The 142500-nt window shown below is 50.2% G+C and overlaps 2 protein-coding genes across 2 annotated transcripts in view; one reads left to right on the top strand and one right to left on the bottom strand.

Annotated features, from left to right (window-relative positions):
• LOC120935803 (phosphofurin acidic cluster sorting protein 2-like) overlaps positions 1-19677 on the top strand; it is a 133183-nt gene extending 113506 nt beyond the window's left edge. The window contains 6 exon segments of the mRNA XM_040347865.1: positions 3217-3259; positions 10499-10541; positions 13960-14101; positions 14394-14617; positions 18920-19033; positions 19106-19677. Coding sequence (XP_040203799.1) covers positions 3217-3259; positions 10499-10541; positions 13960-14101; positions 14394-14617; positions 18920-19033; positions 19106-19218 — 679 coding nt within the window. The 3' untranslated portion in view covers positions 19219-19677.
• An 18257-nt stretch (positions 19678-37934) lies between these two features.
• LOC120935802 (cullin-9-like) lies at positions 37935-120421 on the bottom strand. The gene is made up of 27 exons (XM_040347864.1): positions 120233-120421; positions 118869-119600; positions 109249-109381; positions 108468-108628; positions 108065-108377; positions 107127-107289; positions 105953-106163; positions 105683-105876; positions 105077-105273; positions 103905-104142; positions 102996-103101; positions 102200-102455; positions 88357-88531; positions 87865-87970; positions 87190-87285; positions 86043-86218; positions 85830-85963; positions 85590-85757; positions 85270-85376; positions 85015-85197; positions 73755-73912; positions 73098-73302; positions 68945-69197; positions 56562-56689; positions 54189-54303; positions 39753-39943; positions 37935-38877 (listed from the first exon to the last, which is right to left on the bottom strand). The coding sequence occupies exons 1-27, from the start codon at positions 120407-120409 to the stop codon at positions 38566-38568; spliced, it is 5388 nt and encodes a 1795-aa protein (XP_040203798.1). The 5' UTR covers positions 120410-120421; the 3' UTR covers positions 37935-38565.
• Positions 120422-142500: the final 22079 nt, after the last annotated feature.

The raw sequence follows: 142500 nt of genomic DNA, 5'->3' as shown, positions 1-142500 counted from the left end.
TCCATCTTCTCTGTTTCCACCTCTCCTTCTCTTTCCTCATTGGTCCTCCTTCTTTGTTCTCACCTCTCCTTCTCTTTCCTCATTGGTCCTCCTCCATCTCCTCCTTTCCCACCTTTCCTTCTCTTTCCTCATTGGTCCTCCTCCATCTCCTCCTTTCCCACCTTTCCTTCTCTTTCCTCATTGGTCCTCCTCCTCCTTTGTTCTCACCTCTCCTTCTCTTTCCTCATTGGTCCTCCTCCTTCTCCTTTGTTCTCACCTCTCCTTCTCTTTCCTCATTGGTCCTCCTCCTCCTCCTTTGTTCTCACCTCTCCTTCTCTTTCCTCATTGGTCCTCCTCCTCCTTTGTTCTCACCTCTTCTCCTCTTTCCTCATTGGTTCTCCTCTGTTCTCACCTCTCCTCCTTCTCTTTCCTCATTGGTCCTCCTCCTTCTCCTCTGTTCTCACCTCTCCTTCTCTTTGCTCATTGGTCCTCCTCCATCTCCTCTGTTTCCACCTCTCCTTCTCTTTCCTCATTGGTCCTCCTCCTTCTCTTTCCTCATTGGTCCTCCTCCTTCTCACTTCTCCTTCTCTTTCCTCATTGTTCCTCCTCCATCTCCTCTGTTTCCACCTCTCCTTCTCTTTCCTCATTGGTCCTCCTCACCTCTCCTTCTCTTTCCTCATTGGTCCTCCTCCTTCTCACCTCTCCTTCTCTTTCCTCATTGGTCCTCCTTCTCACTTCTCCTTCTCTTTCCTCATTGGTCCTCCTCCATCTCCTCTGTCCTCACTTCTCCTTCTCTTTCCTCATTTGCCCTTGTAACGGGAGTGACTTTAGGGGCACAGGGTGAATGAGAACCCCACTATGGTCTGTGCTAGTCACATTTAATGCGGTCAGATATTGTATATATATATATTGTGTGTTGGCTGATGTATACTAGTAAGCTTGCTGTGATGAAAGGGGTGGGGTGTGATTGCATCCCACTGCTGCCACCAGTTGTAACGGAACCCCAAATGGGACAGGGGTTAAATCCGTTCACGATATTCCAATCCACATAGCAGACTTAATTACCACAATAGACAATGGAATGCAATCACACCCCACCCCTTTCATCACAGCAAGCTGACTAGTATACATCAACCAACACACAATATATACAATATATACAATATCTGACCGCATTAAATGTGACTAGCACAGACCATAGTGGGGTTCTCATTCACCCTGTGCCCCTAACGTGACTCCCGTTACAGCCCTCCTCACCTCTCCTTCTCTTTCCTCATTGGTCCTCCTCCTTCTCACCTCTCCTTCTCTTTCCTCATTGGTCCTCCTCCTTCTCACCTCTCCTTCTCTTTCCTCATTGGTCCTCCTCCTTCTCACCTCTCCTTCTCTTTCCTCATTGGTCCTTCTCCTCCTCACCTCTCCTTCTCTTTCCTCATTGGTCCTCCTCCTTCTCACCTCTCCTTCTCTTTCCTCATTGGTCCTTCTCCTTCTCACCTCTCCTTCTCTTTCCTCATTGGCCTCCTCCTTCTCACCTCTCCTTCTCTTTCCTCATTGGTCCTTCTCCTTCTCACCTCTCCTTCTCTTTCCTCATTGGTCCTCCTCCTTCTCACCTCTCCTTCTCTTTCCTCATTGGTCCTCCTCCCTCTTCTTCTGTTCTCACCTCTCCTTCTCTTTCCTCATTGGCCTCCTCCTTCTCACCTCTCCTTCTCTTTCCTCATTGGTCCTTCTCCTTCTCACCTCTCCTTCTCTTTCCTCATTGGCCTCCTCCTTCTCACCTCTCCTTCTCTTTCCTCATTGGTCCTTCTCCTTCTCACCTCTCCTTCTCTTTCCTCATTGGTCCTCCTCCTTCTCACCTCTCCTTCTCTTTCCTCATTGGTCCTCCTCCCTCTTCTTCTGTTCTCACCTCTCCTTCTCTTTCTTCATTGGCCTCCTCCTTCTCACCTCTCCTTCTCTTTTCTCATTGGTCCTTCTCCTTCTCACCTCTCCTTCTCTTTCCTCATTGGTCCTCCTCCTTCTCACCTCTCCTTCTCTTTCCTCATTGGTCCTCCTCCCTCTTCTTCTGTTCTCACCTCTTCTTCTCTTTCCTCATTGGCCTCCTCCTTCTCACCTCTCCTTCTCTTTCCCCATTGGTCCTCCTCCTTCTCACCTCTCCTTCTCTTTCCTCATTGGTCCTCCTCCCTCTTCTTCTGTTCTCACCTCTCCTTCTCTTTCCTCATTGGTCCTTCTCCTCCTCACCTCTCCTTCTTTTTCCTCATTGGTCCTTCTCCTCCTCACCTCTCCTTCTCTTTCCTCATTGGTCCTCCTCCTTCTCCTCTGTTCTCACCTCTCCTTCTCTTTCCTCATTGGTCCTTCTCCCTCTTCTTCTGTTCTCACCTCTCCTTCTCTTTCCTCATTGGTCCTCCTCCTTCTCACCTCTCCTTCTCTTTCCTCATTGGTCCTTCTCCTTCTCACCTCTCCTTCTCTTTCCTCATTGGTCCTTCTCACCTCTCCTTCTCTTTCCTCATTGGTCCTCCTCCTTCTCACCTCTCCTTCTCTTTCCTCATTGGTCCTCCTCCTTCTCACCTCTCCTTCTCTTTCCTCATTGGTCCTTCTCACCTCTCCTTCTCTTTCCTCATTGGTCCTCCTCCTCCTCACCTCTCCTTCTCTTTCCTCATTGGTCCTCCTCCTTCTCACCTCTCCTTCTCTTTCCTCATTGGTCCTTCTCCTCCTCACCTCTCCTTCTCTTTCCTCATTGGTCCTTCTCCTTCTCCTCTGTTCTCACCTCTCCTTCTCTTTCCTCATTGGTCCTTCTCCCTCTTCTTCTGTTCTCACCTCTCCTTCTCTTTCCTCATTGGTCCTTCTCCTTCTCACCTCTCCTTCTCTTTCCTCATTGGTCCTTCTCCTTCTCACCTCTCCTTCTCTTTCCTCATTGGTCCTTCTCACCTCTCCTTCTCTTTCCTCATTGGTCCTCCTCCCTCTTCTTCTGTTCTCACCTCTCCTTCTCTTTCCTCATTGGTCCTCCTCCTTCTCACCTCTCCTTCTCTTTCCTCCTTGGTCCTCCTCCTTCTCACCTCTCCTTCTCTTTCCTCATTGGTCCTCCTCCTTCTCCTCTCTTATTTTTTTGTGTTCTTCTCAATGCCGTTCTATTCCTCAGCTGATCTTTCTTTTTTGTGTTATTCTATTATTTATTTTCACTTCTCTACTTTACTTCCTAAATTTTCTATTTCGGTGTCTTTTCTTCTCCTCCTCCCCTTTTCTCAGCGCTGAAGAAGATTCTTGCCAGAAGTTTGTTCCTTTTATTGGGGTGAGTCCTCTTTACACAGAAACAAATCTGAATTCTGATTACAATGTATTATTTTATATTATTTATGGTGACAATCTTCTTATCCATTTGAGTTGCAGAATTCCCATCACATATACGATGTGTTCTTCTCTATAGAGGTGCGGAGATTATTTAGGGTGTTCTAGACATTCAGGGGGTTCAAGCGATCAGCTGACATACAGAACATCCGGAAAGTATTCACAGCACTTCACTTTTTCCACATTTTATGTTACAGCCTTATTCCAAAATGGATTCAATTAATTATTTTCCTCAAAATTCTACAAACATTCCCAATAATGACAACGTGAGAGAAGCTCAATACTTTGGTGAAGCTCCCTTGGCACCAATTACACCCTCCAGTATTTCTGAGTATGATGCTACAAGCTCGACACTCCTATTTCTGGGCAGTTTCTCCCATTCTTCTTTGTAGGACCTCTCCAGCTTCATCAGGTTGGATGGGGGGCGTCGGTGCACGGACATTTTCAGATCCAGTCTGAGATCCGGAGCGCTCTGGAGAAGGTTTTCATCAAGGATGTCTCTGTACATTGCTGCATTCATCTTTCCCTCGATCCTGACTAGTCTCCCAGTTCCTACCGCTTAAATACTTCCACAAAGCATGATGCTGCCACCACCATGCTTCACAGTAGGGATGGTATTGGTCAGGTGATGGGCGGGGCCTTTTTTCCTCCCGACATGACGCTCGCTGTAACAGGAGTGACTTTTGGGCACAGATTGAGCCAGGAGATGGGGTGGCAAGTGAATCATAATCCATGTTTGCAGGATGTCTGGAGATATCACAAGTTGTTGGCTATTCAATGTGGGGACACATTCTGTTAATTGCATCTACTCCTAGACATTTCATTGTCCCTTGTGTAAAGGTGTTATGTATGATAAATACTGTTTATGTGTGGAATGTACTTATCGGAGACAGAACGTCTGTCTGGGGATGTGGATTGGAAGGAGATCATTGTGTGATGGTGTTTTGTTTGAGTTCTGTTACTGAAGGAATGTGCAGTGATTAGATCATGATAATTATAGGCCGGCGCCGACATGTCTAGAATGTTTAGTAATTAGCTCAAAGAATGTGATTGAAGCCCCCCACGGTGTGATGTGTGGGTGGGGAGTTTGATTGTTCATGTGCCTTGAAAACTGTATAAAATCTCAGAGTGAACCATTAAAGTGAGCTACTTGACGCTTCAAAACATAGCCCCGTCTCGTTCTTGAAAGGGCATTCTATGGGACTATTATTCTGCTCTTTTTACAGCTGCACCTGACTCTCTCTCTCTCTGGATCTCGTGGATGGGATTATACCGGCTTCACTCGCATACAACAACTTGCCACTGATAAGGACGTCTCTCATCCCCAGACAGACGCTCTGTCTCCGACAAGTACATTCCACACATAAACAGTATTTAGCATACACAATTAGAGGTCTGGGAGCAGACCTGGATTAACACCTTTACACAAGGGACAATGAAATGTCTAGGAGTCGATGCAATCACAAGAATGTGTCCCCACATTGAATAGCCCAACAACTTGTGACATCTCCAGACATCTGCAAACATGGATTATGATTCACTTGCCACCCCATCTCCTGGCTCAATCTGTGCCCAAAAGTCACTCCTGTTACGCTCGCCATCCAGGCCAAAGAGTTCAATCTGTTTCATCAGACCCAAGAATTTTGTTTCTCATGATCTGAGAGTCCTTCTGATGTCTTTTGGTAAACTCTAGGCAGGCTGTCATGTGACTTTTACCGAGGAGTGGCTTCCGTCTGGCCACTCCTCCATACAGGTCTGATTGGTGGAGAGCTGCAGAGATGGTTGTTCTTCTGGAAGGTTCTCCTCTCTCCACAGAGAAACACTGGAGCTCAGAGTGACCATCGGGTTCTTGGTCACCTCCCCTCCCCCGATCGCTCAGTTTGGCCGGGTGGTTCCAAACTTCTTCCATTTTACGAATGATGGAGGCCACTGTGCTCATTGGTACCCTTCCTCCGATCTGTGCCTCCATACAATCCTGTCTCCGAGGTCTACAGACAATTCCTTGGTCTTCATGGCTTGGTTTGTGCTCTGACATGCACTGTTACCTGTGGGACCTTCTATAGACAGGGGTGTGCCTTCCCAATTATGTCCAATCATCTGAATTCACCACAGGTGGACTCCAATCAAGTTGTATAAACATCTCAAGGATGATCAGTGGAAACAGGAGGCACCTGAGCACAAATCTGAGTGTCATAGGAGGAGCCTTTGATACTTATGTACATGGGAGGAGCCTGTGATACTTATGTACATGGGAGGAGCCTGTGATACTTGTGTACATGGGAGGAGCCTGTGATACTTGTGTACATGGGAGGAGCCTGTGATACTTGTGTACATGGGAGGAGCCTGTGATACTTGTGTACATGGGAGGAGCCTGTGATACTTGTGTACATGGGAGGAGCCTGTGATTCTTGTGTACATGGGAGGAGCCTGTGATTCTTGTGTACATGGGAGGAGCCTGTGATACTTGTGTACATGGGAGGAGGCTGTGATGGGAGGAGCCTGTGATTCTTATGTACATAGGAGGAGCCTGTGATACTTGTGTACATGGGAGGAGCCTGTGATACTTGTGTACATGGGAGGAGCCTGTGATACTTGTGTACATGGGAGGAACCTGTGATTCTTGTGTACATGGGAGGAGCCTGTGATACTTGTGTACATGGGAGGAGGCTGTGATGGGAGGAGCCTGTGATTCTTATGTACATGGGAGGAGCCTGTGATACTTGTGTACATGGGAGGAGCCTGTGATACTTGTGTACATGGGAGGAGCCTGTGATACTTGTGTTCATGGGAGGAGCCTGTGATGGGAGGAGTCTGTGATACTTATGTACATGGGAGGAGTCTGTGATACTTGTGTACATGGGCGGAGTCTGTGATACTTGTGTACATGGGAGGAGCCTGTGATACTTGTGTACATGGGAGGAGCCTGTGATACTTGTGTACATGGGAGGAGCCTGTGATACTTGTGTACATGGGAGGAGCCTGTGATACTTGTGTACATGGGAGGAGCCTGTGATTCTTGTGTACATGGGAGGAGCCTGTGATACTTGTGTACATGGGAGGAGGCTGTGATGGGAGGAGCCTGTGATTCTTATGTACATGGGAGGAGCCTGTGATACTTGTGTACATGGGAGGAGCCTGTGATACTTGTGTTCATGGGAGGAGCCTGTGATGGGAGGAGTCTGTGATACTTATGTACATGGGAGGAGTCTGTGATACTTGTGTACATGGGCGGAGTCTGTGATACTTGTGTACATGGGAGGAGCCTGTGATACTTGTATACATGGGAGGAGTCTGTGATACTTGTGTACATGGGAGGAGCCTGTGATACTTGTGTACATGAGAGGAGCCCATGATACTTGTTTACATGGGAGGAGCCTGTGATACTTGTGTACATGGGAGGAGCCTGTGATATTTATGTACATGGGAGGAGTCTGTGATACTTGTTTACATGGGAGGAGCCTGTGATACTTATGTACATGGGCGGAGCCTGTGATTCTTATGTACATGGGAGGAGGCTGTGATTCTTGTGTACATGGGAGGAGCCTGTGATACTTGTGTACATGGGAGGAGCCTGTGATACTTGTGTACATGGGAGGAGCCTGTGATACTTGTGTACATGGGAGGAGCCTGTGATACTTGTGTACATGGGAGGAGCCTGTGATACTTGTGTACATGGGAGGAGCCTGTGATACTTGTGTACATGGGAGGAGCCTGTGATACTTGTGTACATGGGAGGAGCCTGTGATTCTTGTGTACATGGGAGGAGGCTGTGATGGGAGGAGCCTGTGATTCTTATGTACATGGGAGGAGCCTGTGATACTTGTGTACATGGGAGGAGCCTGTGATACTTGTGTACATGGGAGGAGCCTGTGATACTTGTGTACATGGGAGGAGGCTGTGATGGGAGGAGCCTGTGATTCTTATGTACATGGGAGGAGCCTGTGATACTTGTGTACATGGGAGGAGCCTGTGATACTTGTGTACATGGGAGGAGCCTGTGATACTTGTGTTCATGGGAGGAGCCTGTGATGGGAGGAGTCTGTGATACTTATGTACATGGGAGTAGTCTGTGATACTTGTGTACATGGGAGGAGCCTGTGATACTTGTGTACATGGGAGGAGCCTGTGATACTTGTGTACATGGGAGGAGCCTGTGATACTTGTGTACATGGGCGGAGTCTGTGATACTTGTGTACATGGGAGGAGCCTGTGATACTTGTGTACATGGGAGGAGCCTGTGATACTTGTGTACATGGGAGGAGCCTGTGATACTTGTGTACATGGGAGGAGCCTGTGATACTTGTGTACATGAGAGGAGCCTGTGATACTTATGTACATGGGAGGAGCCTGTGATACTTATGTACATGGGAGGAGCCTGTGATACTTGTGTACATGGGAGGAGCCTGTGATACTTGTGTACCATGGGAGGAGCCGGTGATGGGAGGTGTCTGTGATACTTATGTACATGGGCGGAGCCTGTGATTCTTATGTACATGGGCGGAACCTGTGATTCTTATGTACATATGAGGAGCCTGTGATACTTATGTACATGGGAGGAGTCTGTGATACTTATGTACATGGGAGGAGGCTGTGATGGGAGGAGCCTGTGATTCTTATGTACATGGGAGGAGTCTGTGATACTTATGTACATAGGCGGAGTCTGTGATACTTGTGTACATGGGAGGAGCCTGTGATGGGAGGAGTCGGTGATACTTATGTACATGGGAGGAGTCTGTGATGGGAGGAGTCTGTGATACTTATGTACATGGGCGGAGTTTGTGATACTTGTGTACATGGGAGGATCTTGTGATGGGAGGAGTCTGTGATACTTATGTACATGGGAGGAGTCTGTGATGGGAGGAGTCCGTGATACTTATGTACATGGGAGGAGTCTGTGATGGGAGGAGTCTGTGATACTTGTGTACATGGGAGGAGTCTGTGATGGGAGGAGTCTGGGATACTTGTGTACATGGGAGGAGTCTGTGATGGGAGGAGTCTGTGATGGGAGGAGTCTGGGATACTTGTGTACATGGGAGGAGTCTGTGATGGGAGGAGTCTGGGATACTTGTGTACATGGGAGGAGTCTGTGATGGGAGGAGTCTGTGATGGGAGGAGTCTGGGATACTTGTGTACATAGGATTTTTTCCTTTTTTATTTTTAATAAATTTGCAAAGATTTCAATCTTCTCTCTCGTTGTAATTTTGGGGGATGTTTGTAGAATTTTGAGGGAAATAATGAATTTTCTCCATTTTGGAATGAAGGCCGTAACATAACAAAATGTGGAGAAAGTGAAGCTCTGTGAATCTCTCCGGATGTTCTGTACCGAGTTTACCAAAAAGGGAGAAGTGGGGTGTAAATAATTGTACATGGATACATTCTGAGTGAATATTATTCGCAGAACGGTGGAGTGTGGCCTCTGATAATTTAGAACTGGCCTCAGGTGATACATAGAGATAAAACCTACAGAAGTTGTACCTGTTCATCTGCAGCCATCTTTCCCTTTCAGTCATTGAAATTGCAGAATTTACACGGGATCTCTCAGCTCTGACAAGCAGGGGGCGGGGTGCTGAAGTTATACTCTGTGAGGAGAGATCTGAAAGCTGATTGGGAGGGAGAGCACACCCCCCCCTTCATACAGCACACATGAACAGATCTGAGGCTGTCAATCCCTCCCCCATCACCTTTTTATCTTTTGGTGTCAGGAAAACTTGTCAGGAGTGACTTGTACAGATCGCAGAGGAAGAAGGCAGCAGACAGAAATGACACTCAGTGCTCTGGACTGAGACAAGTACACACAATAGAGGGATGTGCTTTGTTCATATTTTATGTCTGAGGATTACAATCACTTTGAGAGCGCACAATCTTTAGTGTTTCCTAATTGCTGCTTAGAAAATCAAAGTAGGAAATGATCCCATTTGTCCCTGCCTGACCTCAATGGGAAACCCTCAGATTCTGGCCCAGATCCACACCCCGTGGTGCCGCCTCTTCTGGAAATCCACACCCCGTGGTGCCGCCTCTTCTGGAAATCCACACCCCGTGGTGCCGCCTCTTCTGGAAATCCACACCCCGTGGTGCCGCCTCTTCTGGAAATCCACACCCCGTGGTGCCGCCTCTTCTGGAAATCCACACCCCGTGGTGCCACCTCTTCTGGAAATCCACACCCATGAAAAGTTCTTGTCTGAAGGTCGGTCACGTCGTCGTTGGCCTTCATTACCAGGAACAAGCCATTGGGGCTGAGTACATATAACCCTCGGGTGCAGATAATGTGCCCATGGAACCCCCAGTCCCGGCACAGGGTGTTGCCTCCCCAAGCTGTCCATCCTCTGCCCAGCATGCAGCCATTATAGAACGTAACGGGAGGGGATTCCACACTCCAGAATAAAAGCCAAACTTTACATTTTTCTTCATACATCGGGAATAAAAGGCAAGATCACCCAAGCCTCGGCCTGACTCTAGCAAGCTCGTTGCCGAGCGAAATGCGTCAGTAGCAGAGGTTCGGGTGACCGTGTCTTCTACACCAAATAGATCCATAAATATACACACCCACTTCGGAGCGGATCACCCCACAAGAAATTCTCCTCCGCTACCCTCTAGACTTGAGCCGGACTTTGTAACCGTTATTGACGCTCTCTACCCAACTTACCGCCGCTCCATGTTTAGCCAAATAATCTCCGACCAATTCAAATCAATTCACTCAATAAACATATTGTAATATAATGACTTCTGTCCATCAGAATCCTTGTTCCTTCTGTTCATCTCTCACCTCATTGTGCCTGACCCCATCTGTCCTCCTCCCCCTCCTCCATGATGTCTTGGGCTGAGGGCGCCCACATGGACGATGATTTGGGGTCCTCACATTATAGTCACCGAGTTTCATATATAGACTCTTGAGGAATATTGTCCCTGGAAGGGCTTTTCATTTGAGTCCTCGATGTTCTACATGGAAGAGACCAGAAATATCCACCAAACTTGAGGGCCACCTGGTTTGTTCTAATAAAATGATCGATTGTGAGAAGTGATGGGAGGCGGTGCCGATCTTCATTACACTCCAGGCTCCACTATAGATGAGTTCTCACTGTCCGCTCCACTTCATCCATCCCAAGTCACTGTGCCGCGTCCTCTCCGTATTCTTCTAGGGTCTGTGTCCTGAAATATAATATATGTTTGTCTTGTATTGTCACAGGTTGTGAAGGTTGGGATTGTGGAGCAACCACTGCTGGCTTCTGGTGAGTTTACTGACCACACCGGGTAAGGAATAGATATAGCCCTGCCATCCAACGTATGCATACCTGAGGGTTCCATGACCATATGGAGGGATGGGGGCCACAGGTGAGGGTTCTGTAATGACTCCCAATGTCCAGAAGGCCTACACTATCTCACTATTCATATTTAGGTGGATTCAGGTAGAGTGGATTAAACTTGCGGCGGCGTAGCTTAGCGTGTTTAGGCTATGCCGCCGTAAGTTAGCTAGGCAAGTACATGATTCTCAAAGTACTTGCCTGCTAAGTTACGGCGGCGTAGCCTACTGTAAAGCGGGCGTAAGGGCGCCTAATTCAATTGTGTGTAAGGGGGCGTGTTTTATGTTAATGGGGCTTGACCTTACGTTTTTTTTCCAACTGTGCATGTGCCGGGCGCCTACATTTCCCAGTGTGCATTGCGGCTAAGTACGCCGCACGGGCCTATTGATTTCGACTTACGCAAACGACGTAAAAATTTAGAATTTTGACGCGGGAACGGCGGCCATACTTAACATTTGCAACGCACCTGGGGCCAGCTCTAACTGTCTGCGGCCTATCTCTAAGTAAACGACGTAAATGTACTGCGTCGGCGGGCGTACGTTCGTGAATCGGCATATCTACTAATTTACATATTCTACGCCGACCGCAATGGAAGCGCCACCTAGCGGCCAGCTCAAAATTGCAACCTAAGATAGGACGGCGCAAGCCTAAAGCAGGCGCCTAATTCAAATGTGTGTAAGGGGGCGTGTTTTATGCTAATGGGGCTTGACCTTACGTTTTTTTTATCTTAGATATGTTTAAGCGTATCTCTGTTTGAGAATACACTTAATCATAAGTCGGTGTAGATTCGGAGTTAGGTCGGCTTATCTACTGATATCTACTGATAAGCCGGCCTAACTCTTTCTGAATCCACCTATTCGGCTCAAACCTTCACTGGTTCTTTTTTTAAAGACTCCACCCGGTGCCAAAAACACACATAAAGAGTGACACAAAACGTGCAACGGGTCCTCCACTAAGGACCTGACCCTGATCCCCCGGGTGTTACACTGTCCTCCACTAAGAAGGACCTGACCCTGATCCCCCGGGTGTTACACTGTCCTCCACTAAGAAGGACCTGACCCTGATCCCCCGGGTGTTACACTGTCCTCTACTAAGAAGGACCTGACCCTGATCCCCCGGGTGTTACACTGTCCTCCACTAAGAAGGACCTGACCCTGATCCCCCGGGTGTTACACTGTCCTCCACTAAGAAGGACCTGACCCTGATCCCCCGGGTGTTACACTGTCCTCTACTAAGAAGGACCTGACCCTGATCCCCCGGGTGTTACACTGTCCTCCACTAAGAAGGACCTGACCCTGATCCCCCGGGTGTTACACTGTCCTCCACTAAGAAGGACCTTTCCCTGATCCCCCGGGTGTTACACTGTCCTCTACTAAGAAGGACCCGACCCTGATCCCCCGGGTGTTACACTGTCCTCCACTAAGAAGGACCTGACCCTGATCCCCCGGGTGTTACACTGTCCTCCACTAAGAAGGACCTGACCCTGATCCCCCGGGTGTTACACTGTCCTCCACTAAGAAGGACCTGACCCTGATCCCCCGGGTGTTACACTGTCCTCTACTAAGAAGGACCTGACCCTGATCCCCCGGGTGTTACACTGTCCTCTACTAAGAAGGACCTTCCCCTGATCCCCCGGGTGTTACACTGTCCTCCACTAAGAAGGACCTGACCCTGATCCCCCGGGTGTTACACTGTCCTCCACTAAGAAGGACCTGACCCTGATCCCCCGGGTGTTACACTGTCCTCCACTAAGAAGGACCTGACCCTGATCCCCCGGGTGTTACACTGTCCTCCACTAAGAAGGACCTGACCCTGATCCCCCGGGTGTTACACTGTCCTCCACTAAGAAGGACCTGACCCTGATCCCCCGGGTGTTACACTGTCCTCCACTAAGAAGGACCTGACCCTGATCCCCCGGGTGTTACACTGTCCTCTACTAAGAAGGACCTGACCCTGATCCCCCGGGTGTTACACTGTCCTCTACTAAGAAGGACCTGACCCTGATCCCCCGGGTGTTACACTGTCCTCCACTAAGAAGGACCTGACCCTGATCCCCCGGGTGTTACACTGTCCTCCACTAAGAAGGACCTGACCCTGATCCCCCGGGTGTTACACTGTCCTCTACTAAGAAGGACCTTCCCCTGATCCCCGGGTGTTACACTGTCCTCCACTAAGAAGGACCTGACCCTGATCCCCCGGGTGTTACACTGTCCTCTACTAAGAAGGACCTTCCCCTGATCCCCCGGGTGTTACACTGTCCTCCACTAAGAAGGACCTGACCCTGATCCCCCGGGTGTTACACTGTCCTCCACTAAGAAGGACCCGACCCTGATCCCCCGGGTGTTACACTGTCCTCTACTAAGAAGGACCTTACCCTGATCCCCGGGTGTTACACTGTCCTCTACTAAGAAGGACCTGACCCTGATCCCCCGGGTGTTACACTGTCCTCCACTAAGAAGGACCTGACCCTGATCCCCCGGGTGTTACACTGTCCTCCACTAAGAAGGACCTGACCCTGATCCCCCGGGTGTTACACTGTCCTCCACTAAGAAGGACCTGACCCTGATCCCCCGGGTGTTACACTGTCCTCTACTAAGAAGGACCCGACCCTGATCCCCCGGGTGTTACACTGTCCTCTACTAAGAAGGACCTTACCCTGATCCCCCGGGTGTTACACTGTCCTCCACTAAGAAGGACCTGACCCTGATCCCCGGGTGTTACACTGTCCTCTACTAAGAAGGACCTGACCCTGATCCCCCGGGGCGTTAGGCTTCGACGGGGACTGAGGTACTTCACATGGTCCATGTGACTGAAGCCAGATGGACCCCTTTCACTGGAGGGTCTGCCGAAACAGACCCACCCAAGTACTCAGTGGGGCTCCCCCGAAGGGACGAACCAAGCCAGAAGGCCATGTCTACCCCCTCCCAAGACGTTCAGGGCAGGTCCGAGGATCCGCACCCTACTAATTACACTGACAGACGTGGAACACATTCAGCAAAAAAGAGACAAACACGGGATAAATAAAGAGGAAGTGGGGAGAAGGAAGGTGGGAGAAGGGAGGTGGGAGAAGGAAGGTGGGGGAAGTGAAAGTGGCCATTGTGCAATACAATGGCCGGCCCTTCGGCCCGGAACCTTCACTGGTTCTTCTGCTTTCCATAATGGAACGCTTGACTCAACTGACCTCACTACCTACCCTCACAACATGGTGCCCATTACGTGTTTCTTGTAGGACATGACACTGAACTATGGTGGGAAGGATTATTCTGTCCCCATAGAGAAGAAGTTCCTTTGGTCTCCAGACTTTTCATGTGAATGAGTTTCTGTTCTCGGTTTCTTCTCTCTGCAGTGGATTCGGATGAGGCTTCTGTCTGCAGCCCGTCACTCCTGAATTCCTCTTCTTCTCCTGGAGCCAACACTTCTGTCACTAAAGAAGCGACCGGCACCCCTCCTCCATCACCCTCAGTCAGCAGTGGCCTGTCTAATGCCGGGTGAGACGCTCTAAATTCTGACCGGGTTCTCTCTTCCCCAACGCTGTCCTGAATGGGACATATAGTGAACGGAATGTATATTGCCACTAAAAAGAGACACACGGGTCCCCAAAAAATCATTTATTTATGATGGAAAATACAATTTTACCACCTGACATCCTCCTCCGCAACGTGATTGGTGAGATAATGTACATGACCATGGAGTCCTCCATATACTAACCTGCTTTTCTCTGTCTCTCCCCCTTCCCAATATTTCCCTGCCCCCCCCCCCCTCCATCGTTGGTGGTCTCAGGGCTTTGTCTTCAGGCCTGGAGGTGATGGGGCTCCAGGTGGATTACTGGCAGTGGCAGGGGACGGATCGCAGGAAAGATGGAGACAGGAGAGACACGGCCACTAAAAACACAATAAAGGGGAATTTCCGTTCACTGCAAGTCAGCCGTCTCCCCCCACCCGGAGAAAACAACTTGCCCCTCGGCATGGCCATGACCATTGTCACCCAGGAGAAGAACAAGAAAGGTGAGTGCTGGAAGATGTCCCTGTACCTTGTGTGCAGTCATTTCCTGTGATCCCGCCATGTGAAGCTCATCATGTCCTCCCACCATCATCAATCAGATCTACGCTGGGGATAAAGACGTCCACACAGACGGAGGGGTCTATGGAATGCTATGGGAAGGAGGTGGGAGGGGTCTATGGAATGGAGGTGGGAGGGGTCTATGGAATACTATGGGGAGGAGGTGGGAGGGGTCTATGGAATGCTATGGGAAGGAGGTGGGAGGGGTCTATGGAATACTATGGGAAGGAGGTGGGAGGGGTCTATGGAATACTATGGGAAGGAGATGGGAGGGGTCTATGGAATACTATGGGAAGGAGGTGGGAGGGGTCTATGGAATACTATGGGAAGGAGGTGGGAGGGGTCTATGGAATACTATGGGGAGGAGGTGGGAGGGGTCTATGGAATGGAGGTGGGAGGGGGTCTATGGAATACTATGGGAAGGAGGTGGGAGGGGTCTATGGAATACTATGGGAAGGAGGTGGGAGGGGTCTATGGAATGGAGGTGGGAGGGGTCTATGGAATACTATGGGGAGGAGGTGGGAGGGGTCTATGGAATGCTATGGGAAGGAGGTGGGAGGGGTCTATGGAATGGAGGTGGGAGGGGTCTATGGAATACTATGGGAAGGAGGTGGGAGGGGTCTATGGAATGGAGGTGGGAGGGGTCTATGGAATGGAGGTGGGAGGGGTCTATGGAATGCTATGGGAAAGAGGTGGGAGGGGTATAGGGAATACTATTGGAAGGAGGTGGGAGGGGTCTATTGAATACTATGGGAAGGAGGTGGGAGGGGGTCTATGAATGCTATGGGAAGGAGGTGGGAGGGGTATAGGGAATACTATGGGAGGAGGTGGGAGGGGTCTATGGAATACTATGGGAAGGAGGTGGGAGGGGTCTATGGAATACTATGGGAAGGAGGTGGGAGGGGTCTATGGAATGCTATGGGAAGGAGGTGGGAGGGGTCTATGGAATACTATGGGAAGGAGGTGGGAGGGGTCTATGGAATGCTATGGGAAGGAGGTGGGAGGGGTCTATGGAATACTATGGGAAGGAGTCTATGGAATGCTATGGGAAGGAGTTGGGTGGGGTTTATGTTATGCTATGGGAAGGAGGTGGGAGGGGTCTATGGAATACTATGGGAAGGAGGTGGGAGGGGTATAGGGAATACTATGGGAAGGAGGTGGGAGGGGTCTATGGAATACTATGGGAAGGAGTCTATGGAATGCTATGGGAAGGAGTTGGGTGGGATTTATGTTATGCTATGGGAAGGAGGTGGGAGGGGTCTATGGAATACTATGGGAAGGAGGTGGGAGGGGTCTTTGGAATACTATGGGAAGGGTCTATGGAATACTATAGGAAGGAGGTGGGAGGGGTCTATGGAATACTAAGGGAAGGAGGTGGGAGGGGTCTATGGAATACTATGGGAAGGAGGTGGGAGGGGTCTATGGAATGCTATGGGAAGGAGGTGGGAGGGGTCTATGGGAAGGAGGTGGGAGGGGTCTATGGAATGCTATGGGAAGGAGGTGGGAGGGGGTCTATGGAATACTATGGGAAGGAGGTGGGAGGGGTATAGGGAATACTATGGGAAGGAGGTGGGAGGGGTCTATGGAATGCTATGGGAAGGAGGTGGGAGGGGTCTATGGAATGCTATGGGAAGGAGGTGGGAGGGGTATAGGGAATACTATGGGAAGGAGGTGGGAGGGGTCTTTGGAATACTATGGGAAGGGTCTATGGAATACTATGGGAAGGAGGTGGGGGGGGTCTATGGAATACTATGGGGAGGAGGTGGGAGGGGTCTATGGAATACTATGGAAGGAGGTGGGAGGGGGTCTATGGAATGCTATGGGAAGGGGGGGGAGGGGGTCTATGGAATGCTATGGGAAGGAGGTGGGAGGGGTCTATGGAATGCTATGGGAAGGAGGTGGGAGGGGTCTATGGAATACTATGGGAAGGAGTCTATGGAATACTATGGGAAGGAGGTGGGAGGGGTCTATGGAATACTATGGGAAGGAGGTGGGAGGGGTCTATGGAATGCTATGGGAAGGAGGTGGGAGGGGTCTATGGAATGCTATTGGAAGGAGGTGGGAGGGGTCTATTGAATACTATGGGAAGGAGGTGGGAGGGGTCTATGGAATGCTATGGGAAGGAGTTGGGTGGGGTTTATGTTATGCTATGGGAAGGAGGTGGGAGGGGTCTATGGAATGCTATGGGAAGGAGGTGGGAGGGGTATAGGGAATACTATGGGAAGGAGGTGGGAGGGGTCTATGGAATGCTATGGGAAGGAGGTGGGAGGGGTCTATGGAATGCTATGGGAAGGAGGTGGGAGGGGTCTATGGAATACTATGGGAAGGAGTCTATGGAATGCTATGGGAAGGAGTTGGGTGGGGTTTATGTTATGCTATGGGAAGGAGGTGGGAGGGGTCTATGGAATACTATGGAAGGAGGTGGGAGGGGTCTATGGAATGCTATGGGAAGGAGGTGGGAGGGGTCTATGGAATACTATGGGAGGGGTCTATGGAATGCTATGGGAAGGAGGTGGGAGGGGTCTATGGAATTCTATGGGAAGGAGGTGGGAGGGGTCTATGGAATACGACGCAAAGGAGGTGGGAGGAGGTCTTTGGAATACTATGGTGGGAGGTGTCTTTGGAATACTACGAAAAGGAGTTGGGGAGGGGTCTATGAATAAAATGGAAGGAGGTAGGAGGGGGGTCTATGGTGTACGACGCAAAGGAGGTGGGAGGAGGTCTTTGGAATACTATGGTGGGAGAAGTCTATGGAATATGACAAAAAGGAGGTGGAGAAGTCTATGGAATATGACAAAAAGGAGGTGGGAGGGTCTTTGGAATACTAAGGTGGGAGGAGTCTATGGAATACTACAAAAAAGGAGTTGGGAGGGTTCTATGGAATAAAACGGGAATGAGGTGGGAGGAGTCTATGGAATAAAATGGGAGGGGTCTGTATATATTCCATAGACCCCCCTTCATTTCACCTTTCACTGCTGCTTCCTCATCTGTGGTGGGGGAGGGGGGTAGGAAACCCTGAAAGATGAAGAGCTACCTGAACAACACGGTAGAGATGAAAGATCGCCAGGGTGCGGCACACTTTTATTTTCCCCAGTAATGAAGGCCTGAAGAGTGCAGGGCCAGGAGTAAGACTGACCATAGATTCTTCTTCTTTTATCAAGCAGTAGGCCGATGGAAAAATGAGTGAATTCCCCATCCAGACAAGGAATCCTCCCCGCTGGCGCATTATTCTGGCAGTACGACCCGTAGAGAAGAATTTCCCAACATTCCGTTCCACAATCTTTAGGTTAGGGTTAGCGGGAACAGTCATAGATGGATTGAAATCCGTCCAGTCCGGCTGAACCAATCAAATGTCAGTCCATCTATGACCAGCTTTAGTAATTCAGAGTTCAGCAGCTTGTAGAGTTCAGTAATAAGTCACCCAGAATTCCGGGGCTAATAAATAACGCAGAGTTCAGAGAACACAAGTAATGCAGGGGTCAGGAGTACCATAAGGTCCCAGGCAGCTCAGAGCTGTCACTGTGGCCCTTGGAAAGCACAGGGGCCCCACACACTTCTCATTACTCCCCCCTCCCAAGTCACTTTCATCATGGAGAAAAACCACCACCCAGCGAGAGGAGAATCCTGGGGGGAGGGGGGCAGATAAAGGGGAGAACCTGTACTGGGTACCATTCAAAGCCGTCCCTTTTAATAAAGATCTTATGAAAGGATCCTACAAAAGGGATTAGAAGAGAACTCAGGCCGACCCAAAGGACCCCCTCCCCCGGCCAAGTGCCACCCAAAATCCTTTCCCCAAAGAAGCCCCCCATTCTTTTATCACACATACCTAGAATGTCCTCTTCTTTTTCCCAGAATCCTCCTTTACCAACAATCCCTTCCCTCTGCTACCTTACCCATAATTCTCTGCCCTATTACCTTCATTTGAATCATCCCTTACCCACAATTCTCTTTGTTCTCCTTACCCATAATCCTCTGTCCCAATCTTCTCCCCTTGTTACCCACAGTCCTGGCTCCCAGAATCCCCCCTCCCCCATTCAGTCTATGTGTTGTGTTTGACCCCCATGTTCCATGTTCTCTCCCCTCCCTTACCCACAATTCTTTTCTCTTTGTTCTCCTTACCCATAATCCTCTGTCCCAATCTTCTCCCCTTGTTACCCACAGTCCTGGCTCCCAGAATCCCCCCTCCCCCATTCAGTCTATGTGTTCTGTTTGACCCCCATGTTCCATGTTCTCTCCCCTCTCCTTAGTCATGTTCCTCAGTAAGAAGCCCAAAGAGAAGGAAGCTGAATCTCGCAGTCAGGTCATTGAGGGGATCAGCCGCCTCATTTGTACAGCCAAGAACCAGAACACTATGCTGCGAGGTGAGTGGCCGATATTGATGTGGCGTCATGTCGGTGTCATTGGTGATCTGATCTCATTATTGTTCTTTGCAGTCACCATAGACGGGGTGGAGTGGAACGATGTCAAGTTTTTCCAGCTGGCTGCTCAGTGGCCAACTCATGTCAAGCAGTTCCCTGTGGGCGTATTTGGTCATGTGAAGATGTGATGTCATCATCGGAGAGGAAGATCAATCACTGTGTTTTCCCTTCCTGAGTCAGTGACTTCAAGTAGGGAGTTGTGTAGTTTTTATGGTCACTTTTCCTACAAAATGAAGATATTTTGAAATATGTGTGTAAAAAAGACTGTGCCGTCTCCGTGAATGTATTACTACTAGAACCCCACATAGCACTTTGTTTTCACAATATCCTGAAAAGCAGCGAATTCGCCTCAGTGATCTTCCCTTTTCCAAAAACGAGAAAAGAGCGTCGTCCGTTTCCCCGTCTGGTTCCAGAAGGGAGTGTCGTCCATTTCCCCGTCTGGTTCTAGAAGGGAGCGTCGTCCTTTTCCCCGTCTGGTTCCAGAAGGGAGTGTCGTCCATTTCCCTGTCCGGTTCTAGAAGGAAGCGTTGTCCGTTTCCCCGTCCGGTTCCAGAAGGGAGCGTTGTCCATTTCCCTGTCTGGTTCTAGAAGGGAGCGTCGTCCATTTCCCCGTCTGGTTCCAGAAGGGAGTGTCGTCCATTTCCCCGTCTGGTTCCAGAAGGGAGCGTCGTCCATTTCCCCGACTGGTTCCAGAAGGGAGCGTTGTCCGTTTCCCCGTCTGGTTCCAGAAGGGAGTGTCGTCCATTTCCCTGTCCGGTTCTAGAAGGGAGCGTTGTCCGTTTCCCCGTCCGGTTCCAGAAGGGAGCGTTGTCCATTTCCCTGTCTGGTTCTAGAAGGGAGCGTTGTCCGTTTCCCTGTCTGGTTCTAGAAGGGAGCGTCGTCCATTTCCCCGTCTGGTTCCAGAAGGGAGCGTCGTCCATTTCCCCGTCTGGTTCCAGAAGGGAGCGTCGTCCATTTCCCCGTCTGGTTCCAGAAGGGAGCGTCGTCCATTTCCCTGTCTGGTTCCAGAAGGGAGCGTCGTCCGTTTCCCCGTCCGGTTCCAGAAGGGAGCGTTGTCCGTTTCCCCGTCCGGTTCCAGAAGGGAGCGTCGTCCGTTTGCCCCAGCTGGTTCTAGAAGGGAGCGTCGTCCATTTCCCCGTCTGGTTCCAGAAGGGAGCGTTGTCCATTCCCCCGTCTGGTTCCAGAAGAGAGCGTCGTCCGTTTCCCCGTCTGGTTCCAGAAGGGAGCGTTGTCCGTTTCCCCGTCTGGTTCCAGAAGGGAGCGTCGTCCATTCCCCCGTCTGGTTCCAGAAGGGAGCGTCGTCCATTCCCCCGTCTGGTTCCAGAAGGGAGCGTTGTCCGTTTCCCGGTCCGGTTCTAGAAGTGAGCGTTGTCCGTTTCCCCGTCTGGTTCCAGAAGGGAGCGTTGTCCGTTTCCCGGTCCGGTTCTAGAAGTGAGCGTCGTCCATTTATCTTCTACATATCTCTGGAAAAGCATCGTTCATTGCACTGCTGGCGGGAGATTCTCTCATTTCTCACCATTACCATTCAGGAAAAATGTATAAATGAGGAAGAGGCGGGGATTTCCCTCTTCCACTTCAGCAATTGTTCCAATAAATATGTCTGTTCCTGATTTGTTAACTTAATGTAAATGACACTAATAGGGGGCTTTGGGGTTCCATCACTTCTTAGAGTCTGAATATTGCACCATGTGACAAAAAGAGAAGACGGGAGACCTCAGAATAGAGCCGTATGGAAGAGAAGGTGGGAGACCCCAGAATAGAGAAGGCGGGAGACCCCAGAATAGAGAAGGCGGGAGACCTCAGAATGGAGAAGGCGGGAGACCTCAGAATAGAGCCGTATGGAGTAGAGAAGGTGGGAGACCTCAGAATAGAGCCGTATGGAGTAGAGAAGGTGGGAGACCTCAGAATAGAGCCGTATGGAGTAGAGAAGGTGGGAGACCTCAGAATAGAGCCGTATGGAGTAGAGAAGGTGGGAGACCCCCAGAATGGAGCCGTATGGAGTAGAGAAGGTGGGAGACCTCAGAATAAAGCCGTATGGAGTAGAGGTGGGAGACCCCAGAATAGAGAAGGCGGGAGATCTCAGAATAGAGCCGTATGGAATAGAGAAGGCGGGAGATCTCAGAATAGAGCCGTATGGAATAGAGAAGGCGGGAGACCCCAGAATGGAGCCGTATGGAGTAGACAAGGCGGGAGACCCCAGAATAGAGCCATATGGTATAGAGAAGGTGGGAGACTCCAGAATGGAGCCATATGGGGGGGGGGGGGGCCTCATCTTCTCTGTAGACTTTCTGTGAAATGTGATGTCATTTATTGTTGATGGGAATCTGATACTTTGACGAATAAACTGAGGTGTAGTCAGGAGAGTCTCGTTATTTTGTGATCTTCGCCACACTTCCCCCAGTTGGGAATCTCGTTATTTTATTGTAAAATAATATTTTTAGACCTGATGACCAGTTAACAACCGCCCTATAGACGATATACGTCTACAAGGCGGTTGCTTGGGGCGCGCACACGGGAATGTCCGTGACCGCCGGGTCCGGAGGACCCGCCGCATCACGGTAAACCGCCGCTAATATCGACGGTTTACCACGTGATCGCTCCATCCAATGACGGAGCGATCACTAGTAAACAAACCCTCCCCTCTCTGTACCGAACGGTACAGTGTGAGAGGAGAGGGGGAGGGATCGGATGGCAGCACGAGTGCTGTGGGCTGGATCTGTGACACATGCAGTCACAGATCCAGCCAGCCATCCATCCCTGCCCCATACTCCGCAATACCCCACAATACTCTGCAATACCCCACAATACTCTGCAACGTCGCCTATGGGGATTTTTAAGTAGCAAAGTTTGGCGCCATTCCACGAGTGTGTGCAATTTTGAAGGGTGACATGTTGGGTATCTATTTACTAAGCGTAACTTCATCTTTCACATTTATGCACAAGAATGAAGAAAAAATACAAAATTTGCTAAATGTTATAATTTATAAACAAAAAAATTTTTTTTTTTTTACAGAATTTTCAGTCTTTTTTCTCTTATAGCGCAAAAAATAAAAAACCCAACATGATTAAATACCACCAAAAGAAAGCTCTATTTGTGTGAAAAAAAGGACGAAAATTTCATTTGGGTACAGTGTTGTATGACTGAGTAATTGTCATTCAAATTGTAAGAGCACCGAAAGCTGAAAATTGGTCTGGTTATTAAGGGGGTTTACGTGCCCAGTGGTTAAAGGAGTTGTAAAGGCAAAAGGTGCATTCTATGCGTCATTAAGATAAAAAGCCCCTCCCCCCTCACACTCACCTGAGCCCCCTCTCTATCCAGTGATTTTGACGAGTGTCTCAGCCGTCCAAAGCTCTCCCTCCCGATTGGCTGAGACACAGCAGCGGTGTCATTGGCTCCCACTGCTGCCAATCAAAGGCAATTAGCCAATCAGGTGAGATTAAAGATCTCCGCCCATCGTCTGTGGAATGGAAATCTGTTCCTGAAGGAATTCATGTAATCCAGCCGTTCTCACCTGGGGCCCCTCTGGGGGTAGACGAGGATTTCCAGGGATTCCCCCAGAGGCTGCTGGGGGTCCCTCTAGAGCCGGGGGAGTGAATTACATTTCAAGGAGGTCCGGTAACTAAAAAAAAATTCCACCCGAGGTCTGTGCCATGAAGCAAGCCGCGTTCCAGACCCCAGAATAGAGAAGGCGGGAGACCCCAGAATAGAGAAGGCGGGAGACCCCAGAATAGAGGAGGCGGGAGACCTCAGAATAGAGGAGGCGGGAGACCCCAGAATAGAGAAGACGGGAGACCCCAGAATAGAGAAGGCGGGAGACCCCAGAATAGAGAAGGCGGGAGACCCCAGAATAGAGAAAGCGGGAGACCCCAGAATAGAGAAAGCGGGAGACCCCAGAATAGAGAAGGCGGGAGACCCCAGAATAGAGAAGGCGGGGGACCCCAGAATAGAGAAGGCGGGGGACCCCAGAATAGAGAAGGCGGGAGACCCCAGAATAGAGAAGGCGGGAGACCCCAGAATAGAGAAGGCGGGGGACCCCAGAATAGAGAAGGCGGGAGACCCCAGAATAGAGAAGGCGGGAGACCCCAGAATAGAGAAGGCGGGAGACCCCAGAATAGAGAAAGCGGGAGACCCCAGAATAGAGAAAGCGGGAGACCCCAGAATAGAGAAGGCGGGAGACCCCAGAATAGAGAAGGCGGGGGACCCCAGAATAGAGAAGGCGGGAGACCCCAGAATAGAGAAGGCGGGAGACCCCAGAATAGAGAAGGCGGGGGACCCCCAGAGGCGTCTATAGGGGGGGGCCAGAGGGGGCCCTGACCCCCCCAACATTATGCTGTGCCCCACCATGTGCCCCCCCAAAAAAAAAAAAAAATTTTTTTATTTTTTGCTTTTTTTTTTTTTTTTGGGCCGCCGCTGGAGTTACAGTCTCTCCTGAGAGGGAGAGCGTCCCCAGTCAGCTCTGCGGGGCATTCCTCCCCCCTCCCTCTGCTCGCTGACACTGCATAATGCGAGCGTTCACACAACCACAGCCGCCCGATCTGCTCCTTCCCCTGCATCCTCATTGGCACGGAGAAGAGCGAGTTGCAGAAAGGACTCCATGAGCACTGTGGGGGAGGGGGGCCCAAGCTTTCATCTCAGTTACTGAAAAAACAGACTGATTTCTCCCGTCCTTAGGACAGCCTGTAAATTCCGAGAGTGGTGACTGCAAGCTGAGCCAAGTGTCAGTCTATGACACTCTTTTACAGCCCAGTGAGTCTAGCCACCCCCTCTCACATACGAGCAGGGAGGAATAAAGCTCCTCCTCCTTCTCCTTTCAGTCCCGCCCACACTAGCTCGGTGTGCTGTATCTGAAGAGAGGGGATGTGTGTTCAGGAAATATGAAAATCAGCAGCATGTGTGTGAATGATGCCTGAGATTCTAGCCTGGACCGTGGGTATGTGTGTGCACTGCAGACTAAAGTACACTGTAATCACTGAACTGCATTATCTCTATCCCTTCTCTCCACCATCTGTCTCCCTCCCCCTCTCCTGTTCTTTCAAGACATTCACAATTTACTTTCTGTAACGGTCACCACCGTTTACGATATTCCAATCCATCGCCCCACGACAGGTTATCCGACAGTCCGACAGACATCAGACACGACCCATTTCATTTCCCAGAATAAACGAGACAAAACAAGCTCTGGTACTGGCTCCAAAATGAATGAATGAATCCTTTAATGGTAACTTAGCTTTGTTATATACAGTACAAGCATGTTACAGTTAATCACAGGGACAAAGACACACTCCACCCACACATCACACAATGGGGGGGCTTCATACACATTCTTTTAGATAATAACATTCCGATGAGTTAATTACTACTTATTACCCAGACGGTCTGGCTCCACATTTAGAGGGGTTAATTACTACAGCTTGACAAGTCACATTCCACATCTTAACAGTGTCATTAGCATACACAATGAACAGGTCTTAGGAGCAGACCTAATTAGCACAATGGACACAAAACAGTATTAGCATCACACAAAGGAATGTCTAGGAGCAGACTCAATTAACACCTCAAAAGCATGTGTCCCCCCCCCATTGAATGAAAACACTCTATTGACCTGTCGGAGTCAGACTTTAACAACTTGTAATATTTCAAGATATCCTGCAATACATGAATTATCAGTAATGTCCCATCTCATGTAATTTATAATTATCATTTCTTAGTCACCCTATGCCCAAAAGGGCATAGTGACGCTGGCACAGGAGTAAACCCCATCCTTCAAAAGTCTCTGGGTGTCACGGGCCATTCTGTTACACTTTCACTTTCAGTTAGGCAGGTAATATACAATGCAAATTTTTTTCCTACATCCACAGATTGCAGGAAAGAAACTTGCATGATTCCCCCATCAACACAAACAGTGCTGACGGGAATATCCCTCCTGCCCAGCAATTGTATTCTATACAGCAACCACTGGTGATAATCATAAGAGAATCTGCTCATTAATGGTTCAAATCTCAGCCAGTTCCTGCTGAACCAGCTGAGATTTAAACTGTCTATGGCTGGTCTTAGCTCTTAGGCAGCCCATACATTAATCACTTGTTTTCATTCAACTATTAGGTTGAATAAAAAAAAAAAAAGAAATGATCCAATTCCCCCATCTACACATTATAGGTGGATGGGGTAATCGTCCCAGTGTGGACCAGTGCTGGAACAACCAGAGTTACTGTCCTGTCCCGGCTATTCACAGCGCTGGTCTCTGTCTCCATAGCAGCGGCGGCAGGACATTGGAACCCAGAGCTGGTTACTTTATGGGGCTGATGTACAGGAGGGCCAGCACTATTTGTTGTTAGAGATGGGCTGGGCATGTTCAAAATTCCACATGCCAGAGCCTGCCAGGAAGCCCACACTGCACAGCGCTAATCACAGGCAGTGAGACATTTCCCGGTCCGCAGCTGCACAGATCAGGAAATGTCTCACTGCCTGTGATTAGCGCTGTGGAGTGTCGGCTTCCTGGCGGGATCGGGCATGTGGGATTTCAAACACACCCAAGCCCATCTCTATTGGTTGTAGACAGTTGAGCTCCCTGCAGGTTGCTTAGCAGCAGTGGCGCTTCTCTGACATGCTGATCGTGATGCAATCCAGGTGATGCTCTTAGTCAAATCCTAGTGTTAAATATCAGAGATTTTATTGATCAAAGCCCACACTTTACAGGCATAGAGCCCACATGGCTGCGGAACATACGTTTGATTATATATATATATATATATATATATATATATATGTGGTTGTACTCTTGATGCTAATAAATATTGTGTTTATTAGATCTGACTGGGAGCATCACCTGGATCACATCCCGATCAGCATGTCAACAGAGAAGGTTATACAGCATTACTGCTGCTAGGTGACCAGCTGGGGGCTCAGCTCTCTATAACCAATAGTGCCAGCCTTCCCCTGCATGCACCCATAATGTCACGAGCACTAGGTCCTAATAGACTGCCGCCCCTGCCAAGGAGACAGACGCCAGACCAGCGCTGTCAATAGCAGGGACAGGACAGCTGGGGAACCCCACAGTGGCAGAACACCAGGCCCCGGTGGCAAGACAACCTTTGCAACCCTGAAAGTTCTCCCACTGCTTTGGACCCTTATATTTTCTTGGTGTGCTGGTGACATATATCTCTTGTTTTCTGCCACCCTGGGGGGCCCCAGAAATAGTAGGAAGGGAGCTCACGACGGAACATGTAAAAGGGCCCGTTGTGGGATCATAGTAAAGGGCCCCAGGAGATTTTATATATATATATATATATATATATATATATATATATATATATATATATACTGTATATATATATAATTGCATTTTATAGTTGGCCCCCCTACTTTTTTCCCTGTCCCCCCATGTGCCCCCCCTAAATATGAAAGCTGGAGACGCCACTGGGGACCCCAGAATAGAGAAGGCGGGAGACCCCAGAATAGAGAAGGGCGGGAGACCCCAGAATAGAGAAGGCGGGAGACCCCAGAATAGAGAAGGCGGGAGACCCCAGAATAGAGAAGGCGGGAGACCCCAAAATAGAGAAGGTGGGAGACCCCAGAATAGAGAAGGCGGGAGACCCCAGAATAGAGAAGGCGGGAGACCTCAGAATAGAGAAGGCGGGAGACCCCAGAATAGAGAAGGCGGGAGACCCCAGAATAGAGAAGGGCGGGAGACCCCAGAATAGAGAAGGCGGGAGACCCCAGAATAGAGAAGGCGGGAGACCCCAGAATAGAGAAGGCGGGAGACCCCAGAATAGAGAAGGTGGGAGACCCCAGAATAGAGAAGGCGGGAGACCCCAGAATAGAGAAGGCGGGAGACCTCAGAATAGAGAAGGCGGGAGACCCCAGAATAGAGAGGGCGGGAGACCCCAGAATAGAGAAGGCGGGAGACCCCAGAATAGAGAAGGCGGGAGACCCCAGAATAGAGAAGGCGGGAGACCCCAGAATAGAGAAGGTGGGAGACCCCAGAATAGAGAAGGCGGGAGACCCCAGAATAGAGAAGGCGGGTGACCCCAGAATAGAGAGGGCGGGAGACCCCAGAATAGAGAAGGCGGGAGACCCCAGAATAGAGTCGTATGGAATAGAGAAGGTGGGAGATCCCAGAATAGAGAAGGCGGGAGACCTCAGAATAGAGAAGGGGGGAGACCCCAGAATAGAGAAGGCAGGAGACCTCAGAATAGAGAAGGCGGGAGACCTCAGAATAGAGAAGGCGGGAGACCCCAGAATAGAGAAGGCGGGAGACCCCAGAATAGAGAAGGCGGGAGACCCCAGAATAGAGCCGTATGGAATAGAGAAGGTGGGAGACCCCAGAATAGAGAAGGCGGGAGACCCCAGAATAGAGAAGTTGGGAGACCCCAGAATAGAGAAGGTGGGAGACCCCAGAATAGAGAAGGCGGGAGACGCCAGAATAGAGACGGCGGCAGACCCCAGAATAGAGAAGGCGGGAGACCTCAGAATAGAGAAGGCGGGAGACCCCAGAATAGAGAAGGCGGGAGACCCCAGAATAGAGAAGGCGGGAGACCCCAGAATAGAGAAGGCGGGAGACCCCAGAATAGAGAAGGCGGGAGACCCCAGAATAGAGAAGGCGGAGACCCCAGAATAGAGAGGGCGGGAGACCCCAGAATAGAGAAGGCGGGAGACCCCAGAATAGAGTCGTATGGAATAGAGAAGGCGGGAGACCCCAGAATAGAGAAGGCGGGAGACCCCAGAATAGAGAAGGTGGGAGACCCCAGAATAGAGAAGGCGGGAGACCTCAGAATAGAGAAGGCGGGAAACCCCAGAATAGAGAAGGCGGGAGACCCCAGAATAGAGAAGGCGGGAGACCCCCAGAATAGAGAAGGCGGGAGACCCCAGAATAGAGAAGGCGGGAGACCCCAGAATAGAGAAGGCGGGAGACCCCAGAATAGAGAAGGCGGGAGACCCCAGAATAGAGAAGGCGGGAGACCTCAGAATAGAGAAGGCGGGAGACCCCAGAATAGAGAAGGCGGGAGACCCCAGAATAGAGAAGGCGGGAGACCCCAGAATAGAGAAGGCGGGAGACCCCAGAATAGAGAAGGCGGGAGACCCCAGAATAGAGCCGTATGGAATAGAGAAGGCGGGAGACCCCAGAATAGAGAAGTTGGGAGACCCCAGAATAGAGAAGGTGGGAGACCCCAGAATAGAGAAGGCGGGAGACGCCAGAATAGAGAAGGCGGGAGACCCCAGAATAGAGAAGGCGGGAGACCTCAGAATAGAGAAGGCGGGAGACCCCAGAATAGAGAAGGCGGGAGACCCCAGAATAGAGAAGGCGGGAGACCCCAGAATAGAGCTGTATAGAATATGGCCCTTTTCTTATCGTTTCCACCACACTCTGTAAATGTCCCAAATAATGTCCCCCCCCTTACATCAGGTGCCCCACCAGAGCAATTCATTACATTGGGTGCCGCCATCATACTACCCCCATAAATCAGTTGCCACCGTCAGAGTGCCCCCCTTACATAATATGTGCCCATCAAAGATAACCAGTGAGATGGTAAGCAGAAGGGTCCCAGCCAGGGCCGCCTTAACAGCATCAGGGGCCCCTGGGCAAAGTAATGCTCTGGGGTCCCTACAACAGAGACAGTGCAGGGAGGAGCTTCTTATTACTACAATCATTCTGTACAGCAAAGAAACAAACAGGAGAAAATACGACATAAAGTAACAAAGCGTCCCGTGTCCCCCCAGCACTCCGACCCTTCTACACCCCAGATATCCCCCCAGCACTCCGACCCCTCTACACCCCAGATATCCCCCCAGCACTCTGACCCCTCTACACCCCAGATATCCCCCAGCACTCTGACCCCTCTACACCCCAGCACTCTGACCCCCCCTACACCCCAGATATCCCCCCAGCACTCTGACCCCTCTACACCCCAGATATCCCCCCTGCACTCCGACCTCTCTATACCCCAGATATCCCCCCAGCACTCTGACCCCTCTACACCCCAGATATCCTCCCAGCACTCTGACCCCTCTACACCCCAGATATCCCCCCAGCACTCTGACCCCTCTACACCCCAGATATCCCCCCAGCACTCTGACCCCTCTACACCCCAGATATCCTCCCAGCACTCTGACCCCTCTACACCCCAGATATCCCCCCAGCACTCTGACCCTCTACACCCCAGATATCTCCCCAGCACTCTGACCCCTCTACACCCCAGATATCCCCCCAGCACTCTGATCCCTCTACATCCCAGATATCCCCCCAGCACTCTGACCCCTCTACACCCCAGATATCCCCCCAGCACTCTGACCCCTCTACACCCCAGATATCCCCCCAGCACTCTGACCCCTCTACACCCCAGATATCCCCCCAGCACTCTGACCCCTCTACACCCCAGATATCCCCCCAGCACTCTGACCCTCTACACCCCAGATATCCCAACACTCTGACCCCTCTACACCCCAGATATCCCCCCAGCACCCTGACCCCTCTACACCCCAGATATCTCCCCAGCACTCCGACCCTTCCTCACCCAGATATCCCCCCAGCACTCCGACCCTTCTACACCCCAGATATCCCCCCAGCACTCTGACCCCTCTACACCCCAGATATCCCCCCAGCACTCTGACCCCTCTACACCCCAGATATCCCCCAGCACTCTGACCCGTCTACACCCCAGATATCCCCCCAGCACTCTGATCCCTCTACATCCCAGATACCCCCCAGCACTCTGACCCCTCTACACCCCAGATATCCCCCCAGCACTCCGACCCCTCTACACCCCAGATATCCCCCAGCACTCTGACCCCTCTACACCCCAGATATCCCCCCCAGCACTCTGATCCCTCTACACCCCAGATATCCCCCCCAGCACTCTGACCCCTCTACACCCCAGATATCCCCTCAGTACTCTGACCCCTCTACACCCTAGATACCCCGCAGCCTTTGAGTCCCGAGCATTCAAGCTGCATGGGGCGGAGCCTCAATGATGCTCTGGCCCCGCCCCTCCCTGCTGGCTGTGAAATAATAGGTATCGTTCTGCACGGCGCACCTCCACCAGCCCGCCTCCCCTGTGTATCCATCACTCTCAGTGCCATCAGGGGGCCCCCAATTTCGGTGCAGCGTGGGCTCAAGGACCAACTGCTTTGGGGAAAGTGCAGGGGCCCCACATGAAGCTGGGGCCCCTGGGCAGTGCCCAGGTGTGCCCTCTCATTAGGACAGCCCTGGTCCCAGCAACCAATGACTGCTGAGCAGAGGAGTGGGGATGTGGCACTGTACACCGACAGTGCGGACAGGAACGTCGCTCGGTATGTGTTTAGACCGCAGGCCGCCATTTAATAATAGAATATAAATAGAGGGCGCTAAGCCCATACAAAATAAGTATAGTGCCGTGAAAAAGTATCTGTTTAGCAATAAAATTGCAACATAGATAAAAAAATATATATATAAATAAGTCCCAACAAATTGCAGTCGGCGCTGCACTTGAAACCACACACAGTGAATTCAAAATATGATCAAAAAATAAAATAAAACAATACACAAAGTCCAATTGTATTAATACAGTAGTTCTGTGAAAGAAGAAATGCCACCACAGCTTCTGTGTAATTTTCAATTCCACCCAAGGTGCTTTAGATAAAGTTTGCTCTTACCAGAGCTCGTTGACCCCTTTATTGAAAAAGATGGTCAACTGAGCTTATGCAGGATTGTGCCTGCAACACATGGAGATACGGACAGACCACTTTGCAGATTCAGGAACCTCACACGGGATTGTATGTAAAAGAAGAGAGGCCAGGAAGCCAAATAGCGTGATACCGTTTAATTTAAAATTTTAAAATATACATAAAAAACAGCCAAATGGCTCCTTACATTGGGGGGTGCCCACCCGGCACTGAGGCTGCGGACCTATCACCGCTCAAAGCGGTTAATATAGTGGGATTCGCTGGGGAATGGAAGCCGCCGCTCACATGTATAACCAAACGATCTCTCCGACAGTCCAAAGCACGGGGGGTACGTCACGTGACCAAGCTGCCTCCGACGTACGTTTCGTTATGTTAACGTCATCAGGGGGCGTGCCTGGTCACAAAGCATGATGGTAAATGTAGTCGAGAAAACGCAATGATTGGTGGACTAAAACCAATTGCAAATACAGCCTCGGTGCCGTGTGTCATCCATAGAATACAACACCGTAGGTATATTACATTACATTAAATTAATCATATCAAACAAGAGATTAGAGAGATGTACAGAAGTTTAGGATTGCCAAACAACATTAATTCAAGAGTATTACACTGTTGAAATCCATATTAGATATAGTGCAGATCTCGCATCCCTCCGGACGTGCAAATTCAATAATCTGAACCAAAAATCAATATAAATTAACTCCACAAAAGTTAAATTGTGGTCACTAGAAGTGACTAATAATGAAAAATCAACTTAATCAAACCAAAAATAAATATAAAAAATATATATAAAAAAATATATATATAAAAAAAATATATATAAAAAAACCGACTCAAACAGGGTAGGAAGAATTATCTCACAATCATTAGTGATGTATCACGAATGTCACTGGATCCCTCCGGACGTATAATGTGAGTGAATAGAGATTATAAAAGTATTCAAGATGATTGGGTCTTATCTACAATTAGGGTATGGAATACCTAGATATAATAATGATCTCTAATAAGAGAATCTCACTATTGGGTAACCCCAACCGAATTCCAGAGTGCAAGAATAAATTGTATAAATAAAACCATTAATAAATATCTAACAATCCTAAATTGTCACTGACGACTATAGATTATTAAATAAAGAATAAATATGAATAAGAAAATTGTGCATAAATAACCCAAATAAGGAAAGAGAGATGGATCAGAGGGATAAAAATCTGGAGACTGAAAAGAGGAGAGAACACTCAATCATCAGTTAAAAAACAATTGAGGTCCAACTCCACATTCAGTCCCAAAGGTTGCATGGTGCGTAATCTGTGTACCCATTTCATTTCGTTTTGGGAAACACTCCGTAACATATGAGTACCTCGCCAGTTCCTTTCAATTTTGTCTATGCCATAAAACTTGCATAAACTAGGGTCACTTCCATGGTGATTGGCGAAGTGTCTTGAGACACTATGATTAGGGAAACTTTTTCTAATATTTGTTAAGTGTTCGTTAATGCGGGTCTTAAGTTGGCGAGTGGTCCGGCCAACGTACTGTAAATGACACGGGCATTCGAGCACATAAGTAACATGATCAGATCCACATGTGATTAGGGGTTTGATCTTAAAAGATTCACCTGTTACATTAGAACTGAACTCGTTTTTTTTCTTTTTGTCGCCAGGATTCCGTGTAGTTCTACACGCTTTGCACCTGGTGCAATGGTGAAAACCTGATCCATCCAAAAAGGTCACCAATTTCTTTGGTGGATCAGGAACATTGGGAGCAATTTTGTTCCTGAGGCCTGGAGCCCTCTTATAGATGAACTTGGGCACCTTTGGGATGGATGTGATCAGGTCTTTTTCTTTTCTCAAAATATGCCAATGTCGTTTGAACACAGCTTCTACCTGTCGATATTGCCTGTGAAATCCACTAATAAAAGGTACTTCATTTTTATACTCTTTTCTCGGTTTGGGGACCAATAAAGATTGTCTATCGAGAACTGCCACTTGATTGTAAGCTTGGTTTAGTGTAGTTTCAGAGTAACCTTTTTCTAAAAATCTAGTGGTTAGTATGTTAGCCTGAGTCTCAAAATCATCATTATTATCACAGTTCCGTTTTAACCTCATATATTGCCCTTTCGGGACTGCTCCTATCCAGGAGGGATGGTGGCAACTATGAGTGGGTACAAACCCATTCCGGTCCGTAGATTTAAAGTAGGTAAGTGTTTCAAATTTCAAGTATTTCTTTTTGATAGTAAGATCCAAATAGTTTACCAGAGTTTTACTGGTTTCAGCTACAAAGGTAAGTCCATAATTATTTAAATTCATTTGGGCTATAAATATCTCGAGAGATTCCTCAGAACCTTCCCAAAACAGAATGATATCGTCGATGTAGCGTTTGTAAAAATGCAAAGATTCTGGTCTATTTGCAAAAATTGTCTCATGTTCCCACTTATTCAGAACAATATTTGCGACACTTGGAGCATATCTAGCTCCCATTGCTACACCGCCCACCTGATTAAAAAATTGATTGTTGGCCCAAAAATAATTATTTTTCATTGCTAGTTCAAGTCCCCTTATCAGGTAATTTATTTGTACCTTCTTTAGCTTAGAAAATTTGCCTAGAGCCCATCGAAGGGCTGTTAGGGCATCAGAATGTCTAATATTTGTATATAGGGATTCGATATCCACAGTAGCCATAATGGTGACTTGGGTGGCTGGTAAAGTTTGAAGTGCCACAATCAGATCCCTACTATCTTTTAAATAAGATGGACTTGCTGAAACCAGTGGTTTGAAAAAACCATCAAGATACTCTCCTAGACGGGAAAAAAGGGAACCTATTCCACTAATAATCGGTCGACCAGGAGGGTTAACCTTGTTTTTATGGATCTTAGGTAGAGTATATAAGACTGGAATTTTAGGTGCATGTAAGACAATGTAATCCGCCTCTTTAGGGTTTAAGATACCTCTTTCTAGTCCCTCATTAACCCAAACGGTAAGCAAATTGTTCAGCTTAAGCGTGGGGTCACCCCCAAGAAGCTGGTAAGTATTGCTATCATCGAGTTGATTTTTCATTTCTTGGTAATAGTACTCTTTGGTGAGAATTACAAGGCCTCCGCCCTTATCGGCTGGTCTAACCACTATGTTTCTATTAGTTTCTAAATTATTGATTGCTTCCCGAAAAATGTTTGGTGGATTTGGATGGAAGGACTGCCATTGCACGAATATCATCCTGAACTAAGGTACGAAAAACCTCAATGTAGTGATTGGAACCATGTCGAGGATTGAATACCGATTGGTTCTTCAATCCACTATGAATAAATTTATCAGGTTTTGGTGATCCAGGTATCTGCGTATTTCCTGCAAAATATTTTTTTATGTTGAGTTTCCTAATATGTTTTTCTATATCAATAAAGACTTCAAATTTATTAATGTCCTTATTAGGTGCAAACTTAAGGCCTTGTTGTAGAACCTCCAGTTCAGAATTGGAGAATTCTACTCCTGCCAAATTAAAAATGCCCTCAGTTATTCCAACCTTTTTCTTTTTCTCTCTCCCTCTTCCTCCTCTCTTTCTAAATAATCCAGATGGTGGATAGGTGATTTTGGGGGGATACGATACGTATCTTTCCACCCCCCTCCCATCTCCCCCCCCCTGTTGTTGATTGTAATGGGGTGCCGGCCTCCCCCGAAAGTTCCCTCTATGGCCACCCCGAGGTGGTCTGGGAGGGTAAGGTGGGCGATAAGGCTCATAATAGTGATAGTCCTGGCCTCTATCATCTGGTGCCCCAAACCTATTATAGGTTTCTATTGGTTGGCAATACCCATAAGTATTGGGTGGAGGATAAGTAGATGGTTTATAGTAAGGGGTGGTATGTTTGGAATTTTTGATGGCTGATTTTTTAGGGGTACTAGATATTTGTACTGTTTTTTTCTTTTCAGCACTTTTATTAGGCTGAGGAATATGATCTCCATCTCTACTCAATTCCAAAGGAACACCCTGTCTGAGAGTCTCTTGCCATTTGTAGACCTTATTTTCTTCCAAATCCTGTACATCTCTCTGGTATTTCTTTAATTTTTTGTTTTTGATTTCACTATCATATTTGGATAAGTGTATCTGCAAAATTTTGGATTTATCCTTATATTCACTACTGGAGCTAAATGGCTCCATCCGTTTCTTAAGGTCTGCAATTTTGGATTCCAGAAGTGTATTTTTTGTTTTCCGTCTCTGGACCATCAATTGCATAAGTTTCTGCTCGCAGGCATTAAAAAAATGGTACCATTCTTCAATAGATTGTAGATTATCATTCCCATCATTGGGACTGATATCCCACCTGAGGTGTCTGGGGGTGAGGTTTTTGCTTATATAAAGTTCAAATGAAGCAATATCCCACCACACTCTGATCTGTTTCTCCATATCAAATTGTAACTCTTTAAACCCCTTATCTAGATCAATGTTGGAACTTGGGGTTTCTTGAAAAATTTCATCTAAATTAATATGACGTTCTCGCATGAAATTGAAAACATCCATGGCTGCGTGAAAATATGGTTCAAAAAAGCAAAGATTAATAAACCTCAAAATGTATATGGTAAATTTCCGCGCCTAACTAAAAAACATAAAAAATTATATATATATAAAGATATATAAATAATAATAAGTGTATATAGATAAATTATAAGCTGCTCCTCAATAACACAAGTGATATGTGGACATGATAGAATATAAATAGAGGGCGCTAAGCCCATACAAAATAAGTATAGTGCCGTGAGGGATCCAGTGACATCACTAATGATTGTGAGATAATTCTTCCTACCCTGTTTGAGTCGGTTTTTTTATATATATTTTTTTTATATATATATTTTTTTATATATATTTTTTATATTTATTTTTGGTTTGATTAAGTTGATTTTTCATTATTAGTCACTTCTAGTGACCACAATTTAACTTTTGTGGAGTTAATTTATATTGATTTTTGGTTCAGATTATTGAATTTGCACGTCCGGAGGGATGCGAGATCTGCACTATATCTAATATGGATTTCAACAGTGTAATACTCTTGAATTAATGTTGTTTGGCAATCCTAAACTTCTGTACATCTCTCTAATCTCTTGTTTGATATGATTAATTTAATGTAATGTAATATACCTACGGTGTTGTATTCTATGGATGACACACGGCACCGAGGCTGTATTTGCAATTGGTTTTAGTCCACCAATCATTGCGTTTTCTCGACTACATTTACCATCATGCTTTGTGACCAGGCACGCCCCCTGATGACGTTAACATAACGAAACGTACGTCGGAGGCAGCTTGGTCACGTGACGTACCCCCCGTGCTTTGGACTGTCGGAGAGATCGTTTGGTTATACATGTGAGCGGCGGCTTCCATTCCCCAGCGAATCCCACTATATTAACCGCTTTGAGCGGTGATAGGTCCGCAGCCTCAGTGCCGGGTGGGCACCCCCCAATGTAAGGAGCCATTTGGCTGTTTTTTATGTATATTTTAAAATTTTAAATTAAACGGTATCACGCTATTTGGCTTCCTGGCCTCTCTTCTTTTACATACAATCCCGTGTGAGGTTCCTGAATCTGCAAAGTGGTCTGTCCGTATCTCCATGTGTTGCAGGCACAATCCTGCATAAGCTCAGTTGACCATCTTTTTCAATAAAGGGGTCAACGAGCTCTGGTAAGAGCAAACTTTATCTAAAGCACCTTGGGTGGAATTGAAAATTACACAGAAGCGGTGGTGGCATTTCTTCTTTCACAGAACTACTGTATTAATACAATTGGACTTTGTGTATTGTTTTATTTTATTTTTTGATCATATTTTGAATTCACTGTGTGTGGTTTCAAGTGCAGCGCCGACTGCAATTTGTTGGGACTTATTTATATATATATTTTTTTATCTATGTTGCAATTTTATTGCTAAACAGATACTTTTTCACGGCACTATACTTATTTTGTATGGGCTTAGCGCCCTCTATTTATATTCTATCATGTCCACATATCACTTGTGTTATTGAGGAGCAGCTTATAATTTATCTATATACACTTATAATTATTTATATATCTTTATATATATAATTTTTTATGTTTTTTAGTTAGGCGCGGAATTTCACCATATACGCCATTTAATAATGGCTGCTCTACTGTAGAGGTTCCTCAGAACCCCCCCTCCCCCCGGGTTGTTGGGAGATACCTGAGCTATGGCTGATCGATCTCCTGCATAGTTCCAGAGCTCCACCCCACATTCTAGAGCCAGAAGTGCGGAGATATCTGTGAGGGCGACGTTCTTCCAAGCGATCATCAATGTACCGCTCACCACCAATAACTTAACAAAAATGATTTCATGGTGCCCCCTGGGGGGGTAAAAAGGTTATTGAACTTTAATGTGGAGCCAGAATAACAACCCAATTCCATTGTATTTATTTCCCATCCCCCATCATCACCCCACTAAGGGATCCATTTATATGGCACTGAAGAGAACTCCGCCCACATCCAACAAATCTTCCTGGAAACCTGCTCATCGCACACGTCGCAGTTAGATAGCGACAGTCACATTGCTGCACACACAATTCCAATGCTAAATTATAAAAACTAAATTGTGGAAAAAAAAACACATAAATAAATAAATAAATAAATTGCGTCACTAAAAGCAAAAAATTCCCCAAATCTGTAGAACTGAACGGTGACCGCGCCCCCCGCCTATTATATAGAATAATACACACAACATCCAATCATTATCCACCCATGTCTCCACCCACCTATGTCGCCACCCACCTATGTCTCCACCCACCCACCCATGTCTCCACCCACCCATGTCGCCACCCACCTATGTCGCCACCCATCCATGTCGCCACCCACCCACGTCTCCACCCATCTATGTCGCCACCCACCCACCCATGTCTCCACCCACCTATGTCGCCACCCACCCACCCATGTCTCCACCCACCCATGTCGCCACCCACCTATGTCGCCACCCATCCATGTCTCCACCCACCCATGTCTCCACCCACCTATGTCGCCACCCACCCACCCATGTCTCTATCCCACCCTCCATGCATCCATGTCTCTCTCCCACCCTCCACCCACCTATGTCGCCACCCACCCACCCATGTCTCCACCCACCTAACCATGTCTCCACTCATCCATCCACGTCTCTATCCCACCCTCCACCCACCTATGTCGCCACCCACCCAACCCTCCCTCCATCCACGTCTCTATCTATCCACGATGATGATGATGGGAGGACGAGGAATACAAATGGCCGATGTTGACTGAGGAAGTGAAGTTCCACTTTTACTCCAGACATCAATTTTTCTCCATATGACCAATGCAAATCTTCTCCAGCCCACTCTCCCCTCCTCCATCACCATCATCCTCGCATTCAGGGCGGTGGGAAGGTGAGGCGCAGGATCCAGGAATGGGGGAGGAGATCTCTCAGAACACTTTATCTGAATTTCTCTCCTCCTCAGTTTTGCACATTAGGATTTAGTGTGTAGTCATTTATATAAGAGGCAGAGTGCAGTCACCATTCTATTTCAGAACCCTAACGCGTTTCGCCTGCAGAATGGGCACATAACTCTTTGAGAGAAACGCGTTGGTTGGAGTTACGTTTAGTGGGGGAGGACACATCTCAGTGATCCGGTTTGATAGGAAAAGAAGAGCGCAGTAGGCGTGGTCATGTCCTGGATGGGAAGGAGGCGGAGCTTCTGTGACCTGTGTAGTCACCTGGAGTCGTGTGATTGGATTGGTGGATAGATCACAATATGTTTATTTGCTATAACCGGGAAGTCACGCCGGGATCTCCAATCGATACGTTGTGACGTTCCCGGGAGCTGCAGGCTACTCCGGATATCGGAATGTTCGGAACATTGGCCTCTCCTCCGACGCGGCTCCGATGTTGTTGGTGATTTTGCGGACGCTGCAGAACTCGGACACCTGTGGGGGGATGGGCATCACAGGCTCATCATGTGACAGCAGCGGGCTCAGTGGGGGAGGGGAAGGAGGAGACTCCTCTTTACAGCCAAGGATTAGCGGATTGTCCGTCTTCCTGTAGATGGCGCCGTCCCTGAGCCGGCACATTATACAGCACAGCACATCGGTGGCACAAGTAAAAGGAGGCGTGTCTGTCCGTTTCCGGGAAGCACCAATCACCTGAATGGGAGGAGACAAAATAAGACAAGTCATGACCCAGCGATGACCCCACAGAGGGGCGGAGCGGTGACTTAACTGTCCTATAAATGAGATCTCCGCCCCCCAGTGTATGAGATCTCCACCCCCCTCAGGTACACATCCCATAATACTGTCCTATAAATGAGATCTCCGCCCCCCAGTGTATGAGATCTCCGCCCCCCTCAGGTACACATCCCATAATACTGTCCTATAAATGAGATCTCCGCCCCCCAGTGTATGAGATCTCCGCCCCCCTCAGGTACACATCCCATAATACTGTCCTATAAATGAGATCTCCGCCCCCCAGTGTATGAGATCTCCGCCCCCCTCAGGTACACATCCCATAATACTGTCCTATAAATGAGATCTCCGCCCCCCAGTGTATGAGATCTCCGCCCCCCAGTGTATGAGATCTCCGCCCCCAGTGTATGAGATCTCCGCCCCCCAGTGTATGAGATCTCCGCCCCCCTCAGGTACACATCCCATAATACTGTCCTATAAATGAGATCTCCGCCCCCCAGTGTATGAGATCTCCGCCCCCCTCAGGTACACATCCCATAATACTGTCCTATAAATGAGATCTCCGCCCCCCAGTGTATGAGATCTCCGCCCCCCAGTGTATGAGATCTCCGCCCCCCTCAGGTACACATCCCGTAAACAATGTTACTTATGTGCTCAGCAGGAAAAGCAAACAAGAGGGAGTTAGCTGACAATTGTCCCCCCAGACCAGTAACCCCCCCTCCCCCCAGGCAAGTTCCATGTTTTTCAGAGATTTGTAGACTGGCCACTAGAGGGCGCTCCCAGTGGCTCAGTGCGATTACTCTGTCTGCCACTATAATTGAAAAGTCATGCGGTACCTTCACCACCAAGGCGTCTATATGGACATAGCGCTCTTCCCTCATGACTTGATCCACCAGCTCCAGTATGAAACGCCTCTTTTCCTCCAGACTGGAGATATCGGGGGCCCCCTTCCCCCGTGTAGGGATCAGAGTGAGAACTGGCCCCGCCCCCTCGTCACACAACACCGATGTGTCCAGATACAAAGACCCTGCAACACACAACATGCAGAGGGATGTCTGGGGGCGGTGTCAGTGTACAGGGTGTGTCAGGGTGGGAGGAGGGCGGTGACAGTGTAGAGGGTGTGTCAGGGTGGTGTCAGTGTAGAGGGTGTGTCAGTGTAGAGGGTGTGTCAGTGTACAGGGTGTGTCAGGGTGGGGGGAGGGCGGTGTCAGTGTAGAGGGTGGGTCAGGGTGGTGTCAGTATAGAGGGTGTGTCAGGGTGGGAGGTGGGCGGCGTCAGTGTAGAGGGTGTGTCAGGGTGGGAGGGGTGTGTCAGTGTACAGGGTGTGTCAGGGTGGGGGGCGGTGTCAGTGTACAGGGTGTGTCAGGGTGGGGGGGCGGTGTCAGTGTAGAGGGTGTGTCAGGGTGAGAGGGGGCGGTGTCAGTGTAGAGGGTGTGTCAGGGTGGGAGGGGGGCGGTGTCAGTGTAGAGGGTGTGTCAGGGTGGGGGCGGCGTCAGTGTAGAGGGTGTGTCAGGGTGGGGCGGTGTCAGTGTAGAGGGTGTGTCATGGTGGGGGGCGGTGTCAGTGTAAAGGGTGTGTCAGGGTGGGAGGGGGGCGGTGTCAGGGTGGGGGGGGGCGGTGTCCGTGTAGAGGGTGTGTCAGGGTGGGGGGGGGCGGTTTTCAGTGTAGAGGGTGTGTCAGGGTGGGAGGGGGCGGTGTCAGTGTAGAGGGTGTGTCAGGGTGGGAGGGGGCGGTGTCAGTGTAGAGGGTGTGTCAGGGTGGGGGGCGGCGTCAGTGTAGAGGGTGTGCGTCAGGGTGGGGGGGGTGTCAGTGTAGAGGGTGTGTCAGGGTGGGGGGCGGTGTCAGTGTACAGGGTGTGTCAGGATGGGGGGCGGTGTCAGTGTACAGGGTGTGAGGAGGGCGGTGTCAGTGTAGAGGGTGTGTCAGGGTGGTGTCAGCGTAGAGGGTGTGTCAGGGTGGGGGGCGGTGTCAGTGTACAGGGTGTGTCGGTGTCAGTGTACAGGGTGTGTCAGGGCGGGGGGTGTCAGTGTACAGGGTGTGTCAGGGGGGGGGCGGGTTTTCAGTGTAGAGGGTGTGTCAGGGTGGGAGGGGGCGGTGTCAGTGTAGAGGGTGTGTCAGGGTGGGAGGGGGGCGGTGTCAGTGTAGAGGGTGTGTCAGGGTGGGGGGCGGCGTCAGTGTAGAGGGTGTGCGTCAGGGTGGGGCGGTGTCAGTGTAGAGGGTGTGTCAGGGTGGGGGGGCGGTGTCAGTGTACAGGGTGTGTCAGGGTGGGGGGCGGTGTCAGTGTACAGGGTGTGTCAGGGTGTGAGGAGGGCGGTGTCAGTGTAGAGGGTGTGTCAGGGTGGTGTCAGTGTAGAGGGTGTGTCAGGGTGGGGGGCGGTGTCAGTGTACAGGGTGTGTCGGTGTCAGTGTACAGGGTGTGTCAGGGCGGGGGGGGTGTCAGTGTACAGGGTGTGTCAGCGTACAGGGTGGGGGGAGGTGTCAGTTTACAGGGTGTGTCAGGGTGGGAGGGGGCGGTGTCAGTGTAGAGGGTGTGGGAGGGGGCGGTGTCAGTGTAGAGGGTGTGTCAGGGTGGGAGGGGGGGGGTGTCAGTGTACAGGGTGGGAGGTGTCAGTGTAGAGGGTGTGTCAGGGTGGAAGGGGGGTTGGTGTCAGTGTACAGGGAGTGTCAGGGTGGGAGGGGCGGTGTCAGTGTACAGGGTGTGGGAGGGGCGGTGTCAGTGTAGAGCAGGGGCGGACTGACCATTCGGTCAGTCGGGCACTTCCCGAGGGCCCGTGGTGGGGGGGGGCCCGGGTCGGCTCAGTCTGCCCCTGGAGGTGCCCGCAGCAGCATATTATTATCCACAGAATTAAAAACAGTGCCATTGAACTATTAAATGCCACCCGGTTGATGTGGCTGTATAAGCGGTTTGGAGGTGTGAGCTGGCCGGGGTGGATGGCTCATCAGAGCTGTGAGCCGTGCAGGGATGTTCAGACAGTGACAGGCGCTCCGGCCACCTCTCCCCCTTCTCTCCCCTGGGGAATTCAGCTGAGGGGGCGGGGCCATAAGTCACTGCCGTGGGGTCCAGTCTGTGAAGGAGCTGGAGGGAGAGTGCACAGCACAGCACAAAGAGCGGATGGGACTGAGACAGCTTCAAATTCCAAAACGGCATCCACACTGATCTGCCTTGTGTGCAGCAGGTCAGTGTGATAATGAAATCAGTGCAGTTACTGTGTCTGTGTGTTGTTAGAAGAGCCATGCTGAGTGTTACTTCCTGGTTCCTTTTTTCTTGCCCTGTACTGTGTGCCTATTTACCAGGTGGCAGGTCAGGTGCTATTCACTGGTACACACTGATATCTGGTACACTGAATGCCACTCAATGCACTCAGTGTATAGATATCAGTGTTATATAGGGAATAGCACTTAGCCCTGGTTCACATCGGAGCAATTTGCCAATGCGATTTGACATGTCAAATCGCATGGCAATGGCACTACCCGAATCGGTGCGATGCCCCATTTGTGGCACCGCACTGATTCCCAAACGTAGTTTCTGTACAACTTTTAGTGACTTCTGGGTGCAATTTCCATAGACATCTGTGCAGCAACCCGCACAGATGTCTCTTGAAATCGCCCGCCAAACTCGCACTGACATGTGGGTATGAAATCGTGCGAGTTTAGCTGAACTTGCAGGATTTCATTCCCGCTGTCAGTGTGAACCTGGGCTAAGTGAGTGTTATTCTCTATATATATATATATATAATTATTGAAATGTATACACTGAGTGCTTTTCCCTAAGGCCCCTTTCACACGTGCGGACCGTATGTCCGCTTTTTCATCCATCGGTTTGCGGATGAAAAAGGGACATACACCCATTGCGGGTGTCAGCGGATAAACATCCGCTGACACCCGATCTTGTCCACCTCCACAAAGATCCAATTTTGCAGACGGAAGAAAACACTATTTTTTCTTCTGTCTGCGGATCAGATGAACGCGGACAGATGGTCCGTGTGCATCAGATCCCCCCATAGGGGAGAGCGGAGAAAAGACAGGGCGGTCCCTGCACAGTGTGTGAGGACCGCCCTGTCATCCGCCGGCTCAGCGGGGATCAACAGAGCAAGCGGAGCATACAGAGGTGGATCATCACTGATCCGCCCCGTGTGAAAGGGGCCTTAGTCCGCTTTCACACTGGGAAGTTTTTAATGCGCTTTTGGGCTAAAATAGCGCCTGTAAAACGTCTCCTCTGCAGTGTAAATGTGAAAGCCTAAGTACTTTCACACTGGGGTGATGCGCTGGCAGGACGTTAAAAAATTTCCTGCAAGCAGCATCTTTGGAGTGGTGAAGGAGCGGTGTGTACACCGCTCCTGCCCATTGAAATGCAGCAGTGCTTTGCGGGTTGTTTTATCCCTTTTTCGGACAATAACGGGGGTTAAAAGCGCTAGCACTAGCGGCCTAATACCTCCACAAAAATTACAGTAAAGCGCCGCTTTTTAGCGGCACTTTACCACCGCCCCAGTGTAAAAGCGGCCTAATACTGTCATCTGTACACTAAGAATGCTCCTTACATTGGTGATCAGTGAGAAGAATGTCCCTTACATTGGTGATCAGTGGGAAGAAAGTTCCTTACATTGGTGATCAGTGAGAAGAATGTCCCTTACATTGGTGATCAGTGAGAAGAATGTCCCTTACATTGGTGATCAGTGAGAAGAATGTTCCTTACATTGGTGATCAGTGAGAAGAATGTTCCTTACATTGGTGATCAGTGAGAAGAATGTCCCTTACATTGGTGATCAGTGAGAAGAATGTCCCTTACATTGGTGATCAGTGAGAAGAATGTCCCTTACATTGGTGATCAGTGGGAAGAATGTCCCTTACATTGGTGATCAGTGAGAAGAATGTCCCTTACATTGGTGATCAGTGAGAAGAATGTTTCTTACATTGGTGATCAGTGGGAAGAATGTCCCTTACATTGGTGATCAGTGAGAAGAATGTCCCTTACATTGGTGATCAGTGGGAAGAATGTCCCTTACATTGGTGATCAGTGAGAAGAATGTTCCTTACATTGGTGATCAGTGGGAAGAATGTTCCTTACATTGGTGATCAGTGGGAAGAATGTCCCTTACATTGGTGATCAGTGAGAAGAATGTTCCTTACATTGGTGATCAGTGGGAAGAATGTTCCTTACATTGGTTATCAGTGGGAAGAATGTCCCTTACATTGGTGATCAGTGGGAAGAATGTCCCTTACATTGGTGATCAGTGGGAAGAATGTCCCTTACATTGGTGATCAGTGGGAAGAATGTCCCTTACATTGGTGATCAGTGGGAAGAATGTCCCTTACATTGGTGATCCGTGAGAAGAATGTCCCTTACATTGGTGATCAGTGAGAAGAATGTCCCTTACATTGGTGATCAGTGGGAAGAAAGTTCCTTACATTGGTAATCAGTGGGAAGAATGTCCCTTACATTGGTGATCAGTGGGAAGAATGTCCCTTACATTGGTGATCAGTGAGAAGAATGTCCCTTACATTGGTGATCAGTGAGAAGAATGTTCCTTACATTGGTGATCAGTGGGAAGAATGTCCTTACATTGGTGATCAGTGGGAAGAATGTCCCTTACATTGGTGATCAGTGGGAAGAATGTCCCTTACATTGGTGATCAGTGAGAAGAATGTCCCTTACATTGGTGATCAGTGGGAAGAATGTCCCTTACATTGGTGATCAGTGAGGAGAATGTCCCTTACATTGGTGATCAGTGAGAAGAATGTCCCTTACATTGGTGATCAGTGAGAAGAATGTTTCTTACATTGGTGATCAGTGGGAAGAATGTCCCTTACATTGGTGATCAGTGGGAAGAATGTCCCTTACATTGGTGATCAGTGGGAAGAATGTCCCTTACATTGGTGATCCGTGAGAAGAATGTCCCTTACATTGGTGATCAGTGAGAAGAATGTCCCTTACATTGGTGATCAGTGGGAAGAATGTTCTTTACATTGGTGATCAGTGAGAAGAATGTTCTTTACATTGGTGATCAGTGGGAAGAATGCTCCTAACATTGGTGATCAGTGGGAAGAATGTCCCTTACATTGGTGATCAGTGGGAAGAATGTCCCTTACATTGGTGATCAGTGGGAAGAATGTCCCTTACATTGGTGATCAGTGGGAAGAATGTCCCTTACATTGGTGATCAGTGGGAAGAAAGTTCCTTACATTGGTAATCAGTGGGAAGAATGTCCCTTACATTGGTGATCAGTGAGAAGAATGCTCCTTACATTGGTGATCAGTGGGAAGAATGTCCCTTACATTGGTGATCAGTGAGAAGAATGTCCCTTACATTGGTGATCAGTGGGAAGAATGTTCTTTACATTGGTGATCAGTGAGAAGAATGTTCTTTACATTGGTGATCAGTGGGAAGAATGTTCCTTACATTGGTGATCAGTGGGAAGAATGTCCCTTACATTGGTGATCAGTGGGAAGAATGTCCCTTACATTGGTGATCAGTGGGAAGAATGTCCCTTACATTGGTGATCAGTGGGAAGAATGTCCCTTACATTGGTGATCAGTGGGAAGAATGTCCCTTACATTGGTGATCAGTGGGAAGAATGTTCCTTACATTGGTAATCAGTGGGAAGAATGTCCCTTACATTGGTGATCAGTGGGAAGAATGTCCCTTACATTGGTGATCAGTGGGAAGAATGTCCCTTACATTGGTGATCAGTGGGAAGAATGTCCCTTACATTGGTGATCAGTGGGAAGAATGTCCCTTACATTGGTGATCAGTGGGAAGAATGTCCCTTACATTGGTGATCAGTGGGAAGAATGTTCCTTACATTGGTAATCAGTGGGAAGAATGTCCCTTACATTGGTGATCAGTGGGAAGAATGTCCCTTACATTGGTGATCAGTGAGAAGAATGTCCCTTACATTGGTGATCAGTGGGAAGAATGTTCCTTACATTGGTGATCAGTGGGAAGAATGTCCCTTACATTGGTGATCAGTGGGAAGAATGTCCCTTACATTGGTGATCAGTGGGAAGAATGTCCCTTACATTGGTGATCAGTGGGAAGAATGTCCCTTACATTGGTGATCAGTGAGAAGAATGTCCCTTACATTGGTGATCAGTGGGAAGAATGTTCTTTACATTGGTGATCAGTGAGAAGAATGTTCTTTACATTGGTGATCAGTGGGAAGAATGCTCCTAACATTGGTGATCAGTGGGAAGAATGTCCCTTACATTGGTGATCAGTGGGAAGAATGTCCCTTACATTGGTGATCAGTGGGAAGAATGTCCCTTACATTGGTGATCAGTGAGAAGAATGTCCCTTACATTGGTGATCAGTGAGAAGAATGTCCCTTACATTGGTGATCAGTGAGAAGAATGTCCCTTACATTAGTGATCAGTGAGAAGAATGTCCCTTACATTGGTGATCAGTGGGAAGAATGTCCCTTACATTGGTGATCAGTGGGAAGAATGTCCCTTACATTGGTGATCAGTGGGAAGAATGTCCCTTACATTGGTGATCAGTGGGAAGAATGTCCCTTACATTGGTGATCAGTGGGAAGAATGTTCTTTACATTGGTGATCAGTGAGAAGAATGTTCTTTACATTGGTGATCAGTGGGAAGAATGCTCCTAACATTGGTGATCAGTGGGAAGAATGTCCCTTACATTGGTGATCAGTGGGAAGAATGTCCCTTACATTGGTGATCAGTGGGAAGAATGTCCCTTACATTGGTGATCAGTGAGAAGAATGTCCCTTACATTGGTGGTCAGTGGCAAGAATTTTTTAATTCCTATAATAAACATGTATTTTGAACATTGTGTAGAGAAATTCTTTGAACGCATGCAATGTGGGCAGTGCAGTATGTAGGTGGGACTTTGTGTGGATATAGCTTGAACGTGGGCGGGGACACATGGGCGGAGACACAGGGGGCCCCATGATCTCCTTTTGCCCGGGGGCCCCATGAGCTGTCAGTCCGCCCCTGGTGTAGAGGGTGTGGGAGGGGGCGGTGTCAGTGTAGAGGGTGTGTCAGGGTGGGAGGGGGGGGGGGTGTCAGTGTACAGGGTGGGAGGTGTCAGTGTAGAGGGTGTGTCAGGGTGGGAGGGGGCGGTGTCCGTGTACAGGAAGTGTCGGGGTGGAAGGTGGGGTGGTGTCAGTGTACAGGGTGTGTCAGGGTGGGAGGGGGCGGTGTCAGGGTGGGAGGGGCGGTGTCAGTGTACAGGGTGTGTCAGTGTGCAGGGTGTGTCAGGGTGGGAGGGGGCGGTGTACAGGGTGTGCCAGGGAGGGAGGGGGTGGTGTCAGTGTACAGGGTGTGTCAGGGTGGGAGGGGGCGGTGTCAGGGTGGAAGGGGCGGTGTCAGTGTACAGGAAGTGTCGGGGTTGAAGGTGGGGTGGTGTCAGTGTAGAGGGTGTGTCAGGGTGGGAGGGGGCGGTGTCAGGGTGGGAGGGGCGGTGTCAGTGTACAGGAAGTGTCGGGCTGGAAGGTGGGATGGTGTCAGTGTACAGGGTGTGTCAGGGTGGGAGGGGGCGGTGTCCGTGTACAGGAAGTGTCGGGGTTGAAGGTGGGGCGGTGTCAGGGTGGGGGGCGGTGTCAGTGTACAGGGTGTGTCAGGGTGGGTGGGGTGGTGTCAGTGTACAGGGTGTGTCAGGGTGGGAGGGGGCAGTGTACAGGGTGTGTCAGGGTGGGAGGGGGCGGTGTCAGTGTACAGGGTGTGTCAGGGTGGGAGGGGGCGGTGTCAGTTTAGAGGGTGTGTCAGGGTGGGAGGGGTGGTGTACAGGAAGTGTCGGGTTGAAGGTGGGGCGGTGTCAGTGTACAGGGTGTGTCAGGGTAGGAGGGGGCGGTGTCAGTGTACAGGGTGTGTCAGGGTGGGAGGGGGCAGTGTACAGGGTGTGTCAGGGTGGGGGTGGGCGGCGTCAGTGCAGAGGGTGTGTCAGGGTGGGAGGGGGAGGTGTCAGTGTAGAGGGTGTGTCAGGGTGGGAGGGGGCGGTGTCAGTGTACAGGGTGTGTCAGGGTAGGAGGGGCGGTGTCAGTGTACAGGGTGTGTCAGGGTGGGAGGGGGCGGTGTCAGTGTAGAGGGTGGGAGGGGGCGGTGTCAGTGTAGAGGGTGGGAGGGGGCGGTGTCAGTGTAGAGGGTGTGTCAGGGTGGGGGGGCGGTGTCAGTGTAGAGGGTGGGAGGGGGCGGTGTCAGTGTACAGGGTGTGTCAGGGTGGGAGGGGGCAGTGTACAGGGTGTGTCAGGGTGGGAGGGGGCGGTGTCAGTGTACAGGGTGGGAGGGGGCGGTGTCAGTGTAGAGGGTGTGTCAGGGTGGGAGGGGGCGTTGTACAGGGTGTGTCAGGGTGGGAGGGGGCGGTGTCAGTGTACAGGGTGGGAGGACGGTGTCAGTGTAGAGGGTGTGTCAGGGTGGGAGGGGGCGTTGTACAGGGTGTGTCAGGGAGGGAGGGGCGGTGTCAGTGTACAGGGTGGGAGGGGGCGGTGTCAGTGTACAGGGTGGGAGGACGGTGTCAGTGTAGAGGGTGTGTCAGGGTGGGAGGGGGCGTTGTACAGGGTGTGTCAGGGAGGGAGGGGCGGTGTCAGTGTACAGGGTGTGTCAGTGTAGAGGGTGGGAGGGGGCGGTGTCAGTGTAGAGGGTGGGAGGGGGCGGTGTCAGTGTAGAGGGTGTGTCAGGGTGGGGGGGCGGTGTCAGTGTACAGGGTGTGTCAGTGTACAGGGTGTGTCAGTGTACAGGGTGTGTCAGGGTGGGAGGGGGCAGTGCACAGGGTGTGTCAGGGTGGGAGGGGGCGGTGTCAGTGTACAGGGTGGGAGGACGGTGTCAGTGTACAGGGTGTGTCAGGGTGGGAGGGGCGTTGTACAGGGTGTGTCAGGGAGGGAGGGGCGGGGTCAGTGTACAGGGTGTGTCAGGGTGGGAGGGGGGCGGTGTCAGTGTAGAGGGTGGGAGGGGGCGGTGTCAGTGTAGAGGGTGGGAGGGGGCGGTGTCAGTGTAGAGGGTGTGTCAGGGTGGGAGGGGGCAGTGTACAGGGTGTGTCAGGGTGGGAGGGGGCGGTGTCAGTGTACAGGGTGTGTCAGGGTGGGAGGGGGCGGTGTCAGTTTAGAGGGTGTGTCAGGGTGGGAGGGGTGGTGTACAGGAAGTGTCGGGTTGAAGGTGGGGCGGTGTCAGTGTACAGGGTGTGTCAGGGTAGGAGGGGGCGGTGTCAGTGTACAGGGTGTGTCAGGGTGGGAGGGGGCAGTGTACAGGGTGTGTCAGGGTGGGAGGGGCGGTGTCAGTGTAGAGGGTGTGTCAGGGTGGTGTTAGTGTAGAGGGTGTGTCAGGGTGGGGGGTGGGCGGCGTCAGTGCAGAGGGTGTGTCAGGGTGGGAGGGGGAGGTGTCAGTGTAGAGGGTGTGTCAGGGTGGGAGGGGGCGGTGTCAGTGTACAGGGTGTGTCAGGGTGGGAGGGGGCAGTGTACAGGGTGTGTCAGGGTGGGAGGGGGCGGTGTCAGTGTACAGGGTGTGTCAGGGTGGGAGGGGGCGGTGTCAGTTTAGAGGGTGTGTCAGGGTGGGAGGGGTGGTGTACAGGAAGTGTCGGGTTGAAGGTGGGGCGGTGTCAGTGTACAGGGTGTGTCAGGGTAGGAGGGGGCGGTGTCAGTGTACAGGGTGTGTCAGGGTGGGAGGGGGCAGTGTACAGGGTGTGTCAGGGTGGGAGGGGCGGTGTCAGTGTAGAGGGTGTGTCAGGGTGGTGTTAGTGTAGAGGGTGTGTCAGGGTGGGGGGTGGGCGGCGTCAGTGCAGAGGGTGTGTCAGGGTGGGAGGGGGAGGTGTCAGTGTAGAGGGTGTGTCAGGGTGGGAGGGGGCGGTGTCAGTGTAGAGGGTGTGTCAGGGTGGGAGGGGGCAGTGTACAGGGTGTGTCAGGGTGGGAGGGGGCGGTGTCAGTGTACAGGGTGGGAGGACGGTGTCAGTGTAGAGGGTGTGTCAGGGTGGGAGGGGCGTTGTACAGGGTGTGTCAGGGAGGGAGGGGCGGTGTCAGTGTACAGGGTGTGTCAGGGTGGGAGGGGGCGGTGTCAGTGTAGAGGGTGGGAGGGGGCGGTGTCAGTGTAGAGGGTGGGAGGGGGCGGTGTCAGTGTAGAGGGTGTGTCAGGGTGGGGGGGCGGTGTCAGTGTACAGGGTGTGTCAGGGTGGGAGGGGGCAGTGTACAGGGTGTGTCAGGGTGGGAGGGGGCGGTGTCAGTGTACAGGGTGGGAGGGGGCGGTGTCAGTGTAGAGGGTGTGTCAGGGTGGGAGGGGGCGTTGTACAGGGTGTGTCAGGGAGGGAGGGGCGGTGTCAGTGTACAGGGTGTGTCAGGGTGGGAGGGGGCGGTGTCAGTGTAGAGGGTGGGAGGGGGCGGTGTCAGTTTAGAGGGTGTGTCAGGGTGGGGGGCGCTGTCAGTGTACAGGGTGGGAGGGGGCGGTGTCAGTGTAGAGGGTGGGTCAGTGTACAGGGTGTGTCAGGGTGGGAGGGGGCAGTGTACAGGGTGTGTCAGGGTGGGAGGGGGCGGTGTCAGTGTACAGGGTGGGAGGACGGTGTCAGTGTAGAGGGTGTGTCAGGGTGGGAGGGGGCGTTGTACAGGGTGTGTCAGGGAGGGAGGGGCGGTGTCAGTGTACAGGGTGGGAGGACGGTGTCAGTGTAGAGGGTGTGTCAGGGTGGGAGGGGCGGTGTCAGTGTACAGGGTGTGTCAGTGTAGAGGGTGGGAGGGGGCGGTGTCAGTGTAGAGGGTGGGAGGGGGCGGTGTCAGTGTAGAGGGTGTGTCAGGGTGGGGGGCGGTGTCAGTGTACAGGGTGTGTCAGTGTACAGGGTGTGTCAGGGTGGGAGGGGGCAGTGTACAGGGTGTGTCAGGGTGGGAGGGGGCGGTGTCAGTGTACAGGGTGGGAGGGGGCGGTGTCAGTGTAGAGGGTGTGTCAGGGTGGGAGGGGGCGTTGTACAGGGTGTGTCAGGGAGGGAGGGGCGGTGTCAGTGTACAGGGTGTGTCAGGGTGGGAGGGGGCGGTGTCAGTGTAGAGGGTGGGAGGGGGCGGTGTCAGTGTAGAGGGTGGGAGGGGGCGGTGTCAGTGTAGAGGGTGTGTCAGGGTGGGGGGGCGGTGTCAGTGTACAGGGTGTGTCAGTGTACAGGGTGTGTCAGTGTACAGGGTGTGTCAGGGTGGGAGGGGGCAGTGTACAGGGTGTGTCAGGGTGGGAGGGGGCGGTGTCAGTGTACAGGGTGGGAGGACGGTGTCAGTGTACAGGGTGTGTCAGGGTGGGAGGGGCGTTGTACAGGGTGTGTCAGGGAGGGAGGGGCGGTGTCAGTGTACAGGGTGTGTCAGGGTGGGAGGGGGCGGTGTCAGTGTAGAGGGTGGGAGGGGGCGGTGTCAGTTTAGAGGGTGTGTCAGGGTGGGGGGCGCTGTCAGTGTACAGGGTGGGAGGGGGCGGTGTCAGTGTAGAGGGTGGGTCAGTGTACAGGGTGTGTCAGTGTACAGGGTGTGTCAGGGTGGGAGGGGGCAGTGTACAGGGTGTGTCAGGGTGGGAGGGGGCGGTGTCAGTGTACAGGGTGGGAGGACGGTGTCAGTGTAGAGGGTGTGTCAGGGTGGGAGGGGGCGTTGTACAGGGTGTGTCAGGGAGGGAGGGGCGGTGTCAGTGTACAGGGTGGGAGGGGGCGGTGTCAGTGTACAGGGTGGGAGGACGGTGTCAGTGTAGAGGGTGTGTCAGGGTGGGAGGGGGCGTTGTACAGGGTGTGTCAGGGAGGGAGGGGCGGTGTCAGTGTACAGGGTGTGTCAGTGTAGAGGGTGGGAGGGGGCGGTGTCAGTGTAGAGGGTGGGAGGGGGCGGTGTCAGTGTAGAGGGTGTGTCAGGGTGGGGGGGCGGTGTCAGTGTACAGGGTGTGTCAGTGTACAGGGTGTGTCAGGGTGGGAGGGGGCAGTGTACAGGGTGTGTCAGGGTGGGAGGGGGCGGTGTCAGTGTACAGGGTGGGAGGACGGTGTCAGTGTACAGGGTGTGTCAGGGTGGGAGGGGCGTTGTACAGGGTGTGTCAGGGAGGGAGGGGCGGTGTCAGTGTACAGGGTGTGTCAGGGTGGGAGGGGGCGGTGTCAGTGTAGAGGGTGGGAGGGGGCGGTGTCAGTGTAGAGGGTGGGAGGGGGCGGTGTCAGTGTAGAGGGTGTGTCAGGGTGGGAGGGGGCAGTGTACAGGGTGTGTCAGGGTGGGAGGGGGCGGTGTCAGTGTACAGGGTGTGTCAGGGTGGGAGGGGGCGGTGTCAGTTTAGAGGGTGTGTCAGGGTGGGAGGGGTGGTGTACAGGAAGTGTCGGGTTGAAGGTGGGGCGGTGTCAGTGTACAGGGTGTGTCAGGGTAGGAGGGGGCGGTGTCAGTGTACAGGGTGTGTCAGTGTACAGGGTGTGTCAGGGTGGGAGGGGGCAGTGTCAGTGTACAGGGTGTGTCAGGGTGGGAGGGGCGTTGTACAGGGTGTGTCAGGGAGGGAGGGGCGGTGTCAGTGTACAGGGTGTGTCAGGGTGGGAGGGGGCGGTGTCAGTGTAGAGGGTGGGAGGGGGCGGTGTCAGTGTAGAGGGTGGGAGGGGGCGGTGTCAGTTTAGAGGGTGTGTCAGGGTGGGGGGCGCTGTCAGTGTACAGGGTGGGAGGGGGCGGTGTCAGTGTAGAGGGTGGGTCAGTGTACAGGGTGTGTCAGTGTACAGGGTGTGTCAGGGTGGGAGGGGGCAGTGTACAGGGTGTGTCAGGGTGGGAGGGGGCGGTGTCAGTGTACAGGGTGGGAGGACGGTGTCAGTGTAGAGGGTGTGTCAGGGTGGGAGGGGGCGTTGTACAGGGTGTGTCAGGGAGGGAGGGGCGGTGTCAGTGTACAGGGTGGGAGGGGGCGGTGTCAGTGTACAGGGTGGGAGGACGGTGTCAGTGTAGAGGGTGTGTCAGGGTGGGAGGGGGGCGTTGTACAGGGTGTGTCAGGGAGGGAGGGGCGGTGTCAGTGTACAGGGTGTGTCAGTGTAGAGGGTGGGAGGGGGCGGTGTCAGTGTGGAGGGTGGGGGGGGGCGGTGTCAGTGTAGAGGGTGTGTCAGGGTGGGGGGGCGGTGTCAGTGTACAGGGTGTGTCAGTGTACAGGGTGTGTCAGGGTGGGAGGGGGCAGTGTACAGGGTGTGTCAGGGTGGGAGGGGGCGGTGTCAGTGTACAGGGTGGGAGGACGGTGTCAGTGTACAGGGTGTGTCAGGGTGGGAGGGGCGTTGTACAGGGTGTGTCAGGGAGGGAGGGGCGGTGTCAGTGTACAGGGTGTGTCAGGGTGGGAGGGGGCGGTGTCAGTGTAGAGGGTGGGAGGGGGCGGTGTCAGTGTAGAGGGTGGGAGGGGGCGGTGTCAGTGTAGAGGGTGTGTCAGGGTGGGAGGGGGCAGTGTACAGGGTGTGTCAGGGTGGGAGGGGGCGGTGTCAGTGTACAGGGTGTGTCAGGGTGGGAGGGGGCGGTGTCAGTTTAGAGGGTGTGTCAGGGTGGGAGGGGTGGTGTACAGGAAGTGTCGGGTTGAAGGTGGGGCGGTGTCAGTGTACAGGGTGTGTCAGGGTAGGAGGGGGCGGTGTCAGTGTACAGGGTGTGTCAGGGTGGGGGGGGGCAGTGTACAGGGTGTGTCAGGGTGGGAGGGGCGGTGTCAGTGTAGAGGGTGTGTCAGGGTGGTGTTAGTGTAGAGGGTGTGTCAGGGTGGGGGGTGGGCGGCGTCAGTGCAGAGGGTGTGTCAGGGTGGGAGGGGGAGGTGTCAGTGTAGAGGGTGTGTCAGGGTGGGAGGGGGCGGTGTCAGTGTACAGGGTGTGTCAGGGTGGGAGGGGGCAGTGTACAGGGTGTGTCAGGGTGGGGGGGGGCGGTGTCAGGGTGGGAGGGGGCAGTGTACAGGGTGTGTCAGGGTGGGGGGGGGGGGGGTGTCAGTGTAGTTTGGGTGAGCGCTGTGTTCAGATGTAATACGCAGCTATTAGTCATCTAAAGACCCGGCTGGAATGGCGTATTGGTTAAGCAGTGTGGGGGAGGGGTGTATTGGTTAAGCAGTGTGTGGGAGGGGCATATTGGTTAAGCAGTGTGGGGGAGGGGTGTATTGGTTAAGCAGTGTGGGGGAGGGGTGTATTGGTTAAGCAGTGTGGGGGAGGGGCGTATTGATTTAGCAGTGTGGGGGAGGGGTGTATTGGTTAAGCAGTGTGGGGGAGGGGTGTATTGGTTAAGCAGTGTGGGGGAGGGGTTTATTGGTTAAGCAGTGTGGGGGAGGGGTGTATTGGTTAAGCAGTGTGGGGGAGGGGTGTATTGGTTAAGCAGTGTGGGGGAGGGGTTTGGGTGTAGTGTAGGGGGGTGTGGCCACGTACCGGTCTCCTCCCGTATTGCCAGGATTCCGGTCTTCGCCGTCAGCGGCTCCAGAGAACTCCTCAGCACTCCTCCAGACACTCCGCTCCGATTCCGGATCTCCTCCTCTGAAATTTCCTGCCAAGGAGGGAAAGATCAGATTGGACGCGGCTCCGCGGGGGGAGGGCTCTGGATCACTCAGAGACCGCCCACGCCGCGGAACTTCGGAACATTTTGGTGAAAATCTATTTACATGGACGGCAAGAAACGCCTCGGCTGGAAGCTTCCGGAACATTCCAGGGGAAGCTCTGCGGATCCTGTCACTAAATGACCAATTCTACGCAGCCCCACCATCCTGAGGGGGGTAAAAGGACAGCATGGAGGGGGGGTGGGGGTCAGGACATACTGTGGAGGAGGGGGGGTCAGGACATCCTGTGGGGGGGCAGAGGACCGCCTGGGGAGAAGGGGGTGGGGTCATAACATCCTCTGGAGGGGGGCAGAGTACAGCCTGGGGAGGGGGGCAGAGGACAGCCTGGGGAGAAGGGGGTGGGGGGCAGACTACCGCCTGTGGAGGGGGGGCAGAGGACAGCCTGGAGAGAAGGGGGTGGGGTCACAACATCCTGTGGAGGGGGGCAGAGGACAGCCTGGGGAGAAGGGGGTGGGGTCACGACATCCTGTGGAGGGGGGCAGAGGACAGCCTGTGGAGGGGGGCAGAGGACAGCCTGTGGAGGGGGGGCAGAGGACCGCCTGGGGAGGGGGGCAGAGGACATCCTGGGGAGGGGGGGGCAGAGGACATCCTGGGGAGGGGGGGCAGAGGACATCCTGGGGAGGGGGGGGGGCAGAGGACATCCTGGGGAGGGGGGGCAGAGGACATCCTGGGAGGGGGGGCAGAGGACATCCTGTGGAGGGGGGGCAGAGGACCGTCTGTGGAGGGGGGGCAGAGGACCGCCTGTGGAGGGGGGCAGAGGACATCCTGGGGAGGGGGGGGGAGGACATCCTGGGGAGGGGGGGGAGGACATCCTGGGGAGGGGGGGCAGAGGACAGCCTGTGGAGGGGGGGCAGAGGACCGCCTGGGGAGGGGGGCAGAGAACATCCTGGGGAGGGGGGGGCAGAGGACATCCTGGGGAGGGGGGGCAGAGGACATCCTGGGGAGGGGGGGGGCAGAGGACATCCTGGGGAGGGGGGGCAGAGGACATCCTGGGGAGGGGGGGCAGAGGACATCCTGTGGAGGGGTGGCAGAGGACCGTCTGTGGAGGGGGGGCAGAGGACCGCCTGTGGAGGGGGGCAGAGGACATCCTGGGGAGGGGGGGGGAGGACATCCTGTGGAGGGGTGGCAGAGGACCGTCTGTGGAGGGGGCCAGAGGACATCCTGGGGAGGGGGGGGAGGACATCCTGGGGAGGGGGGGCAGAGGACAGGCTGGGGAGGGGGGGCAGAGGACATCCTGGGGAGGGGGGGCAGAGGACAGCCTGGGGAGGGGGGTCAGAGGACATCCTGGGGAGGGGGGGCAGAGGACAGGCTGGGGAGGGGGGGCAGAGGACATCCTGGGGAGGGGGGCAGAGGACATCCTGGGGAGGGGGGGGCAGAGGACATCCTGGGGAGGGGGGGCAGAGGACATCCTGGGGAGGGGGGGGGGGCAGAGGACATCCTGGGGAGGGGGGGCAGAGGACATCCTGGGGGGGGGGGCAGAGGACATCCTGTGGAGGGGTGGCAGAGGACCGTCTGTGGAGGGGGGGCAGAGGACCGCCTGTGGAGGGGGGCAGAGGACATCCTGGGGAGGGGGGGGGAGGACATCCTGGGGAGGGGGGGGAGGACATCCTGGGGAGGGGGGGCAGAGGACAGCCTGTGGAGGGGGGCAGAGGACCGCCTGGGGAGGGGGGCAGAGAACATCCTGGGGAGGGGGGGGCAGAGGACATCCTGGGGGGGGGGGGCAGAGGACATCCTGGGGAGGGGGGGGGCAGAGGACATCCTGGGGAGGGGGGGCAGAGGACATCCTGGGGAGGGGGGGCAGAGGACATCCTGTGGAGGGGTGGCAGAGGACCGTCTGTGGAGGGGGGGCAGAGGACCGCCTGTGGAGGGGGGCAGAGGACATCCTGGGGAGGGGGGGGGAGGACATCCTGTGGAGGGGTGGCAGAGGACCGTCTGTGGAGGGGGCCAGAGGACATCCTGGGGAGGGGGGGGAGGACATCCTGGGGAGGGGGGGCAGAGGACAGGCTGGGGAGGGGGGGCAGAGGACATCCTGGGGAGGGGGGGCAGAGGACAGCCTGGGGAGGGGGGTCAGAGGACATCCTGGGAGGGCTAATTAAGGACTGTGTGGGGGAGGGGAGCCCTTGTCCGTGGCTACCAATAACATGCCACAGATGAACCCCAATTGGTTGTCTCCGCCGCCGCCGCTCACCTCCTGCTGGTTGAAGTTCAGCAATATGAACATCTGGAGGGTGGAGACCCGGAGGGTGAGGTCGCCATACCGCAACTCCGCCTTCCCCAACCACGTCCAGTGCAGGGAGGAGCCTGGAAGAGCCGGACCTGCAGAACACAGAAGCCGCCATTATTATCCGCACCTCGCGTGGTGCCGACATTCCGCCGCTTCATAACGCCAACCTCAATACACAAATATTTCCCCTAGCAAAGCATTTGTACCTCTGTCCATCCAACCCTGAGATTTACACAGCTCTGTCACACAGCATAGCTCTGTCTAGCCGGACACCACGCCTGATTGGTTTTCCGCTGCAGTTACATTTTCACTTACAGGTCTTCTCACCTTGTTTAGGGACAAGAAGAAGGAGCAAACGGATTGGCTCATCCCTTCCTCACTCTGCCCTCTCACCTTATTGGCTCCTTGTGCCGCTTCTCCCACCCCCTTTCTGAGCCCTGCTGTACAGGGACTGTAAAAGGCCGATGCCGGCTCACTGCTTGGATTCACCAATAAGATTCCTGACTGACCAGTAAAATCCAGAAAGCGACATAAGAGGAGGAGTTCCAATTCGGAGGGTTATGCCGCCACCTACAGGAGAATCGCACATCATGCAGTAAAAGGGACGACCAGAAGATACAGGGGGGGCGCCGCTGTCACCCAACTCACTCCAGGAACATCACAGGACCCAGAGGAGTTCATGGTCACGGCTACCGGGGACGTCCCAGAATAGGGGCCCTCAGTACAAAGCCGCCTGCAGGGCCTTTAACCCCAAAGTGGCTCCTCAGAGGTACGATGATCATCTACCGGGTGTGAGGAGACCAGGAGGCATGAGAAGTCCTCGTGGGAGGAGTCCTGACTGGGAAAGGAGAAACCTTGTCCTCGTGGGAGGAGTCCTGACTGGGAAAGGAGGAACCTTGTCCTTGTGGGAGGGGTCCTGACTGGAAAAGGAGGAACCTTGTCCTCATGGGAGGAGTCCTGACTGGGAAAGGAGGAACCTTGTCCTTGTGGGAGGGGTCCTGACTGGGAAAGGAGGAACCTTGTCCTCGTGGGAGGAGTCCTGACTGGGAAAGGAGGAACCTTGTCCTCGTGGGAGGAGTCCTGACTGGGAAAGGAGGAACCTTGTCCTTGTGGGAGGGGTCCTGACTGGGAAAGGAGGAACCTTGTCCTCGTGGGAGGAGTCCTGACTGGGAAAGGAGGAACCTTGTCCTCGTGGGATGAGTCCTGACTGGGAAAGGAGGAACCTTGTCCTCGTGGGAGGAGTCCTAACTGGGAAAGAAGGAACCTTGTCCTCGTGGGAGGAGTCCTAACTGGGAAAGGAGGAACCTTGTCCTCGTGGGAGGAGTCCTGACTGGGAAAGGAGGAGCCTTGTCCTCGTGGGAGGAGTCCTGACTGGGAAAGGAGGAACCTTGTCCTTGTGGGAGGGGTCCTGACTGGGAAAGGAGGAACCTTGTCCTCGTGGGAGGGGCCCTGACTGGGAAAGGAGGAACCTTGTCCTTGTGGGAGGGGTCCTGACTGGGAAAGGAGGAACCTTGTCCTCGTGGGAGGGGTCCTGACTGGGAAAGGAGGAACCTTGTCCTTGTGGGAGGGGTCCTGACTGGGAAAGGAGGAACCTTGTCCTCGTGGGAGGGGCCCTGACTGGGAAAGGAGGAACCTTGTCCTCGTGGGAGGAGTCCTGACTGGGAAAGGAGGAACCTTGTCCTTGTGGGAGGGGTCCTGACTGGGAAAGGAGGAACCTTGTCCTCGTGGGAGGAGTCCTGACTGGGAAAGGAGGAACCTTGTCCTCGTGGGATGAGTCCTGACTGGGAAAGGAGGAACCTTGTCCTCGTGGGAGGAGTCCTAACTGGGAAAGAAGGAACCTTGTCCTCGTGGGAGGAGTCCTAACTGGAAAAGGAGGAACCTTGTCCTCGTGGGAGGAGTCCTGACTGGGAAAGGAGGAGCCTTGTCCTCGTGGGAGGAGTCCTGACTGGGAAAGGAGGAACCTTGTCCTTGTGGGAGGGGTCCTGACTGGGAAAGGAGGAACCTTGTCCTCGTGGGAGGGGCCCTGACTGGGAAAGGAGGAACCTTGTCCTCGTGGGAGGGGTCCTGACTGGGAAAGGAGGAACCTTGTCCTCGTGGGAGGGGTCCTGACTGGGAAAGGAGGAACCTTGTCCTTGTGGGAGGGGTCCTGACTGGGAAAGGAGGAACCTTGTCCTCGTGGGAGGGGCCCTGACTGGGAAAGGAGGAACCTTGTCCTCGTGGGAGGGGTCCTGACTGGGAAAGGAGGAACCTTGTCCTCGTGGGAGGGGTCCTGACTGGGAAAGGAGGAACCTTGTCCTTGTGGGAGGGGTCCTGACTGGGAAAGGAGGAACCTTGTCCTTGTGGGAGGGGTCCTGACTGGGAAAGGAGGAACCTTGTCCTCGTGGGAGGGGTCCTGACTGGGAAAGGAGGAACCTTGTCCTCGTGGGAGGGGTCCTGACTGGGAAAGGAGGAACCTTGTCCTTGTGGGAGGGGTCCTGACTGGGAAAGGAGGAACCTTGTCCTCGTGGGAGGGGTCCTGACTGGGAAAGGAGGAACCTTGTCCTTGTGGGAGGGGTCCTGACTGGGAAAGGAGGAACCTTGTCCTTGTGGGAGGGGTCCTGACTGGGAAAGGAGGAACCTTGTCCTCGTGGGAGGGGTCCTGACTGGGAAAGGAGGAACCTTGTCCTCGTGGGAGGGGTCCTGACTGGGAAAGGAGGAACCTTGTCCTCGTGGGAGGGGCCCTGACTGGGAAAGGAGGAACCTTGTCCTTGTGGGAGGGGTCCTGACTGGGAAAGGAGGAACCTTGTCCTCGTGGGAGGGGTCCTGACTGGGAAAGGAGGAACCTTGTCCTCGTGGGAGGAGTCCTGACTGGGAAAGGAGGAACCTTGTCCTCGTGGGAGGGGTCCTGACTGGGAAAGGAGGAACCTTGTCCTCGTGGGAGGGGTCCTGACTGGGAAAGGAGGAACCTTGTCCCTGATATGAGGATCCACAGAGAAATAGCAGAACCCTCCTGAGACTCTTCAGACAGAATGAGGAGGGAATCGGACTGGAGAAGGAAGGCCATAAACTCACACGGCTCATCGTCCATAGAGACCTTCTCTTTAGGATGAGGGAAGAAGGATGGCGACACAGGATTCAGGTGGGATGAGGACAATAATCTTCAACACGCCTCATTCTGGTGAAAAATCGGGAAGGGTTCTTTACAGGAAAGCAGACAACTCGGACTCTCTGATCCCAAAATAATGACAACAAAAGACGTTTCACAAGAAGCAACAATGGAATCGCTTGGATTGGCTCCAAAGGAAAAGACAAGACCAAATGTTCCCATGGAGACAAGGGGGGGGGGCTGCATAGGCAGACAATCCGCATGACACCCTCCACAAATGCCTTTATCACAGAAAGACACAATAGGTCTCGTGACGGGAGTCACTTTCGGTGGGGGGCTGTGACGGGAGTCACTTTCGGTGGGGGGCTGTGACGGGAGTCACTTTGGGTGGGGGGCTGTGACGGGAGTCACTTTGGGTGGGGGGCTGTGACGGGAGTCACTTTGGGTGGGGGGCTGTGACGGGAGTCACTTTGGGTGGGGGGCTGTGACGGGGGTCACTTTGGGTGGGGGGCTGTGACGGGGGTCATTTTGGGTGGGGGGCTGTGACGGGAGTCACTTTGGGTGGGGGGCTGTGACGGGGGTCACTTTGGGTGGGGGGTTTGTGGGGCTCACCTTGGAGAGCTCTGGAGGCTCCTTGTCCAGCTCCCCCGGTCCTTCTTATGTGTAGATCCCCCCGTGTCTCTAATGGGGGGACTGAGGACCCCACTATGATCTGTACTAGTCACACTCAATGCTGTATATACAGTTGTGTTCAAAATTATTCAACCCCCCAATGCTGTAAAGGGTTTTAGGGAATTTAGTGTACATTTGTAATTGTATTCAGAATGAAATCCTACAAGGACTTCTTAAAGAACCATATGCAACTAAAATGACATCAATTGGTTTTGTAATACAGAAGTAAATGTTTCTTTTGTGAATTCTTCATTTACACAATTATTCAACCCCTTAAAGACTACCACTCTGAATAACAGAGGTTCATTGAAGTGTATTCAATCAGGTATTGAAAACACCTGCGGATGTCAGGGAGCAGCAATAAAGCCTAATAAGCACCAATTAGGCAGCTTTAAAATGACTGTGATACTCAGCTCCTTTTAGACATGGTGTGGTGTGGTTACAAACATGGTGAAGTCAAGAGAATGGTCCAGGAAGACAAGAGAAGAGGTGATTACTCTTCACAGGAAGGCCAATGGCTATAAGAAGATTGCAAAGATGTTAAACATACCAAAAGACACCATAGGAAGCATCATTCGCAAATTCAAGGCAAAGGGCACTGTTAAAAAGGCTACCTGTTCGTGGCAGAAAGAAGATGCTGACTTTGACTGCTGTGCGCTACCTGAAGCGTAGAGTGGAGAAAAGTCCCCGTGTGACTGCTGAGGAACTGAGAAAAGATTTGTCAGATGTGGGTACTGAAGTTTCTGCTCAGACAATACGGCGCACACTGCGTAATGAAGGCCTCCATGCCAGAACTCCCAGGCGCACCCCCTTGCTGTCTCCAAAGAATAAGAAGAGTCGACTGCAGTATGCCAAAAGTCATGTGGACAAACCACAGAAGTTTTGGGATTGTGTTCTGTGGACTGATGAAACAAAATTAGAAGTGTTTGGGCCCATGGATCAACGCTATGTTTGGAGGAGGAAGAACAAGGCCTATGATGAAAAGAACACCTTGCCTACTGTGAAGCATGGCGGGGGGTCAATTATGCTTTGGGGCTGTTTTGCTTCAGCAGGTACAGGGAAGCTTCAGCGTGTGCAAGGTACCATGAATTCTCTTCAGTACCAGGAGATATTGGATGACAATGTGATGCAGTCCATCACAAACCTGAGGCTTGGGAGCAGGACCAGATTAAGAACATCATGGGCCTGGTGCTGAGGATTTTGGTGGGGCCTTTTAGGCTGCATTCACACCTCCGCGACAAGTAACGCCGCGTACGTGGCGTATTTTGCCGCGAATAGTGTAACTTTTTTTTTACAAATCCTTCCTATTGCTTTGTATGGCCGAACGCCAATACCGCCTAAAAAAAAGGGTCCGGGACTTTTTTTCATGCCGCAGGTGTACGGCGTCTATGAGATGTGAACCATCTCATAGACAGCAATGGGAATTCTCCCCTCCAGCGGCACGAGCGGACAGCGTCTGGCATTTTGTCGAGGAGGTGTGAATGGGGTGTAATAAATAATAAATAAATGCGTGGGAATGACATGAACGCAGCCCAGCCAAGGCAAGTGACCAAAGGCACAGAACCCTGAAGGAAGAATGGGTGAAGATGGAAGTGTCCAGGCCCCGCCTGATTCATCGCAGCACTGGAGGGCTCAGTCTGAAAATTGAAGTGTACACTAATGTGCTAATATGCTGTGCATACTTGTACGTTGTGGCATAACCTACCCCAGGGCCTCTAAAAAGTAGTAATGTCAGGAAAGTTTACTACCGCTTTAATATCACAGGATCCCAGGAGCCTCTCATGGGGCCCCCTACTGACCTAGTGGCCCTTGGGCAGTGCCTAAGTGCACAGTTGCCAACATTTAAAAAATATTTTCAGGGCCACTTTTTTATATAAGTGCTATATTTAGAGTAGCTGAGATCCCCGATGTTCCTCTATACATCATAGTAGTAATCACAAAATTAAATGAGTACTAATAATGGGGCAGAACAAATATGAGAACTGATATTTCCTTTAGTTGAACTAACAAAAGTGTGTCCATTCTAGAGCTGGTAACATTGAGGATATTCAGTATAATTTTAAAGAACTGTTTTTGTGGTTAAGCGACATAGGGGAGGAGTATGGACGGTATATAAGTGGAAGTATGTGCAGGTGAGGGAGAGGAATGTGGAGGGTCTAACAGTGGGCACTATGTACAGGAGAGGAGTACAAAGGGTATGGAAAAAAGCACTATGTACAGGAGAGGAGTGTGAAGGGTATGACAATGGGCAGTATGTACAGGAAGAGTGAGGGGGTATGACAGAGGGTAGTACGTACCAGAGAGAAGTGTGGAGGGTATGATGGGGCAGTATGTACAGGAGAGGAGTGTGGAGGGTATGACAGTGGGCAGTATGTACAGGAGAGGAGTGTGGAGGGTATGACAGTGAACACTATGTATAGGAGAGGAGTGTGGAGGGTATGACAGTGGGCACTATGTATAGGAGAGGAGTGTGGAGGGTATGACAGTGAGCAGTATGTACAGGAGAGGAGTGTGGAGGGTGCGACAGTGGGCACTAAGTACAGGAGAGAAGTGTATGACAGCAGGCACTATGTACAGGAGAGGAGTGTGAAGGGTATGACAGTGGGCGCTATGTATAGGAGAGGAGTGTGGAGGGTATGACAGTGGGCACTATGTATAGGAGAGAAGTGTGGAGAGTATGACAGTGAGCACTATGTACAGAAGTGGAAGGATATTTAGGGACTGCGTAGTGGTTAAGCGGGTCATACATGGATTGAAATTACGCCAATTATGCAGAGACCAGCCATAGTCAATCTATGTATGGGCTAGCTGGTTTTACACAAGTCAATCTATTAATCAACTTGAGTACTGTACAATCAGCATGTTTTTTTTTTCTTAAAACAATCAGTGCTGCCAGCTATAGTAAGCAACACTGATCATTGTACGCACTGGCAGAACACAATAACACTGCAGGAGTGATTCCCCCATCCACAGGTCAGCAGGTGAGAGGGTGTGTGGGGACAGGCTGGGGAGAGATACTAGTCAGCAGGAGAGAGGGTGTGTGGGGACAGGTGAGAGGGTGTGTGGGGACAGGCTGGGGAGATATACTAGTCAGTGGCTGGGTAGGCACTGGTAGTATCAGAGCCAGATACACACAGGTTACATACGCCACGATCGTTAGAGCGAGAACAATAATTCTAGTACTAGACCTCCTCTGTAACTCTAAACATGTAACCTAAAAAAATGTAAAGCATCGCTTAGGATACCAAAAAAAATTGTGCTAACTTAACTAACTAACTGTTTTTTTAATGAATGAAACATTTTTTTCCAAAAAAACATGTTTGAAAAATTGCTGCGCAAATACCGTGCTAGAGCTGCACAATTAATCGTTAAAAAAATCGTGATCTCGATTCAACCCCCCTGACGATCTCCAATGCACAGTTTGCTGATTCTTTCATATAACAAGTGGAGAGACTTTCAGCTGTCAAAAGAAAATATCTGGGCAGTCTGCCAAGTTTTTAACAGGAAACATTGTAACTGACACTTCCTTCTTAGATCAAAGGGATACACTTCTGTGTGTAAGAACAAATCTGGGCAGTCTGCGAAGTTTGTAAACAAAATGAAACATTGTAACTAACTAACATTGTAACTAAATTTAACCACTTAAAGTCCAACACTTGTTTCTTAAGTTAGAAAGCAATATTATTTGCTAGAAAATTACTTGGAACTGCCAAACATTATATATATATTATCAGAGACTCTAGGGAATACAATGGCTATTGCTGCAATATTTTATGTCACACTGCATTTTCCCACTTCAATGAATAATAAAAACCATAAAAACAAAACAGTGAAGTTAGCCCATTTTTTTTTTTTTTTTGTTTTAATGTGAAAGATGATGTTACGCCGCAACAATCGTGAGAGAATCGTCATCTATCTTCTAAGCAAAAAAATTGCAATTCTCATTTTAGCCAGAATCGTGCAGCTCTACACCGTGCAACATAAAAAGTGCAAAGACCACCATAGAGTCATTTTCTAGCAAAAAACAAATGATGATTTTTACATGTAGTAGAGAAGTGTCAGAATTGGCCTGGGTGGCAAGGGGTTAATTACCATGAGTAATATACAAATAATTATTATAAGAACTGTGATCCTATCAGTCTGCTGTAGTGTGTCAGCTTGTATTTATATTGGCCGCTCTGAATGTAGCTTCTGACAGGCTGTGCAAGCAGGCCCGTATCTCCGGAACCATAAATGATAGCCGCCCCATATTTTAACCAGTTGTGGGGTAGCTCTTCCCATGCCTACCCCCAAATGTGGGGTTTCTGTGACCTCTGGTCATCGAGCTACAACCCCCCAAATTCGATCTTAAAAAAAAAAAAAATCTAAAAAAAAATAAAAAAATATTTTTTTTTTTTTTTTTTTGGGCAAATGGGCCTATCTTGAGAAAGGGGCCTGGAGCTGCAGCTCCATCAGCCCCATTGTTAATCCGGCCCTGCTTGGGAGACGTTGGACCTTTCAACAGGACAATGATCCCAAGCATACCTCCAAGTCCACTAGAGCATGGTTGCAGATTAAAGGCTGGAACATTTTGGAGTGGCCATCGCAGTCACCAGACTTAAATCCGATTGAGAACCTTTGGTGGGACTTAAAGAAAGCAGTTGCAGTGCGCAAGCCTAAGAATGTGACTGAACTGGAGGCTTTTGCCCATGACGAATGGGCGAAGATACCCGTAGATCGCTGCAAGACACTTGTGTCAAGCTATGCTTCACGTTTAAAAGCTGTTATAACTGTAAAAGGATGTTGTACTAAGTACTAAGATTGAATGTCACTTGGGGGTTGAATAAAACTGATAATGATGTGAGCACAGAAAAGACATTTGTGGTTATTTCATTATAAATGTTATGTTATATTTGTCTGACCTACACGTGCCTCTTTAATTTAATTGTAAGCAGGATGACTGAATGATCAAAATCAATGTCAAACTGGCCAAAACAATCAATTTCAGTGGGGGTTGAATAATTTTGAATACAACTGTATATTGTGTTGTGGACTCTTTGCTGGGATGGTTTGGGGTGTGACTGTATTCTATTGTCTATTGTGGTGTCTGAAGCCTCAACTATTATGGGATGTGTGAGTGTGGTGCTGTGAGGAAAGAGGGAGAGGGGATTCCTCCAGCAACCCCCCTGCTGATAAGACTGTTTACTGATGAGAAGTTTGAACCCATCTGACCTGTGTGTCCATTGTCATTGGACAGTTTAACCCGCCCTGTTTTCCAAGGGTGGGGGGGGGTGTCTCTGAGTTATTTATCTGTTGTGTCCATGTGTGATAATAAATCAGTTTGTTGTGGCTGTTCACTCTACACCGTGTTGCGGCTGGTGACTGGGGGGGCTGGAGAGTTTTGGACGGGGCTGGTTCTGGACAGAGGAAGCATTGACGGCGGACATAGTCCGGTTTGAGGACGAGGGTTCATCACAGGTCTATAAAACAGAATGGTAAAAACATAGACCTGCCCCGAGACGTCTCCACACCACACTGGAGAAGGGCCAAAAGGCGCCCCTCAGCATACCATCGGGGGTGAAACCTTCCATGTACAATGGTTGACCTTCCTGGAGGCCACAATATGCCCGATCCTCACCACAAGGGCTTCAACGTTCATCGGCAACAATGCCAGCAGCCATAAAGCAGGATTGGTAGAACGGACCCTGAGGTCTGGAAGTTCCATGGCTCATCTGCCAAGAGATGTCCACATACCACATTCTTCTTGGCCAAGAAATCACCAGAATGTCTTCCATCTTTATCCGGGACATCAGTAGATGAAGAAGCTGAAGTGGCAAAGAGGCTCAGCTCAGGGAGAACTGATCTCAAGGAGTCACCGGCGCATCCATCCCCGATCGGGGACACAACCCAGGACACCAATAGATCCATATCTGGCTTTCCCCACAGCAGATCACTGTGAACACCTCCAGGTGATGGGCCCAGAGAAAATCCACCCCAGGAATGTATAGAGGGCCTGAAGTTCTGCCCGAGACGAGATCAGTTCTGCTTCTTCCTAAGCGGTGCAAATTCTTGATGGACGCTGTGGTGCTGTCCGGCCACACCCTGAATTGGCAGAAGTTCTAGGATGTTGATCCTCTTTGCTCCTCTGACCACCATGTTCCCCGAACCTAGGGGTTCCTCAAAAACACCTCCTCAGCCCGACACAATGGCATCCATTGTGAAAACCTTCCAAGTCATTGGAAGGATTTCCCAGCATCTGTGTGGAAATCCACCGTTCCAGAACTAGCCTGGTCTTGGAAGTCAGATGCACCGGCAGATCCAGGGACTCCATACTGATAGGATGTAGAGCTTTAGAGTGAAGCTGGGCATCTGGAACCACCTCACAGGTGGCTACAACCTCTCAGCACTCCCATGGAGACACAAATCGAGGGACCTCAGAGACTCTGGAGACCTGTGCAGTGTCTAGGACCACGATACGCAAATTCACGAACGTACGCGGACCCGACGCAGTGTTGTTACGTTTACGTAGCGGTTTTCCCGGCGTATACTTACCCCCGCTTCTATGAGGCGCAGCCAAGGTTAAGTATAGCCGTCGTTCCCGCGTCGATTTTAGTTTTTTTTACGTAGTTTGCGTACGCCGATTCTCTAACCCGCTCGCCGCAAGTTACGCTCACGCCGAAACCACTGACGTCCTAGCGACGTCAGTGGGAGCAATGCACGCCGGGAAAAATCGTGGACGCCGCATGCGCACTTAAATCGGCGCGGGGACGCGCCTGATTTAAATAGTACACTCCCCCTAGCCGCGGAATTTGAATTCCGCCGGGGAATTTACGATCCGCCGACGCAAGTTTGGAGGTAAGTGTTTTGTGAATTACCCACTTGCCTCTCAAACTTACGGCGGCGGATCTTAAATCACATAGATCACGCGGATCTAAAGATCCTCTAATCTATGTGAATCTAGCCCATTGTGTCTGAACAAAGACCGACGGCTCAGAACCATTCTAGGCCCTAAACCATGTGCAGGTCTGTGCCCATTGCTCCCTGAGAAGTAGGCTGAAAGAATGAACAGCAACCCTACAAACTGCTAGTGGTCCTTTACTGCGAACCACAGAGACTAGAAAATCAGGACATGATGGAAAGTGTAAGGAAACGTCCCACACTCAGCTTGAGTGCTTCGTCATATTCCGCTTCTTCAGATATTCCAACCGCTGACAACAACAAAACAAGACGAGACTCGTGTGATTGCTGAACATGGACTGTTTATTAGAAGCAGAATACAAGTCTTATATACAGTAGAAGAGGAGGTTCCCCCTCCTGCTCATATTACTCTAACAATACACCTGTAACCAGAAACATCAATTAACATGAGCTAATTAACTAATCCCTTAAAGCAGCCGATGTGACTCGGTGCCCCTCCTGGGCATAGTTATGATAAATCAGGATGTCACTACAGGTCAGACTTGTCACTGAGCTTCACACAGTAGATGATACATTATCATAAGTATAAACACAGGACACCTTCTCACAATAGCAGGAGCTCCAGTCGGCCCGTCTCCTACATTGTACAGAGGCCAATGTGATCGGCTCTCTCACCTAACATGTGGAGTTCAGAATCAAACAAACCAGGAATAGTCTTTACACCTATCCTGGGAGATATTGTGGAGAAATATTACTGTCCCATCTGCAGGAATCCAAGATATATTTTCTCAGTCCCCCTGTGCCAGGATGGACATAAGAGGTGCATGGGGAGCTGAACCAAGGGCTTCCCAACCTTTCCAAGGGATTCAGGGTTCCACGGACCCCCCGTCACAGAAAGCATCCATGATATCCACTGACGCCAGGAATCTCCCCCCGATGAAACCAAGCAATCGCCAATTGGGTGGATTCCATTCTGAATTGCTGCACCCACAGGAACTGGTTCAGACGCTTGAGGTCCAGAATAAGCCGGATGTCTCCAACAGGCTTGGGAACCATAAGCAGTTCACAGTTGAAGCCATGAGACCTCTCCCCCTCAGGGATGGGTGTGACGACCCCCAGAGACGGCAGCTTTTCCAAAGGAAACCAATTTTGCAGCTCCATCGAGACCCTTAGTGTATAAAATTATGGAGGCAAAAAACAGTGAAGCAACAGCTTGTAGTCTCTGGACCTCACACTGCAACGTGGTGACTGCCCGAGTCCAGGTGGCCACAAAGGCCAATAGATATCCCCCTGTCTGCACAAGTAAGGGGGGCCCTTCACCGCGAGGAGGATTCGCCTCCAGAACTGGAAGACTTGGGAGTCCGGTTCTTATAGAACTGGGATGTGGGCTTCTGCTTAAAGCCTAAGGCAATAAGCAGAAGGGCGGCCACAGTCCCCTCTATATATACCAGACCACAGTGCCCTCTATATACAACACACCACATCCCCCCTCCATATATACAACACACCACATCCCCCCTCCATATATACCAGACCACATCCCCCCTCCATATATACCAGACCACATCCCCCCTCCATATATACCAGACCACATCCCCCCTCCATATATACCAGACCACAGTCCCCTCTATATATACCAAACCACATGTTGCTCAGAAGGTAAATGGAATAACCACGTCCTCCCATCACTTACACTTCCTGAAGAAGGTGGTGAACCTCAGCAGAGGGAGAGCCAAGGAACTGGAAAAATACTTCTGTGGGTCGTACATAAAGAGGTGATCAGAGAACGGCCAACACTGAGCTGAGAGGAGAGAAACCTCAACATCGAACCCGTCCTCCGTCCCACCGCCGTCCTCCATCCAATCCGTCCCACCGCCGTCCTCCATCCAATCCGTCCCACCGCCGTCCTCCATCCAATCAGTCCCACCGCCGTCCTCCATCGTCACCTGAGAAGAACCAAATTCCAGAAGAAATAGAGGGAGAGCAACACCCAACCCTACACTTCATTCCAAACCCATCCTTCCCAACTATTCCCATAACAACCCATCTGTGACGGACTTTTATGCAAATATCAAATATGCTTCAGTCTAATTCTCTCCCTGCTAGTTTAATGCTGTGTGTTAGATGAAAAGGTGATTTCATGTGTGACTCATCTCTCTGTGAAGACTGTGAATATGTTAAATAAGGCTAGCTTTTGAAAGGCCTTTAATTGTGTGACAACACTGTCTAAAACCTATTGATGCTCAGAGGTGTGAATAGGTGTCAAGCGGCATGCGGAGACGAAACATCTGCCTAGGAAACTCAGTGTGTGAAGGTGGTTTGTTTGATGCCATTAATTAAGGAATGTGCAGTGATTAGACATGATAATTATAGGCCGGTGCCGACCTGTCTAGAATGTTGTAGTAATTAGCCTTAGTGTGTGATTAGGGAGGTGGAGATCTCATTGTTGCTTTAATGCCTGGTACTGTATATAAAGCTGAGAAGAAACCATTAAAGTCTGTCTTGTTCCAGCAGTAAGCTCTGACTCATGTGTGGCTTAATGGGCGATCTCAGGAATATTCCTCCTCGTGGAATATTGGGTGATGTTCTTATGGAAGAAGGGAATCTTTGACGGGGATATCATTCTAATACCGTCACAACTGGTTGGCAGCAGTGGGATTTTCCCTTCTACTCTCCTTTACACCCAGATTCCAAGCAGACACTGGAAGAACTACTGGAAGTTCGTGGAAGGATTGCTAGCAACAAAACCAAGCGGGTCATCATAGCAGAATTAATGGAGCGAGACCAGGAGAACTTGGTTGCAGCAACGCCAGCAGTACAAGAGATGGAGACACCAGTGATTCAGGAGGAGGAATCGCCAGCCAACAAAGTAATGAGAGAGAAGCTAGCATGGTTCGGTCCGTACCCAACGGCGGATGTGGTGCTGAAAGTGATGGACCTGTTAGCGAAGGAGGCTAAACAAATAAGAGACGCAGAGCTACAGAAGGCTAAACAAATAAGAGACGCAGAACTACAGAAGGATAAACAAATAAGAGACGCAGAACTACAGTTAAAACTGGCAGCAGTCCAACAAGCAGCCGCACATTCTCCAAACAGTGATTACAGCACAGCAGACGCAAGGAAGATTCCGTTTAGCGCTTTTAATGAAAAGGACTGTGAGATTGATAACTACCTGGCAGATTTTGAGCGACAATGTAACCTGCACCGAATAGCTAGAAGAGAGTGGGTTGCAATATTGTCAGGCAAACCTTCTGATGCTTTCCGGACCGTGCCAGATCAGGATATCCATAGCTACGCCCGGGTTAAAGAAGTGCTCCTGGCTCGTTATGCAGTAACCCCAGAGTCCTACCGACAGAAGTTCAGGGACTCACGCAAAACCACGAAAGACTCTTATGCGGAATGGGCATGCCAGTTATCTCTGTCGGCCTCTAACTGGGTTAACAGCAGCCAGGCCACCACCGCAGAGGACATTTTGCAACTAATGCTCCTGGAGCAATTTTACAATCACATCCAGACGGACGTCAAAGACTGGGTGAGAGATCGCAGGCCCATGACCCTACCAGAGGCCGCTAAGCTGGCGGATGAATATGCGGATACTCGCAAGACGAACCAGGTCACACCACAGGTACAACCTCCACGACCAATGGCGCCCTCACACCCACCAGCCGCTAGATACCAACCTCCTAACAGACCAGTGACATCTAGCCCTCGCTATCCACGCCAGGACAACAAACAACGCTGCTTCCGTTGCAAACAGCTGGGTCACTTCAAGCAGAATTGCCCCATGAATGACAACACCAGGTCAAATTGGTCTCAACCTGGGTACCGCCCACCAGCAGCAGCCCATTATGTAGACTCGGCTTGGGATCCCCAGGAGCTGGGTCAGGAAGAACCATTGGGCACCCCTTACGAAGCCCTCATGGTAAAATCTGTTATTACGGACAACAGGGAACACCATTGTCAGCTGGTCATGGGTAACGGAAAAACCGCCCGGGGATTAAGAGACAGCCATGAGCCGGAGGGGCCCTGGAGGGAGCTGGGCAGAAAGAGGCACCGCCGGCCACCCTCCAAGAAGAAGAGGTCCTGGAAGCCGTATAACAAGCTGACCTGTGAGGAGAAGAAGCGACTGGAGGAGAGGGAGTCGCAGCGGGCGTCCCAGATGCGGGCCAAGAGGTTCGCCAAGGGCCCACCGGTGGCCCCTTACACCACCACCCAGTTCCTGATGATGAAGGACCACGTGGAGAGCCTGCAGGACATGAGCAAGCAGGAGCTGATCCGTGAGTACATGGAGCTGGAGGAGTGCATAAGCCGCATGGAGGAGGAGAACAACCGCCTGAGGTCACAGCAGGCCGACTCCCCCAGGCTCCATGAACTGGAGATGGAGAAGCTCAAAGAGGAGAACCGGCGGCTGCGGAGGGAGCAGAGGGTGGCTGACCCTATGGGGCACTGATCCAACCCCCCCCCGGACTCTGAGAACCAGTGCTACAGCATTTCAACAAATATAACTTTTTCTTTTTTATGAATCTCCTGGGATTGTCACTTCAGAGCCATAACCTGCCCCCTCCCATAGCGGGACACCTAGACGGCGGCGCACAGACCCATTCGCCGTCTTCACACTAACTGCTGGTGACTCTGCAGATCGCACAAAGACTTGGGGACTAACCGGCGTGTGATCTGACGACCCGGTGGCATACCTGAGTCTGAAGCAGTTGCCAAGGGAGGTCAGTTACGCCACCATTGAAAAAGAGTGTTTGGCCTTGGTATGGGCACTCAAAAAACTCACACCTTACCTTTATGGCCGGGCTTTCACTCTCATCACCGATCACAACCCCTTGGCGTGGCTTAGCCGGGTTTCAGGGGACAGCGCCCGGTTGCTACGCTGGAGCTTGGCCTTACAGCCCTATGACTTTACGATTCATTATCGCCCAGGCAAGCAAAACAGGAATGCCGATGGATTGTCACGTCAAACGGAGTTAACCTCGGACTAAAAGCTCTGAACCCGTCAACCCTACTGGACCAGGGAAGGTCCAACCGAGTTGCCGGAGCAGGGAGAAAAAGGGGGGCCATTGTGACGGACTTTTATGCAAATATCAAATATGCTTCAGTCTAATTCTCGCCCTGCTAGTTTAATGCTGTGTGTTAGATGAAAAGGTGATTTCATGTGTGTCTCATCTCTCTGTGAAGACTGTGAATATGTTAAATAAGGCTAGCTTTTGAAAGGCCTTTAATTGTGTGACAACACTGTCTAAAACCTATTGATGCTCAGAGGTGTGAATAGGTGTCAAGCGGCATGCGGAGACGAAACGTCTGCCTAGGAAACTCAGTGTGTGAAGGTGGTTTGTTTGATGCCATTAATTAAGGAATGTGCAGTGATTAGACATGATAATTATAGGCCGGTGCCGACCTGTCTAGAATGTTGTAGTAATTAGCCTTAGTGTGTGATTAGGGGGGTGGAGATCTCATGGTTGCTTTAATGCCTGGTACTGTATATAAAGCTGAGAAGAAACCATTAAAGTCTGTCTTGTTCTAGCAGTAAGCCTGGACTAATGTGTGGCTTAATGGGCGATCTCAGGAATATTCCTCCTCATGGAATATTGGGTGATGTTCTTATGGAAGAAGGGAATCTTTGACGGAGATATCATTCTAATACCGTCACACCATCCAATCCTGTCCCACCATCCCCCATCCAATCCCGTCCCACCATCCCCCATTCAATCCCATCCCACCATCCCCCATCCAATCTCACCACCCCCCATCCAATCCCGTCCCACCATCTCCTATTCAATCCCGTCCCACCATCTCCCATCCTCCAGAATACACTTCTACCCCATCTATTTCCTTCTCACCATCCCCTCCTCCTCTGATAGGAGTTCAGTGTCCTCCTCCTTCAGCCAGTACAGATGTTCTTCTCTCTGAAGATCTTTTGCCTCCTGCAGATTTTTTAACATTTGCTGAGGAAACTGGTTTGGAAAACAAATTCCGATCCGATCGACCACAAAATTCTCCAACCAGCAAAGTCCAAATGTCAGCAGACGCTCAGCCAGGTAATGCCTGCAATGCATCATGGGAAAGAAATTCAACATCATAAGGCAGCAAACCTCTATATACACCTATCGCCCCCACCCCCCTCTATATAAACCCATAGCCCTCCACCCTTCCTATACACCCATCGCCCCCCACCCCCCTTTATATACACCCATCGCACCCCACCCCCCTCTATATACACCCATCACACCCCCACCCTACCTCTATATAAACCCATCGCACCCCCACCCCCCTCTATATACACCCATCGCATTCTCACCCCCCCTCTATATACACCCACCACACCCCCCTCTATATACACCCATTGCACCCCCACCCCCCTTTATATACACCCATCGCACCCCCACCCCCCTCTATATACACCCATCGCACCCCCACCCCCCCTCTATATACACCCATCGCACCTGATGTATACATAATTATTATCTACGAGTCATGTGATCATTGGTTGGACTGACCTGTAGAAATGTTCGAAGGAATTACACATTTCCAGATCTGATAGGAAAAGAACAAATTCCAGGAACTGCTGAAGCTTCTCCATTGACTGGAAATCTGAGGAATCGGATCGAACAGCAATAATCTGCCGATCAATGTACCGAGCAAACCGCTCCATTACCTGTGATACAGAGAGATCAATGTGCAACCTGCTGTACACAGAGACGGGGGTGCTGTACCATATACAGACACAGGGGGGGCTGTACCATATACAGACACAGGGGGGTGCTGTACCATATACAGACACAGGGGGGTGCTGTACCATATACAGACACAGGGGGGCTGTACCATATACAGACACAGGGGGGCTGTACCATATACAGACACAGGGGGGCTGTACCATATACAGACACAGGGGGGCTGTACCATATACAGACACAGGGGGGCTGTACCATATACAGACACAGGGGGTGCTGTACCATATACAGACACAGGGGGTGCTGTACCATATACAGACACAGGGGGGGCTGTACCATATACAGACACAGGGGGGGCTGTACCATATACAGACACAGGGGGGCTGTACCATATACAGACACAGGGGGGGTTTACCATATACAGACACAGGGGGGCTGTACCCTATGCAGACACAGGGGGGGCTGTACCATATGCAGACACAGGGGGGCTGTACCATATACAGACACAGGGGGGCTGTACCATATGCAGACACTGGGGGGGGGGGGCTGTACCATATACTGTGATGGAGCTAAATAAAATGATTATTTTGTGTTATGCTACTTTTTACTAAAACTATGCACATGTTGTTTTTCCGTTCTTATATTGTTTTATTTCTTGATAAATAGATGTATGTATGGGTATATACTACAATATTACTCTCCTTAAATGAAGGGACCAGTATAGAGTTAATTAACCCTTCTGAGGTGATAAATGAAGACAGCTGTTACTTCTTACTCCAAACCCCTCCCTTTTACTCTTCACTCATTTTGGCCCCTTCTACTGCACTCCTAAACTCCCTCCTTCCGGCCCACTCCATCGACAGAAGAAAGATGGCCCCCGTGAGTCTGAAGTGTGCCACGATGCCAAGAATAAACGTCACAGGAAGAAACCCGAATATGGACTGACCAATCCGTTGTGCTCACATGAATGATGTCATTTTGTCTATAAAGCTATGCCGGCAATAAAGGTTCCTCCTCTTTGACGTTGGACAGTGGAGGATGTAGACTAACTTCCCTCATGTCTGCATGTTTCACTATTATGAATTTGGATCAGAGGCAGAATGGGCTATGCCCCGAAGTTGTGTCAGGGGTTATCAATCCTTATCAATTGGCGCGCCAACGTGGGCTTTGTTTTCTTGACCAGACACAGCGGATCGAGATTTGGATGGAGTGAAGCTGTTCGGACAAGGAGACCGATTACCTCCTAGGCATGCGGTAAGAGAAGTTTATTTTATACTCTTTCACCGTATTCTTCCGTATAACAGGCTCTCTCCCTCCACACACGTTTCTTTTCCTCCCTGCTGTTTCTGGCCAAGCAAAGACGGGTAATTTCTTGAACTGTGGCCCAGACTCACAGAGAGCGGGCGCACATTGCTCTGCCGTAGCGCAAACGCCGTACGCTATGCCGGCGTATCGAAGAGGCAAGCATTGAATTCAGCAAGCCAGTGCTCCCAACGCTGCGCCAACGTGGCGTGGGATTCGAAGGTGTACGCCGGCGTAGGTGGAAGTGGGCGTGACCCATGCAAAAGACGCGTGACCCCATGCAAATGATGGGCTGAGCGCCAGACAGATACGTATCACGAACTGCGCATGTGACGTGGACGCATCTCCCTGCGCCTGCTCACAACCACGTCGGAACAACTGCCTAAACTACGCCGGATCACTGCATACGGCGTGAACGTAACCTATGCCCAGCCAGACACATGTCCAACGTAAAATACGCCGGCTTGTGTTCCCTTTGCATGTCTGCTGCCGTGTTGCACCTCCTTTATGGGGCATAACTTTAAGCCGGACGTACAACTTACGCGCACGTCTCGTAGCCTGCATCGGGCGCACGCAGGTTCGTGAATCGCCGTATTTCCCTCATTTGCATGTTTGAATGGCTAATCAATGGGAGCGGCACCATGCGCCCAGCCTAAATGTACGCCCACTCTACGCCGGCGTAAGCAAGATACGTCGGCGGGGTGTAGCCTGGTTTTAGGCGCATATCTGTTTCTTGGTTTGGCGCACAGATACGTGGCGCACATTTGCACTTACGTCGGCGTATCTTGTTATACGTCGGCGTAAGTGCTTTGTGAATCTGGGCCAACGTCTTTTTTTTAAGGAGAACCTGTCACCCTATTCTGCCGGCTGATATTTCATGTTCTATGTTGACTTGAATGGGGCTGTTTCAGCGGTTGTCTGTATGAGAAGGGGGTGACACAGTTCTGGCTTGTTGCACAGAGTAGTTTAAAGAGGGTGGCAAGAGTCACAGATGCCTTGCCATCTCTGTGTGTGAAAACAAACAAAAAAAAAGGGACAGAGGGTACACTGACAGAGCCTACACTGATTTTTATCGTTTTATCAGTCAGATTGTGTGATCTGTGGGGCCCTGCCTGTATTTATCACTGAGTTCCAGACCAACCTTCCCTTTTTCCACTTATGCCCCAACCATCTCAGCTGAGAAAGCCTCACAGGAGCTACCTACCCTGATGGTGAAATGTGACCCACGACCTGATAAATATATGACTTGTTGCCTGTTATACTGTAATAATGTGGTGCCCAAGGGCTGCTAATGCGGCTATTGCCCCCCTTCAAGACCATGCCTGATGTCCAGTTTATGGACTGGTGCCCCTACTGTTTTGACTGTTGGTATTACCTATCGAACACCGGCTGTTGTACCGAGTGGTGATCTGACCAAGGTTTAAACTGCTGTGTGTATGCTGAGCAACACCACTACTATCATGGAAGCATGGGTTCTGCCCGCATGCTGTTCTATGCTGGAGGTCCCTCCCCCTGCAAACAGGCCTTGCTCCAGCCTGACCCATCCTGCCCCAGGCCCATGTGCCCAGTATTGAAATACCCCCTCTACCCTGCCCACCGCCCATACCGGATTCTGTGTTCTGTAACCCACCAACCCTTCTTCTCTCCTTCGTTTTGTCCAAGGGGGGGTATCATGCCATGTCTCTGGACAAAACAGAAAGAAGAGAATGGCGCAGACCTACCTGCTCCTACCCTGGATGAACATGATTGCTCTGAACTCATGAAGGTGGAATCCGCTCATCTACCCTCTGTCCTGTGTGCCCCGACCCCAATGCCTTACCTCACCTTGTATGTTGATTGCTCCAGAATCAGAAATGGGGTAACTGAGGTGATAAGAGAGTGATCAAGGTCCTGGGTACCACATTAACGTTTCATATACCTTAGCACCCTCAGAGTAGTGGGAAAGTGGCCCCAAGGGGGAAGCATTCATTATCCCCTTTTGAAATCTTGTTTGAAACAGCCTTTAGATTAGTTTGTTATTTATCCATGACAGTTGCAATCACAGTCTGATACTTCGAGAAATTATGTGACCGCTCTTGAAAAATAATTAACTAATATCCATGTACGAGTATTTTCTTCCATTGCAGATCCTGATTTAGATACAGGTGTTCACTGCATACTCCCTGGTGATTGGGTGATGGTTAAGAAGTTTCTTCACATTCTCTGGAGATGAGATATGATGAAACTATATATCTTTTTTCTTATATTTGATTACTGTTCTATAATCTCCTTCCCTCCATTAGACTGGCAGGGTAACATGTTCAGGAACCATATATATATGTGATATAGGTGACGATTGTGACCACTGGGAATCTGTGGGTTGGAATATAGTTGATGACTGGGGATATAGGCTCTGATATAGATGCCAGAGGGGTCCCAAGGGGGGTCCCGGATAAGTTTAAAGCAAGAGACCAAGTAGCTGCAGGTTTTGAGTCCCCGAGTCCCATAATCACTGTGATATATTACATAGGGTAATTAATTAATGAATTAATGAATGAGTGTAAAGAAGTTCTTTAACCACTTAAGGACCGCCTACTGCACATATACGTCGGAAGAATGGCACGGCTGGGCACATGTACGTACAGGTACGTCCTGTACTAGGACCCAGCCGTGGGTCGCAATCGCACGCTCCCGCGAACCGGTCCGAAGCTCCGTGAACGGGACCGCGGGTCCCGCGGACCCAATCGCCGCTGAAGTGCAGCGATCGGTCCCCGGAGCTGAAGAACGGGGAGAGCCGTGTGTAAACACAGCTTCCACGTTCTTCACTGTGGCGGCTGCATCGATCGCGTGATCCCTTTTATAGGGAGACACGATCGATGATGTCAGACCTACAGCCACACCCCCTACAGTTGTAAACACACACTAGGTGAAACAAAACTCCTTCAGCGCCCCCTGTGGTTAACTCCCAAACTGCAACTGTCATTTTCACAATAAACAATGCAATTTAAATGCATTTTTTGCTGTGAAAATGACAATGGTCCCAAAAATGTGTCAAAATTGTCCGAAGTGTCCGCCATAATGTCGCAGTCACGAAAAAAATCGCTGATCGCCGTCATAAGTAGTAAAAAAAAAAAATTATAAAAATGCAATAAAACTATCCCCTATTTTATAAACGCTATAAATTTTGCGCAAACCAACCGATAAACGCTTATTGCGATTTTTTTTACCAAAAATAGGTAGAAGAATACGTATCGGCCTAAACTGAGGGCAAGTTATTTTTTTTAGATATTTTTGGGGGATATTTATTATAGCAAAAAGTATAAAATATTGCATTTTTTTCAAAATTGTCGCTCTATTTTTGTTTATAGAGCAAAAAATAAAAACCGCAGAGGTGATCAAATACCACCAAAAGAAAGCTCTATTTGTGGGGAAAAAAGGACGCCAATTTTGTTTGGGAGCCACGTGGCACGACCACTCCAATTGTCTGTTAAAGCGACGCAGTGCCGAATTGTAAAAACCCCTTGGGTCATTTAGCAGCATATTGGTCCGGTCCTTAAGTGGTTAATGAAGAAACTAATGCTGCATGTTTATGAATATTTTAGCCCTAAACAGGAAAATGTGTTATTACATGTGGTCATTCAAAAGCACAAACATGGGATCATAACAAAGTTTTAAGAGAAAACTATTGGTTAAGATTGTGTAAAGAACTGTATAAAATTCAGATAATGGTAAACAACATAGGGCCAGATCCACAACGAGCGGCCGTAACTTAACTTTTCCTATTTAAGTTACACCGCCGCAAAATCTCTACCTAAAAGCCCGATCCACAAAGCACTTACCTAGAAATTTTTCAGCGGTGTAACTTAAATCCGTCCGGCGCAAGGCGTGCCAAATCTAATGGGGCGAGTCCCATTTAAATTAGGCGCGCTCCCGTACCGGACGTACTGCGCATGCTCCGACGCGATTTTCCCGACGTGCTTTGCGCGAAGTTACGTTACGCCGAGTTTTGTGAATCGCGCCGGGTAAAAAAAGTTGCGGCGGGAAAAAAAAAACAAAACAATTTTTAAATTTGACAGCGTTGCGGGAAAGAAGGGTATACTTTTACATGGTGTACTAACTTTACACTTTGTAAAAGTAGCCCTAATTTTGCGTTTGCAAACTAACAACTTACGGAGACTTCACGAAGGGAAACCGCTTTGTGGATCTCCGTAAGTGCTAATTTGCATACCCGACGCGGAATTTCGACGAGAAATGCCCCCAGCGGCGGCCGAGGTACTGCATCCTAAGATCCGACAGTGTAAAACTATTACACCTGCCGGATCTTAGGAATATCTATGCGTAACTGATTCTGTGAATCAGTCGCATAGATAGAAACAGGGATACGCCGGCGTATCCCTTTTGTGGATCTGGCCCATAGTATTTAGTATTTAACAGAAAATCCTACAGATCTGGTTGCAGGAATTAATAATAAGTTGAGGATTGAACAATGTTTACAAAAGATTCTAAACTGGGGTTTGGTTGTTAAATGAAGGTAGTAGATTGTTCTAATTTACTTAAGGTTCCCCAGGGAAAATATTAAAATATGAAAGTTATGTTCAATCTAAACATTGTAAAAAAACAAACAAAAAAACTAAAAACAAACAAGTGTTAAAAGTTTTTGTAATTTGATGTTTCTGATGAGAGTGGAGACTTTAGTTGGGAGGAGGAGTTTCTCGGGAAAAATGGCCAATTCACAGTTCATTAGGCTGGAGCTAGTCTGTAAATTTCACGAGTTTGTCCTCTGAACAATATTTTGTCGCTGCTGTAGTCATGAAACGTCATTATAATGTAATGTACATGATTTTTAGCTGATGTACAAACCAAGTATGTGTAAAAATTATTTTTAAAAAAGGTTAAAAATTAGAAAACCGATAAATTTGATTGTTAACGAATCTTACAATGTATGGTATACAAAGCTTGGAAAATTTGGGTTTAGCAGTAACAGATGTTTTTCTCTGGAGATCATGAAAGGAATTTGTTCCTAGCATAGAGATGCAGATCAGGTTACACGCTATGATAGTTTTCCCTTCTGTGAACCAGAGACCTGGAATGGAGTTCACAAATGAGGAAATTAGGAAAAACTATAAAGGCTTACTATAGGGCAAATCTTTCTTTAATAATAAAAGAGAACTTGTATACAATCATTTGAAGATCTAAAAGAAAGCCCTTATTAATTTAGTATTTTTGATTAATATAGAGATCTCTCTCTCATACATTTACATTGTAACAAGTGTATGTGGATGATGATTGGTATTTTAATAAAATTTGGGTTTTTGCACCATTTTGTTATTTTAAGGAAAACATGAGGTGTCAATATACGCAGCTTTGACTGAGCTTTGTCTAGTGACAACTGGATGTTAAAAAGAAAGGTTGGTTAAAATAGTGTATTGATACATTGTGAATAAATGATGCAGTGTGATAGAGCCACAGTGGTGAATCAAAAAGTCACTTTTTCAGGCTTTGGGTTGACGAATGTATTTAATCGGGGGGGGGGGGGGAATATTGTGCTTTTATAAATGGATCCGTGTATTAGCACAGTGGAACTTCCTGTATGTTTGTCTACACTGAAGGATGAACTAAGGCTGCCTTGTGTTTGTTTAAACAGTCATAGTGTGACAAGAGCATATGTGGTTCAGTCGATCATACTGTACGATTGGTTCTGAAAAATAGTGTAATTCAATATAATTAAGTTTCTTTCAGAAATAAATAGCCAGATTCAGGTACGGCGGCGCATCTTTCAGGCGGCATAGCGTATCGTATTTACGCTACGCCGCTGTAAGTCAGAGAGGCAAGTGCTGTATTCACAAAGCACTTGCCTCCTAAGTTACGGCGGTGTAGCGTAAATGGGGCCGGCGTAAGCGCGCCTAATTCAAATGAGGATGAGGGGGCGTGTTTTATGTAAATGTATGGTGACCCGACGTGATTGACGTTTTTTACGAACGGCGCATGCGCCGTCCGTGCACATATCCCAGTGTGCATTGCTCCAAAGTACGCCGCAAGGACGCATTGGTTTCGACGTGAACGTAAATTACGTCCAGCCCCATTCACGGACGACTTACGCAAACGCCGTAAAAAATTTCAAATTTCGACGCGGGAGCGACGGCCATACTTAACATTGACTAGGCCAGCTATTTGTTCGACTAGCTTTACGCCGGAAAAAGCCGTACGCAAACGACGTAAAAAAAATGTGCCGGGCGCACGTACGTTTCTGAATCGGCGTATCTAGTCATTTACATATTCTACGCCAAACTCAATGGAAGTGCCACCTAGCGGCCAGCCTAAATATTGCACCCTAAGATACGACGGCGTAGGAGACTTACGCCGCTAGTATCTTAGCCTAATTTAAGCGTATCTGGTTTCCAGAATACGCCTAAATTTAGGACGGCGTAGATTCAGAGTTACGTCAGCGTATCTACTGATACGCCGGCGTAACGCTACCTAAATCTGGCTAAAAATATTTAGGAAAGCCCAATATAAATTAATGTTCTTTTGCACAATTAAAATGGTTATGAATGAAAGTGTAGTAAGAAGAAAAATACAGTAATCTGGTAAGATTGTTGCTTTACAAAATGTAATTTAGTAATGGGATGAAGAGGGTTCAAATAAGAATGTAGATTGGATTAATTATATTTACTATAACCAACAGAGGTTCGTTAAAGCGGTGGTTCACCCAAAAATCAAATTTCTGTCACTAGATCCAGCATACTGCTGACATCTGCAGTATGCTGGATTATTTTTTATTTTTTTTGTACTTATCATTTTAGCCGTATTTCTTCTCCTGCACGGAGCGGCGTATCCTTCCGGGTTTTACGGCGCCTGCGCAGTCAGCTCTACACGGCAGGCGCAGGCGCCGTAAGCAGCGGAGAATCACGCCTATTCCCCGACGGATTCCCCGCTCGGAGCCGGAGAAGAGATACGGTTACAACGATAAGTACAAAAAAAAAAATCCAGCATACTGCAGATGTCAGCAGTATGCTGGATCTAGTGACAAAAAATAGATTTTCGGGTGAACCTCCGCTTTAACTATAAACAGGGATGCACTCCAAGGTTTAGCTGAACAACTAGAGGCCACTTAACACATTTGTACTCAGGTATAGCGATTTTGTTTCTGCTTATATTGGTTATGATAATGTTTTGTTATATTAACCGTATCCTTCATTACCTGTTAAGAAAAACACATACCACATTCTCAAGTGAGGGAAAGAATAGTGTTTGAACGCCTCCTGAAGTTTCGTTGAAGGACTACGGATTAGCCCTGTCTGGACGCTATGCGAAACATAAAAGAGTTGCCAGTAGGGAGGCCAAACACAAGGACAAAGAGAGCATAGGGGCAGTACTGATAAAATAGTCATTTTAGGGGGGACTGTGATGGAGCTAAATAAAATGATTATTTTGTGTTATGCTACTTTTTACTAAAACTACTCAAATGTTGTTTTTCCTTTCTTATATTGTTTTATTTCTTGATAAATAGATGTATGTATGGGTATATACTACAATATTACTTTCCTTAACCACTTCTCTACTTTGGGTGTTTTTCAGATTTGGTGTTTACAAGACTAAAACAGTTTTTTTTGCTAGAAAATTACTTAAAACCCACAAACATTATATATATATTTTTTTTCTAATACCCTAGAGAATAAAATGGCGGTCATTGCAATACTTTTTGTCACACCATATTTGCGCAGCGGTCCTACAAGCGCACTTTTTTTGGAAAAAAATCACTTTTTTGAATTAAAAAATAAGACAGCAATAAATTTGGCCCAATTTTTTTATATATTGTGAAAGATAATGTTACGCCGAGTAAAATGGTACCCAACATGTCACGCTTACAAATTGCGCCCGCTCGTGGCATGGCGTCAAACTTTTACCCTTAAAAATCTCGATAGGCGACGTTTAAAAAATTCTATAGGTTGCATTTTTTGAGTTACAGAGTAGGCCTAGGGCTATAATTATTGCTCTCGCTCTAACGATCGCGGCGATACCTCACTTGTGTCGTTTGAACACCGTTTTCATATGCGGGCGCTACTCACGTATGCGTTCGCTTCTGCGCACGAGCTCGTCGGGACGGGGCACTTTAAATTTTTTTTTATTTTTTTTATTATTTTTTACACTGGAAAAAAAAAATGATCACTTTTATTCCTATTACAAGGAATGTAAACATCCCTTGTAATAGAAAAAAGCATGACAGGTCCTCTTAAATATGAGATCTGGGGTCAAAAAGACCTCAGATCTTATATTTAGACTAAAATGCAAAAAAAAAAAAAAAAAAATTGGAAAATGTCATTTTTTCAAATGACAAAAAAAAAAAAATGTTTCTTTAAGAGGCTGGGCGGGACTGACGTTTTGACATCACTTCCGCCCAGCAGAGCTATGGGGACGGGTGAAGGAGATTTTTCCTTCAGTCTCGTCCCCGCTCAGCTGCCGAATGGTCCCGATCGCCTCCGCCGCTACCGACGGCTCCGGTAAGCAGCGGAGGGCGCGGGAGAGCGGCGGGAGGGGGGGGGGGGCCCTCTCCCGCCGCCGATAACGGCGATCTCGCGGCGAATCCGCCGCGGAGACCGCCGTTATCGTTACCAGAACCACTGACAGTAAAGATAGATACCTCGGTTGTGGCAGCAGCTGCTGCCGTTACCGAGATATGTATCTTTAAAGTTAGGCCGTATATAGTCGTACAGCGGTCTGGAAGTGGTTAAATGAAGGGACCAGTATAGAGTTAATTAACCCTTCTGAGGTGATAAATGAAGACAGCTGTTACTTCTTACTCCAAACTCCTCCCTTTTACTCTTCACTCATTTTGGCCCCTTCTACTGCACTCCTAAACTCCCTCCTTCCGGCCCACTCCATCGACTGAAGAAAGATGGCCCCTGTGAGTCTGAAGTGTGCCACGATGCCAAGAATAAACGTCACAGGAAGAAACCCGAAAATGGACTGACCAATCAGTTGTGCTCACATGAATGATGTCATTTTGTCTATAAAGCTATGCCGGCAATAAAGGTTCCTCCTCTTTGACGTTGGACAGTGGAGGATGTAGACTAACTTCCCTCGTGTCTGCATGTTTCACTATTATGAACTTGGATCAGAGGCAGAATGGGTTATGCCCCGAAGTTGTGTCAGGGGTTATCAATCCTTATCAATACAGACTCAGGGGGAGCTGTACCATATACAGACACAGGGGGAGCTGTACCATATACAGACACAGGGGGGCTGTACCATATACAGACACAGGGGGAGCTGTACCATATACAGACACAAGAGGAGGGGGGCTGTACCATACACAGACACAGGGGGGCTGTACCATATACAGACACGGGGGGGGCTGTACCATATACAGACACAGGGGGGGCTGTACCATATACAGACACAGGGGGGGCTGTACCATATGCAGACACAGGGGGGGCTGTACCATATGCAGACACAGGGGGGCTGTACCATATACAGACACAGGGGGGGGCTGTACCATATACAGACACAGGGGGGCTGTACCATATATAGACACAGGGGGGCTGTACCATATACAAACACAGGGGGGTGCTGTACTATATGCAGACACAGGGGGGGGCTGTACCATATACAGACACAGGGGGGCTGTACCATATACAGACACGGGGTGCTGTACCATATGCAGACACGGGGGGGCTGTACCATATACAGACACAAGAGGAGGGGGGCTGTACCATATACAGACACAAGAGGAGGGGGGCTGTACCATATACAGACACGGGTAGGGGGGTTATATTATTGAAAGTGATGGGGGAGGGGCACTCACATGTAGTGCAGTGGGGGATGGGAGGTGTGACACGCCCCGGCAGAATCCTTGCTGTAAAGCGAGTAAAAACGGCTCCCGCTGAGCGAACATTTCCTCCAGGGCCCCCCGGTACGCCGCGTACATGGAGCAGAATTCAGGAACCGGATCCTCCTCCTTCCACCGCTCCTCCAGGAAGTGCCGCACCTGGAGCACAAACAACGTTACAGCCGGACCCAAACGTCAGCCACCCCAACCCCCACCTCCAGAGACACTTACCTGCTGCTCAACCACCCCCTGCCAGCACTCCGCCATCCCGACCATACTGCCCACCCCACAGCAGGAGGCGCTCACTGTCCCACTGGAGGAGCCGCCGTTCTCTCCACCTATAGGAAGACACATGGTTAGCAGGGTACATGTCTGCTGTGCAGGCTCCTCCTATTTTACATGAAAAACCCGCCCACCCCGCCAGACTTCATTTAAATAATTCCCGGGACAGACGGCCCATAATCTTCCACACGGCGGCTCCCGGGAGGGCCCATCTGTGGGGTGTGGCCGGGTCTCCAGGAGGAGATCAGAAGATGGTAGACAGTACTCACTGGTATTATTGGGGGGTTTCAGTCCGGTGGTGCCGGGGGGGGCGGTGTCCACTTGGACCAGGAGGCGGGTCAGTCTCCGCACTCGGGAATCGAAGGTGGACAATCCTGATTGGCTGTTCTCCAGGTAACGTGTGAGGAGCCAATGAAGAGGACTCGTTCCTCCAGGATCTGGAAAAGAGAAGTGTGCGTCACCATTCCCGGGGGGGCCAATCACAGGAGATTTCCCAGAATTCCCTGTACCTGAGGTGGTGATACTCTGCACCAGGGGGGAGATCAGAGCCTCCCGGCACATCCGGCCCACAGCCTGAGCGGCCTCATCATCGGGGAGGAAACGGTCGATGAACTCCTCCTCCTGGGACAACGTCTTCTCCAACCTAAACCAAACACCAACATGACCACCACATCCTTCCAGATCAAATCCTATTGGTGGAGAATTGAGGAGGTGTGGCTCACCTGCTGAAGAGCTGCAGTAGGTTCTCCTTGTTGTCACAGATCTCCTGCCCCCAGCTACGCCCCCTGCTGGTGTAGAACAAGAAGGCTCTTCTACAAAGCTGCTCCTTAAACACCGGCCAGAACGTTGGCTTTGGCCCCAAGATCTCCAGGCCCCGAACACGCGTGTCAATCCCGCCCTGCACAGGGGAAGCCAGACCTCAAAAAGGTGGACTCTTGGCGGCACACCTTCCTCTCCCACCTGTCACAGCCCATCCCCTTCTGCCCATTACACCCCACGTGCACTCCTCCCCACACTCCCCCCCCCACCACCACAACCCTTCCGCCCGTTACACCCCACATGCACTCCTCCCCACCCCACACTCCCCCCCACCACACCCCTTCCGCCTGTTACACCCCACGTGCACTCCTCCCCACCCCACAATTCCCCCCCAGTCACATCCCATATGCCCCCCACCGACCCCTCCTCACCCACCCGTCACACCCCTTCCGCCAGTTACACGCCACGTGCACTCCTCCCCACCCCACACTCTCCCCCCAGCCACATCCCATATGCCCCCCACCCACCCATCACACCCTCCTCCCCTACCTGTCACACCCCACATGCACTCCCCCCACAGCCACATCCCATATGCCCCCCACCGACCCGTCACACCCTCCTCCCCCACCCGTTACACCCCTTCTGTGTTGATATGTAAGATAATGTGTATTGTAGTTAGGGAGTCACATTGGCTGCTTTAAGGGATTAGTTAATTAGCTCATGTTAATGGATGTTTCTGGTTACAGGTGTATTGTTAGAGTAATATGAGCAGGAGGGGGGAACCTCCTCTTCTACTGTATACAAGACTTGTATTCTGGGTCTAATAAACAGTCCATGTTCAGCAATCACACGAGTCTTGTCTTGTTTTGTTGTTATCAGCGGTTGGAATATCTGATATCTATATTCAGACTAGAGGAAGCAGAATATAACGAAAGCGCTCTAGAGGAGGGCAGGACGTTTCGTTACACCCCTCACATCCTCCTCCCCCATCATTTACACCACAAATGCGCCCCCCCCACCCTTTAAACACCCCCCCCACCCATCACACCCCCTCCTCTTCCTCCCAGTCACACCCCACGTGCACTCTTCCCCACCCATCACACCCTTTACCTGCTGACACCGCTTGATCTTGATCTGAATGATAGGCCAGAAACGAGTGACACCATCCAGTAGCAGAATACGCCCGGCTGTGCTGGCGATGGTCACCTGGTTACAGATAAGGAAGCCGTGATTACCCCAGACACCCCCAAACCCTCCCCCCCATCTTACCACACCTGGTAAGATATATTTAAGATTGAAGCATGCCCTCCTGACCCCAAATTACAAGCCCATCTGACCCTCAGGTCCTGAGACTTCCTGACCCCACCTTTACACATCATTGCTGACACCTTGTCTTTTGCCCTGTTCTCTGCCCTACTGACCTCTGTACACCGCCCTACTGACCTCTGTACACTGCCCTACATCCTACTGACCTCCGTACACTGCCCTACATCCTACTGACCTCCGTACACTGCCCTACATCCTACTGACCTCCGTACACTGCCCTACATCCTATCTTACCGACCTCTAAGGGCTTGCTAGTTAAAGTAGAGTTCCACCCAGAAATGGAACTTCTGTGGATCGGATTTCTCCCTTTCAGGGAGGAGATATCTGTAAAATCCAGGTATTTGCTCCCACTGCCGGGCATAGATCGCCATGTTGTCATGGTAGATATTTCACCTCCCATAGGTTGTTTTCCCCCGGTTTAAGGTCTTTCTCCTTCAGAGGGGGGAATGTGTCACTTACCGCGTTCAGCTCTGTATTCACGTGTGATTGGTTCTCCCCTCCCATCACTACCACTCGGGACGGCATATAACTGGAATCTTCACTGGACACAACCATCGCCAGCTGCCTGCAGGGGGCGCCAACACACTCAGCATTCCTGGATACACAACGATCTACACAAAGCACCAGACCACTGCCCCTCCCCTCGTTCACCGGAGCACTACCCCTCACCCCTCCCACTCACTGAATCACTGCCCCTCACCCCCGCCCCTTCCCCCGCTCACTGGACACAACCATCACCAGCTGCCTGCAGGGGGCGCCAACACACTCAGCATTCCCGGATACACAACGACCTACACAAAGTACCAGATCACCGCCCCTCCCCCCGCTCACTGGAGCACTGCCTCTCCCCCCGCTCACCGAATCACTGCCCCTCACCCCCGCCCCTCCCCCCGCTCACCGGATCACTGCCCCTCACCCCGCTCACCTTCCCTCGGCCCTCCCCCCGCTCACCGGATCACCGCCCCTCGCTGCATGTGGATGGTGATGGAATGGGACCCAAGGCTTCCACTCGACTCCCAATAAGATTTGGGGTTTCCATCGGTCAGTCGGCTCACACGATGAGGATTGGAGGAGACGTCCATCTTCTCCCAACATTTCTCCTCCTTCTGCTCCGCCTTGGTGGATGCTGATAGGAAGTACAGCAGGAGGGGGGAGGGGTCAGTGATCGGTCACATAACTAACATGGACAGTCAGCTCAGGACTCCCCTCCCCCTCCTAATTAGAACTGTGCTGCCCCGACACCCCACCAATTATTCCTCCTGGAAGATTCACAGCACATCATATAATATACAGCACAGTATGTGACAAAAGTAAGTACACCCCCTCAGTCACATTTGTGTAAATCTTTTCATGTGACAACACTGAAGAAATTACCCTTTTTCTCAGATCCTCAGAGAGTTCTTTCCCATGAGGGGCCATGTTGTCCTTCCAGTGACCAGTATGAGAGAGTGAGAGCGATAACACCAAATTTATCACACCTGAGACCTTGTAACACTAACCAGTCACATGACACCGGGGGAGGGAAAATGGGGCCCAATTTGGAGATTTTCACTTAGGGGTGTCCTGACTTTTGTTGCCAGTGGTTTAGACATTAATGGCTGAGTGTTGAGCTATTTGTTATACAAGCTGTACACTCACTACACAACCCCTCCCCCCCATGTACACCCCTCCCCCCTGTAGACTCACTACCCAACCCCTCCCCCCCATGTACACTCACTACCCAACCCCTCCCTCCCCCCCATGTACACCCCTCCCCCCTGTACACTCACTACACAACCCCTCCCCCCCCATGTACACCCCTCCCCCCTGTACACTCACTACCCAACCCCTCCCCCCCCATGTACACCCCTCCCCCCTGTACACTCACTACCCAACCCCTCCCTCCCCCCCATGTACACCCCTCCCCCCTGTACACTCACTACACAAATATTGCAAATATTGTAATTCGACTGCGGCGGCCGGGCGTACGTTCGTGAATCGGCGTAAAAGCTCATTTACATAATCTACGCCGGCCGCAATGCAAGCGCCACCTAGCGGCCATCCAAAAAATTGCAAGCTAAGATAGAACGGCGCAAGCCGGCCTATCTTAGCTATGTTTAAGTGTATCTCTGTTTGAGCATACACTTAAACAAACGCCGGCGTAGATTCAGAGTTGGGTCGGCTTATCTACTGATACTCTACTGATAAGCCGGCCTAACTCTTTGTGAATCTACCTAGCAGTATAGAGTGGGAATTTCTATGGGCCTGCTTAAAACAATTTGGAATAGGATGAAGATTTATAAAGTGGATAAAATTGCTATATAAAGAGTCCAGCTGAATGGATGTGTGTCCTCACCATTCCCCACTCCTCTCTGCAATGGCGGAAGATAGGGTTGTCCCGATACCGATACCAGTATCGGGACCGATACCGAGTACTTGCGCTAGTACTCCCGATACCAAAATAGAATACTTTTTTTTGTTTTTTGTGACATCGAGCGGTGCATAGAGGCAGGGCCGGATTAACTGTGGGGCTGATGGAGCTGCAGCTCCAGGCCCCCATCATAATATAGGCCCAAACTTAATTCTCTCACCAGGGCCCGGCAGCCGGCCGACGACCGCTATATAATAAATCCACACGTCCAGGCAGCTGCAGCCTGCATTATGATATAGGCCCAATTGACGCAGTGAACAACATTTAATCACGGGCCGTGGGCCGCTGCTATGATTCACAGCAGAGCCGCGGCTATCCACAACAACACAGCCTCTTGTAGCACGGGCGGTGCCAGTGCGCCGAGGCTGAGCGTGCTCCTCCCCTTCAGTACTGTACTGAACACAGACACTGACTATAGGCGGAGCGCTGGGGAAGTCACTGTCATACAGATGAGATAATGTTTAATTGTGCAGAAGAAGTGTGGGTACAGTACTGGCTGCAACGAACCTGAAGTGGTTAACTTTTTTTTTTGGGGGGGGGTGCTATATCAGTGCAGGGAGGCAGCTTATTAGTGCATCTCATGAGTGCCACCCAATCAATGCCAGTGCCATCCATTTATGAGTGCCATCCAATCAATGCCAGTGCCACCTATCAGTGCCATTGGATTTCACTGATAGGTGGCACTGGCATTGATTGAATGGCACTCATAAATGGGTGGCACTGGCATTGATTGGGTGGCACTGATGAGATGCACTAATAAGCTGCCTCCCTGCACTGATGCACTAATGGGCACTGATCTGCACTGATAGGTGGCACTGGCTAGCTGCACTTTTGGGCACTGGCACCGATGAGCTGCACTGATAGGTGGCACTGGCAGTGATCACTCCTTCAATGATATGTAGTTTTCCAGTACCGTATGCTAAAAAACAGCCCCACACCATGATGCACCAGTTCTTCATAATTCTAAAGAAAATTTCCTTGGTCTGTATTGTGGTTTGAAAACGGTCACATGACATTTAAAAAAAGTATCGGTATTCGGTATCGGCGACCACCTGGAAAAAAGTATCGGTACTTGTACTCGGTCCTAAAAAAGTGGTATCGGGACAACCCTAGCGGAAGATATTGGAGGATTTCGGAGAGATGGGGGTGGAGGAACAAATAGCGCTCTTTTCGCCGATGATGCTTTATTATTTTTAGGTGATACATATATGTAATGGAATGACCCGGGACACCCAGAGACTTTTGGAGGATGGGGGGTACTCCTGTGCCAGCGTCACTAATGACTCTTGGGTCTGAGTCCATCCTGTGTCCCTTTTGGGCATAGGATGACTGAGAAATGATAATTATAAATGACATGAGAGGGGACATCACTGATCTGTAACGGGAGGGCAGTGGGACCCAGAAGCTCCCCCAAAATATGAGCCAGGAAATAAGGGACACATGTTGGATCGCTTTAACCACTTAAGGACCGCCTAACGCCGATATACGGCAGCAGAATGGCACCGCTGGTCACAATCACGTACCTGTATGTGATTGTATAAAGCCCAGCGGTGGGTCGCGACCCGGTCCGGAGCTCCATGGCCTGCGGGACTCGGACCCGATGGCCGCTGGAGTCCCGCGATCGCTCCCCAGAGCTGAAGAACGGGGAGAGGTGAGTGTAAACACGGCTTCCCCGTTCTTCACTGTGGTGTCGTCATTGATTGTGTGTTCCCTTTTATAGGGAACCACAATCGATGACATCACACCTACAGCCCCGCCCCCCTACAGTTGTAAACACACATGAGGTCACATTTAACCCCTTCAGCGCCCCCTAGTGGTTAACTCCCCAAACTGCAACTGTCATTTTCACAGTAATCAGTGCATTTTTTGCTGTGAAAATGACAATGGTCCCAAAAATATGTCAAAATTGTCCGAAGTGATCGCCATAATGTCGCAGTCACGAAAAAAATCGCTGATCGCCGCCATTAGTAGTAAAAAAAAAAAAAAAATTATAAAAATGCAATAAAACTATCCCCTATTTTGTAAACACTATGGGCCATATTCTTAAACAAGTTACGTAGTCCGTTTCCTATGTTTAAGTGTATTCTCAAACTGAGATACACTTAAACATGCCTAAGATACGACGGCTTGCGCCGTTGTATCTTAGGCTGCAATATTTACGCTGGCCGCTAGGTGGCGTTTCCTTTGCGGTCAGCGTAGAATATGCAAATGACTAGTCACGCCGATTCTCTAACGTACGCTTGCCCGCCGTAGTGTTTTAACGTCATTTCCGTAAGCGATACGCGGCGTAAAGATAAAGATGCCCCCTAGGTGGCGTACTCAATGTTAAAGCGGGGGTTCACCCTTAGAGGGCACTTTTTCCCCTTAGATTCCTGCTCGTTTTGTCTAGGGGAATCGGCTAGTTGTTTTAAAATATGTGCAGTACTTACCCGTTTACGAGATGCATCCTCTCCGTCGCTTCCGGGTATGGGCTTCGGGAATAGGCGTTCCTTCTTGATTGACAGTCTTCCGAGAGGCTTCCGACGGTCGCATCCATCGCGTCACGATTTTCCGAAAGAAGCCGAACGTCGGTGCGCAGGCGCAGTATAGAGCCGCACCGACGTTCGGCTTCTTTCGGCTACAAGTGACGCGATGGATGCGACCGTCGGAAGCCTCTCGGAAGACTGTCAATCAAGAAGGAACGCCCGCTCCCGAAGACCCATACCCGGAAGCGACGGAAGAAGATGCAGCTCGAAAACGGGTAAGTACGGATCATATTTCAATACAAATAGCCGATTCCCCTAGAGAAAACGAGCAGGAAGCTAAGGGGAGAATTTTTTTTTATACATGGGTGAACTCCCGCTTTAAGTATGGCCGTCGATTCCGCGTCGAAATTTCAAAATTTAACGTCGTTTGCGTAAGTCGTCCGTGAATGTCGCTGGACGCCATTTACGTTACAGTCAAAACAAATGACGTCCGTGAGACGTCATTTAGCGCAATGCACGTCGGGTAATTTACCCGACGGAGCATGCGAATTACGATCGGCGCGGGAGCGCGCCTAATTTAAATGATCCACGCCCCCTGCCAGGATCATTTGAATTAGGATGGCTTGCGCGGGTGGACTTTACGCGACGCCGCCGCAAGTTTACAGGTAAGTGGTTTGAGAATCAGGACCTTGCCACTTAAACTTGCGGCGGAGTAACGTAAAGTACATACGTTCCGCCGCTTTAGATGTATAAGAATATGGCCCCATAAATTTTGCGCAAACCAACCGATAAGCGCTTATTGCAGGTTTTTTTTACCAGTAATATGTAGAAGAATACGTATCGGCCTAAACTGAGGAAAAACATTTTTTTATATCTGTTTGGGGGATATTTATTATAGCAAAAAGTAAAAAATATTGCATTTTTTTCTAAATTGTCGCTCTATTTTTGTTTATAGCGCAAAAAATAAAAACCGCAGAGGTGATCAAATACCACCAAAATAAAGCTCTATTTGTGGGGAAAAAGGACGCCAATTTTGTTTGGGAGCCACGTCGCACGACCGCGCAATTGTCAGTTAAAGCGACGCAGTGCTGAATCGCGAAAAGGGGCAAGGTCCTTTACCTGCATTTTGGTCCGGGTCTTAAGTGGTTAACCTAGGTCTGTAATCCACAATGGCCCAGATTCAAGAAGCACTTGCGCCCGTGTAACCATAAGTTACACGGCGCAATTGCTTACTTGCTCCGGTGTAACGAGTGCTCCTCATTCAGGAACCTCGTTACACCGACTGCAGCCTAAAATCTGCGCGGCATAAGGCTCTTATGCCTCGCAGATTTTAGGCTGCATTCTTGTGCTTGCCGCTAGGGGGCGCTCCCATTGTGATCAGCGTGTAGTATGCAAATTGCATACTACCAACTGATTCACAAACTTGCGCGGCCCCCGTGCAAGCCAGGTACGGAGTTTCCGTATGGCAACTTTAGCGCAAGGCTGCCCTTTCTAATAGCAGGGGCAGCCAATGCTAAAGTATAGCCGGCCTTCCCGCGCCGTGAAATTCATTCACGGCGTTTGCGTAAGTGCTTCGTGAATGGCGCTGGACGCCATTCACGTTCACTTTGAAGCAAATGACGTCCTTGCGACGTCATTTGCCGCAATGCACGTCGGGAAAGTTTCCCGACGGAGCATGCGCTGTACGCTCGGCGCGGGAGCGCGCCTAATTTAAATGATTCCCGCCCCCGGCGGGATCATTTAACTTGCGCGCGCTTACGCTGGGCAAATTTGCCGGCGCGCCCTCGCAGTTCACGGAGCTACTGCTCCGTGAATCGAGGGCAGCGCAAAATATTTGCGGGGGCGCAGGGCAAAATCGTTGCCCTGCTCCCCCGCAAATATCGCGCAAGCTATGCTGAATCTGGGCCAATATATTTAAGAATGTCTGCAAGAACTAATTACAGGTTGTTGATTCTGAACCCAACAGGTCAATAGAAGAGTGACTCATTCAATGTGGGAACACAGACTGTGAGGTGTTAATGTCGTCTGCTACTGTGATGTAAATGAACCTTAGTCTGGCTCTCAAGAACCTTTCATTGTGTTATGCTAATTGACACTGTATTGTGTGAATGTTCTATTGATGATAGATGTGTGTTGTGAGTTAGCACAATCTAAAGGTCAGATGTCTGACTTATGTCTACTAAAGGAATGTGTATTGTGTAGCAGGTGAGAGAAGCCGGAGTCATGATGTCTGACTTATAAGCTGTAGTTAATTAGCTCATGTTAATTATGTCAGACCTGGTGCCAGAAAGTGTGACTAAAAGATGTGTATTGGAGACTCGTTAGTAACCATTGTATGATGTTGTGGGTGGAGTGTGTCATTGTCCATCCGATTACTGCAAGTATTCTTTTTGGTGTATATAAGAGCCCGCCTTCTCAATAAACATTCTCTATTTGTTTGAACCTCAAACAGAGCGGTGTCTCGTTATTGGGGTTCGTCTGCCGGATTGTGGAGCGTCGATAAGCTGTCTTGGGTTCGGAATGGAATATCGTAAACGGCGGTAACCCCTGACCCATTTGGGGTTCCTTTACATCTATTTCATTATCGCAGCAACTGACACAGCTCTTTATAATACATAGATCAGGGATCCTCAAACTACCGCCCTCCAGCTGTTGCGGAACTACAAATCCCATGAGGCATTGTAACACACTGACATTCACAGACATGACTAGGCATGATGGGAATTGTAGTCCCTGAACAACTGGAGGGCCGTAGTTTGAAGACCCATGACATAGAGTATATTATACTCCACACAAATGATATGCCTGGGGAGAGTATACATCGCCCCTCTGTCCGTATCCAATGGAACTCTCATCCATATGCTTTGGCCCAACAGAAATACCACGCGCCGGACAGAAATACCACGCGCCGGACAGAAATACCACGCGCCGGACAGAAATACCACGCCCGACAGAAATACCACGCCCGACAGAAATACCACGCGCCGGACAGAAATACCACGCGCCGGACAGAAATACCACGCGCCGGACAGAAATACCACGTGCCGGACAGAAATAGACGGAGTTCTTCCTGTAGAGATGAAGTGGACTAGATCCCTTTATTCAGCTCATAAGCTTTGTAACGGAATGACCCGGGACACCCAGAGACTTTTGAAGGATGTGGGGTACTCCTGTGCCAGCGTCACTAATGACTCTTGGGTCTAGGGTCACCCTGTGCCCCTTTTGGGCATAGGGTGACTGGGAAATGATAATTCATATTGCAGGATATCTTGAGATATTACAAGTTGTTATTCTGACCCCACCAGGTCAGTGGAGTGTTTTCATTCAATGGGAGGACACATGCTTTTGAGATGTTAATTGTGTCTGCTCCTAGACATTCCATTGTGCTAATTCAGTCCGTAAAGGTCAGATGTCTCCTTTCAGGGGTAGGGAATTAGCATGTCAATTATGTTTAGTAAAGGAATGTGACTTGTCAAGCTGTAGTAATTAGCTCCTGTAATTGCGGAGACAGGACGTCTGGGGGGATGACTAATGATTAGCTCAACTGAATGTCATTGTCTAAAAGAATGTGATTGAAGCCCCATTGTGTGATGTGTGGGTGGAGAGTTATTTGTCCCTGTGATTAACTGAAATATGCTTGTACTGTATATAAGAAAGCTAAGTTACCATTAAAGTTCATTCATTTGACTCAGAACACAGAGCGTATGTCTCTCTGAGGGAATTCTTATGGATCGGGTCTGCTGGATGGTTGGAGTGTCAGAAGTTGTCGTGGGTTGATGGAATGGGAATATCGTGAACGGTGCTAACCCCTGACCGTTACAAGCTTATTTTACAAAAATGGATCGAAATAATGCCACCAACCCACAAACAATGGTGTAATAAGTTAAACTTTATATTAAAAAGAGAAAATGAGCTTATAAAGATAGAGGAGTCCACCATAAATTTAACTAAATATCGTCTTATTGGCTTGACGCCAGCAACCTGTTTTTTGATGGTTTGGGTAGAGGACTGGGAGAGGAGAGGAGGGGGAGAGGGTGAGAGGAGAGGACTGGGAGAGAGAAAGAGGGGGGGAGAGAGAGGGGGGGGAAAGGAGAGAGAGGGGGGGAGAGGGGGGGGAGAGGGGGAGAGGAGGGGGGGGGAGAGGAGGAGAGGAGGGGGGGGGGAGAGGGGGATGGGGATGAGGAGATAGATTTGTAAGGAACAAGAAGCAGAGATGGAAATGGAATTATAAATAGAGGTGGATGTTTATTGTTGTATTAGACGCTTTTCTCCCTTGTAGAATGGATATCTGATATAGTGTTGGAATGTACTAATGCTTAAGCATTAGTACTATAGAATGTAAAAGAGAAGTTTCATATTATTAGAAGTTTTGTTTTGTCTATTATAGTGTGGGGATTGAACCAATTTTTAAGTATTTGTACGATAGAAATGTAAACGAAAAGCTCTTTATTATTAAAGCGGGAGTTCACCCAATTATATATTTTTTTCCTTTTCCCCTTAGCTTCCTGCTCGTTGTGTCTAGGGGAATCGGCTATTTGTATTAAAATATGATCCGTACTTACCCGTTTTCGAGCTGCATCTTCTTCCGTCGCTTCCGGGTATGGGTCTTTGGGAGCGGGCGTTCCTTCTTGATTGACAGTCTTCCGAGAGGCTTCCGACGGTCGCATCCATCGCGTCACTCGTAGCCGAAAGAAGCCGAACGTCGGTGCGGCTCTATACTGCGCCTGCGCACCGACGTTCGGCTTCTTTCGGAAAATCGTGACGCGATGGATGCGACCGTCGGAAGCCTCTCGGAAGACTGTCAATCAAAATAGGAACGCCCATTCCCGAAGCCCATACCCGGAAGCGACGGAGAGGATGCATCTCGTAAACGGGTAAGTACTGCACATATTTTACAACAACTAGCCGATTCCCCTAGAGAAAACGAGCAGGAAGCTAAGGCTAAAAAGTGTGCGCTATGGGTGAACCCCCGCTTTAAAGCTTTGTATGTAAGAAGCAATAATAAAAACAAAATAAAAAGGACTTGATTTATACTTTACATTGGAGATACAAAGTGTCATTTCTTCAGTGTTGTCACATGAAAAGATTTAAAGAAATGTCACTGAGGGGTGTACTTACTTTTGTCACATACTGTATAATATACAGCAGGGCGTACAGCACAGTGTATATAATGTACAGCACAGTGTATATAATGTACAGCACAGTGTATATAATGTACAGCACAGTGTATAATGTACAGCACAGTGTATATAATGTACAGCACAGTGTATATAATGTACAGCACAGTGTATAATGTACAGCACAGTGTATAATGTACAGCACAGTGTATAAAGTACAGCACAGTGTGTATAATGTACAGCACAGTGTATAATGTACAGCACAGTGTATATAATGTACAGCACAGTGTATAATGTACAGCACAGTGTATATAATGTACAGCACAGTGTATAATGTACAGCACAGTGTATATAATGTACAGCACAGTGTATATAATGTACAGCACAGTGTATAATGTACAGCACAGTGTATAATGTACAGCACAGTGTATAAAGTACAGCACAGTGTATATAATGTACAGCACAGTGTATAATGTACAGCACAGTGTATAAAGTACAGCACAGTGTGTATAATGTACAGCACAGTGTATAATGTACAGCACAGTGTATATAATGTACAGCACAGTGTATAATGTACAGCACAGTGTATATAATGTACAGCACAGTGTATATAATGTACAGCACAGTGTATAATGTACAGCACAGTGTATATAATGTACAGCACAGTGTATATAATGTACAGCACAGTGTATATAATGTACAGCACAGTGTATATAATGTACAGCACAGTGTATATAATGTACAGCACAGTGTATATAATGTACAGCACAGTATATAATGTACAGCACAGTGTATAATGTACAGCACAGTGTATAAAGTACAGCACAGTGTGTATAATGTACAGCACAGTGTATAATGTACAGCACAGTGTATATAATGTACAGCACAGTGTATATAATGTACAGCACAGTGTATAATGTACAGCACAGTGTATATAATGTACAGCACAGTGTATAATGTACAGCACAGTGTATATAATGTACAGCACAGTGTATATAATGTACAGCACAGTGTATAAAGTACAGCACAGTGTATATAATGTACAGCACAGTGTATAATGTACAGCACAGTGTATATAATGTACAGCACAGTGTATATAATGTACAGCACAGTGTATAAAGTACAGCACAGTGTGTATAATGTACAGCACAGTGTATAATGTACACAGCAGTGTATATAAAGAACAGCACAGTGTATAAGTACAGCACAGTGTAATAATGTACAGCACAGTGTATAATGTACAGCACAGTGGTATAATGTACAGCACAGTGTTATGTACAGCCAGAGTATATAGATGTACATCACAGGGGAAGGGTAGATGCACAGCTCGGTGTTCACGTGGGGTGAGATGTCAGCCAGGTATATATGTAGAGCACAGTGAGGGGACAGGGGCCAGTGTGCTCTTCACCTGAGGGGGGGGGCAGTAGCTTGCTGTGTACACGTGAGGGGGGGGGTGTCAGTTCTGAGGGGGGGGTGTGCTCGACACAGTGGGGGGGAGGGGTGCTCTGCCAGTGAGGGGGTGTGAAAATAAAGGGAGGGGGGGGCGGTGCTCTGTACACAGGATGGGGGGGGGGCTGTGCTCTGTACACAGTGAGGGGGGGGGGCTGTGCTCTGTACACAGTGAGGGGGGGGCTGTGCTCTGTACACAGTGAGGGGGGGGGCTGTGCTCTGTACACAGTGAGGGGGGGGGCTGTGCTCTGTACACAGTGAGGGGGGGGCTGTGCTCTGTACACAGTGAGGGGGGGAGCTGTGCTCTGTACACAGTGAGGGGGGGGAGCTGTGCTCTGTACACAGTGAGGGGGGGGAGCTGTGCTCTGTACACAGTGAGGGGGGGGAGCTGTGCTCTGTACACAGTGAGGGGGGGGGCTGTGCTCTGTACACAGTGAGGGGGGGGGCTGTGCTCTGTACACAGTGAGGGGGGGAGCTGTGCTCTGTACACAGTGAGGGGGGGGAGCTGTGCTCTGTACACAGTGAGGGGGGGAGCTGTGCTCTGTACACAGTGAGGGGGGGGAGCTGTGCTCTGTACACAGTGAGGGGGGGGGCTGTGCTCTGTACACAGTGAGGGGGGGGGCTGTGCTCTGTACACAGTGAGGGGGGGAGCGGTGCTCTGTACACAGTGAGGGGGGGAGCTGTGCTCTGTACACAGTGAGGGGGGGAGCTGTGCTCTGTACACAGTGAGGGGGGGGAGCTGTGCTCTGTACACAGTGAGGGGGGGGAGCTGTGCTCTGTACACAGTGAGGGGGGGAGCTGTGCTCTGTACACAGTGAGGGGGGGGAGCTGTGCTCTGTACACAGTGAGGGGGGGGAGCTGTGCTCTGTACACAGTGAGGGGGGGGCTGTGCTCTGTACACAGTGAGGGGGGGGCTGTGCTCTGTACACAGTGAGGGGGGGGAGCTGTGCTCTGTACACAGTGAGGGGGGGGGCTGTGCTCTGTACACAGTGAGGGGGGGGGGCTGTGCTCTGTACACAGTGAGGGGGGGGCTGTGCTCTGTACACAGTGAGGGGGGGGGAGCTGTGCTCTGTACACAGTGAGGGGGGGGAGCTGTGCTCTGTACACAGTGAGGGGGGGGCTGTGCTCTGTACACAGTGAGGGGGGGAGCTGTGCTCTGTACACAGTGAGGGGGGGGGAGCTGTGCTCTGTACACAGTGAGGGGGGGGCTGTGCTCTGTACACAGTGAGGGGGGGGGGGCTGTGCTCTGTACACAGTGAGGGGGGGGGCTGTGCTCTGTACACAGTGAGGGGGGGGAGCTGTGCTCTGTACACAGTGAGGGGGGGGAGCTGTGCTCTGTACACAGTGAGGGGGGGAGCTGTGCTCTGTACACAGTGAGGGGGGGGCTGTGCTCTGTACACAGTGAGGGGGGGGGCTGTGCTCTGTACACAGTGAGGGGGGGGAGCTGTGCTCTGTACACAGTGAGGGGGGGGCTGTGCTCTGTACACAGTGAGGGGGGGGGCTGTGCTCTGTACACAGTGAGGGGGGGGGCTGTGCTCTGTACACAGTGAGGGGGGGGGCTGTGCTCTGTACACAGTGAGGGGGGGGGGAGCTGTGCTCTGTACACAGTGAGGGGGGGGGCTGTGCTCTGTACACAGTGAGGGGGGGAGCTGTGCTCTGTACACAGTGAGGGGGGGGGCTGTGCTCTGTACACAGTGAGGGGGGGGGCTGTGCTCTGTACACAGTGAGGGGGGGGGAGCTGTGCTCTGTACACAGTGAGGGGGGGGCTGTGCTCTGTACAGTGAGGGGGGGGCTGTGCTCTGTACACAGTGAGGGGGGGGCTGTGCTCTGTACACAGTGAGGGGGGGAGCTGTGCTCTGTACACAGTGAGGGGGGGGGAGCTGTGCTCTGTACACAGTGAGGGGGGAGCTGTGCTCTGTACACAGTGAGGGGGGAGCTGTGCTCTGTACACAGTGAGGGGGGGGGGGGTGTGCTCTGTACACAGTGAGGGGGGGGAGCTGTGCTCTGTACACAGTGAGGGGGGGGGAGCTGTGCTCTGTACACAGTGAGGGGGGGGGGCTGTGCTCTGTACACAGTGAGGGGGGAGCTGTGCTCTGTACACAGTGAGGGGGGGGCTGTGCTCTGTACACAGTGAGGGGGGGGCTGTGCTCTGTACAGTGAGGGGGGGGCTGTGCTCTGTACACAGTGAGGGGGGAGGGGGGGAGCTGTGCTCTGTACACAGTGAGGGGGGGGGAGCTGTGCTCTGTACACAGTGAGGGGGGGGGGAGCTGTGCTCTGTACACAGTGAGGGGGGGAGCTGTGCTCTGTACACAGTGAGGGGGGGAGCTGTGCTCTGTACACAGTGAGGGGGGGGCTGTGCTCTGTACACAGTGAGGGGGGGGGCTGTGCTCTGTACACAGTGAGGGGGGGGAGCTGTGCTCTGTACACAGTGAGGGGGGGGCTGTGCTCTGTACAGTGAGGGGGGGGCTGTGCTCTGTACACAGTGAGGGGGGGGCTGTGCTCTGTACACAGTGAGGGGGGGAGCTGTGCTCTGTACACAGTGAGGGGGGGGGAGCTGTGCTCTGTACACAGTGAGGGGGGAGCTGTGCTCTGTACACAGTGAGGGGGGAGCTGTGCTCTGTACACAGTGAGGGGGGGGGAGCTGTGCTCTGTACACAGTGAGGGGGGGGAGCTGTGCTCTGTACACAGTGAGGGGGGGGGAGCTGTGCTCTGTACACAGTGAGGGGGGGGAGCTGTGCTCTGTACACAGTGAGGGGGGAGCTGTGCTCTGTACACAGTGAGGGGGGGGGAGCTGTGCTCTGTACACAGTGAGGGGGGGAGCTGTGCTCTGTACACAGTGAGGGGGGGGAGCTGTGCTCTGTACACAGTGAGGGGGGAGCTGTGCTCTGTACACAGTGAGGGGGGGGGGAGCTGTGCTCTGTACACAGTGAGGGTGGGCGGAGCTTTGGTTGGGATTCCTCATTTCTAGAAGTTATTTTTTCCAGAATTTGTTCTGAGGCGTCCAACACAGATACCCGAAGAGAATACTCACTAAGGGTGTAAAGGAGACCTGGTGGTGAACACCAAGAAGGAGACCAATGTGGGTGCCGGAAGGTGGAATCTCACCTGGGGGGGGCGAGACCAATGTGGGTGCTGTGGGTGGAATGTGGCCCCAGAAAAGACAATGGGGTTGGGAATGTCATCCAGGAGACACAAATTTGAATACCATGTGACTGGTGACCATTACAGAAGCGCTCCGTGGCGCCCACCAATGTACCCGACACGAGGCAATAACACGGTGGAAAAAGCAGGCCAATGAAAGCCTTCTTTTGCTCCACCATGAATTCATATCACTCACCCAGGAGAATGACTACAGAGTGCCGTGGACAGGAATAATACTTGTACCTGCATACATCCAGCCACCACGCAGGCCGCCATCTTGTGGTGTACAGCAGTGTATGTCTCACAGGTTGTTAGGAGGTCTCGGAGTTTCGATGTCAACTCATCAGAGCTCTGTTTGTCCAACGTTTTACTTAGAATATCTCCAGCTCTGAGACCACTCATGACCATAGCGCAGTCCTTACTGGCCACCGCCAAGCTGTAGAGGAAACGGACCACCTCCTGGAAGAGCTGAACATAAAGAGCCAAAGAGATCAGCCAATGATGATGAAACCCAACGAAGACCAATGAAGACCAATGAAGACCAACAAAGACCAACAAAGACCAACGAAGGCCAACAAAGACCAATGAAGGCCAATGAAGACCAACACAGACCGATGAAGGCCAATGAAGACCAACAAAGACCAATGAAGGCCAATAAAGACCAACGAAGGCCAATGAAGACCAACAAAGACCAATGAAGGCCAATGAAGACCAACAAAGACCAATGAAGGCCAATGAAGACCAACAAAGACCAATGAAGGCCAATGAAGACCAACAAAGACCAATGAAGGCCAATGAAGACCAACAAAGACCAATGAAGGCCAATGAAGACCAACAAAGACCAATGAAGGCCAATGAAGACCAACAAAGACCAATGAAGGCCAACGAAGCCCAATGAAACCCAACAAAGACAGTCCACGAGAGGGACAGAGAGAGGAGACACCATTATCACACCCCCCTCCCCCTCCCATCACACCCCCAACATTCTTTCTAGGATGATAGCCTGACCTCTCTGTCCCCACCAGAAGCTTCCAGAATTCTCAGGCTCGGTGAAATGGACTTATGCCAAGGAAGGACGTCCTCTTCATACAGATGTAAGGCCTTGTTTAGGATCCTGAGGAGAGAACCAATTCCAGACTTTTCTAAAGAGTGACAACAGTCACTAAAAACAAAAATATATTCTACAACTACAGCCAGTGTCATCCCTAAACTCCGCCTCCTACCAGTCAGACAACATTCATGCTGGGCTGTCACCTGAATATGCAGCAACAGGAACCATTATCCTACAAAGTCCACCCACCATCCTCACCAGTACACCAAGAACACCTCCCCTGTACGCCAAGAACATGCCCTAGTGCACCCACTTCCTCACCTGTACAACAGGAACGTGCCCCAATACACACAACTCCTCCCCTGTACACCCTTCACCCTCCCCTGTACACCCTTCACCCTCCCCTATACACCCTTCACCCTCCCCTATACACCCTTCACCCTCACACCCTTCACCCTCCCCTGTACACCCTTCACCCTCCCCTGTACACCCTTCACCCTCACACCCTTCACCCTCCCCTGTACACCCTTCACCCTCCCCTGTACACCCTTCACCCTCCCCTGTACACCCTTCACCCTCCCCTGTACACCCTTCAACCTCCCCTGTACACCCTTCACCTTTCCCTGTACACCCTTAACCCTCCCCTGTACACCCCTCACCCTCACACCCTTCACCCTCCCCTGTACACCCTTCACCCTCCCCTGTACACCCTTTAACCTCACACCCTTCACCCTCATCTGTACACCCTTCAACCTCACACCTTTCACCCTCCCCTGTACACACAGCTCTCCCCTGTACACCCTTCACCTGTACACCCTTCACCCTCCCCTGTACACACAGCGCTCACCTGTACACACAGCTCTCACCTGTACACACAGAGTTGTAGACGTTTCTCGTCCCCAAGCTGTTCCAGGCAGGAGAGGAGCTGCAGGAAAAAGCTGAAGTCGGTGAGAAGTTGTGGAACATTACAACGTAGTGAGGAGACGTCTTCACAAACGCAACGCTCCAAGGAGGGCAGCATTTCCCGACACATCCGAATGTCCTTCAGAGCACTCAGCAAAGACGAGAGATCCATTTCCTGGACTGCCAGCCCGGGAGTACTCCCTGCAAGAGACGGGATACAAGTGACTACACCCTGCAAGAGACGGGACACCGGTGACCACACCCTACAAGAGATGGGACACAGGTGACCACACCCCTGCAAGAGACGGGACACAGGCGACTACACCCTGCAAGAGATGGGACACAGGTGACTACACCCTGCAAGAGACGGGACACAGGTGACCACACCCCCGCAAGAGACAGGACACAGGTGACCACACCATGCTAGAGACGGGATACAAGTGACCACACCCTACAAGAGACGGGACACAGGTGACCACACCCTGAAAGAGACAGGACACAGGTGACCACACCCCAGCAAGAGACAGGACACAGGTGTCCACACCCCCGCAAGAGACGGGACACAGGTGACCACACCCTGAAAGAGAGACAGGACACAGATGACCACACCCCGCAAAAGATGGGACACAGGTGACTACACCCTGCAAGAGACGGGACACAGGGGACCACCCCCCAAGAGACAGCTCACAGGTGACCACACCCCCGCAAGAGACAGGACACAGGGGACCACACCACAAGAGACAGGACAGAGCATCTCATTGGACTGACCATTTTTGGTCTCTCCATCTTATCAGACAGGCTAAGAGGGTGAACGCTCTATGCTAATCTCCAAATAAAAGTTGACATCCTGATATCTATAGGTTGCAATGAATAGGGTGTGGTCCACTTTTACCTCCTCCAATGGCTGTGGTCACCTGCACTGTCGGCATGAATGGGGCATGAATGGGGGCATGAATGGGGCATGCTTGTATAGAGGCAGGAACGTCCCATTCAAGTCGATGACAACAGATACGAGTCAATGAGCAGGACAGAGGCGGGACTTCCTAATATCAGTGAGGACGGAGGCGGGACTTCCTGATATCAGTGAGGACAGAGGCGGGACTTCCTGACATCAGTGATAGAATGCGGTTCTTACCAGTGATCTGCGGGCTGCAGTGGAGGAGAAGAGACAGGAGGTGGCGCTGAGGCTCATCCATAGAACTGCAGGGCTCCTCCAAGAAGCTCTGGAGGACGGAGGAAAACTCCATACTGGACAGCTGTTCAGACAAACCCTTATGGTTCTCCATCAGCATCCGGAGGAGCAGGAGACCATTGTACACCGAGGAGAAACACCTGCCACACAATAGAAGGAAGGAGCATACTGAACGAGGAAGGGTCACACTGACACAGGAACGAGGAAGGGTCACACTGACAGGAGCAGGAACGAGGAAGGGTCACACTGACACAGGAGCAGGAACGAGGAATGGTCACACTGACAAGAGCAGGAACGAGGAAGGCTCACACTGACACAGGAGCAGGAACGAGGAAGGGTCACACTGACACAGGAACAAGGAAGGGTCACACTGACACAGGAGCAGGAACGAGGAAGGGTCACACTGACACAGGAGCAGGAACGAGGAAGGGTCACACTGACAGGTGCAGGAACGAGGAAGGGTCACACTGACAGGAGCAGGGACGAGGAAGGCTCATACAGAATGAAGGCCATCAGTCCACATACACAGACATTAGGCATCACCCTCACCCCTCCACACTTATCATCTTGGTAATGGCGTTGGGGATGGCCCTGAGGAGGCTGCTGGAGGAGCCGCTGGCTGCAGATCCAATGCTGGAGAAGATCTCCTTTATCACCTGAGCGTCCCCAGGACTCAGGGTGGTGTTATGTCTCGACTGTCCCTGAGAATCAGAGCCGTCCGCACCAGTCAGCACCTTCAGGACCTGCCGGGAATATTGAGGTTATCAGATGAAGGAGACACTTGTGGTATGTAGGTTGGTCTAAAGGTCCTCCACTTACCGCGAGCCCTATATGCTGAACAGCGGCAGAGAGACGATGTTCCTGCATACACCCCAACACGGCTCTCACCCCTCCCTCTGTGGCAAACAAGACCCGCCAGTCATACTTGGACATGACCAGGTACGTCAACTGCAGACTCGTCACCACCAGCAGCTTGTCCTTCATCTGGGATGTAAGAAGTTCCACCAACATACCGACCATCTTCTCACTGCTGGAGAAAGTCTGAGTGTAAATTCTGGAAGAGCCAACTACGGACTTCAAATCAGAGGCAAGAGGAACGTTCACACTGAACACTGTTCCTATCCGCTGTCAGGATGTCCAGGAGCAGAGGACCGTATGGGAGCCAAGACCTTCCCAGCCTAATGGGAGCCAAGACCTTCCCAGCCTAATGGGAGCCAAGACCTTCCCAGCCTACCGGGAGCCAATACCATCCCAGCCTAATGGGAGCCAAGACCTTCCCAGCCTAATGGGAGCCAAGACCTTCCCAGCCTAATGGGAGCCAAGACCTTCCCAGCCTAATGGGAGCCAATACCTTCCCAGCCTAATGGGAGCCAATACCTTCCCAGCCTAATGGGAGCCAATACCTGCCCAGCCTAACGGGAGCCAAGACCTTCCCAGCCTAATGGGAGCCAAGACCTTCCCAGCCTAATGGGAGCCAAAACCTTCCCAGCCTAATGGGATCCAAGACCTTCCCAGCCTAATGGGAGCCAAGACCTTCCCAGCCTAATGGGAGCCAAGACCTTCCCAGCCTAATGGGAGCCAAGACCTTCCCAGCCTAATGGGAGCCAAGACCTTCCCAGCCTAACGGGAGCCAAGACCTTCCCAGCCTAACGGGAGCCAAGACCTTCCCAGCCTAATGGGAGCCAAGACCTTCCCAGCCTAATGGGAGCCAATACCTTCTCAGCCTAATGGGAACCAAGACCTTCCCAGCCTAATGGGAGCCAAGACCTTCCCAGCCAGCGTACCCCACTAATACCTGGGGAACATGAGCCTAGGGGCACACACAATCTATACCATAAGACCGAGAATTGGTGTGAGCCATGGGGTCCTCACCATATATACCCCACTATTACCCGGGGAACATGAGCCTAGAGGCACACACTAAGGATGTATGGGGGCCCTATGTGCCCCAGATTGGAGTCACGCATTATTTATACCATAAAGCCATAGGCACCTGAGGTCTGAATTCCCGGAGGCTCCTCTGGCCCCTTCCTGGATCACATTTCTGTCAGCAAATTTCCAGTCATGCTCCAAACCAACATGGCGGACACCAGGTGCAAGAACCCGACAGCTTTCCAGGGATCTCTTTATCTCAGTATCGTGGTCACTGCTCAGTCCTGCAGGAAAATCAAAGATCTCTCTGTAATAAGATCCTCTGAGGTGACATACCTGAGCGGAGAGGACAGACCCCTGTACACCCGCCCCACCCCCATGTCTCCATTGCGGAGAGGACAGACCCCTATACACCCCCCCCCCCATGTCTCCATTGCGGAGAGGACAGACCCCTGTACACCCCCTCCATGTTCACAGTCCGGAGAGGACAGACCCCTGTACACCCCCTCCATGTCAGCCGTCCGGAGAGGATAGACCCCTGTACACCCCCTCCATGTCCTCAGTCTGGAGAGGATAAGAGGAAAGACACCTCTTCAGCATCCCATTGACTTGTATAGGGAGAGAAGCAATTCACATCCATATTGGCTCAAGCAGATCTCTCCTCACGCATCTCCAGACCTCTCCCCACCCATCGCCAGACCTCTCCCCACCCATCGCCAGACCTCTCCTCACCCACCTCCAGAGCTCTCCCCGCCCATCTCCAGACCTCTCCCCACCCATCGCCAGACCTCTCCTCGCCCATCTCCAGACCTCTCCTCACCCACCTCCAGAGCTCTCCCCGCCCATCTCCAGACCTCTCCTCGCCCATCTCCAGACCTCTCCTCGCCCATCTCCAGACCTCTCCCTGCCCATCTCCAGACCTCTTTTCGCCCATCTCCAGACCTCTCCTCATCCATCTCCAGACCTCTCCCCGCCCATCTCCAGACCTCTTTTCGCCCATCTCCAGACCTCTCCTCATCCATCTCCAGATCACTCCTCAGAGTCCATGGTCATTCTCACCTCCCGTCTTCTCAGAGAGCTCCATCATCCCTTCCAGCATGAGAAGAGTGTTTAGTGTCTGCAGATCAGAGGATCCAGCATCCACCCCCTGTCCTGTTCCCACCTGTGATATGCTTGGGGTGGGGCTAGTGGGAGAGGCATGGTCACAAACGCCGGCAGTATCATGGGACTTCGCCTTTCCATAGAACTGGTTATAGACATGTGAGGTCTGTAGGTCACACAGAAGATGGCCATGACAGTTCTTCACAATGATCGCCAGCATTTCCTGAGCTACGTCCACAGACACCGACATCTGGACAGGAGGCAGCCGTCCCTGGAAGATGAGGGGGAAAAAATGATGGAAAAAGTGAAGAATGTATATATAGAAACCATATATATCTGAGATCTACCAAGGAAAGCTGACCTTCTCCAAGGAGCCTCCAATCATCTCCATCACCCTCCTCTGAGGCTCCTCCTCCAGTTGCTGGATGAAGAATAGGATCTCCCACCAATCCTCCCGCCTGATGGTGGCGCAATTCTTATCTGGATGAGACGAGGTGCCGTCTGAGGACAACGCCGGGATCACTGAAGGAGAAGAAAACAGATTTCCTGAATTCCAGCAAACATGAACCCCCGATCCTTGGAATATTCCAATCCCTCCAACCAACACGCATCGGTCTGCTGCCCCAACACCAGAGCCATACCGTGCCGGTTCCCGGGGGGCCCATTACACCACCGGCAGTATAAATACCAGAGCAATACTACTGCAACCTTCCACCTAGGACATGGAGAGAGACCCCCCCTCCTCCAACACAGACTCCCTCCCTCCTCCGACACAGACTCCCTCCTCCAACACATATACTCCCGCCCTCCCCCCCGACACAGATACTCCCTCCCTCTTCCGACACAGACTCCCTCCTCCAACACAGATACTCCCCCCCGACATAGATACTCCCTCCCCCCGACACAGATACTCCCTCCCTCCCCCCCCCGACACAGATACGCCCTCCCCCCGACACAGATACTCCCTCCCTCCCCGACACAGATACTCCTTCCCTCCCCCCCTCCTGCGACACAGACTCCCTCCTCCAAAACAGATACTCCCTCCTCCCCTCCTGCTACACACATAGATACTCCCCACCTATCCCTCCAACACAGACACTCCCTCCCCTGAGATAATTGTATAGTTGCCCGGATACACTCACCCGACTCGGTGATCACATGACCAGGAACTGGTTTGACCTTCTCGTCCGACTCCATGATGTACCCTCTATGTTTCACCACCTCCAACATGAACCATTGTACTGGCCGTGTGTGCCCCAGTCTGTGCCAGTCTACCTGCAGAGAGAACGGGTCATACTGGTCAGAACATGGGCAGATACACAGAGCCTGGAAAAATAATTCATACCCGTTGAAATGTCCCACATGTTGTCATGTTGAAACCAAAAACATAAATGTATTTTATTGGGATATTATGTGAGAGACCAACACAAAGTGTCACATAATTGTGAAGTGGAAGGAAAATGATACAAATAAATATGTGAAAAGTGTGGGGGAGGGGCATTTGTATGGCGCCCCCCGGAGTCAATACTTTGTAGAACCCCCTTTCTCTACAAGTCTTTTTGGGGGTGTCTCTACCAGCTTTGCACATCTAGAGAGGGACATTTCTGCCCATTCTTCTTCTTTGTAAAATATCTCAAGCTCTGTCAGATTGGATGGAGAGCGTCTGTGATCAGCAATTTTCAAGTCTTGTCACAGATTCTCAATGGGATTTAGGTCTGGACTGTGATAATGTGTATTGTATAGCAGGTGAGCGAGGAGACGTGACGTCTACCCTGAAAGGTCATATCTCGGAGTCACCTCGTCTGGGTAAATGATTAGTTAATTAGCTCATGTTAATTTATGTTCTGGTTACCTCCTCTAACTGTATACAGTGATGAAAATAAGTATTTGAACACCCTGCTATTTTGCAAGTTCTCCCACTTGGAAATCATGGAGGGGTCTGAAATTGTTATCGTAGGTGCATGTCCACTGTGAGAGACATAATCCAAAAAAAAAAATCCAGAAATCACAATGTATGATTTTTTTAACTATTTATTTGTATGATACAGCTGCAAATAAGTATTTGAACACCTGAGAAAATCAATGTTAATATTTGGTACAGTAGCCTTTGTTTGCAATTACAGAGGTCAAACGTTTCTTGTAGTTTTTCACCAGGTTTGCACACACTGGAGGAGGGATTTTGGCGCACTCCTCCACACAGATCTTCTCTAGATCAGTCATGTTTCTGGGCTGTCGCTGAGAAACACGGAGTTTGAGCTCCCTCCAAAGATTCTCTATTGGGTTTAGGTCTGGAGACTGGCTAGGCCACGCCAGAACCTTGATATGCTTCTTACAGAGCCACTCCTTGGTTATCCTGGCTGTGTGCTTCGGGTCATTGTCATGTTGGAAGACCCAGCCTCGACCCATCTTCAAAGCTCTAACTGAGGGAAGGAGGTTGTTGCCCAAAATCTCGCAATACATGGCCCCGGTCATCCTCTCCTTAATACAGTGCAGTCGCCCTGTCCCATGTGCAGAAAAACACCCCCAAAGCATGATGCTACCACCCCCATGCTTCACAGTAGGGATGGTGTTCTTGGGATGGTACTCATCATTCTTCTTCCTCCAAACACGGTTAGTGGAATTATGACCAAAAAGTTCTATTTTGGTCTCATCTGACCACATGACTTTCTCCCATGTCTCCTCTGGATCATCCAAATGGTCATTGGCAAACTTAAGACGGGCCTTGACATGTGCTGGTTTAACCTCCCTAGCGGTATGATTCTGTCTGGAATTTTGTTCCAAAAGCGGTACCATTTTTGTAGAATAATCTGAGGTGAAATCTGAGGTGATACAGTGAAATCCTGTCAGATTACACTGTATCATGTAACTTTATGTGTGTGTTTTACTTTTTTACATTGTAACATTGTAACTTTTTTGAATCTCCCGCCCACTTCCGCCACTGTGAGGCGCTGCGGTTCACAGAGACGGAAGAGAGAGGAGACATCAGAGAAGACATCAGCGGGGCTCTCACCGGGATTAGGTAAGAACACCGCTGCGCTCACTCTGCAATACATTCTGCCGGGGCTCTCACCGGCGATCACAGCGGGAAACCCCGCTGGATCGCCGGGATGTCACCACACCACCGCTGCGCTCACTCTGCATTTCCCCTGACTCATCTGACCGGCGATCCAGCGGGAAACCCCGCTGGATCGCCGGGATGTTTAGCCACCGCTGCGCTCACTCTGCATCCCCCCCAGCGGGACTAGTCTGACCGGCGATCCAGTGGGAAACCCCCGCCGGATCGCCAGGAATTTTTGGGGGAAAAAAAAAATGCACCCCGAGCGTGACTCGGGGTTACCGCTTCTGGCACTGAATGTTAACCCCGAGTCACGCTCGGGAATACCGCCAGGGAGGTTAAGCAGGGGAACCTTCCGTGCCATGCATGATTTCAAACCATGACGTCTTAGTGTATTACCAACAGTAACCTTGGAAACGGTGGTCCCAGCTCTTTTCAGGTCATTGACCAGCTCCTCCCGTGTAGTCCTGGGCTGATTTCTCACCTTTCTTAGGATCATTGAGACCCCACGAGGTGAGATTTTGCATGGAGCCCCAGTCCGAGGGAGATTGACAGTCATGTTTAGCTTCTTCCATTTTCTAATGATTGCTCCAACAGTGGACCTTTTTTCACCAATTTCCCCGTAGCCCTTTCCAGCCTTGTGGAGGTGTACAATTTTGTCTCTAGTGTCTTTGGACAGCTCTTTGGTCTTGGCCATGTTAGTAGTTGGATTCTTACTGATTGTATGGGGTGGACAGGTGTCTTTATGCAGCTAATGACCTCAAACAGGTGCATCTAATTTAGGATAATAAATGGAGTGGAGGTGGACATTTTAACCACTTAAGCCCCGGACCATATTGCTGCCTAAAGACCCAAGGGGTTTTTACAGTTCGGGACTGCGTCGCTTTAACAGACAATTGCGCGGTCGTGTGACGTGGCTCCCAAACAAAATTGGCGTCCTTTTTTCCCCACAAATAGAGATTTCTTTTGGTGGTATTTGATCACCTCTGCGGTTTTTATTTTTTGCGCTATAAACAAAAATAGAGCGACAATTTTGAAAAAAAATCAATATTTTTTACTTTTTGCTGTAATTAATATCCCCCAAAAACATATATAAATTTTTTTTTTCCTCAGTTTAGGCCGATACGTATTCTTCTACCTATTTTTGGTAAAAAAAAAAATCGCAATAAGCGTTTATCGGTTGGTTTGCACAAAATTTATAGCGTTTACAAAATAGGGGATAGTTTTTTTGCATTTTTATTTTTTTTATATTTTTTTACTACTAATGGCGGCGATCAGCAATTTTTTTCGTGACTGCGACATTATGGCGGACACTTCGGACAATTTTGACACATTTTTGGGACCATTGTCATTTTCACAGCAAAAAATGCATTTAAATTGCATTCTTTATTGTGAAAATGACAGTTGCAGTTTGGGAGTTAAACACAGGGGGCGCTGTAACATTTAGGGATCACCTAGTGTGTGTTTACTAGTGTAGGGGGGTGTGGCTGTAGGAATGACGTCATCGATCGGGTCTTCCCTATAAAGGGAATCACCCGATCGATGCGCCGCCATAGTGAAGCACGGGGAAGCCATGTTTACATACGGCTCTCCCCGTTCTTCAGCTCTGGGGAGCGATCGCGACGGAGCGGCTATAAACAAATAGCCGCGCCGTCGTCCCGGATCGCTCCCCGAGCGGACCCGACCTCCGCATGTACCGGGGGGGGGGGGTCCCGATCGGACCCCCCACCCACGTCTAGCAGAGGACGTACGTGTACGCCAATGTGCCTGTCCGTGTCATTCTGCTGATGTAAATGTACATGAGGAGGTCGGGAAGTGGTTAAAGGCAGACTAACAGGTCTTTGAGGGTCAGAATTCTAGCTGATAGACAGGGGTTCAAATACTTATTTGCAGCTGTATCATACAAATACATAGTTATCATACATTGTGATTTCTGGATTATGTCTCTCACAGTGGACATGCACCTACCATGACAATTTCAGACCCCTCCATGATTTCCAAGTGGGAGAACTTGCAAAATAGCAGGGTGTTCAAATACTTATTTTCCTCACTGTATATGAGGTTGTATTCTTGGTTCTCCATGTTCAGCAGACAAGTCTCGTCTCGTTGTGTGTTGGGAGCAGCTGGAATATCCAATATCTATATCCAGACTGATAGGAAGCGGTATATGACGGAAGCACTCCAGCGGAGTGTGGGACGTTCCGTTACAATATACATGTCTGTGATTGGTTCTTTTGAAAGAATACAAATGTCAGATTGGCCGATTCTGAAGCCACCACCTTCTTTTGTTATTCATGTCGACAGTATAAAAAAACGGAGCTGCCCATCCTAAGACAGGATTCCGCCAAGCTCAACGTGATACCAGCATCTTTGTTGCTTGGAGACGCCAGCGCGCTTTTCCCGTCATTATACAAGAGGAGCGATATTTGGGCTTTTAAGCGCAAGGAAATTATTTGCTTATAGGAGAAGCTTCAAATGTCATATACAGTTTTGGCGAGCCAGGTAGGAGTTCATCAGATCTTCCTAATTCAGCGGACCTCGAGTGGGAAAAGACATCCAGAACCAGCAAAGGCCGTCCTAGGGGAAGAAAACCAGACTTCACGTTTTCTGTACATTTCTGCTGTTCTGTGTTAAAAAGGCGATTTTGGTTTGTAGAGGTGCAATTTTGGTCTGGTTAGAGTTTCCTCTAGTAGGCGTCATTTTTGTTTTCCTTTGTGTGTGTGAAGCCATGATAGAGTACACCTCACTGAGCCATGATAGAGTACACCTCACTGAGCCATGATAGAGTACGCCTCACTGAGCCATGATAGAGTACGCCTCACTGAGCCATGATAGAGTACGCCTCACTGAGCCATGATAGAGTACGCCTCACTGAGCCATGAGAGAGTACGCCTCACTGAGCCATGATAGAGTACGCCTCACTGAGCCATGATAGAGTACGCCTCACTGAGCCATGAGAGAGTACGCCTCACTGAGCCATGAGAGAGTACGCCTCACTGAGCCATGATAGAGTACGCCTCACTGAGCCATGAGAGAGTACGCCTCACTGAGCCATGATAGAGTACGCCTATCCCTCCTGAAGAGCCGAGTCTACAAGTCATCCCTCCTGAAGAGCCGAGCCTACAAGTCATCCCTCCTGAAGAGCCGAGTCTACAAGTCATCCCTCCTGAAGAGCCGAGCCTACAAGTCATCCCTCCTGAAGAGCCGAGTCTACAAGTCATCCCTCCTGAATAGCCGAGCCTACAAGTCATCCCTCCTGAAGAGCCGAGTCTACAAGTCATCCCTCCTGAAGAGCCGAGCCTACAAGTCATCCCTCCTGAAGAGCCGAGTCTACAAGTCATCCCTCCTGAAGAGCCGAGCCTACAAGTCAAGCCTCCTGAAGAGGCGAGCCTACAAGTCATCCCTCCTGAAGAGCCGAGTCTACAAGTCAAGCCTCCTGAAGAGCCGAGTCTACAAGTCATCCCTCCTGAAGAGCCGAGCCTACAAGTCATCCCTCCTGAAGAGCCGAGTCTACAAGTCATCCCTCTTGAAGAGCCGAGTCTACAAGTCATCCCTCCTGAAGAGCCGAGCCTACAAGTCATCCCTCCTGAAGAGCCGAGTCTACAAGTCATCCCTCTTGAAGAGCCGAGTCTACAAGTCATCCCTCCTGAAGAGCCGAGTCTACAAGTCATCCCTCCTGAAGAGCCGAGTCTACAAGTCATCCCTCCTGAAGAGCCGAGTCTACAAGTCATCCCTCCTGAAGAGCCGAGTCTACAAGTCATCCCTCCTGAAGAGCCGAGCCTACAAGTCAAGCCTCCTGAAGAGGCAAGCCTACAAGTCATCCCTCCTGAAGAGCCGAGTCTACAAGTCAAGCCTCCTGAAGAGCCGAGTCTACAAGTCATCCCTCCTGAAGAGCCGAGCCTACAAGTCATCCCTCCTGAAGAGCCGAGTCTACAAGTCATCCCTCTTGAAGAGCCGAGTCTACAAGTCATCCCTCCTGAAGAGCCGAGTCTACAAGTCATCCCTCCTGAAGAGCCGAGTCTACAAGTCATCCCTCCTGAAGAGCCGAGTCTACAAGTCATCCCTCCTGAAGAGCCGAGTCTACAAGTCATCCCTCCTGAAGAGCCGAGCCTACAAGTCATCCCTCCTGAAGAGCCGAGTCTACAAGTCATCCCTCCTGAAGAGCCGAGCCTACAAGTCATCCCTCCTGAAGAGCCGAGTCTACAAGTCATCCCTCCTGAAGAGCCGAGCCTACAAGTCAAGCCTCCTGAAGAGGCGAGCCTACAAGTCATCCCTCCTGAAGAGCCGAGTCTACAAGTCAAGCCTCCTGAAGAGCCGAGTCTACAAGTCATCCCTCCTGAAGAGCCGAGCCTACAAGTCATCCCTCCTGAAGAGCCGAGTCTACAAGTCATCCCTCTTGAAGAGCCGAGTCTACAAGTCATCCCTCCTGAAGAGCCGAGTCTACAAGTCATCCCTCCTGAAGAGCCGAGTCTACAAGTCATCCCTCCTGAAGAGCCGAGTCTACAAGTCATCCCTCCTGAAGAGCCGAGTCTACAAGTCATCCCTCCTGAAGAGCCGAGCCTACAAGTCATCCCTCCTGAAGAGCCGAGTCTACAAGTCATCCCTCCTGAAGAGCCGAGTCTACAAGTCATCCCTCCTGAAGAGCCGAGTCTACAAGTCATCCCTCCTGAAGAGCCGAGCCTACAAGTCAAGCCTCCTGAAGAGGCAAGCCTACAAGTCATCCCTCCTGAAGAGCCGAGTCTACAAGTCAAGCCGTGGTTTCCTGTTTATGGCCTCATATGGACTGTAAGGACCGATTAATTTCCAGGTGTAAGAAGAAGATCATCGAGGGACACGTGGGAGCATAGGACAAGAAAAAGGAAGGAGCGTTGTGGAAATTTCTATTAATGTAATTTGTCGGATGTCCCCCCAGGGCCGGTCGGTTTCGCTGTAATGCTCATGTGAGAGAGTCACACATACAGATGTCGGTGGAAGACCATTGGCTGCGGAAACCTTCCCGTGGACACGGAAGATCGGCTCGCTCTTTTAGGGATGTTTGATTTTATGCCTCACCAAGAGACCGGCCACTTCATGGCGACTCCATCTATGACTCCGAGCGACAGATCTGTGTACATGGGAACTATAGAATAACGATACGAGAATGATGGCCCACTGAGCCATGAGAGAGTACGCCTCACTGAGTCATGATAGAGTACGCCTCACTGAGCCATGAGAGAGTACGCCTCACTGAGCCGTGATAGAGTACACCTCACTGAGCCGTGATAGAGTACGCCTCACTGAGCCGTGATAGAGTACACCTCACTGAGCCGTGATAGAGTACGCCTCACTGAGCCGTGATAGAGTACACCTCACTGAGACGTGATAGAGTACGCCTCACTGAGCCGTGATAGAGTAAGCCTCACTGAGCCGTGATAGAGTACACCTCAATGAGCCATGATAGAGTACGCCTCACTGAGCCGTGAGAGAGTACGCCTCACTGAGACGTGATAGAGTACGCCTCACTGAGCCATGAGAGAGTACGCCTCACTGAGCCCCGATAGAGTACGCCTCACTGAGCCGTGATAGAGTACACCTCAATGAGCCATGATAGAGTACACCTCACTGAGACGTGATAGAGTACACCTCACTGAGACGTGATAGAGTACACTTCACTGAGCCATGAGAGAGTACGCCTCACTGAGTCATGATAGAGTACGCCTCACTGAGCCATGAGAGAGTACGCCTCACTGAGCCGTGATAGAGTACACCTCACTGAGCCGTGATAGAGTACGCCTCACTGAGCCGTGATAGAGTACACCTCACTGAGACGTGATAGAGTACGCCTCACTGAGCCGTGATAGAGTAAGCCTCACTGAGCCGTGATAGAGTACACCTCAATGAGCCATGATAGAGTACGCCTCACTGAGCCATGAGAGAGTACGCCTCACTGAGACGTGATAGAGTACGCCTCACTGAGCCATGAGAGAGTACGCCTCACTGAGCCGTGATAGAGTACACCTCAATGAGCCATGATAGAGTACACCTCACTGAGACGTGATAGAGTACACCTCACTGAGACGTGATAGAGTACGCCTCACTGAGACGTGATAGAGTACGCCTCACTGAGCCATGATAGAGTACGCCTCATTGAGCCCTGATAGAGTACGCCTCACTGAGCCGTGATAGAGTATGCCTCACTGAGCCATGATAGAGTACGCCTCACTGAGCCATGATAGAGTACGCCTCACTGAGCCATGAGAGAGTACGCCTCACCGAGCCATGATAGAGTACGCCTCACCGAGCCATGAGAGAGTACGCCTCACTGAGCCATGATAGAGTACGTCTCACTGAGAAATGAAAGAGTACGCATCACCGAGCCATGATAGTGTACGTCTCACTGAGCCATGATAGAGTACACCTTACTGAGCCATGATAGAATACGCCTCACTGAGCCATGATAGAGTACACCTCACTGAGCCATGAGAGAGTACGCCTCACTGAGCCCTGATAGAGTACACCTCACTGAGCCATGATAGAGTACACCTCACTGAGCCCTGATAGAGTACGCCTCACTGAGCCCTGATAGAGTACACCTCACTGAGCCATGATAGAGTACGCTTCACTGAGCCCTGATAGAGTACACCTCACTGAGCCATGATAGAGTACGCCTCACTGAGCCATGATAGAGTACACCTCACTGAGCCATGAGAGAGTACGCCTCACTGAGCCCTGATAGAGTACACCTCACTGAGCCATGATAGAGTACACCTCACTGAGCCCTGATAGAGTACGCCTCACTGAGCCCTGATAGAGTACACCTCACTGAGCCATGATAGAGTACACCTCACTGAGCCGTGATAGAGTACGCCTCACTGAGCCCTGATAGAGTACACCTCACTGAGCCATGATAGAGTACGCCTCACTGAGCCCTGATAGAGTACGCCCCACTGAGCCATGATAGAGTACGCCTCACTGAGCCCTGATAGAGTACACCTCACTGAGCCATGATAGAGTACACCTCACTGAGCCATGATAGAGTACGCCTCACTGAGCCCTGATAGAGTACGCCCCACTGAGCCATGATAGAGTACGCCTCACTGAGCCCTGATAGAGTACACCTCACTGAGCCATGATAGAGTACGCCTCACTGAGCCGTGATAGAGTACGCCCCACTGAGCCGTGATAGAGTACGCCTCACTGAGCCATGATAGAGTACACCTCACTGAGCCGTGATAGAGTACGCCCCACTGAGCCGTGATAGAGTACGCCCCACTGAGCCGTGATAGAGTACACCTCACTGAGCCATGATAGAGTACGCCTCACTGAGACGTGATAGAGTACGGCCCGCGTCTTTGGTAGCGGTGAGATGGTGGGCACACGGTCGTGTAGTTGGTGTTTAAATTGCGAGACATTCTTTGTCTCACAGAAAACCTGCCGCACGGCTCTGCACACCTCACTACTGGTATTCTATTTATACATGTCTGTGATTGGTTCATTCGAAAGACTACAAATGTCTGACTGGCTGATTCTGAAGCCGCCACCTTCTTTTGTTATTCATGGTGACATTATAAATGAAAGCAGTAGAGCGTTCTATGGCAGGATTCTGCTGAGCTCAGCGTGATGCCAGCGCCTGTGTCTGTTCCTTAGAGATACCCAGCGCGCATTATACAAGTACAGCAGTGTCCCCACCACCACTCACAGTGTGTACGGAGCGGGAATGAAGGTTACCTCTGCAGGAAGTCCGGTGAGGCTTTGTAGGAAGACTCCCTCATCTCCAGCTTTCAGAGGTTCACAGTCCTCCACCATCCGCACCGACATGCCGGGAAGGAGAACCCGCTCCAGGTACTCCGTGTAATCACCTCTGCGGGAGAAGTCCGATCGCACCTTCAATCCATGTTTTCTGCGTGAGATCCTCCGACATGAAGGGAAGACTTTCCTATAAATGGAGGATTTAGTGCCATTTCCCCTCCAGCCTCTAGATGGCGTCTCAGCGGCCCAGCCCATCACCCGCACCAGTTCACAGATCAGGCTGCCCATGGCCATGCTGAAATCAAAGTGTCTCTGCAGCGGGGAGGTCTCACCACCATCGGGCCGCTCACCGCTCAGCTGGTCCATCATGGAGGTCTCACCACCATCGGGCCGGTCACCGCTCAGCTGGTCCATCATGGAGGTCACACCACCATCGGGCCGGTCACCGCTCAGCTGGTCCATCATGGAGGTCTCACCACCATCGGGCCGGTCACCGCTCAGCTGGTCCATCATGGAGGTCACACCACCATCGGGCCGGTCACCGCTCAGCTGGTCCATCATGGAGGTCTCACCACCATCGGGCCGGTCACTGCTCAGCTGGTCCATCATGGAGGTCACACCACCATCGGGCCGGTCACTGCTCAGCTGGTCCATCATGGAGGTCACACACAGGTATCTCTTCACCAATGAGAAGAGCTGCTTCCCCGGAATCTGCCACAAAAACCACAGAGAGTCATTCTACTGACGGCACACCAGGAATGAGACCCCCCGCCCCCGCCATGAGACCCCCCCACCGCCCCCGCCATGAGAACCCCCCCGCCCCCCGCCATGGGAACCCCCCACCGCCCCCGCCATGAGAACCCCCCCGTCCCCGCCATGAGAACCCCCCCGCCATGAGACCCCCCCACCGCCCCCGCCATGAGACCCCCCACCGCCCCCGCCATGAGACCCCCCCCCCACCATGAGACCCCCCACCGCCCCCGCCATGATAACCCCCCCACCACCCCTGCCATGAGAACCCCCCCGCCCCACCCCGCCATGAGACCCTCCCCACCGCCCCCCGCCATGAGACCCCCCCACCGCCCCCGCCATGAGACCCTCCCACCGCCCCCGCCATGAGACCCCCCCACTGCCCCCGCCATGAGACCCCCCCCACCACGAGAACCCCTCCACCGCCCCCCGCCATGAGACCCCCCCACCTCCCCCACCATGAGAACCCCCCCGCCCCACCCCGCCATGAGACCCCCCCACCGCCCCCGCCATGAGAACCCTCCCGTCCCACCCCGCCATGAGAACCCCCCCACCGCCCCCCGCCATGAGAACCCCCCCTCCCCGCCCCATACCTGAGGTAGGTGTACCCCATCAAAGGAGATACAATGTTCTTCTGAGCTGGTTGTCTCAGCAAAGAGTTGGAGCAACGTGAAGCGCGACTCAAAATCCATGTGTTCTTCTATCCCGTCCTGCTGACTGAGCGCGAGCAGAACGTGGGCCCGACTCCCTGAAAAACATGGCGCCATCATTACCCACCATACCTTAGTACTAGACCCGCCCCTACATAACATGATGTCATCATTACCATCATACCTCAGTACTAGACCCGACCCTCAATAACATGATGTCATCATTACCATCATACCTCAGTACTAGACCCGACCCTACATAACATGATGTCATCATTACCCATCATACCTCAGTACTAGACCCGACCCTACATAACATGATGTCATCATTACCATCATACCTCAGTACTAGACCCGACCCTACATAACATGATGTCATTACCCATCATACCTCAGTACTAGACCCGACTCTACATAACATGATGTCATCATTACCCATCATACCTCAGTACTAGACCTGACCCTACATAACATGATGTCATCATTACCCATCATACCTCAGTACTAGACCCGACTCTACATAACATGATGTCATCATTACCATCATACCTCAGTACTAGACCTGACCCTACATAACATGATGTCATCATTACCATCATACCTCAGTACTAGACCCGACTTTACATAACATGATGTCATTACCCATCATACCTCAGTACTAGACCCGACTCTACATAACATGATGTCATTACCCATCATACCTCAGTACTAGACCTGACCCTACATAACATGATGTCATCATTACCCATCATACCTCAGTACTAGACCCGACCCTACATAACATGATGTCATTACCCATCATACCTCAGTACTAGACCCGACTCTACATAACATGATGTCATTACCCATCATACCTCAGTACTAGACCTGACCCTACATAACATGATGTCATCATTACCCATCATACCTCAGTACTAGACCCGACTCTACATAACATGATGTCATCATTACCATCATACCTCAGTACTAGACCTGACCCTACATAACATGATGTCATCATTACCCATCATACCTCAGTACTAGACCCGACCCTACATAACATGATGTCATCATTACCCATCATACCTCAGTACTAGACCCGACCCTACATCACATGATGTCATTACCCATCATACCTCAGTACTAGACCCGACCCTACATAACATGATGTCATCATTACCCATCATACCTCAGTACTAGACCCGACCCTACATAACATGATGTCATCATTACCATCATACCTCAGTACTAGACCCGACTCTACATAACATGATGTCATCATTACCATCATACCTCAGTACTAGACCCGACCCTACATAACATGATGTCATCATTACCCATCATACCTCAGTACTAGACCCGACCCTACATAACATGATGTCATTACCCATCATACCTCAGTACTAGACCCGACCCTACATAACATGGCGCCATCATTACCCATCATACCTCAGTACTAGACCCGACTCTACATAACATGATGTCATTACCCATCATACCTCAGTACTAGACCCGACTCTACATAACATGATGTCATCATTACCATCATACCTCAGTACTAGACCCGACTCTACATAACATGATGTCATCATTACCCATCATACCTCAGTACTAGACCCGACCCTACATAACATGATGTCATCATTACCATCATACCTCAGTACTAGACCCGACCCTACATAACATGATGTCATCATTACCCATCATACCTCAGTACTAGACCCGACCCTACATAACATGATGTCATCATTACCCATCATACCTCAGTACTAGACCCGACCCTACATAACATGATGTCATCATTACCCATCATACCTCAGTACTAGACCCGACCCTACATAACATGATGTCATCATTACCATCATACCTCAGTACTAGACCCGACCCTACATAACATGATGTCATCATTACCCATCATACCTCAGTACTAGACCCGACCCTACATAACATGATGTCATTACCCATCATACCTCAGTACTAGACCCGACCCTACATAACATGATGTCATCATTACCCATCATACCTCAGTACTAGACCCGACCCTACATAACATGATGTCATCATTACCCATCATACCTCAGTACTAGACCCGACCCTACATAACATGATGTCATTACCCATCATACCTCAGTACTAGACCTGACCCTACATAACATGATGTCATCATTACCCATCATACCTCATGTAACGGCTACCCAGCTAGGGAGAGGGTCTCAGCCGTTGGAGAAGTCCTTTTCCCTGGCAAGCTGCGATATGCAAGTACCGCCGGTATCCCCGTCCAATAGATCCAGAGAGAGAGAGAGAGAGAGAGAGATTTCCCCTTCACAAACGAGACAAGGCTACGTTGAAGGGTCAAACAAGACTGATTTTAATTGCACATTTCACCTCGCTTTTTATATGGTTACAAAGACTGTACAGGAACAATGACACTCTCCGTCCCCCCCCCCCTCACACAGGGGGGCTTCAATACACATACTTTGAAATAATGACATTCCCTTGAGCCAATCAGTCTCTAGACGTTTTGGCTCCAAGCTGACATTTAACATGACTTGATCAGACAATAGAATTCAATTAACCTTTAAAACAATTATACACTCCCACATAACAGCCTCCGTATGCTGAGGGGATTAACTACACAAAGGAGAGTCCATTAGCTATGCAAAGGGAATATTAGCATTCAGCAGTGAAAAAGTCCCTTGTATAATTAACCCTTTGAGCTCAGAGTACAATGTGGTAAATCCAATTGTAACGAGCCATGCAGTTCTTTGTAGACCTCACTGTAGGAGTATTATAGGATGTCCAGGCAGAATAGTTCATAAGTCCGTTACACTGCTCCCCTTTTGTGGAACACTCCGGCAGACCCGGATTGATCCTTTTCGGGTCAACTTGGGGATGTCCGGTCTGCTGTTGAGGTAAAAGTTCCGTTTGCCTGGACAGTCCGTCAGCCTTCCCATTGGCTTACCAGGTCGGTAGCTGATGGTGAAGGTGAATAATAGAATTCAGTTCTGGAACAGTCATTTGCTTTGCTCTCTCAATGGCTCCCAAAACCTGTTGCTGATGCTCTTGGGACAGATACGGCACCACCTGGATGCAAATCCCATTTAATCTTTTGACAATTTCCGCCTGTTTGTGCATTTCAATGTTCAAGCCACGGGACATCTCATAATACATGACATAGTGTCGTTGCATCTCTGATTTCTCGCTGGCCAACTTGTCACATTCCCATTTTAGACTGTGATATTGTGCCGGATCTACAGTACATGTCGGGGAAGGTAGTCTTACCCGGTTCTCAGCAGCAAGCGGGTTGATTCCAGCAACGCGGGTGGTCACGGGACAAGCAGCAGCAGGTGTAGGTAAATAAGCCAAAGTCAGAGGGCCAATGTCGTTGCCCAGCACCACCTCGGCAGGTAGGTTGTCCATGATACCAACTGTGGTCTTTCCTGACCCGGCTCCCCAGTCTAAGTGCACCCGGGCGGTGGGTACGCGAAATACAGCACCCCCTGCGACCCGGACGGCAACTGTGCGAGTGGACACGTTCTCTGGCTTTACCAGATGTTTTTGAATCAGAGTGATAGTAGTCCCGGAATCTCTTAAGCCTTGTGCTACTTGACCATTCACTCGTACCTCCTGACGGTGATGCTGACGGTTATCCGGAGAGGCCGCTTGTATTGGGTCTGCCTCATACCAAATTCCCAGACATTCCTCAGGGCCCCCCTCGGTCTCCAGGCAGTGGGCCGCAGAGGGACGTGATGGAGTGACCTCTGTGTTGGGTGTTGTGCGTCTCCAGTTGTTATTTGTAGCTCTCAAAGGGCAATAACGAGCAATATGTCCCGTGTCGCTGCAGTGATGGCACGTCACCCTAGACGAATCCCGGGGATAGTTGCTAGGCCCCTGAGGACGTGGTGGGACTGGAGCCCGAAACTCTGGGCGTGGGGTGACGGTTGGAGTACGCGGTTCTACCTTCTGAGCCAGCCGTGTAGTACCTTGGCTTACTCTCCTTGTTTCCGCATACTCATCTGCTAGCCGAGCCGCCTCGTTTAAGTTAGCGGGACGGCGATCTCGTACCCAGTCTTGTATGTCTGCGGCCAGGTCTTGGAAGAAATGTTCTATTAGGAACAGCTGCAATACTTCCTCCCCGGTGTTGGCCTTGCACCCTTGGACCCAAAGGGATGCCACCCTTTGTAACTGGTTGGCCCATTCCATGTGGGAGTCCACAGCCTTCTTCTTGGACTCCCGGAAGTGACGGCGGTAGGCTTCTGGAGTTACGGCATATCGGGTTAGCAGCGCCTTTTTAACTTGCTGATATTGTAAAATATCCTCTGGAGCGAGAGCCCGAAAGGCTTCATTGGCTTTGCCCGACAATTTCTCCGACAAAATAGTGACCCATTGGTCTGGTGGTACCTGGTGTAGTGAGCACTGCCTCTCAAAATCCGCCAAATATCCATCGATTTCCTCCTCACTTTCTACAAAAGCTTTAAATGCAGTGAACGGTATTTTCTTTCCTGTAGCAGCGGGTGGGGGGGTAGGAACTGCATGTGTAATGGGCTGTCTCGCTCTTACCAGTTCCAGTTCTTGTCCCCTCTTCGTTTGTATCTCCTCCCTTGCTTCCCGGAACAGCTGGTTGATTAGTTCCACGGACGTTTCTGGATACAAAGATAATCTCCGCTGTACAATCCCAGTAATTACATCTTCCTCGCTGACAGGTGCAAGGGGCTCCGTTCCTTCCATGGATCCATCCATTTCGTCCAGCTCCAGCAGGTCAGCTATCAGCTCCCTCCGTGGTCTGTTGCTGGCGCTCCTACCACGACTCTCCAATAGATCTTTTAGTGTGGATCTTTTTAGCCTGGCGTACTGCGACTCCATTCAGAACTTGCTCTTTGGATAAAAGGACCATCCCAGTGCTGCCAACCAATGTAACGGCTACCCAGCTAGGGAGAGGGTCTCAGCCGTTGGAGAAGTCCTTTTCCCTGGCAAGCTGCGATATGCAAGTACCGCCGGTATCCCCGTCCCATAGATCCAGAGAGAGAGAGAGGGTTCCCCTTCACGAACGAGACAAGGCTACGTTGAAGGGTTGTCATGGTCTTACCTCTCTCCTGTCTCCTTCGTTTGACATGTGCTGGCGGCCATCTTGGTTTCTAGGTCTCTTGTAGCCTCCCACCCTGCGGCTCCTCCTTCCCACTGGGAGGAGCTGGATGCCTGGCTCACATATATAGAAGGTCTGTGGCTCCAGTTCCTTGCTTGGTCCTCCTGTGTTCACATGCTTCTAAGACTGCTGCTGCTTCTGGTTCCTGATCCTGGCTTCGTCTGACTTCCCTGCTGGTTCCTGATCCTGGCTTCGTCTGACTTCCCTGCTGGTTCCTGATCCTGGCTTCGTCCGACTACCCTTCTGGTTCCTGACCTCTGGCTTCGCAAGACTCTGTTTAACCATCCGTTTGGACTTTTGCTTTACAGCTTGATTTTCAATAAAGCCTTCTTATTTTCACTTATCTCTTGTTGTACGTCTGGTTCATGGTTCCGTGACATTAGGACCAAGCCATGAATTTTGACGGTACAGAGTCATCCTCGCTACCCACGCTGGTTGCCAGACTTGATCAGCTGGAGTCCCTGTTGGGTCAGTTCGCCGTGGCGTTGCAAACCCTGCTTGAACGCACGGCTCATTTCGCTCCCGTTGCCGATGGGTCGGTTGTCGCTCCTGGGCCCGCTCCTACTGCCGCTCCGGTTGTTCCGCCAGAGTCTACCCCGACACCTGTTGTTGCGCCTGCGGTGTTTCGGGGTATGACCGGTTCTGCCCCCCTTCCACAGCGATTTGGGGGAGAGCCAACTCAGTGCCGAGGTTTCCTTAACCAAGTGGGCATTTATTTCGAGTTGCTGCCACATGCCTTTCCCACTGAGAGATCAAAGGTGGGCTTCTTGATCTCGCTGCTCTCGGACAAGGCCTTGGCCTGGGCCAGCCCTTTATGGGAGAACAACAATCCGGTGGTTGCCGAGTTTTCCGGTTTTGTTGCTTCTCTTCGGAAGGTATTCGATGTGCCGGCTCGCGCCGCCTCTGCTGCGAAGCTCCTTATGTCCGTCAGACAGGGTTCACGATCTGTAGCCGAATACGCCATTGAGTTTCGTACCCTGGCAGCAGAGGTGGGCTGGAATAATGAGGCTCTGGTCGCTGCTTTCTCTCATGGTCTCTCGGATGCCTTGAAGGATGAGGTTGCAGCTAAGGACCTACCAGTGGAGCTCGAGGCTCTTATTTCTTTCCTGATTTTGATTGACACCAGACTCAGGGAGAGACCTTCCTTTAAGGAGAGCCTGCGGAGGCCTCCTAACAGTTTGGCGCCTACGTTTGCTGTCCCACCCGTGCCTCCCTCTCCTCCTGGTGTTGACTTGTCTGGGGGTGAACCCATGCAGCTGGGGTTTGCTCGCCTGTCCGAGGGGGAGAGGGTACTCCGGAGACGCGAGGGCCGATGCATGTACTGTGGTCTCGGTGGGCATTTTCGGTTGGCATGTCCGAACCGTCCGGGAAACGCTCGCACCTGAGGTCCTGTCGGGGGCAGATCTTGGGTGGAGTCTCCTCGTCCCTGGTTTCCCGTGTGGATAAACCACTGATCACTGTTGTCCTCTCCTGGGTCGGGGGCTCGGTGACGACCCAGGCGTTGGTGGACTCTGGTGCTGGTGGTTTTTTCATTGATAGTGAGTTCGCTGCCGCCAATTCCATTCCTCTACAGGCTCGAGGTTCCCCGCTGGCTCTAGAGGCGATAGACGGCAGACCCCTCCAGCCGTCACACGTGACTCATGAGACCCTTCCAGTGGGGATAGCCATTGGTGTCGCTCACAGAGAGTCGGTCTGCTTCCAAGTTATTTCGTCTCCACACTACTCGGTGGTCTTGGGGTACCCCTGGCTCCAGAAGCATAATCCGACTTTCGACTGGAGATCGGCCGAGATCCTCTCGTGGTCACCACAGTGTGGGGCTAAGTGCATCCATGGGCCTGTCAAGTTGCTGTGTACTTCCTCGGACTCTCTGTTGCCTCCTGAATACGAGGAGTACCGGGATGTATTCGATAAGGTGCGCGCAGTTGCCCTACCTCCGCACCGCCCATATGATTGTGCCATAGAGTTGCAACCTGGTGCCGTTCCTCCTCGCGGCAGGGTCTATCCACTGTCGGTTGCGGAGAATGAGGCCATGGAGGAGTACGTGATGGAGGCGCTGTCCCGTGGTCACATTCGCAAATCCTCGTCCCCGGCAGGGGCTGGATTTTTCTTTGTGAAAAAGAAGGGCGGGGAGTTGAGGCCTTGCATCGATTACAGGGGGTCTCAATCGCATCACGATCAAGAACGCTTACCCGATACCCTTGATTTCCGAGCTGTTCGATCGCCTTAAAGGGGCCACGGTCTTTACCAAACTCGACCTGAGGGCGGCATATAACCTGGTAAGGATCAAGGCGGGCGATGAGTGGAAGACCGCGTTTAACACCAGGACCGGTCATTATGAATCCTTGGTTATGCCCTTTGGGTTGTGCAATGCGCCCGCAGTCTTTCAGGAATTCATCAACGATGTTTTCCGTGACCTGTTGCAGCAGTGTGTGGTGGTCTATTTGGATGACATCTTGGTATATTCTGAATCCAGGGAGGCCCACATTCTGGATGTCAAACGAGTGTTGCAACGGTTACGAGAGAACAAGCTGTTCGGTAAGCTTGAGAAATGCGAATTTCACCGATCCCAGGTAACCTTCCTAGGTTACATCATTTCCGCTGAGGGGTTCTCCATGGACCCTGAGAAGGTTTCGGCTGTCTTACAGTGGCCTCAGCCCAGTGGTCTTCGTTCCCTGCAGCGCTTTTTGGGCTTCGCCAATTATTATCGGAGGTTCATCAGGGACTTTTCCATGCTGGCCAAGCCTCTCACGGATCTGACCAGGAAGGGCAGTAATTCCCAGGTCTGGCCGCTTGAGGCCATCCGAGCTTTTGAGGCCCTAAAGTCCGCCTTTGTGTCGGCTCCGATTCTGTCGCATCCCAACCCTGGGTTGCCCTTTGTCCTCGAGGTGGACGCGTCTGAGACGGGAGTAGGCGCTCTTCTGTCCCAGCGTAGAACACCAGAGGGTCCTCTGCTTCCTTGTGGGTTTTACTCCCGGAAACTGTCTCCCGCGGAGTGCAACTATCAGATTGGTGACAGGGAGTTATTGGCCATCGTGCAGGCCCTTAAAGAATGGAGGCACTTGCTCGAGGGCTCGGTGGTTCCGGTTCTCATCCTGACGGACCACAAGAATCTGACCTACCTTTCTGAGGCCAAGAGATTGACACCACGTCAGGCCAGATGGGCTCTGTTCTTGTCACGTTTTAATTACGTGGTCTCCTACCTACCCGGTTCCAAGAACATCAGGGCGGATGCCTTATCACGGCAGTACTCCGAGCTGTCCAGGGAGGAATCGATTCCGACTTCGGTCATACCTCCGAATCAGATCCTGGCCGCCATTCGCACCAGCCTGACCTCTCCCCTGGGTGAGCAGATTTTGGCGGCTCAATCTGGTGCTCCCTCTGGGAGACCCAACGGCAGATGTTTTGTGCCTGAGGAGTTGCGCACTCGGTTGTTGCGAACCTACCATAACTCCAAGACCGCGGGGCATCCTGGAAAGAATCAGCTGTCCTGGGCTGTTTCACGTCTGTTCTGGTGGCCTTCCCTACGTTCCGACATCGCCGCATATGTAGCGGCATGCTCCGTTTGTGCCCAGAGTAAGTCCCCTCGGCATCTTCCGTTGGGACTTCTGCAACCCATAGCCACCGGGGAGCGCCCATGGTCACACCTGGGGATGGATTTCATCGTGGACCTCCCTGCATCCCGAGGCCATACGGTCATTCTCATGATTGTGGATCGGTTTTCCAAAATGTGCCACTGTGTTCCTCTCAAGAAGTTACCCTCTGCACAAGAGTTGGCCACGATTTTTGCCAGGGAGGTCTTCCGGTTGCACGGTTTGCCCAAGGAGATTGTGTCGGATCGGGGGAGTCAGTTTGTGTCCAGGTTCTGGCGCGCCTTTTGCTCCCAGTTGGGGATTCATCTCTCCTTCTCCTCGGCCTACCACCCTCAGTCCAATGGGGCCGCAGAACGATCCAATCAGGCCCTGGAGCAATTCCTTCGTTGCTATGTCTCCGATCACCAAGACAATTGGGTTGACCTCCTGCCTTGGGCTGAGTTTGCCAGGAACACGGCGGTGAACTCTTCCTCTGGGACGTCTCCCTTCATGGCCAATTATGGGTTCCAACCTGCCGTGTTACCGGAGGCATTTTCTCCCCAGGATATTCCGGCTGTGGAGGATCACCTTTCCGTTCTACGTGCTTCTTGGGTACAGATCCAGAAGTCCCTTGAGGTCTCTGCGCAACGCCAGAAACTCCAGGCTGATCGCAGACGGCGCCCGCTCCTTCCTACCAGGTCGGAGACCGTGTATGGTTGTCCACCCGCAACCTCAACCTTCGAGTGCCCACTCCCAAGCTGGCTCCTCGCTTTGTTGGTCCCTTCCGAGTGCTTCGCAGGGTAAACCCGGTAGCCTATGCCCTTGCGCTTCCACCTGGCATGCGGATCTCCAACGTGTTTCATGTCTCCCTGTTGAAGCCACTGGTGTGCAATCGCTTCACTTCCTCGGTTCCTCGGCCTCGTCCGGTCCAAGTGGGTAATCATGAGGAGTATGAGGTGAGCAATATCCTGGACTCACGCCTGGTCCGCGGTCGGGTGCAGTTTTTGGTCCACTGGCGTAGTTATGGTCCAGAGGAGCGTTCCTGGGTTCCCTCCGCAGATGTCCATGCTCCTGCCTTGCTCCGAGCCTTCCACGCACGCTTCCCTCAGAAACCGTTTTTTGCACCGCGGAGGAGGGGCCCTTGAGGGGGAGGTACTGTCATGGTCTTACCTCTCTCCTGTCTCCTTCGTTTGACATGTGCTGGCGGCCATCTTGGTTTCTAGGTCTCTTGTAGCCTCCCACCCTGCGGCTCCTCCTTCCCACTGGGAGGAGCTGGATGCCTGGCTCACATATATAGAAGGTCTGTGGCTCCAGTTCCTTGCTTGGTCCTCCTGTGTTCACATGCTTCTAAGACTGCTGCTGCTTCTGGTTCCTGATCCTGGCTTCGTCTGACTTCCCTGCTGGTTCCTGATCCTGGCTTCGTCTGACTTCCCTGCTGGTTCCTGATCCTGGCTTCGTCCGACTACCCTTCTGGTTCCTGACCTCTGGCTTCGCAAGACTCTGTTTAACCATCCGTTTGGACTTTTGCTTTACAGCTTGATTTTCAATAAAGCCTTCTTATTTTCACTTATCTCTTGTTGTACGTCTGGTTCATGGTTCCGTGACAAGGGTCAAACAAAACTGACTTTAATTGCACATTTCACCTCGCTTTTTATATGGTTACAAAGACTGTACAGGAACAATGACACTCTCCGTCCCCCCCCCTCACACAGGGGGGGCTTCAATACACATACTTTGAAATAATGACATTCCCTTGAGCCAATCAGTCTCTAGACGTTTTGGCTCCAAGCTGACATTTAACATGACTTGATCAGACAATAGAATTCAATTAACCTTTAAAACAATTATCCACTCCCACATAACAGCCTCCGTATGCTGAGGGGATTAACTACACAAAGGAGAGTCCATTAGCTATGCAAAGGGAATATTAGCATTCAGCAGTGAAAAAGTCCCTTGTATAATTAACCCTTTGAGCTCAGAGTACAAGTCATGCAGTTCCTTGTAGACCTCACTGTAGGAGTATTATAGGATGTCCAGGCAGAATAGTTCATAAGTCCGTTACACCTCAGTACTAGACCCGACCCTACATAACATGATGTCATCATTACCCATCATACCTCAGTACTAGACCCGACCCTACATAACATGATGTCATCATTACCCATCATACCTCAGTACTAGACCCGACCCTACATAACATGATGTCATCATTACCATCATACCTCAGTACTAGACCCGACCCTACATAACATGATGTCATCATTACCCATCATACCTCAGTACTAGACCCGACCCTACATAACATGATGTCATCATTACCCATCATACCTCAGTACTAGACCCGACCCTACATAACATGATGTCATCATTACCCATCATACCTCAGTACTAGACCCGACCCTACATAACATGATGTCATTATTACCCATCATACCTCAGTACTAGACCCGACCCTACATAACATGATGTCATCATTACCCATCATACCTCAGTACTAGACCCGACCCTACATAACATGATGTCATCATTACCCATCATACCTCAGTACTAGACCCGACCCTACATAACATGATGTCATTACCCATCATACCTCAGTACTAGACCCGACCCTACATAACATGATGTCATCATTACCATCATACCTCAGTACTAGACCCGACCCTACATAACATGATGTCATCATTACCCATCATACCTCAGTACTAGACCCGACCCTACATAACATGATGTCATCATTACCATCATACCTCAGTACTAGACCCGACCCTACATAACATGATGTCATCATTACCCATCATACCTCAGTACTAGACCCGACCCTACATAACATGATGTCATCATTACCATCATACCTCAGTACTAGACCCGACCCTACATAACATGATGTCATCATTACCCATCATACCTCAGTACTAGACCCGACCCTACATAACATGATGTCATCATTACCCATCATACCTCAGTACTAGACCCGACCCTACATAACATGATGTCATCATTACCCATCATACCTCAGTACTAGACCCGACCCTACATAACATGATGTCATCATTACCCATCATACCTCAGTACTAGACCCGACCCTACATAACATGATGTCATCATTACCCATCATACCTCAGTACTAGACCCGACCCTACATAACATGATGTCATCATTACCCATCATACCTCAGTACTAGACCCGACCCTACATAACATGATGTCATCATTACCCATCATACCTCAGTACTAGACCCGACCCTACATAACATGATGTCATCATTACCCATCATACCTCAGTACTAGACCCGACCCTACATAACATGATGTCATTACCCATCATACCTCAGTACTAGACCCGACCCTACATAACATGATGTCATCATTACCATCATACCTCAGTACTAGACCCGACCCTACATAACATGATGTCATCATTACCCATCATACCTCAGTACTAGACCCGACCCTACATAACATGATGTCATCATTACCCATCATACCTCAGTACTAGACCCGACCCTACATAACATGATGTCATCATTACCCATCATACCTCAGTACTAGACCCGACCCTACATAACATGATGTCATCATTACCCATCATACCTCAGTACTAGACCCGACCCTACATAACATGATGTCATCATTACCATCATACCTCAGTACTAGACCCGACCCTACATAACATGATGTCATCATTACCCATCATACCTCAGTACTAGACCCGACCCTACATAACATGATGTCATCATTACCCATCATACCTCAGTACTAGACCCGACCCTACATAACATGATGTCATTACCCATCATACCTCAGTACTAGACCCGACCCTACATACATAACATGATGTCATCATTACCCATCATACCTCAGTACTAGACCCGACCCTACATAACATGATGTCATCATTACCCATCATACCTCAGTACTAGACCCGACCCTACATAACATGATGTCATCATTACCATCATACCTCAGTACTAGACCCGACCCTACATAACATGATGTCATCATTACCCATCATACCTCAGTACTAGACCCGACCCTACATAACATGATGTCATCATTACCCATCATACCTCAGTACTAGACCCGACCCTACATAACATGATGTCATCATTACCCATCATACCTCAGTACTAGACCCGACCCTACATAACATGATGTCATCATTACCCATCATACCTCAGTACTAGACCCGACCCTACATAACATGATGTCATCATTACCCATCATACCTCAGTACTAGACCCGACCCTACATAACATGATGTCATCATTACCCATCATACCTCAGTACTAGACCCGACCCTACATAACATGATGTCATCATTACCCATCATACCTCAGTACTAGACCCGACCCTACATAACATGATGTCATCATTACCCATCATACCTCAGTACTAGACCCGACCCTACATAACATGATGTCATCATTACCCATCATACCTCAGTACTAGACCCGACCCTACATAACATGATGTCATCATTACCCATCATACCTCAGTACTAGACCCGACCCTACATAACATGATGTCATCATTACCCATCATACCTCAGTACTAGACCCGACCCTACATAACATGATGTCATCATTACCCATCATACCTCAGTACTAGACCCGACCCTACATAACATGATGTCATCATTACCCATCATACCTCAGTACTAGACCCGACCCTACATAACATGATGTCATCATTACCCATCATACCTCAGTACTAGACCCGACCCTACATAACATGATGTCATCATTACCCATCATACCTCAGTACTAGACCCGACCCTACATAACATGATGTCATTACCCATCATACCTCAGTACTAGACCCGACCCTACATAACATGATGTCATCATTACCCATCATACCTCAGTACTAGACCCGACCCTACATAACATGATGTCATCATTACCCATCATACCTCAGTACTAGACCCGACCCTACATAACATGATGTCATCATTACCCATCATACCTCAGTACTAGACCCGACCCTACATAACATGATGTCATCATTACCATCATACCTCAGTACTAGACCCGACTCTACATAACATGATGTCATCATTACCCATCATACCTCAGTACTAGACCCGACCCTACATAACATGATGTCATCATTACCCATCATACCTCAGTACTAGACCCGACCCTACATAACATGATGTCATCATTACCCATCATACCTCAGTACTAGACCCGACCCTACATAACATGATGTCATCATTACCATCATACCTCAGTACTAGACCCGACCCTACATAACATGATGTCATCATTACCCATCATACCTCAGTACTAGACCCGACCCTACATAACATGATGTCATCATTACCATCATACCTCAGTACTAGACCCGACCCTACATAACATGATGTCATTACCATCATACCTCAGTACTAGACCCGACCCTACATAACATGATGTCATCATTACCCATCATACCTCAGTACTAGACCCGACCCTACATAACATGATGTCATCATTACCCATCATACCTCAGTACTAGACCCGACCCTACATAACATGATGTCATCATTACCCATCATACCTCAGTACTAGACCCGACCCTACATAACATGATGTCATCATTACCCATCATACCTCAGTACTAGACCCGACCCTACATAACATGATGTCATCATTACCCATCATACCTCAGTACTAGACCCGACCCTACATAACATGATGTCATCATTACCCATCATACCTCAGTACTAGACCCGACCCTACATAACATGATGTCATCATTACCCATCATACCTCAGTACTAGACCCGACCCTACATAACATGATGTCATCATTACCCATCATACCTCAGTACTAGACCCGACCCTACATAACATGATGTCATCATTACCCATCATACCTCAGTACTAGACCCGACCCTACATAACATGATGTCATCATTACCCATCATACCTCAGTACTAGACCCGACCCTACATAACATGATGTCATCATTACCATCATACCTCAGTACTAGACCCGACCCTACATAACATGATGTCATCATTACCCATCATACCTCAGTACTAGACCCGACCCTACATAACATGATGTCATCATTACCCATCATACCTCAGTACTAGACCCGACCCTACATAACATGATGTCATCATTACCCATCATACCTCAGTACTAGACCCGACTCTACATAACATGATGTCATCATTACCCATCATACCTCAGTACTAGACCCGACCCTACATAACATGATGTCATCATTACCCATCATACCTCAGTACTAGACCCGACCCTACATAACATGATGTCATCATTACCCATCATACCTCAGTACTAGACCCGACCCTACATAACATGATGTCATCATTACCCATCATACCTCAGTACTAGACCCGACCCTACATAACATGATGTCATCATTACCCATCATACCTCAGTACTAGACCCGACCCTACATAACATGATGTCATCATTACCATCATACCTCAGTACTAGACCCGACCCTACATAACATGATGTCATCATTACCATCATACCTCAGTACTAGACCCGACCCTACATAACATGATGTCATCATTACCCATCATACCTCAGTACTAGACCCGACCCTACATAACATGATGTCATTACCATCATACCTCAGTACTAGACCCGACCCTACATAACATGATGTCATCATTACCATCATACCTCAGTACTAGACCCGACCCTACATAACATGATGTCATCATTACCCATCATACCTCAGTACTAGACCCGACCCTACATAACATGATGTCATCATTACCCATCATACCTCAGTACTAGACCCGACCCTACATAACATGATGTCATCATTACCCATCATACCTCAGTACTAGACCCGACCCTACATAACATGATGTCATCATTACCCATCATACCTCAGTACTAGACCCGACCCTACATAACATGATGTCATCATTACCCATCATACCTCAGTACTAGACCCGACCCTACATAACATGATGTCATCATTACCCATCATACCTCAGTACTAGACCCGACCCTACATAACATGATGTCATCATTACCATCATACCTCAGTACTAGACCCGACCCTACATAACATGATGTCATCATTACCATCATACCTCAGTACTAGACCCGACCCTACATAACATGATGTCATCATTACCCATCATACCTCAGTACTAGACCCGACCCTACATAACATGATGTCATCATTACCCATCATACCTCAGTACTAGACCCGACCCTACATAACATGATGTCATCATTACCATCATACCTCAGTACTAGACCCGACCCTACATAACATGATGTCATCATTACCCATCATACCTCAGTACTAGACCCGACCCTACATAACATGATGTCATCATTACCCATCATACCTCAGTACTAGACCCGACCCTACATAACATGATGTCATCATTACCCATCATACCTCAGTACTAGACCCGACCCTACATAACATGATGTCATCATTACCCATCATACCTCAGTACTAGACCCGACCCTACATAACATGATGTCATTACCCATCATACCTCAGTACTAGACCCGACCCTACATAACATGATGTCATCATTACCCATCATACCTCAGTACTAGACCCGACCCTACATAACATGATGTCATTACCCATCATACCTCAGTACTAGACCCGACCCTACATAACATGATGTCATCATTACCCATCATACCTCAGTACTAGACCCGACCCTACATAACATGATGTCATCATTACCCATCATACCTCAGTACTAGACCCGACCCTACATAACATGATGTCATCATTACCCATCATACCTCAGTACTAGACCCGACCCTACATAACATGATGTCATCATTACCATCATACCTCAGTACTAGACCCGACCCTACATAACATGATGTCATCATTACCATCATACCTCAGTACTAGACCCGACCCTACATAACATGATGTCATCATTACCCATCATACCTCAGTACTAGACCCGACCCTACATAACATGATGTCATCATTACCCATCATACCTCAGTACTAGACCCGACCCTACATAACATGATGTCATCATTACCATCATACCTCAGTACTAGACCCGACCCTACATAACATGATGTCATTACCATCATACCTCAGTACTAGACCCGACCCTACATAACATGATGTCATCATTACCCATCATACCTCAGTACTAGACCCGACCCTACATAACATGATGTCATCATTACCCATCATACCTCAGTACTAGACCCGACCCTACATAACATGATGTCATCATTACCCATCATACCTCAGTACTAGACCCGACCCTACATAACATGATGTCATCATTACCCATCATACCTCAGTACTAGACCCGACTCTACATAACATGATGTCATCATTACCCATCATACCTCAGTACTAGACCCGACCCTACATAACATGATGTCATCATTACCCATCATACCTCAGTACTAGACCCGACCCTACATAACATGATGTCATCATTACCCATCATACCTCAGTACTAGACCCGACCCTACATAACATGATGTCATTACCCATCATACCTCAGTACTAGACCCGACCCTACATAACATGATGTCATCATTACCCATCATACCTCAGTACTAGACCCGACCCTACATAACATGATGTCATCATTACCCATCATACCTCAGTACTAGACCCGACCCTACATAACATGATGTCATCATTACCCATCATACCTCAGTACTAGACCCGACCCTACATAACATGATGTCATCATTACCCATCATACCTCAGTACTAGACCCGACCCTACATAACATGATGTCATCATTACCCATCATACCTCAGTACTAGACCCGACCCTACATAACATGATGTCATCATTACCCATCATACCTCAGTACTAGACCCGACCCTACATAACATGATGTCATCATTACCCATCATACCTCAGTACTAGACCCGACCCTACATAACATGATGTCATCATTACCCATCATACCTCAGTACTAGACCCGACCCTACATAACATGATGTCATCATTACCCATCATACCTCAGTACTAGACCCGACCCTACATAACATGATGTCATCATTACCCATCATACCTCAGTACTAGACCCGACCCTACATAACATGATGTCATCATTACCCATCATACCTCAGTACTAGACCCGACCCTACATAACATGATGTCATCATTACCCATCATACCTCAGTACTAGACCCGACTCTACATAACATGATGTCATCATTACCCATCATACCTCAGTACTAGACCCGACCCTACATAACATGATGTCATCATTACCCATCATACCTCAGTACTAGACCCGACCCTACATAACATGATGTCATCATTACCCATCATACCTCAGTACTAGACCCGACCCTACATAACATGATGTCATCATTACCAATCATACCTCAGTACTAGACCCGACCCTACATAACATGATGTCATCATTACCCATCATACCTCAGTACTAGACCCGACCCTACATAACATGATGTCATCATTACCCATCATACCTCAGTACTAGACCCGACCCTACATAACATGATGTCATCATTACCCATCATACCTCAGTACTAGACCCGACCCTACATAACATGATGTCATCATTACCCATCATACCTCAGTACTAGACCCGACCCTACATAACATGATGTCATCATTACCCATCATACCTCAGTACTAGACCCGACCCTACATAACATGATGTCATCATTACCCATCATACCTCAGTACTAGACCCGACCCTACATAACATGATGTCATCATTACCCATCATACCTCAGTACTAGACCCGACCCTACATAACATGATGTCATCATTACCCATCATACCTCAGTACTAGACCCGACCCTACATAACATGATGTCATCATTACCCATCATACCTCAGTACTAGACCCGACTCTACATAACATGATGTCATCATTACCATCATACCTCAGTACTAGACCCGACCCTACATAACATGATGTCATCATTACCCATCATACCTCAGTACTAGACCCGACCCTACATAACATGATGTCATCATTACCCATCATACCTCAGTACTAGACCCGACCCTACATAACATGATGTCATCATTACCCATCATACCTCAGTACTAGACCCGACCCTACATAACATGATGTCATCATTACCCATCATACCTCAGTACTAGACCCGACCCTACATAACATGATGTCATCATTACCCATCATACCTCAGTACTAGACCCGACCCTACATAACATGATGTCATCATTACCCATCATACCTCAGTACTAGACCCGACCCTACATAACATGATGTCATCATTACCCATCATACCTCAGTACTAGACCCGACCCTACATAACATGATGTCATCATTACCCATCATACCTCAGTACTAGACCTGACCCTACATAACATGATGTCATCATTACCCATCATACCTCAGTACTAGACCCGACCCTACATAACATGATGTCATCATTACCCATCATACCTCAGTACTAGACCCGACCCTACATAACATGATGTCATCATTACCCATCATACCTCAGTACTAGACCCGACCCTACATAACATGATGTCATCATTACCCATCATACCTCAGTACTAGACCCGACCCTACATAACATGATGTCATCATTACCCATCATACCTCAGTACTAGACCCGACCCTACATAACATGATGTCATCATTACCCATCATACCTCAGTACTAGACCCGACCCTACATAACATGATGTCATCATTACCCATCATACCTCAGTACTAGACCCGACCCTACATAACATGATGTCATCATTACCATCATACCTCAGTACTAGACCCGACCCTACATAACATGATGTCATCATTACCCATCATACCTCAGTACTAGACCCGACCCTACATAACATGATGTCATCATTACCCATCATACCTCAGTACTAGACCCGACCCTACATAACATGATGTCATCATTACCCATCATACCTCAGTACTAGACCCGACCCTACATAACATGATGTCATCATTACCCATCATACCTCAGTACTAGACCCGACCCTACATAACATGATGTCATCATTACCCATCATACCTCAGTACTAGACCCGACCCTACATAACATGATGTCATCATTACCATCATACCTCAGTACTAGACCCGACCCTACATAACATGATGTCATACATCATACCTCAGTACTAGACCCGACCCTACATAACATGATGTCATTACCCATCATACCTCAGTACTAGACCCGACCCTACATAACATGATGTCATCATTACCCATCATACCTCAGTACTAGACCCGACTCTACATAACATGATGTCATCATTACCCATCATACCTCAGTACTAGACCCGACCCTACATAACATGATGTCATCATTACCCATCATACCTCAGTACTAGACCCGACCCTACATAACATGATGTCATCATTACCATCATACCTCAGTACTAGACCCGACCCTACATAACATGATGTCATCATTACCCATCATACCTCAGTACTAGACCCGACCCTACATAACATGATGTCATCATTACCCATCATACCTCAGTACTAGACCCGACTCTACATAACATGATGTCATCATTACCCATCATACCTCAGTACTAGACCCGACCCTACATAACATGATGTCATCATTACCATCATACCTCAGTACTAGACCCGACCCTACATAACATGATGTCATCATTACCCATCATACCTCAGTACTAGACCCGACCCTACATAACATGATGTCATCATTACCATCATACCTCAGTACTAGACCCGACCCTACATAACATGATGTCATCATTACCCATCATACCTCAGTACTAGACCCGACCCTACATAACATGATGTCATTACCCATCATACCTCAGTACTAGACCCGACCCTACATAACATGATGTCATCATTACCATCATACCTCAGTACTAGACCCGACCCTACATAACATGATGTCATCATTACCCATCATACCTCAGTACTAGACCCGACCCTACATAACATGATGTCATCATTACCCATCATACCTCAGTACTAGACCCGACCCTACATAACATGATGTCATCATTACCCATCATACCTCAGTACTAGACCCGACCCTACATAACATGATGTCATCATTACCCATCATACCTCAGTACTAGACCCGACCCTACATAACATGATGTCATCATTACCCATCATACCTCAGTACTAGACCCGACCCTACATAACATGATGTCATCATTACCCATCATACCTCAGTACTAGACCCGACCCTACATAACATGATGTCATCATTACCCATCATACCTCAGTACTAGACCCGACCCTACATAACATGATGTCATCATTACCCATCATACCTCAGTACTAGACCCGACTCTACATAACATGATGTCATCATTACCCATCATACCTCAGTACTAGACCCGACCCTACATAACATGATGTCATCATTACCCATCATACCTCAGTACTAGACCCGACCCTACATAACATGATGTCATCATTACCCATCATACCTCAGTACTAGACCCGACCCTACATAACATGATGTCATCATTACCCATCATACCTCAGTACTAGACCCGACCCTACATAACATGATGTCATCATTACCCATCATACCTCAGTACTAGACCCGACCCTACATAACATGATGTCATCATTACCCATCATACCTCAGTACTAGACCCGACCCTACATAACATGATGTCATCATTACCCATCATACCTCAGTACTAGACCCGACCCTACATAACATGATGTCATCATTACCATCATACCTCAGTACTAGACCCGACCCTACATAACATGATGTCATCATTACCCATCATACCTCAGTACTAGACCCGACCCTACATAACATGATGTCATCATTACCCATCATACCTCAGTACTAGACCCGACCCTACATAACATGATGTCATCATTACCCATCATACCTCAGTACTAGACCCGACCCTACATAACATGATGTCATTACCCATCATACCTCAGTACTAGACCCGACCCTACATAACATGATGTCATCATTACCCATCATACCTCAGTACTAGACCCGACCCTACATAACATGATGTCATCATTACCCATCATACCTCAGTACTAGACCCGACCCTACATAACATGATGTCATCATTACCCATCATACCTCAGTACTAGACCCGACCCTACATAACATGATGTCATCATTACCCATCATACCTCAGTACTAGACCCGACCCTACATAACATGATGTCATCATTACCCATCATACCTCAGTACTAGACCCGACCCTACATAACATGATGTCATCATTACCCATCATACCTCAGTACTAGACCCGACCCTACATAACATGATGTCATCATTACCCATCATACCTCAGTACTAGACCCGACCCTACATAACATGATGTCATCATTACCCATCATACCTCAGTACTAGACCCGACCCTACATAACATGATGTCATCATTACCATCATACCTCAGTACTAGACCCGACCCTACATAACATGATGTCATCATTACCCATCATACCTCAGTACTAGACCCGACCCTACATAACATGATGTCATCATTACCCATCATACCTCAGTACTAGACCCGACCCTACATAACATGATGTCATCATTACCCATCATACCTCAGTACTAGACCCGACCCTACATAAA

Source organism: Rana temporaria, chromosome 4 (genome assembly GCF_905171775.1).
Source record: "Rana temporaria chromosome 4, aRanTem1.1, whole genome shotgun sequence".
Lineage (NCBI taxonomy): Eukaryota > Metazoa > Chordata > Amphibia > Anura > Ranidae > Rana > Rana temporaria.
Note: the sequence above shows the minus strand (reverse complement) of the source record. Positions and strands in the feature narration are given on the sequence as shown.

Bases quoted from the DNA above. Each gene is read 5' to 3' on its own strand.
- LOC120935802 (XM_040347864.1), bottom strand. From the start codon at position 120,409: ATGATGGCGCCATGTTTTTCAGGGAGTCGGGCCCACGTTCTGCTCGCG. The intron at 87,971-88,356 runs GTGAGCGGGGGG...CGCCCCCTGCAG, and splicing joins CAGCGAGGGGCGGTGATCCG to GCAGCTGGCGATGGTTGTGT. The intron at 87,286-87,864 runs GTAAGTGACACA...ATCTGTAACCAG, and splicing joins TGAATACAGAGCTGAACGCG to GTGACCATCGCCAGCACAGC.